At 37.6% G+C, this 139024-nt stretch overlaps 13 protein-coding genes and 1 pseudogene across 20 annotated transcripts; 6 read left to right on the forward strand and 8 right to left on the reverse strand.

The window, feature by feature from the left end:
• Positions 1-12977: 12977 nt before the first annotated feature.
• Positions 12978-16286, forward strand: LOC121744887. The gene is made up of 3 exons (XM_042138568.1): positions 12978-14945; positions 15031-15157; positions 15540-16286. The coding sequence occupies exons 1-3, from the start codon at positions 13590-13592 to the stop codon at positions 16223-16225; spliced, it is 2169 nt and encodes a 722-aa protein (XP_041994502.1). The 5' UTR covers positions 12978-13589; the 3' UTR covers positions 16226-16286.
• A 604-nt stretch (positions 16287-16890) lies between these two features.
• LOC121744908 (receptor-like protein EIX2) lies at positions 16891-22476 on the reverse strand. Of its 4 annotated transcripts, none has more exons than XM_042138613.1 (5): positions 22347-22476; positions 21957-22189; positions 21742-21858; positions 18231-20918; positions 17697-17893 (listed from the first exon to the last, which is right to left on the reverse strand). In XM_042138613.1, the coding sequence occupies exon 4, from the start codon at positions 19669-19671 to the stop codon at positions 18250-18252; it is 1422 nt and encodes a 473-aa protein (XP_041994547.1). In that variant the 5' UTR covers positions 19672-20918; positions 21742-21858; positions 21957-22189; positions 22347-22476; the 3' UTR covers positions 17697-17893; positions 18231-18249. The 4 variants fall into 4 exon arrangements, with proteins under 4 accessions (XP_041994544.1, XP_041994547.1, XP_041994543.1 ...); XM_042138609.1 differs by having other exon boundaries at positions 21723-21858; XM_042138612.1 differs by having other exon boundaries at positions 21394-21858.
• On the reverse strand, positions 19960-22187 carry LOC121746000 (receptor-like protein EIX1). The gene is made up of 2 exons (XM_042139941.1): positions 22070-22187; positions 19960-20918 (listed from the first exon to the last, which is right to left on the reverse strand). The coding sequence occupies exons 1-2, from the start codon at positions 22185-22187 to the stop codon at positions 19960-19962; spliced, it is 1077 nt and encodes a 358-aa protein (XP_041995875.1).
• Positions 22477-23112: 636 nt separating the features above from the next.
• LOC121744905 (probable plastidic glucose transporter 2) lies at positions 23113-29720 on the forward strand. 2 transcript variants are annotated; one of them, XM_042138606.1, is made up of 14 exons: positions 23113-23734; positions 24127-24298; positions 24745-24856; positions 24939-25006; positions 25083-25215; positions 26168-26267; positions 26375-26487; positions 26626-26719; positions 27343-27496; positions 27812-27955; positions 28054-28127; positions 28759-28847; positions 28996-29110; positions 29235-29720. In XM_042138606.1, the coding sequence occupies exons 2-14, from the start codon at positions 24208-24210 to the stop codon at positions 29421-29423; spliced, it is 1476 nt and encodes a 491-aa protein (XP_041994540.1). In that variant the 5' UTR covers positions 23113-23734; positions 24127-24207; the 3' UTR covers positions 29424-29720. The 2 variants fall into 2 exon arrangements, with proteins under 2 accessions (XP_041994540.1, XP_041994541.1); XM_042138607.1 differs by having other exon boundaries at positions 24134-24298.
• Positions 29721-30358: 638 nt separating this feature from the next.
• On the reverse strand, positions 30359-40695 carry LOC121744900 (cyclin-dependent kinase F-1-like). 2 transcript variants are annotated; one of them, XM_042138593.1, is made up of 4 exons: positions 39994-40695; positions 37459-37603; positions 37268-37365; positions 30359-31543 (listed from the first exon to the last, which is right to left on the reverse strand). In XM_042138593.1, exons 1-4 carry the CDS (start codon positions 40480-40482, stop codon positions 30620-30622), a joined length of 1656 nt encoding a protein of 551 aa, XP_041994527.1. In that variant the 5' UTR covers positions 40483-40695; the 3' UTR covers positions 30359-30619. The 2 variants fall into 2 exon arrangements, with proteins under 2 accessions (XP_041994527.1, XP_041994528.1); XM_042138594.1 differs by lacking the exons at positions 37268-37365; positions 37459-37603 and having other exon boundaries at positions 39994-40690.
• Positions 40696-45991: 5296 nt separating this feature from the next.
• Positions 45992-47653, reverse strand: LOC121744934 (rac-like GTP-binding protein ARAC7). The gene is made up of 8 exons (XM_042138648.1): positions 47284-47653; positions 47107-47194; positions 46912-47021; positions 46769-46832; positions 46623-46687; positions 46470-46535; positions 46283-46389; positions 45992-46178 (listed from the first exon to the last, which is right to left on the reverse strand). Exons 1-8 carry the CDS (start codon positions 47380-47382, stop codon positions 46145-46147), a joined length of 633 nt encoding a protein of 210 aa, XP_041994582.1. The 5' UTR covers positions 47383-47653; the 3' UTR covers positions 45992-46144.
• Positions 47654-62679: 15026 nt separating this feature from the next.
• On the forward strand, positions 62680-64817 carry LOC121744933 (transcription factor bHLH68-like). The gene is made up of 7 exons (XM_042138647.1): positions 62680-63086; positions 63276-63363; positions 63470-63547; positions 63833-63898; positions 64105-64170; positions 64284-64334; positions 64415-64817. Exons 1-7 carry the CDS (start codon positions 62905-62907, stop codon positions 64529-64531), a joined length of 648 nt encoding a protein of 215 aa, XP_041994581.1. The 5' UTR covers positions 62680-62904; the 3' UTR covers positions 64532-64817.
• A 1487-nt stretch (positions 64818-66304) lies between these two features.
• Positions 66305-68478, reverse strand: LOC121746001 (annotated as a pseudogene).
• Positions 68479-77639: 9161 nt separating this feature from the next.
• Positions 77640-79227, forward strand: LOC121744939 (protein SPEAR3-like). Its single transcript, XM_042138653.1, has 5 exons — positions 77640-78076; positions 78150-78248; positions 78577-78644; positions 78756-78840; positions 78933-79227. Exons 1-5 carry the CDS (start codon positions 77858-77860, stop codon positions 79023-79025), a joined length of 564 nt encoding a protein of 187 aa, XP_041994587.1. The 5' UTR covers positions 77640-77857; the 3' UTR covers positions 79026-79227.
• Positions 79228-84428: 5201 nt separating this feature from the next.
• Positions 84429-86666, forward strand: LOC121744920 (ubiquinol oxidase 2, mitochondrial-like). Its single transcript, XM_042138629.1, has 4 exons — positions 84429-84923; positions 85009-85137; positions 85913-86401; positions 86483-86666. The coding sequence occupies exons 1-4, from the start codon at positions 84531-84533 to the stop codon at positions 86540-86542; spliced, it is 1071 nt and encodes a 356-aa protein (XP_041994563.1). The 5' UTR covers positions 84429-84530; the 3' UTR covers positions 86543-86666.
• A 5270-nt stretch (positions 86667-91936) lies between these two features.
• LOC121746002 lies at positions 91937-92368 on the reverse strand. Its single transcript, XM_042139943.1, has one exon. The coding sequence runs from the start codon at positions 92366-92368 to the stop codon at positions 91937-91939; it is 432 nt and encodes a 143-aa protein (XP_041995877.1).
• Positions 92369-95479: 3111 nt separating this feature from the next.
• On the forward strand, positions 95480-101015 carry LOC121744911 (casein kinase 1-like protein 3). Of its 2 annotated transcripts, XM_042138616.1 has the most exons (16): positions 95480-95575; positions 95753-95839; positions 95931-95971; positions 96812-96881; positions 97385-97533; positions 97629-97724; positions 97818-97888; positions 98206-98267; positions 98399-98462; positions 98544-98628; positions 98716-98842; positions 99010-99086; positions 99237-99316; positions 99679-99811; positions 100002-100199; positions 100413-101015. In XM_042138616.1, the coding sequence occupies exons 2-15, from the start codon at positions 95764-95766 to the stop codon at positions 100179-100181; spliced, it is 1311 nt and encodes a 436-aa protein (XP_041994550.1). In that variant the 5' UTR covers positions 95480-95575; positions 95753-95763; the 3' UTR covers positions 100182-100199; positions 100413-101015. The 2 variants fall into 2 exon arrangements, with proteins under 2 accessions (XP_041994550.1, XP_041994551.1); XM_042138617.1 differs by having other exon boundaries at positions 95528-95839; positions 99237-99291; positions 99675-99811.
• Positions 101016-106136: 5121 nt separating this feature from the next.
• LOC121744917 (probable lactoylglutathione lyase, chloroplastic) lies at positions 106137-109774 on the reverse strand. 2 transcript variants are annotated; one of them, XM_042138625.1, is made up of 10 exons: positions 109525-109774; positions 109141-109236; positions 108414-108624; positions 108219-108343; positions 108001-108065; positions 107462-107674; positions 107297-107344; positions 106838-106945; positions 106603-106743; positions 106137-106502 (listed from the first exon to the last, which is right to left on the reverse strand). In XM_042138625.1, the coding sequence occupies exons 1-10, from the start codon at positions 109646-109648 to the stop codon at positions 106461-106463; spliced, it is 1173 nt and encodes a 390-aa protein (XP_041994559.1). In that variant the 5' UTR covers positions 109649-109774; the 3' UTR covers positions 106137-106460. The 2 variants fall into 2 exon arrangements, with proteins under 2 accessions (XP_041994559.1, XP_041994560.1); XM_042138626.1 differs by lacking the exon at positions 109141-109236 and having other exon boundaries at positions 109525-109768.
• Positions 109775-119495: 9721 nt separating this feature from the next.
• LOC121744904 (sugar transport protein 14-like) lies at positions 119496-121511 on the reverse strand. Its single transcript, XM_042138605.1, has 5 exons — positions 121347-121511; positions 120958-121280; positions 120615-120887; positions 120177-120533; positions 119496-120078 (listed from the first exon to the last, which is right to left on the reverse strand). The coding sequence occupies exons 1-5, from the start codon at positions 121486-121488 to the stop codon at positions 119671-119673; spliced, it is 1503 nt and encodes a 500-aa protein (XP_041994539.1). The 5' UTR covers positions 121489-121511; the 3' UTR covers positions 119496-119670.
• Between the last annotated feature and the right edge of the window lie 17513 nt (positions 121512-139024).

Raw genomic sequence — 139024 nt, forward strand, 5'->3', positions numbered from 1 at the left:
TTGAGCTAATGGATCTGGTAAAACTACTATTCTTTGATGTGTTCCCTCCATCCCATAGAGATCTCACACTTGGAATATGGCACGAGATTTTAGGAGATCTTATTTTTTGTGTTAAGTGGTGAGACAAAATATAATTTTATAATTGATGTGAGAATGAACTTTTTCTAAAAGAGGAAATGTGACATCTTTTGTGGGACAAACTAAAAAGGAAAGTGTGACACCTACTATGGGACGGAGGGAGTATGATATTGTTCATGTTAGGGTTGGTATACTGAATAACATGTTTCGAGCAGTCGGCATGAATAGAATTTTGCTTGTATACAATAAACTCTATAACTAACTTTTAACCTGATTTGAGAAGAAGTAATACTCCTATTATTTTATTGTGTTTGCTTGTGCATTTATAAGATGCTTTGCACATTTAAATATTAACTCCGTCCCAGCCTATGCGAAACATTTTATTTAGGACATGTTTTGGAAAAAGATATTAATAAATAGTTAAAGCAGAGATAAAATTAAATAAGAAAGATAATAATGTAAAAGAGAAGAGACTGGTTATAATATTCTGTTTGGGCTTGAACTAAATTGAAAGTCAAACAAGTTTGACTCAAGTCCAACAAGTTTGACTCAAGTCCAACTTCCATAGATTCCTGACTGACCTAACACAAACTTTATAAATAGTTGAATATATGAGAGACATAGAATCAATTCTCTACACAATTATTTTCGTCCATTCTCTCTCTTTGAGAGTGTACGGTTTGTTCCTTATAATTTTTAGGAGATACTGGCTATTTACTGTTTCCGACGAGTCGCTATGCCTTGAAATTGTTGAAGAATAGTCTCATTTTCATTTTTTTTAAAATTCCTCTGTCACTTAGTACAATTAAGATATCATTCATCTAATAGTCTCTCATTATATTTCCCAAATATATTTTAATAAGTTTCATTGAAGAGAAAATCTCTTGACAAAAAGCTATCGCAGGGATCAATGTCAACTCAATTAAACAGTACACCAAGAGAAAAAGTTTATCTCTTGTGATAGCAACCAAAATCTTAGCTAAATTTCTCAATTTTCAATATTGGAGAACTCAACCTTATCAATTACTACTATATCACTTAAGTTTTAAGTTGATAGGGAAGAGCCACATTCATTCAACGAGAAGTCATCCAAATAAAGTTTTGCTAGACGAACCAACCTGTCGATATTGAAGCTATAGAATGAGTTTTTTAAACTCTTACCAGTAAGACTAAGTTTATTAGCAACCACCCAACCCAATCCAACCCAACCCAACCCAACCCAATCATCCACTTTTTTAATATTTAATTCATTTCTATCTCCTCCACATCATCTTCCACATCATCAATATTCATCCAACTCAACTACACATATTTTCATGGTTTATCAATGACCAACCAACCATACTATTATATATTTATTTTTATAGTAGTTTTTAATAATATTATTGTTACATGAAATACTTATTATTGTAAATTTATAAAAAACCGTAATAAATGACAAACTAAAAATTATAAAAAAACAAATAAAAAATATAAATTACAATAATTGAAATACGAAATTGAAAATACAGGCTCATACATAAGATGAAAACTAGACATTAAATTGCAATTACCGAATTTTGCCCACATACACTCAATCAAATCACCTAGCAGAGCTTTGTTGTGAGCTTTGTAAACTAAAAAAATATGAAAATTTATCAAACAAAAAGGATTATAGGAGGAGAAAAGATGATATTTTTTGCGTTCAAAACTATAGCAAATGTGGTCTCTATTTATAGAGGAAGAAAAATTATGAATTTTGATATAATTTTTTATAATTTTTAATATAATATATTAAAGATATATTAATCTATATATATATATATATTTATATATATATATATATATAGGGTAGTGATCAATATATAACTAATCTTAAGTGTATAACTAGAGAACAAATCTCAGCCACACATTTTAATACTCCAAATTAATCCTATGGCTTAAACACACTTTCAGATTTTTATGAAAAAAACTTGTTCAGGGGCATTTTGGGAATTCAATACATCAATGTGAATTCATGAATAACATATAATCACCGTGAATCCAATCTTACGAAAGTCATGCGCCGCGCTAGCTATCTCTGTGGCGGAGCTGCCGCAGGCTCCGCCCACTCCGACGCCTTCTCAGACGTCTCCGACGTAGGGCCGGCAATTTTTGACACGACACGATAACACGACACGAACCGGCACGAAAATAATGGGTTTGGGTCAGAGCTTATTGGGTTCGTGTCCTTATCGGGTCGACCCGTTAAGGACACGAAAATTTCGTGTCGTGTTCGTGTCGTGTTCGTGTCGTGTTCGTGTTATCCGTTAACAAATAATATTTTAATATTATTAATTCTTATTATTTTCATTTTTAATAGGTTTAACCGTTATCAGGTTGTGTTGTTATCGAGTCGTTATCGTGTCATCTCGTGTACGTGTTGTTATCGTGTCGTGTTGACCCGAATTGGTTCGTGTCGTTAATGGGTTCGTGTCGTGTTCGTGTCGTGTTCGTGTCTGAGGATTTTGTGTCGTGTTCGTGTTCGTGTTTGAGGTTTTCTTAACGGGTCATGTTCGTGTTTGTTGTTATCGTGTTCGTGTCGTTATCGTGTCGACACGATAACGACCCGACACGCACGATTTGCCACCCTTACTCCGACGGCTGCACCGCCGCCGTCGGTGATCTCGTCGACTTCTTCGGCTCTGGCGCTGTATGCCGGAGCAATTAATTGAGTGTATATGATAACTCCATTGAAGATGCACAGATCCTCATCAAACTCAACTAAGAATTGAAGATTTCGATCTGCTTGGCCACGCCCTCTCGCTCTCTCTCTCTCGGAAGAGCGAGAGAAATGGTGATATATCTAAGAAGAGCCTTTGAGAAGAAGTAAGATTGCAGAAGCCCAGAACTATTCTTTCAGAAAATGGAAAAAGACATATTTGCAATGCTGGCTGGGGCTTTGGTTTGTTTAAAAGCAAAAGAAGTAGCAGTATTTATTATTTAATACTGAAACAGAACTATCCATACGAAATAATTAATCCACAACTTATAATATTTAATGAAATAAAAGTTCATAAGTTTTAGAAAAATAATAAGGATAAATTATTAAAAAATCATAAAATTTGGTCAAAGCCAATTCCGCAACTTAAAAAAATAGTGATGTGTTTTGTAAACAAGAGTGAAGTAAAATCATAATAAGAGTGATGTGTTTTGTAAACAAGAGTGAAGTAAAATCATAATAAGAGTGATGTGTTTTGTAAACAAGAGTGAAGTAAAATCATGCTAAGAGTGATGTGTTTTGTAAACAAGAGTGAAATAAAATCATGCTAACAGTGATTTGTTTTGTAAATAAGAGTGAAGTAAAATCATAATAAGAGTGATGTGTTTTGTAAATAAGAGTGAAGTAAAATCATGTTAAGAGTGACGTGTTTTGTAAACAAGAGTGAAGTAAAATCATGCTAAGAGTGACGTGTTTTGTAAACAAGAGTGAAGTAAAATCATAATAAGAGTGATGTGTTTTGTAAACAAGAGTGAAGTAAAATCATAATAAGAGTGATGTGTTTTGTAAACAAGAGTGAAGTAAAATCATGCTAAGAGTGATGTGTTTTGTAAACAAGAGTGAAGTAAAATCATAATAAGAGTGAGGTGTTTTGTAAACAAGAGTGAAGTAAAATCACTACATAAGTTTAGTCAAAGAACAAAAGTCTAATCATACATGATTGATTGTTGAAAAAGTTCACATATCATCATCGAACTCCCAAAATTTTATTTTGTCATTACTCTTACATATGTCTGTTTCTCTAACTATTCTATTGAATAAAAATTTTCTTGTTTTTGGCATTACCATTCACCATAAAACTAAAATCTCATTTTAGATCTCCAATACAATACGCATTTACCCAACACTGCTTATACAATAGTATTAATAATCGAGAATTTGGAGAGATTTTGTTGGTAATTAATTTCACATAAATAATTTCGAAATCTTACATTCTTCGATGATCAAAGTGTATGATACATACATAGCAAAAATCAAAACATTGTTCTGCAAGTTCCTCTTTCAATCACATAATCAGATCACATGACGATACAATTAGGCTTACGATTAAGCTCCTCTTGAAGCTCCCAGCTCCGATGATCAGCCCGGTTCAAACACTCTCGCATCTCGTGCCCGAATTCAACTACTCCGCCGTGTCGAAGCTGCCGTGCAGAAAGCATCCGAGTTCGTTGTCGGTGGGGATATGCGCTCACTGCCTCAAGGACAGGCTGGTGAAGCTGGTCTGCTCGGAATGCGGCGAGCAGCGTCTCTCTTCCTGCTCCTGCTCCGACGTCTCCTCCTCGCACCGCAACTCCTGCAGCACCATGGAGGTCGGCAGCGTCGGGAGAGTCTCGTTTCTAATCGAGAACGACAAGACCGATCAGCCTCCCAAGCCTGCGCGAGAGGAGAAATTGGAGCAGGTCATATTCCTGCAGCGGAGCGCCAACAGCTGCGTCGAGGTGAAGAAGACCAATGGATTTTGGATTGAAATTTGCAACATAACCTTATTTTGGCCGTCAATGACTATTGTACCCCCGCTTTGTTATTGTAGAGTAAATTTGTGATTGAGGGAACTAATTTCTCCTTAAATTCAAAAATTAATACTAGCCCTTGATTTTTTTGATCTTGTGGCTATTATTTGTTCTCAGTTATATGGTTAAGAGGTGTTTGCCATAGATCATGACCCTATATATATATATATATATATATATATATATATATATATACCCATTATTCACAAATCCACTCTTAAAGACCGAACCACCGAACCATACCAAATTAGGGTTTTTAGATCTAGTTTTTTATGGATGAGAGACACAAATTTATCAATTATTTTCGCCTTCATCACGAGCCTATTTTAATTCATCCGAAGGTAAATAAGTCATACTAACATGTTACGAAGATTTAACTTCATCCCAGTAGGTTTTTACTTCATTCCAGTAGGATTATTACTTCATTCCAGTACGTAAATGCGGTTTCGCCGTCGCGTGCCGTTCTTTCTCTCTACAATATCTATCACCACTGCCACAACGCTGATATGGTGTAATAAACACATGGAATGATGTAATAAATTGTTGGAATGAAGTATGTGTAGAAGCATCTGAAGTCCTACTGGAATGAAGTAAAAACCTTATCCAATGAAGTAATAACGTTTCTGAATGAAGTAATAAACACACTTGAATAAATTGCATTTTTTAATGTAAATAAAGTAAAAACTCAGGTCAATGAATTCAAATGAAACATATGTTGAATCATTTCAAAACATATTAGAAGAAAGTAAAAACATGTTGTAGTTTCAAGGTATTACGTACGGAATGAAGTAATAAACCTATACAATGAAGTAAAATGAGCTTGTAATGAAGACCGAAAAATTTACACAGCAGCACATCTCATCCAAAAAAACTAGATCTAATGGCCCAGATTTGGTTTCTAGTTCGGTCTTTAAAATTGGTTCGACATTTATCACAACTCTATATATATATATATATATATATATATATATATTTATATAGGGGTGCATTATAATGATAACCCCAATTTCCGTAATAACCCTATAACTAAATCTGGACCACACATTTTTAAAATCAAGCGGTCTAGATTCAAACTTAGATTTACTTCATAAAAAAAAACGCGGGGGTAAATATGTCATTTCGCTCATGATAAAATTTACGTATCCAAATTTCGCTCATTTTATCAGTCAGTCAAAAGTATCATTTTATCAACTCAGAGTATCATTCTATCCGGCAAAACTATCATTTTATGCAATAAACCTATCATTTTATCAGTCAGTCAAAAGTATCATTTTATCAACTCAGAGTATCATTCTATCCGGCAAAACTATCATTCTATGCAATAAACCTATCATTTTATCAGTCAGTCAAAAGTATCATTTTATCAACTCAGAGTATCATTCTATCCGGCAAAACTATCATTCTATGCAATAAACTTATCATTTTATCAGTCAGTCAAAAGTATCATTTTATCAACTCAGAGTATCATTCTATCCGGCAAAACTATCATTCTATGCAATAAACATATCATTTTATCATTTTACGTGATATTTGGCGAAATTCAGAAATTAAATGAGGGAAATGACAATTTTACTCCCGCGCTTTTTTTTATGAAGTAAATCTAAGTTTGAATCTCAAAACTATCATTCTATGCAATAAACCTATCATTTTATCATTTTATCATTTTATCATTTTTTTTGGCGAAATTCAGAAATTAAATGAGGGAAATGACAGTTTTACCCCGCGCTTTTTTTTATGAAGTAAATTTAAGTTTGAATCTCAACCGCATGATTAGGAATATGTGTGGTCCAGATTTGGTTATAGAGTTATTACGATATTTAGGGGTTATCATATGATCACGTCTCTCTCTCTCTCTCTCTCTCTATATATATATATCAACCAATTAAATTATGTCATTTGACACAATCTCATTAGATGATGAAATGAAATAGCATGGAGACCGCCTGGTTGATGTTTGCCTTGGAAGAGGCCTCGGTCAAAGTGAGAGAAAGCTCTTGTACCATTATTTTATTTTTTTTAATATAGGGTGAGGTGGCGGTCAACCACACCCGCCGATAAACATAGTCTTAAGCAATTATGTACTACTCCCTCCGTCCCCCAAAATTCGTCACCATTTGACCCGGCACAGTTTTTAAGAAATATAATAGAAAGTGAGATGAAAAAGTTGGTGGTATGTGGGTCCTACTTTTATATATTAGTTTTATAATAAAATGTGAGTGTGAATGAGTTAGTGGAATGTAGGGTCCACTACCAAAAATAGTAAAAGTGAAAGGTGACAAATTTTTAGGGACGAACGAAAAAGGAAATATGTGAAAAATTTTCAGGGACGGAGGGAGTACTATTTTCTTATGGAAGCAATCTCGGAGCATGAGTGGGATACGGGAGATGGGCTGTTACACTAGGGCTACACAAACACAAAAGGTAAGTGGGCCGAGATAGTATATGGGCCATACTCCAATACATCACAATATGAAATTCACAACCTCTCCACAACTCTCTTCTGCCTTACGTGAAAGGTTGTTAGGTTGGTTGGACTTTGGTGTTTTAGAAAAAAGTTACTGATAAAGTAGAACATTTAAAGAAACATTAATTTTAATTACTACCTTTTCAAATACTAGTAAATAGCTAGCTAGATTGTAGCTTATCTCTCTCTATACACAATGATGTGGGCTTGTTGAGAGGCAAAGCCTGTATTTGAATTAAATGTGTGCACCTTTAATTTGAAAATTCGAATATGATGAATCAAATTAGCAAGGTTAAAAAGTACGTAGTTATAATAATAGTATGAAATTATGAATGCACGATGGTGGGCACCGACGTGACAAGACTCATGTGACTGCATTTAAAGCTTGTCCATTTAAATCCAGGTATATACTACCCCTATCTAAGTCATTTAATTTTCTGGAATTTAACTTTAATAGTTGAGGCGGGAATTACTACTTAACATTTATTTTTATTTTTTCTTTAACTTTAAATGGCCAAAACATGTGCCTCTTGGAAAATTGCAATTTGAAAAATAGGCCAATTTAACCTTGAAGAAAATGGAGTTAATGTGGTGTATGGTGGGCGTGTAACGATACATAGCGGCTCAAATTTATTACTACTATACAATTGACAATTCTAATATATTACTACTATTAATTGAATATAAAATTATGAAATCATGTAACCATACTTGGTAGTGCATGCAATATTTACTTTCGGACAACACATAAAAATATTCAAGTGATAATTCTACCACAAATTGAAATGTACGTGGATGGCATTTGGCATTTGCAAAGATAATTGATCTGCAATGTTACTCTTAATTTGCAGTCACAGGGAAAGAAAAATGTTTTAATATGTGGACAGAAATTTAATATTTTTATGTGACCAAGTTCAGTTGTTGTCAATTAAATCTACAAAATATATGAAGAAGCAAAATAATTAATCTGAAAGACAATATTAAATTCTTTGTAGGGTAAAGATAATAGTATTAATTAATTAAATAAAGGAGTTGTTTAGCAAGATATGTGGTCAACCCAAATTCTACTCATTTTATAGCAAAAGAAAAACACAATACGAAAACTCTTTTTTTTCTTAATTAGTTGAGAAGATGCAGATAAGAGTGTCCACAATGGGGGAGCCGTGGCCAGCGGCTCGGTGCGCGGCCCCCCATTGCAGAGAGCCGAGGGGCGGGGCGCAGGGCCGAGAGCCGAGGGCGAGCCGCGGCAGCGGCCTTCACGCGGCTGAGCCGTGTGAGCCGCGGCCCTCCACTGCAACGGGCCGCCATTCGCGGCTGGGCCGCGGAATTTTTTTTTTTTTTTTAAATTTCGAAAATCATTTGTAAAATACTACACTTCTATTCCATTTTTCCAACTCCATTTTCCTCCAATCTTTCCAATATTTCCTTCCAATTTCGATTCAACCTTGCAACTATGGATTCCGACGATGAACAATTCCAATGAACAGACATCATGACTGCATGTATCATATTGCACAATATGATAATAGATGACGAAGGAGTTGCTGCAGAGCGATGGACACCGGAAGATGGTGCTAGTTCGAGCTCGGGTATTGCCATGGAGCCCCTGCATCTGGTGTACCACGTAGTAATGAATACTTGATCCAGCGGTACACCGATATGCGGAGCCAAATATCGCATACATCACTGCAGGCTGATATGGTTGAAGAGGTCTGGAACCGTAGAAGGGGCGACGCAGAGTGATATGGGTTTTCAGGTTGTTGTTTTTAAATTAGAAAACTTTCGTTGTATAATTTTTCTATTTTAATATAATACAACAAAGTTCTTGTTACATTTTGGTTTTAGGTTGTGAATTTTTTTATTTACAATCCAAATTATTTTATTTTAATTAAATTTATAAATATCATAAATTTAAAGTCTAATACAATTTAATATAGTTAAATTAAAAATAACATTAAAAAAAGAAAACAAATTAAATTTTTTTTATAGAGGGCCACATTTGGTGGCCCTTGTTAATTTTGTTAATTTGTTACTTTACCATTGCGGAGGGCCATATGAGAGCCACGAATGGTGGTCGGGTCACATTTGGTGGCCTTCAAGGGCCACCTTGTGGACACTCTAAAAGAGTAGTACTTAAATATTTTATAGCTAAACGACATTTTAGATCTATCCATGTCATATGGTTGAATAAAATAATAGTACTAATTAATTTTTCTTTTATTCAAATGAGATACTACTAGCAATATTAATTTGTCATTAGTATTACTTCTTTGGTAAGTCGTAATAATTCTTTCTTAAACTTTTATTAGTTTAGGCCGTGAAATAAATTGTTACTATAAACTAAAACATTTAGTTAAGGTTTGATAACATTTTCGCTCTTTTTTTTGTCTTTAAATGTTTCGTGAGCTTTTGAAATAAAAACACACTTATTAAAAGGATCAATTGTGTCTTCTCAGTGTAAGAGTGATTCTTCACCCTTCTAGATCCTAATATTAATAGTAGTAGTAGTATTTTAATTTCAATAGTACAACCAAAACAATTTTTTTATTTTATTTTTTATAAAATCAGCAAATTGGAGCATCTCCAATTGCGGACGTCCGGTCGGACATCCGGTCGGACGTCGCGACGGGCGACGGGGACGTCCGCCATTGTGGCGTTTAGGGTCGGATACGGACGTCCCGTGAGGACGTCGGGTGTCCTCTGACGTCCATGAGACGGGCGGGCGGACGTCCGCCACTGTGGCAAGGGTCGGACGTCCCGCTCGGATGTCCGAATTTTTTTTTTAAACTCTATATATACGGCTCGTTGAACTTCATTTCATTTGCACCACTTGTTGTTAACAAGTTTCTCTCTTCTTTTACTACAAATTTCATTTCTACTTTTAATGGAGAACGATAGGAACTCCCCGGCCACGAGCGAGTCGCAGACTCCGGCGTTTCCCATCGACCTGGAGGGAAATGTCAGCGGAAATGCGACAACGGTTCCGGCAATGGGACAGATGGGTGGAATGGGTGGGATGATGTCCCCTTATATGTACAATTGGATGGGACAGATGGGTGGTATGGGTGGTATGATGCCCAGGGCAGCCGGGATGGGGGGCATGACCCCAAATATGATGATGCCGGGGATGGGGATGGGGATGGGGATGGGTGGGATGATGCAGGGGATGATGCCGGGGATGATGGCGGGGATGATGCCGGGGAGACCTTTCTCGTGGTGAAGGATTCCCCAAAGTTTTGTGGGGGAGTCGAATCGGGCTGGGCGAAGCGGACGAAGATCAACGCTTCCGGTGAATACAGCAGCAGTGCTGGTTCGCACGAGCTCCCGGAAGCCGACGAAGTGTCCCCGCTACCGCAATCAGACTCTCGCCGTCGTCGTTGCCCGGTTGGGCAAAAGGCTGCGCAGCGGAGGGCTAGGGGAACCAGCAGCGGTAGCGGGTCGTTCGAGGTCGAATCGGAGGCCCCTGCTCCCCAAGAAGATATCGACCGCCTCGCCCGCGCGCAGTTAACGATAAGCTTGGTCCGGACCATGCATAGGTGGCATAGCACGACCGATCCGCTGTACAAGAGGATGCTGAAGGATGTCATCGATGGATGTCGGCGCGATTTGGGGATGCCCCCCATTGGAGATGATGGCGCCGAGATTAGCGGAGGGGACGACGGGGGCGGCACGGGCGACGGTGACGGCATGGGCGACGGGGGCGGCACGGGCGACGGTGACTGCACGGGCGACGTGGGCGGCACGGGCGACGAGAACAGCGCGGAGTGAGCCGGGGATGTTGGATTATGTATTTTTCTTTTTTTGAATGACTATGTATTTAGCTTTTTTTCTAACTATGTTTTTTTTATGTTTTATGAATATGTATTTTTGCCCGTATTTTGCTTTCCCGTATTCCGTGTCAAAATTATATTTCCGTTTTTACGTAATTAAATTATTGTGATTTTTTTATTGTGAGATGTCCTAGTGGGAAGGGCGGATTGTGCAGGGGATGTCCTAGTGACGTGGCAGTGGGATGGGAAGTCCTAGTGACGTGGCAGAAGGTGTTTTTGGGATGTCCTAGTGGATATCCTAGTGGGATGTCCGCCCACTGGAGATGCTCTTACAACTGATGCTGCAAAAAGAAGATTTGATTTATCTTAATCTTTTGCACATATTCGGTGAAGAGGTGGGAAGGTGTTCACTAAAATAATCAATCCTGCCCCCACCAAACAAGTCTTATTTTTTGGCAATACAAAAACAATGCTTACTTGTACAAATTTATATTTAGAGTAAAGACAAAAATTGGTCCTGAACATATGACTAATTTACGATTTTAGTTCTGAGCATTATGTTTTGAATTTTTGCATCCCAAATATTTCAACTCAGATCACAATTGGTCCAAAACTGACGGTTACATTAAATTGTAACGGTCAACATCTTTAAATGCAATTTTGAACCAATTAAGCATTTTAATTATATTTTTTATTATTCTGAAAATAATGCCCTAAATAATATTTCAATGACGGGCCTCCCGCCGCCTCGCCCCCTCCGACCATCACCTCATGACGGGTTTCTCCGACGGGTACCGTCCGCCTCTTCCACATCCCGAGCCGCCTCCACCTTTCCACCTTCTACCTGCATCACCGTGACCGCCTTGGCCGCTTCTCCAGCACCGTCTCCGGGATCATCCTCTTGCACGCCCGCCTCGTCTTCGCCAGTCGCCACCCTCGACGGCAACATCCACATGGCCGCCTTCAATGGCGTCTCTCCCCTCCGTAGTGCCCATGGTGACCGAAGCCTCCCATTACATCCCTCCAGAGCCGACCATGGCACTGGCTAGGGATGGACCCAAAAATTTTATATACCTTGGACAAAAATATAAATAAAGGCATTTTAAGGATTTGAGAAAGGACATATATAAGGGTATTTTCAAAAAAATATACAAATAATGCTCAAAATAACACAAATCATTTTTTTTAAGAGGGGCATATGCCCCTTGTGGAACTAATGCACATCCGTCCCTGGCGCTGGCCAGAGAAGAAGCGGAGCTCGTCATCTTCTCCGCCATCGATTCACTTCTAACCAAGACAAGCTTAAAACACAAGACATTGACGTTTTGGTGTTGAACTGCTCTCTCTTCTAGCCGGCGCCGTCACTGACGACGTCGATCATCAACAGCTACAAAATCAGGAGAGATATAAAAAGCTTCAATCTCTCCGGGATGGGCTGCAGTGCCTATCACAAGAAGAAGATTTTGAAGGAATCCTCAGTGTTAAATTGGGGATGGAACTGGTTGCCGTCGCCGGAGAGGCTCTGAAATTGAATATGGCTGAAATCGGACCTCCTTTCCTTCCGGCATCGGAGACATTCCGAGGTGGGCCCTACGGAGGGGAGGGACGTCGTTGAAGGCAGCCATATGGATGTCGCCGTCGAGGGTGGCGAAGACGAGGCGGGAGACGGTGCTGGAGAAGCGGCCGCGGTGCTGCGGGTAGAAGGTGGAAAGGTGGAGGCGGCTGGGGATGTGGAAGAGGCAGACGGCACCGTCGGAGAAACCCGCCGCGAGGTGGTGGTCGGAGGGAGCGAGGCGGCGGGAGGCCGTCGTTGAAATATTAGTTAGGGCATTATGTTATTTTGTTTTAATATTTTATTTTTTATTTTCAGAATAATAAAAATATATAACTAAAATACTTAATTGTGTCAAAATTGCATTTAAAACGTTGACCGTTACAATTTAACGGAACCGTCAGTTTTGGACTGATCCGAGTTAATGTTTGGGATGAAAAATACAAAACATAATGTCTATGACCAAAATTGTAAAATTGTCATATATTCAGCCGTTCATGACCAATTTTGACTTTTACTTATGCTGAATCAACATAAAATCCACAAAGCAACAAAAAAATTCCACTGGTGACTAATTGCACAACCATGGTACAGGGCTTGTCCATTAAAATTGTCTGTTGTTACACCTTTTCTCTCCTTCCAAATCCAAAAAGGAAAATATAGCAAAGTGACCCCTACCATTCACCTTAAATTTTGGGTTTTCGGATTCCAAAAATGACAAAACATCATCATCTCTTATTATTGATAACTACTATACTAAATTAATCATCACACTCATTGGTACTACTAAACAATCCAAACGGATCCCCATTCCCATTATTCAAGATTCTCCCCCTACAAACATAAACTGTGTGCTAATCACAATCAAAACATAAAGAAAAGCCACCACCCATGAATTGAATTCAATTGCGTGAATCACAGGTCTCTCATTAACTGAAAATCGCTCATCAGTCTCTCTCACTTTCTCCCTCAGCCCTGTGCCTTTTCACCATTGTTTCTGGGCATCCATTTCTTGCTCCTTTTGTCAAGCCTTAAAATACTATGGTTTATTTTCAGGTATCAACCGCAAAGATTCTATCTTTCTGTCTCTTTCTTCTATGTTTAGACGGCACCTTATTTTATCACTGCAAAAATGGATGTTAAATCTTGAATTCGGCAATAAAGTTTGAATCTGTCAATTGAGGTCAGAGAAAACATGCCTGTTTACCGATCCTTCGTCACTTGTGACGACCCAAAAGGGGTCGCCGACTGCAAGACCGCCATAAAATCCAAGAAAGCCAAACAAAAACAAGCAAACAAAACATCAACATCAACATCAAAGGAGAGAGTGAAGGAGCCCAGCTTGTGTTTTCAAGTGATGGAGGTTTCTAGAGGCGCAGAGAGGCTCAGCAAAGCGGTGGATAAGCCGCACTCCGCCACCGATTTGCTGAAAGGCGCCCTGCATTTGCAGCAGTCCCTTGTTATGTTTGGGAAATTGCACAAGGAGAAGAGGCCTCTTGATCTACTAGATCATGATGGTGGTGGTGATAAGGGGAGAGTTTCTGCATCGAGAGATTGCTATGATGAGCTGAGGGATGTGATAAGGGAGAGCTTCGCCAGGCAGAATTTACTGCCCAAGGAGAAACTAGCTTGTGATGTTGATAGGAAGCATTCTCAGTTGTGTGTGGATTTGCCGTCTTCTAGCTCGAGCCAGACGTCGTCTTCGTTGCTCAACTCGGGCTCCTCGGGGTCTTCCAGCATCCGGCTTGAGAGGAAGTCGAACTTGATTGCGAAGCTCATGGGGTTGGAGGAAGCAATGCCCTTGAAAGCAGGGGATGGTGCGTTTTTGAAGGAGAGGGCTGTGTGTAGGAGAAGCCCTTTCCTTGATATTGATCTGCCGAGGCCTAAACAGCCTCAGTTCAAGGTAGCTAGAAGAGAGACAAGGACGTTGGAAGAGATCATTGAGACAATGCAGTTTAAGGGGAGAGAGTCTTTACATGATTACAAGTTGCATTCTAATGCATTGTTCTTGAGGAATGAATCGGCTGCTGATACCCCGCCTATCGTGATCATGGAGCCTCTTCGTGTCCGTGGTGATCAGTGTATCGATGGAGGGGAGCACATCAAGCCAAGAAAGACGGGGGCAGAGCTTCCACCTAGACCAGATTTGAAGGCAAAGAAGCTCAATGAGAAATCTGCAGTGGATCATTCTTCGAAACAGAAGCTCGATAAGAGAACTCGAGCGAGGCCAGTAAAGAAAGCAGCAGTAGATAGTCTCTCTACGATGAGGATGAGCCAACCGAAGCCTCTTCCTGCACAAATACAGAAGAAAGAAGCTCCCAAAATAAGGAAACCAAAAGATGCTAAGCCTCAAAGGTCTGATAAGACTCAAGATGTAGCCAAACTTGCTGCAGTGAAGACTGTGAGAGGAAACAATGTCTCTAAAAGTCAGGTTGCTAGAGGAAGGGTTGTAGCCGCGGATAAGGCCATGAAACCAACACCTCTTAGTCGAACTGTTCCAAAGAAGAGTCTGCGGAAAGGTGAATCCAACAGCAAGCCCTCACCATATGTAGTAAGTTTCATCTTTCTATGTTAGCATTTAGGCAGTTATATTTATGGAGTCTGCATACTAATACTGATCTAACAAAATGATGCAGGTTGAAAATACACAAAGTGAAAGCAATTTTGCAACCGGTACTGAAACTATTGTTAGCGAGTTCGTGGTGAAGAATACAGAACCAAAACAAGCTACTGAGGAAGTGGCTAAAGCTTATAATGTGTCTGGTAAATCACTAAATCCAATCAATATGATTTTTCTTAATGCTTTTTGTTTCTGCTATAATGGTTAGAACTGTGTTCATTATATTCTAGAGGACTATTGGTTATTTTGAAAATCCATAGTATGCCATCTGCTAATAAGTAACTATATTCTTCAAAACATTGTAAAAATCTGACATTCTATTTATACACAAAACTAGTGGAATTCTAGTGGAACCTTGAATTGTCTGTGTGTGTGAATGTGTGATAGAAAGTGCTACTTTGTATTGTTGATACCCAAAGCATACTCATATTGTTAGAACTGTGGCGGTTGATTTACACGAAGACATTAATCAGATAGATGCAACAATTTTTTGTATCATACATAGTGATTCTCTATTCAATACAGATAGTTCAACGAATGCAGCAAGTTCTCCTAGAGATGCTTCGAACACAGATAGTTCAACGAATGCAGCAAGTTCTCCTAGAGATGCTTCGAACGTAATTACCAAGGATGATGCCCCTCATATTGAAGATGACACTTTGTTTCCAAGTTTTGATTCAGATCAGATCAAAGGCTGCAAAATCCTAATGAAGTCGAGATACTTACTCCTAAGAAGTGCTTCATTTCTCAATCATGTAGAGGAGCTCTTCGACACAGGCACTCATGACTCTACAGTCTTTCGAAGTTCAGTTGATAGTGAAGGGCTTTACGATTCTCTTCTCCTCGACTGTGCAAAAGAAATACTAGAGCGTAAGAGCCTAAGCTGCAGGAGCACGAGAAATCTTTGGTCACAAAACCTCTTAAGAAGGCCGAAATACCATTCATCTATAGAGCAGTTGGTAGAGGAGATAGCTGATATCATTGAAGATTTGCAAAACTACAATGAAGATTGTGGCGATATAGTTGTTGCAGACAGCATATACCCGATGCTGGAGAAAGACCTAAGGCGGAATGAAGAGATAACGGGTGCTTGGGATTCTGGCTGGAGGAAGGGATATGCAATGGAAGCAGTTGATGAAGTGATGCATGAAGTGGAAGAGCAAGTTTTGAGTGAAATAGTAGCTGATTTGATTACAGAAATTATGCAATAAATTATTGAGCTTTTGGTGTAAAAATTTCATTAGATTATAATCAGTACATGTCCTGACAAAACATAGAGATGTAGAGAGTTCTACTTAGGGGTGAGAAAAAAACCAAAAACCGAACCCAACCAAATAGAAAATTTAAAATTCGGTTCGGTTATTTCGATTTTTCGGTTCGGTTTTAAAAATTAAACAAATTCGGTTTTTCGATTCGGTTCAGACTTTTAAAAAAACCGAAAAACCAAATTATATATTAATATAATATTATATATATATGTGCTAGTATTACATTAATATTTAAAACTAAAACCCTAAAAAACATAAGAGCATCTCCAGTGGGCGGATGTCCCACTCGGACATCCACTAGGACATCCCAAAAACACCTCCTGCCACGTCACTAGGACATCCCCTGCACAATCCGCCCTTCCCATCGCCCTTTTTCACTAGGACTTCCCGCAATAAAAAAAATCACAATAATGTAATTACGTAAAAACGGAATTATAATTTTGACACGGAATATGGGAAAGCAAAATACGGGCAAAAATACATAGTCATAAAACATAAAAAAAAAATTAATTACCGGACATCCGACCCACTCCACAATGGCGGACGTCCGCCCGCCCGTCGTCCGCACGTCCGAGGACACCCGACGTCCTCACGGGACGTCCGTATCCGACCTTCGACGCCACAATGACGGACGTCTCGGTCGCCCGTCGCGGACGTCCGACCGGACGTCCGCCATTGGAGATGCTCTAACTATCAGACTTCCGCCTCCCTTCTCTAATCTCCATCTCTATCTCAATCTTCACTCTAACCCTAAATCTCCCCAGCTCCAAGCATCCAAGCTGCCGCCTCCTTCCAACCATCGCCATCACCATTATCCTAAAATGAACTAAATGGTGCATCCTAATTCCTACTCCACGCCTGCCGCCTCCATTTTCTCTTTCTTTATTTCTCTTCTCTCGAACTCATCCACGCCTCCACATTCCTCTCCCCCTTCAAAATTGAGAAGCAGAAGTCGCCCAGATACCATAGTGCCAGATTCCAGAAATCCTACCATAGAAATTTTGCTAATATTTAAATGTGGCAATGATATTTTCTTTGTAACTTTTCCATTCATTAAACGTAAGTCTTCAAGAGTATTTCTCCACTAGAATACAACATATTTTCTAGTTTTTTTTTTTATCTTCAGATTGTTGGTCGATTTGGTTTTATGAATATCTTATATAATTTCTGTTTTTCGGTTTTATTCGGTTTTTCGGGTTCGGTTTCAATTTTAGAAAAAATTCGGTTTTTTGGTTCAGTTCGGTTTGAGGAAAAAACCGAACCGAAACCCGAATGCTCACCTATAGTTCTACTGTATTAACTCCCTAGTTCTACCGTATTAACTGCTTGATTCATTCTATAATTGATAAGACACTTTGGTCTCCAATTTCCTTCATTTGCACTAAACAATAGCACAAATACATAATACATTAAGTTCATCTTCTTACATAATACACACTAGTATCACTAAGGATTTGTTCATACCAAAAGAAACAACACAAATACATAATACAATAAGTTCATCTCCTTACATAAACTCACACTAAACACACAGAATGTACTGCAACATGCTAGCACAACATTGAAACTAGCTTCCAGAAGTTTCGGATATGTTCTTACTTGTTTTGCTAGCTACAAGAGAAAGGAAATACAAATAAGAACTCTCAAGTTCCTTAAAAGAAACTATCATAGATGATTTTATGGGCTGAAAATCAATAAAATAGTGCACAGCTTAACACCTTTCAATTAAAAATGCTAATCCCAGATCCAATTTCCAATCAGTTAGTAATACTACAACAACATAAAATTGATTTCAGAACATATTTGAAGTTGACATCTTAGCTTGAAAATTGAGTGTTTGTATCATCCTAGAAGGGTCTAAAAAAGTTAATGCAATCCCTTCCTAATATACTTTAGACATCAGATTTTAATCAAAACGATACATAAGGTGGTAGAGTGAGATAGTTACCTGTCTTGAGTTATTTTAATCAAAATATCTGCACAAGTAGTAAAAATATGCTTCTCCGGCTCCCCATGATCCCTTCAACAGCAACAACTCCCAAAAATCCAATAATAAAACCCAAGGCCATTGATATGCCAAATTCTTTGCTCACAATGCCACCATCTTTCTTGATGTTTTTTCCTTGATAAGTGATGAGTGGATGATCTCCTGGGCACAATTTGAGAGGGAGTCCACAAAGTCCATCGTTCCCGGCATAAGCAGATGCATTGAAACTCTGTAGTTGAGTACTCAATGGAATTCTGCCCCACAAACTATTATTTTCCAGATCAAGAACAGCTATAAAATGTAGTTGTGCTAGGCTATTGGGAATGTGACCAGAGAGTTGGTTCCTAGATAGATCAAGGACTTCTAGCATCTCCATTTCACCAATATCTGAAATTATGGTCCCTGTCAACATATTTCTTGATAGGTTCAAGGAAACTAATGCCCTCATACTGGAAAATGATCTAGGAATGCTCCCTACTAATCTATTGCTGGACAGATCAATGAGTTTGAGATGTTGAAGAATCTTCCGATATTCAAATTCCCCACCTTTCCACTGAACAAATGCATACTCGAACAAATTCAAAGGCTCGTATAGTGTAGGGAAGAAGGTGATGGAAGCTCCTTGCACAGTTGTATTCTTCTTGCTCAGTGAGGTAAATCTGTTGAAGCAGTGAGGGATTTCTCCTGATATATTGTTTATGGAGAGGTCCAACACTTGGATGTAAGTAAGAATGCAGATTTCTAGCGGGATGCTGCCATAAAATCTATTGCGTCTAAGGATAACATATACCAAGTTCGTAATTGCACCTATCCATGCAGGGATATTTCCTGTCAAATTGTTCCCTCCGACATCAATGAACATCAATTCTCCACACTTGCTTAAAGTAAAAGGCAACTCACCAGACAGATTATTGCCATGCAAGTTCAAAGAGGTTAGCATCGACAAGCTGCCCAAAGTATGTGGAACTTCACCAGAAAAACTGTTTTCACCTAAACTAAGATATCTCAAGCCACTCATTTTCTCCCAGCAATTTGGTATTTCTCCATCCAAGTGGTTGTTGGAGAGGTCAAGTATCATCATTTTCACAAACAAAGATGAGCATATATTTGAAAGTGATCCTGAAAACATGTTTTGACTCAACTGAACAGTGGACATGCTTTGTTGAAGCAATGGTAGAGGCCCAGAAAGGTTGTTAGAGCTGACATCTAAATCTTCGATGGAAGTGGACAGGAGATGAGGAATAGTCCCACTAATATGATTATGGGATATATTTAAACTCAAAAGTGTAGGAGACAAACTCCACAGCCATCTAGGTACTTCATCTGATATATGGGCATAAGAAAGATCAAGGAAACGAACGTTCCTCTGAGTTTGAACCCATTGGGGGAAATAAGGGTTCATGTTGCAGCCTGCTAACCTGATAACATCCAACTGAAAAGGCGGATTCCAGTCCTGGGTGATTTGCAAAGTCAGCGAATTGAAGGACAGGTAGCACCTTTAAGTTGTGAAGTTTCGTGAAGTAGGCCTCGGAGATGATACCTTGCAATGAGTTCAATGATACATCAACTTCTTCAAGAACCGAATGTTGGCTAAGACTTTCAGGCATTGATCCTACAAACTTGTTGCTTCCAACATTGAGTTTTTTCAATGCTGAAAAATGCTTTAGTCTCCAACTTTCCATTGACATGTTTACTTTAGTAGATAGATTCCCAAATAAAAGTCCTCAAGATCTCCACTAAAGTCATTACTGGACAAGTCTAAGGCTTGCAAATGACTCAAATTCCTCAATGATTCAGAGATGCCACCTTCAAGCATGTTGCCAGAAAGATCAAGATCCTCAAGAAGAACCAGTCTCCCAAACACGTGAGGGATTTGGCCATCTAATTTATTCCTTCGCATGTTTAAAATAGAAAGTCTCGTGCTTGTGTTAAATAACCAGTCAAGGTTGGAAGACACTAACGCGTTACATGACAAATCAAGGATGGAAAGAGATACAGACGAAGAATTAGCAGAGGGTACCCCAGCTGGTATAGTAGCTCCAATGTTAGAGTAAGCTAAGCTCAATTCTTGCAAGGAACGAAGCTTTAGTATTTGTTGTAGCCAACTTGTATGACTTAAGTCAATCAAGCTCAGATCGAGTCGATTCAGCAAAGAGAGATGAGAAAGCCAATCAAGATTCTCAGACCTTAAAGGACCCCAGAGATTAAGTGTCCGCAGGTTGGTCAGGTTTCCTAGTTGAGGAGGAAGAGTCCCATGAAGGTAGCAAGCACGAAGATTCAAGTGCTCTAACTGTTTCATGGAACCCATAAATCGTGGGAACTGATAATCAAAATCGTTCATGCTCAAATCCAAATTAGTTAAGTGATGCAATTCCAGCAAGGCATCACTAATATTACCTCCCAAAGGTTTGGTGTAAGGATAATCGTTGTACTCATAACCAAGTAGTAGAGCGATCACATGAGCATAGGTGGTGTTGGTGTTGGTGTAGGTGTTGGTGTTGGTGTTGCCACACACAACACCCTTCCATTTGCAGCAATCCTTCTTGCTGTCTTCACTTACCCACGATGAGAGAATTCCACTCTCATCTATAACACCTTTCTTGAACCTCACCAGAGCTTCTCTTTCCCTCTCCACGCACCTTACTTCTCCTGAAACCAACCGGAAATCACAACATTCCATGCACATTAAAACAACAAGAAGAAATTTTATAGCTGTTTTTTTTAAATTCATTTTTTTCTTGAAATTTTGGGCAAAAATGCTTCATGGAAAATAAGTGGTCTGGTTTACTTGATATTTTCAAGATCATGTGGAAAAAAACTAGATTCCAACTCTTTCCTTTTTGAGTGGGATTATTGGAAGATTTTGACTTTGAGTGAAGGAAAATCTCATTTTGTTGTAATTTCAACTATAAATAAGTTTCTGAATTAAAAAGAAAGACAGAAAGCTTTCCAAGGAAATACTAATATTCACATAAATAACAAGTAAAATACTGTTTATATAAGTAGTATTACTTTTAAGCATAGCATTTAAAAAGATTAGTGGAATATGAGTCCCACTTTTGAATTATTAGTTTTATAATAAAATGTGAGTAGAATGAGTTAGTGGAATGTGGGGCTTACTTACCATTTATGATAAAAGTGAAAGTGGACAATTAATAGGGGACGGAGGGATTATGTTTGTATAATGCTGTTTATCATCACATACGGCCCGCCCGCCAATCCATAGGAACTATACTACGACAATGACTATATTGATGGGAAGTTCAATTCCTTTGAGAAGGTCCATAGTTTAGATTTGATAACATCATTAAGCTCTGTCCTTATTCTTATTCAACTTCCAAGTATTTTCAAGATAAAGGTGCAACTTCCAAGTATTTTCAGGGGGAAACTTACTTCATAGCAATGAAAAACATTACTAAGAACGAAAGCATGGCTAAGAGAGGCAACACTCACAAGTGACTCTAGATCTCACCAAGGGCCTTGCATATGGCGCGGCCATTTCATGATTATGCTCCTTCCCCAAACCGTGAAACCTTCCACTGGCCACTATCATCACGAACGAAAGATATCATTGCCCTGCATCCTGTTCCTGTAACCAATATTGTTATCTTCTTTAACCCCTTCCTTTGAACAAGGGTTAGTTTTTGGTTCCCATGAAATAGTATTGTATTGTATTGTATTGTTTACCCCTATGGACATTGAAATCCATGGCGGTCGCGTAATCACAGTACAACATGTATGCTTCTTCCTCACTGTACACACTTGTTCCAATAATTTCTTTTCCAACTACGAAATAAGACCTTCATCTTGCCCCTCATTCGCATCAATCACTTCTCCAGCACAACGTGGCAGTGCAACTCCTTCTCCACAACCACAAGCAGCTCCGTGGACTTCCAAGTCAAATCCAGAACTTTCCATCTCTGTCAAGTACAACAATCGAAGTGTTAATTAACCAGCCTCTTTCAGCAAGGCGGATTAAACTTTCATTTGAGCTCATAATAAGAGATGGCATAAAACTCAGAATCATGTCAATTAATTCACGTACAAGAACAAAAGTGGAAAAGAGATAGTATTAACCTGCAATTGACGGAGAGGTGTGGTTTACGAAGGCGACGGCGGAGGCGGAATTTGAATGTAATTTTGGGCGCATGATCTACCGCCGATGATTGCCTACACCGGGTCTACCTTATTGGGAATTACCATATAAAATATTTATAACTACTTTATAAAAATTTCAAAATACAAATTTGGTGAAGAATTACTTTACATTGCTTTGTGGTAAAAAAATCGTGACTTTTGATCAACTTGTGATCTAGTAGCTTATAATTTTAAAATATATAAAAAACCATGATGAACAATTTTTTAATATCTTCGTGACGAAATATTATAATTTTCTATTCGTAATATGACGTTGATTTAACGTGCACATGTTTCAGATTAGTAACTTGGTTGAATTATTTTCCTAAGTATGTTGGAAAAAATGATAAACTTTATAAACAGTCTCGTCCTCGTAGAATTTTTCGGATGTCACATTATATACAATTTCATCCAAGACCAATAAGAAGTTGAGAAAAATATTAAAATTCATGATTTTTATGACCGATTAAACTTAAAAGACGAACTAGAATTCAACCAAAAAATTCATTTACTTAAAAGTAATATGTATATAGTATAAATTATTTTTCATCAATTAATGATATACTCCTCTAAATATTAATATAGTAATTAAATATATTTATGTAGTATAGATTAGAGATTTGATAGATTGAAGGAGAAATGAGCGGCTCGATTCTCATGAATTTTGACGGTCGTTGAAAATTTGTTTTTCCTCACCTACTCATCTACCTCTCTTCATCCGTCTCCATTAACCATTTTCTCAATTGATAAACTCAACTTCATATTCTCTCTCATCTCCACGCATTTCCTTATTAATCCCTCTCTCTTCCACCATTAATGGTTTCTCAAATTCAATATCAAGAGATTACAACAACCCCCTCTTACCCAATTCTTAATTTTCTCTAATCACGCTATTCTCAGCCCTCTCTTTTACACCATTTTTTTGGGTTCTCAAATTCAATATGAAGCAGATTCACAACCTCTTGCCCCATTCTTAATTTAAACATTCAACTTCCCGCCATCGACTAAGAGTTATAATTTGATTGTTGGAGCCGCAATTTCTTTAATACGTTGTGCTTCATTAATTGCTGCGTCGTGTTTTCAGTTTTCAGTTTTCAGGAAGAGGCGACAGCTGGCAGGCATCATCATACAGATACCGTCAAAACAAAATTCTCGCACTTTCCAGACAAAATTTGTTGTTTATATTTTGATTTAAATTAATTACTTATGCAAAACCCGTCGCTGTCGTACAAATTGAGCAAACCCACAAGATAAATGTAGAACCCCCTTTTGCTGTTGCACAGCCAAGTTTCATTTATGGAAGATCAGCGCCTAGTTTATCAACTCTGGTGGGTTTTCCACTTTCGCTGCTTTACTGTCGTTTTTATCCTTATTTTTTTGTTTTTTTGTTTATCGCGCTTTCTGTAAATTCATCAGCATTTACTTTTGTGATCTCACTCCAACTAACTTTGAGCTTGTTTCGTCTTGTATCTGTTGAAATTTCACTTTACCAGCTTCTGTTTGATTTTTATAGAAATACTAATTGATTATTTTTAGGCATGAGGGGATGGTGAAAAAATATTGGAGAATGGGAGAAAAACACGATGTTTGTTGCTTTATCAGTATACTTTGTTAGGAAATTGAATCTGTTAATGTGATAGTGTAGACGAAATGAAATAGTTATAGACATTTTCGGCTGTGCTTTGACAATGGTTCGTTATTCAATTATTGTGGTGGGAAGTTTGTAGCAAACCAGCAATTGTCATCTGATAAGAAGGGAAGTTTCTAGCACAATCTGAGAAGAAACAAGTAAAGATATAGGATGTTAGCAGACTTGCAAAGATCATCAACGCATAAACGAGCAATGGACCCTAGGGACTACGATGAATCCACTGATCTTGAAGATGATACTGGTAAACTTAAAATGTTAACATCTTATTTGTTTTTTACCATTAATTTGTATAGTCCATTCATTCTGAGTAATATTGTGCCTAGCTTGGAGCCGACTTCCACAACTTTATCCTCATTCTGGGTTGTCCTTGTTAGTGCTGCACAGCATATATATGTGTTATGTTCCCTGATATAAATTAAACAAAAGAATGCTTGCTGTAAAGTTACACTTGGCTATGCTTTGAATCTGAATTGAAGGAGATCATAAGTATTTGTATTTCTAGTTACTCTACATTGAATAAGTTTTGAATCCGGAAAATTCGCTCTCTCAAAGTGATAAACCATCCAAACAGATTGTATTAATCCTTCAAACCGAATGAGCGTATAGGATGTTGTTGCTAAGAAAAATTTTGATCAATTTTATTGGTTTTGTTCAAGACATACAATGATTCCTTTGTGGTTGTTTCAGAGCTTCTAGAGAGTAGTATGGAGCAAGAAACTGAAAATCCACCTTGGAAGCTTTCCATTCCACATGTGCTGGTGGCTACTATAGTTCCCTTCTTATTTGGCTATCATCTTGGGTTTGTTCTCTTACAGCTTTTTCTTATGCCTTTCTCTGATATCTCTATTTCTTCTGAACCGATATCTACTATTTTTCCTCAGAGTTGTCAATGAGCCTCTTGAAACCATTTCTGTTGATCTTGGTTTCCATGGGCATACCCTGCAAGAAGGTGAGATTGAACTTTACAACTTGTCATTAATATGTGCGCTATAAACTGCACATTGACTTTAATATATATTTTACAGGCTTGGTGGTTAGTACTTGTCTTGCTGGAGCTTTTGTTGGATCACTGATTAGTGGTTGGGTTGCTGATGAAGTTGGACGTCGTAGAGCTTTTCAGTTGTGTGCTTTGCCTATGCTTATTGGTGCTCCAATATGGTACTTAAAAATCTGCTTTCTTTAAGATCCCCTTTTATGACCTCAAGACCTTATGCTGCTGTGCTTTTATGCATTTGTCTTTCTTTGATTTTGGTTTGATTGGTTATATGGGTATTCATTGTGGATTTAATTTGTGTTCTACTAAGAACATCATGGAGTATGAAGAAGTTAACCAATGCTCCCTCCTTGTGGTCCATTTTTGTTAGATTATGCTAGTCATATGACACATATCTTAGGTAAAAAAGTAGTTTACAAGCACTAGCTACAGTATACCCGCCTTTTCTGCAGTAATTTATTGCAAAGTAGCATATAAATAGTAAGCAGATTAAGAACTAGTAACAATTTATTTCTTCTGCAACACCCAATAAACTTTGTGTAACTAGTAACTACTGAGTGGTGCAATTTGGAAGCAACTTCAAAGACAAAACCTAATTCAGCATTAAACCAGTCTACTAATTTGTTGATCTAAAGACTGTGCATTTCTCTTTGCGTGCTGGTATATGCAGAAGTAGGACAGTAAAATTTAGACCAATGTAAAATGACAGAAATCCCCCTTCCCTATAATAAAACATGAAAAAACTCATTAACTAAAAACAAGATGGGAAGCTATCTAAGAATTGGCAAGTCTAAATTGACAATGTTTTCAGTGGAATGTGGAAGAGTGGAAACTAGGACATTCAATGCTGCCCTATCTCAAAGAAAAATAAATATAAAACTATATTATTGAGTATAGAAGTAGAGCCCTCTTCTTTTCATTTTGCCAAAAATATTCTTTCTGGTGGTCTTCTTTATGTCCTGAAGGGCTGCATTATTCTTCTCAAACCATAGTCGTTAAGGTCTTGCAGGTGTTCTGTATGATCATATTTCATAGAATACTTGATATGCTATTCAAATTTTCCATTTTCTTATTTATGTTTGATTTTGAAAGAGGTGCTACACTCTGTATTTCCAGTGCCACATCTAGAAATTTGACAGGAATGCTTGTGGGAAGGATTTTAGTTGGCATTGGCTTGGGTATTGGTCCACCAGTTGCATCTCTTTACGTAACTGAGGTACAAACACCTTCAGTTCATGTGCATTTAGCATTGCTCTGTAAAGCAGATTTGGGCTTATCTTCTGGGATATTTATTTATGCACTTATTTCTTTTCTTTCAAGTAGATATCACCTGCACATGTGAGGGGTACTTATGGCAGCTTTATTCAGATAGCCACTTGTCTTGGGCTGATGGCCGCTCTAGTGGTTGGAATTCCAGTAAGGAGTATTTTTGGATGGTAAATAATTTTAATTAGATTGGTTCTGGAAAAAATGATTAATATATTTTGTTTTTGGTTAAGATTGTTATATTTTATGGGAGAGGAAGGTTATCAAACTAATCTCATCTAAGTGCTCTTGACCATGTATTTGCCTAGGTGGCGCTTTTGCTTTTGGATGTCTATCTTTCCCGCTTCAATGCTAGCTCTTTTAATGGCGTTTTGTGCCGAATCTCCACACTGGCTATACAAGGTTCAATTATTTTAATATTCTTAATTGATTATTGCTTCCATTTTCTCATTGAGGAATTATTTGGAATTTTAGAAATCAATAGTAAACCTATTAATGTATTTAAATGCTATCACGTTCCTTCCCCCTTCACCCAAAGTGCTTTAGTTGAATTTTCTATGGTAATCTGTAGTTTAGTCACTCTGTCAAATCTGCTTCAGGTTTGTCGTTGGTGAAATCTTTTGTGCTTTATTTTAATTTATTACGTCAGCCTGCAGTGTTCCATGTATGTTATCACTTGGAATATTTTTGGTGGTTGCTTGTCTAATATACTTCATGCAAAGCTGTTTTAGTTTATGCTTCTGAACTTTTCGTAAGTTATGTGTGTTTTGTGATTCAAGTCACTCCAAAAGTTACTAAACACTTTGACCTCGGAGACTGGGAAGGGGTCTGATGTTTTCTTTCATGCTCGATCTTCCAGTAGGCTGGAATCAGTCTCCAGATTACCAGTTGCTTTAGAAGTACAACTTCGGTTATTAAATATGTAGAGCAAGCTATAGTGCCCTTCAGATTACGTATTTTATCATTGTGATACCAATAGACGATTTGAAACGCTAATTATCACTTTCGTCATATTTGATGTGCAGCAAGGAAGACATGGTGAAGCTGAGAATGAACTTGAGAAGCTTCTCGGAGCTTCCCATGCAAAAGATGCAATAGTACAGCTATCAAAGACTCAGAGAGGAGATGAAATTGATACCATAAAGCTTGCGGAATTGCTTTGTGGGCGGCACTCAAGAGGTACGTATGATGACCTTCTATTATACTCCCTCTGTCCCATTAGAAATGAAACGTTTTCCTTTTTAGTTTGTCCCATTATAAATGAAACGTTTCTAAAAATTGAAACAATACTCTCTCTGCTTTTTCTTCTCTCTTACTTTACTCTCTCTTCATTAACTCACAAAACAACACTACATAAAATCTCGTGCCGAAAAGCAAATGTTGCATATTTAATGGGACGGATGGAGTATATCTGAAGCTATAGGGGTAATGTCTAAAGCATTATGTTTTAGTTTTACCCAAAAATGCGTTGTTTTTTACTCAATTCTTTTGCAGTTGTTTTTATTGGATCAACCCTATTTGCTTTACAACAGCTTTCTGGAATAAATGCTGTGTTTTATTTCTCTTCAACTGTCTTTAGACGTGCTGGAGTTTCCTCGAACCTAGCAAATGTTTGTGTGGGGATCGCAAATTTAATAGGTAATACGTGTTTTCTTATGCACAACATCATGATTTGCATTTTCAGTTTATTTTTCTCGCTCACATTCTTGTATGTTGAATATATGTATTTTCTGCAGGTTCCTTTATCGCTCTGGCGTTGATGGATAAGCTAGGAAGGAAGGCGCTCCTGCTGTGGAGCTTCTTTGGCATGGTTAGATCATTGACATTTCTGGTTTGAAATCTGGCTTTTTGGGCAATGTGATTCGAGGATGACGTTTGAATCTTCTAGGAACCTATTAATAAAATATCAAATGCTCTGAGCTGTTATGAGTTCCTTGCTTTGCCTGCTTAGATGATGTAAACTTTTTGCTTATTATTTCTAAGAGGGAGTTTCAGCTAGTTGGCATTGAACTTACTGCCTCTCATAATCTCATTTCATCTTAAACATCTCTTACTGATCAGTCCCTGTTTCTTAACTCTCTGATGCAGAGGCGTTACCCTATTTCTGTTGTCTGAAAAACATAGATAAAAATGACAAAGCTAATAAAAGTGAAGCACTAGATATATTATCTCAGTGATTCTATTATGCAAGTTAATTGGAATTACAGTACATCTGGTTTTGAGAGTTAGCAGAGAGCTTAAGTACCGGATACCTGTGCAGTTGTGTAATTAGTTGTTGCTAAATACCTATGCTACCACATATTAATGGATATGATATCTAGCATTTTTCACTTGCGTGATTCATATACCCAGCTGCTAGTAGTCCTAATGCATTTATGACTTTAAAACTATTCACTTTCATGCATAACATGACTATGGATTTCACTGCTTTTTCCTATTAGGCTGCTTCAGCGGGTCTTCAAGTTCTTGCAGCAGCTTCACCTCCTTCAAACACGATTGGGTTTTTACTATCTGTCGGTGGAATGATGCTGTAAGTGCTAGTTTTGGCTTACTTTACCAATAACAAAGAATAGCTGCAAGTAGTGGAAATTTAGTTTCCTTTGATTCCCATTTGGAAGCAGTATCAGTATGTGTATGTGCCCTACACTGCAAATTTAGTAATGAGTTTGGTTATGCAGGTTCGTCTTAATGTTTGCTGTTGGAGCCGGTCCAGTTCCTGGTCTTTTGCTCCCTGAAATATTTGACAACCGAATCAGAGCAAAAGCTATGGCTTTTTGTATGTCCGTGCATTGGGTAATTGACCTTCATCTTTTTATTTGATGCAACAGATGCTTTCCCGAACAGCTGTCATATTATATACACACATGTACATACATGCCTTTTGTCTCAATCTAGACTAATTTCCAGCTACTTTCAGGTGGCAAATTTTCTTGTTGGGTTGTTGTTCCTGCGTTTGCTGGATCGCATGGGGCCTCAGCTGCTCTACTCAATGTTTGGCTCATTCTGCTTGCTCGCAGTTGTCTTTGTGAAGCAAAATGTGCTGGAAACCAAAGGGAAATCACTACAAGAAATCGAGATAGCTCTCCTTGCTCAGGATCAGTCTTAAATATAAGCTCATGTGCTATCCCTCCAGTAAGTTGTCGTCTTCTTCTTCTTCTACCACGAGTAACTTATATAGAAGAGTGTGCACGTTCAGGAGTATCGATGTCCGCGGTAATGTTTAGATGAGGACGATGATGTAGAATAGATAATAGCTAGCATAAGGCGCTGTTGCATCAGTGGTGAAGTGATCTGGGGCCAGTGATTAATGGTGATGTATGTATTCTTTGAGAAATAGTATTACTATGAAAAAAGTTTACGATATGTAACACGGCTTTGGCTTAAAAAAGACCGAGTTTTATAATTTGCGTGTCCACAAGTGAGGCTATTTTTTTTTTACCGAGCGAGTACTTTAGTAACCAAAAGGTGTATACATGTGAGTCTTTGACAAAGGATGTTGATTTCCCTCTTACGAAAGTATTTAAAGGGTGTCCGTAAATCGGGTGAGAGTTTTTCTAATTGGAACTTTTGCAAATATTCTTTAAGTTTTCCCCTCATGCTCCTATTCAAACTTTTATTTTCTCTCATGCTCCAACCAAACATCCGAATGAGATACAAACCTTACCAAGAAATCTAAGAAAAACCGTTTCACTAATTTGTTGGGTTTAGTTAGGTTTGTTGTGTTGTAATCTCCTGCTCAAGAAAAAGAATAATCCATTGTTTGGTTGGATGGCCAACTTAGTAGATAAATAAAAGTTAAATGACGTATTTATCCCTTCATCCCACGATAATTAATACGCTTTTCTATTTAGAACATTCCTACTAGCAGCTGCTCGCTTCTAAAATCTGTAATTTCTATTTGCCAAAAAATAACACATTTTCTCTCACACAACTCAATTGCTATATACACACATTTCGCATGGATCAGGACGATGAAGTTTTCAAAGAGAACTCACTCACTGCTGTTGTCGCCATCAACTGAGAAAACAAGGCCAATTGGTGTTGTACACAAGTTATAAGGTATACTTATCATTGCCTGAAGTCTTTCATACAGACACAGACACAGACACAGTGCTCGCTTTTGGGGTGTTGATGGATAAAAGCATAACCAACTTCTTTCATAATCTGGGTACATAAAAAGTAGCTATAGCCTCTATATCCCTCAACTCACAACAAAGTGATTTATTGGTAGAGTTGCACAGTTTCTCCAGCAATTTCTCTGATCATCCACAAACATAATACTTATTGGCTCATCTTTGCTTATTAACAGAAGCGAATTGAGAAGCCGTTATCCGTGCTAGTGACCAGTGATGGCCCAAAATCTTCAAAATCCGAATCCAGTTCAAGACCTTCATAATTGTTCCAGTTAACAGAGGAATCCTCATCAGGACTCCCATGTTTGGAGGGAACCCTCAACTCAGAGATAGGAACTGGTAAGGGTTCTTCATTCAAATACTTATCATGAAGCAATTCCATCGCGGTAGCTCTGCTAGCTGGGTCATAGCACAATAGTTTTCTCACAAGAAGAATCTCATCAGGAGACCGATTAACAAGGCACGCTTCTATACCACTAGGTTTTTCAACTTTACCGAATGAGATTATATTGTAGTCTGGAAGATGCACACAACCAGGCCAGATCTCCTCGGTCAAGTTACCCAAAACGCTAAAGATTTTACCCAGCTGATCAATATCCGACGCGCCCGGGAATAATGGTTCAAGACTCAGGAGCTCACCGAATATACAACCGAGTGACCACAGATCAATCTCCAGCCCATAATTTGTGGAACCATAAAGTAGCTCAGGGGCTCTAAACCACCGGGTTCCAACACATGAGGTAAGAGCACCATTCCCATCAACCTGACCCTCCTCAGCTTCATAAGAATAAGACTGCTGGAAGGGATCCTCAAGATCACTTGTCGTGCATGTAGCAAGACAAGAAGCAGCTCCATCATGAGTTACACTTTCTTCATCACCATCATTGTGAAACTCACCCATTCTAAGGTCATCTGGCTCTGAAGCCCCCTTTCCACTTATCTTTTCCACATGCTCTTGAGGGAAGTGGCCATCTAGTCTGGGAGGAACAGTTTCGGATGATTGAGGAAATGCTGCTTGATTTAACGAAGGCTGCTCGCTGGACTGATTATAAGTGCCCTCATCAAGAAATCCAGGAGCAAGGAGTATCCTAGCCTGACCAGGGAAACAAATGAAACTTCAATGCCTGTGTAAACATTGATATGCCAGGTAATAAAGATTAACCATGAAAAAAGTAACTGTACTATGACACTTATCTCTTAAACTGATAAAACTATAAATTTCAAGAGGCCAGATGGCGCCTGCAGTTGAGCTAACTTCTTGACAACATATACATCAATATAATTCAGGACATACTACTATTTTGTTTAATGCAGCACATATCGTAGCTACTTGAAAAATCAACAACATTGATAAAGAACCAAATGGCAGTTCTCATCTATCTAACTTTTAATTAGCAAATACTCCTTAATTAGTCAAGTTGCAATAGTTTTAATACCTTACAAATTTATAATGTAGATAAGGACACATCTCTAAAAAGTCCCCATACCGTCAGTAGAATCAAGGGGTAGCAAGGCAATGGTCAAGAACGATAATTAATACTCCATTAAAGAACTATACGCAGAATAATGACTATGAGTACTCAGGCTTCACAAAACATTGCTGATCCTACCTCAGAAGGTTGCAAATTGCCCTTCTGATGCTAAAACCCTACAATAAAAAAAATTAGAAAACCTGAGGCTTCTTCTACGTAGCTCAGCCCCATCAACTTGTTTTGAAATTAAAAAAGTAACTTGTACTCTTGTAGAAACAAAAATCAGATCAAAATGCCAAAAGAATTTAAAGATAGGACGATTCCAACAATTCGGGTGAAGTGTTGTCATAGATCAGGTTACGATGTCTGCATCACTGTCTGTGTAATCTAATTTCTTCCCCATGATTCTTATAGTTTACTCACATGATAGATTTCTTTTTGTGTATCTACTATATAGTTAAAGTAACATTAAAGTTCCCAGAAATTTTTATTAATGCTTGAGATATTAAGTGCATCATTGATTTACTAAAATACAAAACATGGAAGAACAATTAAAGACTAATAGCTGCATGTTCAGTGGGTCCAAATAGGTTTAAGGGAATATTCAGATGCATATGACAAAATATAAGGTACTCCATCCGTCTCACCATAAGCGACTCATATTCTTTTTTGGGACATCCCACCTAAAGTGAGTCATTTCCTTTTTGGCAAAATATAACACAATTAACTCTCACTTCCTTTATTCTGTCCTCTACTTCATTCCATCTTCACTCCTCGACTTTATTCTCTTCCTACTTTATTATCTCCCCACTTAACTCTCTAAACATTATTTTTTTCCTAAATCCCGTGCCCAAAAGAAATACTTCATCTCCTTATAGCAGGACAGAGGGAGTACTTTTATAATATCCAACTCATAGTAATGAGGGGCTAATGAAGAGCACGATAATCACAGGCACTAAATAGAGGTCCAAAGGGATTACAATAAAGATAACCAAATTAATTGTTCGATATCATGTGGGGAGGGGGAGATCAAGGAAATGAGGATTAGTAGAGACCCACAGGATAGCTGTAGAACAGTAAAATATAGAGACATAGTGGAGAAAGTAGTTGTATATTTCATTAGTAAACATATGCCACATATATATAGTACAAGAGACTAAACTAGGCTATGTTACCTCTCCGATGTGGGACAGAATACATATAATATATTAACACTCCCCCTCGAGTTGGATCATACATATTGATCATGTCCAGCTTGGTACAAAGTTCTGAGAAACGCTTCACAGGCAATGTATATCAGCAATCTGGTTATACGATGAAGTGAAAGGAGTAGTAATTTCTGATTCAAAACACACTCTCGAATGAAATGACAATCAACTTCAATATGTTTAGTCCTCTCATGAAAAACCGGATTGTTCGCAATATAGATTGCAACTTGGTTATCACAATGCATCGGTAAAGGTTCATTGAAAGTGAACCCCAATTCTCCAAGTAGATTCTTGACTCCAATCATCTCAGTATTAGCAGTATGAGCCATAGCTCTATACTCGGCCTCGGCAGACGATCTCGCAACAGTATGTTGTTTCTTACTTCGCCAAGTTACCAGGTTTCCACCCAAGTAGGTGCAATATCCAGAAGTAGATTTTCTATCAGACTTAAAACCAGCATAATCAGCATTAGAATATCCTTCAATTTTTAGATGACCATTCTTTTTAAATAACAATCCGTTGCCATGAGATTTCTTGATATATTGAAGAATTCGAATAGCAGCATCCCAGTGAACTTGCTTAGGCTTATGTTAAGAGCTAAGACTGCCGATCAGATGCGAGCACAAGTTATGCTCGACGAAATGACTCACCGCACACTCACACACTAGTTTGATAAATTGCCACAATGAAATCACAAAAGATCACAATAATCTTTGGGGAGGAAAACTCTCGGCTTTATTTATAACTGGAATGGGGAGAACATAGATAAAACAAATCCTCACGAAGGAGGCCTACGATATGAAATCGTCCTAAACCTGATCTCTCCAAGATGATTCTATATCTCTACGAGAGCTCCTATTTATAGACTATGTGTAAATTGAAATAAACAATGAAACGAATCTTCATAACAAAAGCTGCCGAGATATTTGGGCCTAGCCCTACTTCCAAATCTTTCTCGCTATTCATCCGGATTTGATGGCCAAACGACCTCCCGATCTCCTCTCCTGTAGACCTGCCATTTCGTATCAACTGCCCCGCCCGCCAAAACAGCCTTGTCCTTAAGGCGGAAGTAAGGAAATTGGCCACGTACATATGATACGTCCATCCATGTTGCCTCGTCCACTGCTTGTCCCTCCCATTTGAGCAAAACCTGGTCGACTAGCCCCCCGTCGCGGGTAATCTGCCGGCGTTCCAGAACGCTCTCTGGCAAGAACGGAGGGTCCGCATCAAACAAAACCTCCGGCAATTCTTGCTCCGGTACTACCTCGCCAATCGCCTTCTTTAGTAAAGATACATGAAACACTGGGTGGATACGGGAACCGCTGGGTAATTGCAAACGGTAGGCCGTCTTGCCAATTCGCGCTTCCACCCGAAAGGGGCCGAAATATCTTGGCGCGAGCTTCCTGTTCGCCGATGTAAACAGTGTTGACTGACGGTAGGGCCTGAACTTCAAATACACCAGCTCGCCGACCTCGAACTCCACATCCCTGCGGTGTTTGTTTGTCGAAGCCGCCATCCTCTGCTGCGCGCGAAGCAATTGGTGGCGCAAATGGAGCAATGCCTCGTCCCTCGATCTCAGCGAATCCACCACAGCTTGCGCGCGAATTTCCCCGGGTAAATAATTATGTATGGTAGGAGGCGGGCGATCATACACAACCTCGAAGGGAGTGGTGCCGGACGCTGAGTGGGCACTAGTGTTGTAACAATATTCAGCCCATGCCAACCACTTATTCCAATGTTTGGGTCGGTCGGAAGAGAAGCAACGTAAGTATGTTTGTAAGCAGCGATTCAAAACCTCTGTCTGGCCGTCTGTCTCGGGTGGTACGCCGAACTCATCCTTAATTTCGTCCCCATCGCCCGGAATAGCTCATGCCAGAACGAAGTTAGGAAAACCGGATCACGATCTGACACAATTGATCGCGGAATCCCATGAAGTCTCACCACTTCCTTGGTAAACAATTCGGCCAAGCACAACAATTCAGCCACTTGCTTGGCCGAAAACGGGTGGCGAAGGGCCAAGAAATGGGCATACTTTGATAAGCGGTCAACCACCACGAAAATGCAGTCCATGCCACCTGATTTAGGTAACCCTGACAAGAAATCCATGCTGATATCTTCCCAAACGCGCTCCGGAATGGGTAACGGCACTAGCAACCCGGCCGGCGCTTGGGTATCCACCTTATGCTTCTGGCAGGTTGCGCACGCGGCGACGAAATTCGTGACATGCTTCATCATTCCGGGCCAATACACATTCGTCGCGAGTCGCCGGTATGTTCGATATGCCCCGGCGTGGCCGCCCGTTGGGGTGTTGTGGCATTCGGCCAAGAGCCTTTGAACCCAAGGCGAGTGAGGGTATCACGATACGCCCTTTATAAAAAAGCATGCCGTGGATCAGCTCGTAGTGCAGCAGGGCCGGTTTATCCAACTCCAAATCCGATTTTATTTTTGCGAGTGTTGCGTCAGCTCCGATGGAGGCCTGAATCTCGGTCCAATCAGGCCAAGTTGGGCGGGATATTGTGGCGAGTTCGACGGAGTCCTCATCCCATTGTGATAATGCGTCGGCTGCGCGATTGAGCTTCCCGTCCTAGTATACTATCGAGAATTCATAGCCAAGCAACTTGGCCGCCCAATTCTGTTGTGCCGGCGTGGAGAGAGGTTGAGCGAGCAGCTGTTTTAAACTCCGCTGGTCACGAATCGACGCCCCAGGAGGTACGGGCGCCAGTGCTGAATGGCCAAGACCAAGGCCATCAGTTCCTTCTCATAGGCTGATTTTGCTAGCCATCGTGTGGCCAAGCTTTTGCTAAAGTACGCCACCGGCTGTCGGTTCTGCATCAGGACCGCCCCCAGCCACGCCCGGATAGGAAGCCCTAACTTAACCCAAAACCATGGTCAAAGGTAAAGGGTTGACTCCCTATTATATGCTATTCCACACTTTCGTGTGAAACCGATGTGGGATCGTATCAATCCATCCCTCTTTTAAACCGGACGTCCACGGACGGCACACGCCGGGTGGCAAACCCAAAGCCACGGGCACACCATCCCCTCTGCCCTTTTCCTTCGGGCCCACATTTTTCGGTAGCACCCCTTTGGTCACACCTAAGGTAGCCCCTTTTCCGTATTACATCCGGATCCACGTTCACCGCACCAAATTGATAAGTATATAAGATTGGAAGCCCTAACTTAACCCAAAACCATGGTCAAAGGTAAAGGGTTGACTCCCTATTATATGCTATTCCACACTTTTGTGTGAAACCGATGTGGGATCGTATCATCTTATCAAAAAAACGACCGACTAAACCAACAGCAAAGGAAATATCATGCCTTTGTTACTGTCAAGTAGATAAGTTTTCCAACTAGACGTCTATACTTAGTTTTATCCTCCAAGAATTCTCCACTATCATCCCAAACACTTGGATCAACCTCCATAGGAGTATCAACAGGCTTTGTTCCAAGTAGTCTAGTTTCTTTCAGTAAATCTGTAGCATATTTTTGGTGAGATAGAGACATTCCAGAATTTTTGTGTGCAATTTCAATTCCCAAGAAATACTTAGGACGCCCCGGATCCTTGATAACAAAATGTTGATGCAAATATTTCTTAGTTATCTCAATTCCACGAACATCACTTCCAGATATGAGTATATCATCAACATACACAATGAGAATGACAATACCCGATGCTTGATGTCGCACAAAGACTGAATGATCAGACTTGCATTGCTTAAAACCAATAGTTCCAAGAACACTACTGAACTTATCAAACCACGCCTTGGGACTTGGTTTAAGGCCATAAATTACCTTTTTGAGACAACAAACCTTAGTAGCATCCTCCCCCTGAGCAACATATCCCGGAGGTTGCTCCATAAAGACCGTCGGAGTCAAATTACAATACAAAAAAATATTCTTCACATCAAGCTGGTACATTGGTCACGAAAGATTAACAGCCAAAGAGAACAGAATTCGGATTGAGTTCATACGAGCAGTGGGCGAGAACGTCTCAAAGTAGTCAATACCATAAGTTTGTGTGTATCCTTTCGCCACAAGCCGAGCTTTGTATCGATCAATACTAACATCAGCAAGAAATTTTATGGTAAACACCAAACGACAAGATACAATATCTACCGAATTAGGGGCATGTACCAATATCCAAGTACCATGACTCAAGAGAGCTCGCATCTCCTCATCCATAGCGGCTCGCCATTGAGGGTGTTTAAGTGCCTCTTGGTAAGTTGGAATAACTGTACATAAAAGACAAAGAGCAAAGGCACGAAAGTAAAGGAAACATGATTAGACACAAGGTGTTTGGTGTTTGATGGTACAAGTACGTTTACCTTTGCGAATGACTATGGGTAACTCATCAAGAGGAACTGCATCTTCAGAAGCTAGAGGATGATTGTAGCAGTGGACATGAGCCTGTATTTGGTTCTGTTTTAGGGGCTTCAAAGGTTGTTGTAGGTCGATGACTCGTGTATAGACCTGTAAAGGAGAAGCAGAAGGCATAGGAGATACAAAAGTTTGGGTAGGCAAAGAAGTAGGATCTAACTGGCTGGTTGGTTTAGTTTGAGAATGAGTAAAATAAGGCTGAAACTCAAAGAAGGTGACGTCTGCAGAGATATAAAGACGTTTGGTAAGAGGGTCAAAACATCAGTATCCCTTTTTGGTTCTAGAATAACCAAGAAAAATACACTTAATGGAGTGAGGGGACAACTTATCCAACCCAGGAGTAAGATCATGAACAAAACAAGTACACCAAAAAATGCGAGGAGGAATATGATAGACGTTTATCAGGATGAAGACACGAAAAAGGAATATTCCCATGCAACACACTAGACGACATCCTATTAATAAGAAAGCATGCAATAGGAACATCAGACCATAGATACGTAGGCACATTCATGTGAGACATAAGAGTACGCGCAACATCTAAAATATGACAATGCTAGCGCTCAACTACCCCATTTTGTTGAGAAGTGTGAGAGCAAGAGGTTTGATGAATTATACCATAAGATTCACAAAAGGATGAGATAGAATGTTGTGTGAACTCAAGAGCATTATCAGTACGGATGATACGCAAATCAACAGAGTATTGGGTTTTTATTTCATGGTAAAAGGATTTGAGAACAGTAGGGACTTCACTTCTTTGTTTATGCAAATATAACCATGTCATACGAGAATAATCAACAACAAGAATTAGAAAATACTTGAAACCCCCTCTGAACTCAATCCTACTAGGACCCCAAACATCACAATGAACTAGATCAAAAGCAGAAGAGCTACGAGTCTCGACTCGAGAAGGAAAGGAAGTGCGATGGTGCTTGCCCAACTCACATGACTCACAATTAAAATCAGCAGACGGAACTGGAACTAGACTACGAAGGCTGGAAGAAGACGGATGGCCAAGACGACAATGCCACTAATATGGAGACACAACAGCAGAGAGAGAGCACTAGGAGAGACATGTGAAATAGGGATCCAAGTAGTACAGACCGTCACGCTCATGTCCTCTACCAATCGTCCTATTCGTCTCTCCTGAAAGATACAATATGAAGGATAAAAAGTGACAGAACAATTTTGAACAATTTTGAGTTTTTGTTAGCTGGCCAATAGATATTAAGCTGACTGGAAAATTTGAGGCAAATAAAACATTATCAAGAGTGATATGAGTACTGGGTTTGACAACACCAGTGCCAGTTACTGGAGAATAGTTGCCATCAGCAAGACGAACAGATGGAAGAGAGGATGGAGAAAAAGATGAGAAAAGGGATTTTGTAGCAGTAATATGGGTAGAGGCACCTGAATCCAACATCCAAGACTTACCAGGAGACATAGCAAACGCAGCTACAGAGGTAGCATCAGTAGTAGATGAAGAACTTGGCGCCTTAATGGTGGTTTCGATAGGCGGTATAAAATCAGACATGATAAAAAGAGACTGTAGCAGAAGGACAGCAGGCAGATAACAATTGCTGTCAGATAACAGCTGCAGACAGTAGAGCCGGAGCAGAATTGAGCAGTAGTAGCAAATAACACAGAATGACAGAATTGAGCAGCAGCAGTAGCAGATAACAGTTGCAGGCAGTAGAGCAGAGTAGCGGAGCAGGGGCAGAACAGAGCAGCAGTGGCAACGGAGGCGGGAAAAAACCTAAATTTCGAAACCCCAATTTTCATTTTTTTAAACCTAGTGACGGATTCGAATCTGCTCTGATACCATTTAGAACAGTAAAATATAGATACATAGTGGAGAAAGTAGTTGTATATTTCATTAGTAAACATAGGTCACATATATATAGTACAAGAGACTAAGCTAGGCTATGTTACATCTCCAACGTGGGACAGAATACATATAATATATTAACAATAGTTAATTTCGTAAAGGCTTTACAGGTTAGAGATGTAAAAATTCTTAATTCGGATGATGCTAATGAGAATGGCATGTTTAAAGAGAAAAATTCCAATGTTATTGGCATGTTCAAATTTTAAATGACAATGGAGTGTTTCCCTTTCATAGAATACAAAAAAAAATGTACTAAGCCAGAACCTTTTCTCTAAAATAACCCAAAATTAGAATTTTGTTCTACTGTGAAGTAACATAACCAGGAAGTTATAAATATCCCATTCCTCACACAAATATCATGATTGACATCATTACAGAATGCTACATTTTCTTTGATTCAATGCAGTCGCGAATACAATATGTGAACATAAGCATGGAAAAACTAGCCTAGCCAAGCCAAGAAAGGGGAAATACTATGTTCGAGAAAACGCAACTCTCCAAATTTCACAAGCAAAAGATTACCAGCTATAATGTAACATCAACAAACACTCACCCAGAGGAAAAGCCCTAATATATGCAATCAACTTATCCATACCTGACCAAAATCGGCGATTTTGAGAGTTCCGTCAGCGGAAATGAGCAGATTCGACGGCTTTAAATCCCTGTGAGCAATCGAATTGCGGTGGCAGGCGTCGACCCCGCGCAAAATCTGCACCATCCAGCGTTTGAGCTCGCCGGAAGTGATCCCGCCATTCCATTCTTTCTTGGCGACCTTGACGACGGCGGAGAGGTCGGTGGGAAGGTACTCGAGCACGAGAACGGCATCTTCGTCGTCGCTCCAGAAGTACTCGTGGAGGAGGACGACATTAGGGCAGTTCTGGAGCGTCTGGAGAGCCTCGATCTCGCGGAAGGCGGACTGGTAGTCGTGGACCTCCTTGAGGGCGACGGTAGCCGAGTCGGATCGGCGCCGGGCCTTGTAGACGTCGGAGTAGGCGCCGGAGCCCACGCGCTCCAGGATCTCGTAGTTGGCGGTGATCTCGCGGCGCGTGTGGATGCTCCAGCTCTTCGACGGCGGCTGCTCCATAGTTGAAGATCACTGCATCACTCCTTCCGACTTCTTTCCTATTTCGATTTTTTGGGGATCTGGATTTTTTTCCCTTTCCTTTTGTAGGATCCAATTTGTGGGTAAATCGATCAACACATACACCGGTTCGATGCGATTTCAGTACCGTTATATCCCATTTATTCTATCGAAAAACATTTTTTTATGTATATCTTTTGATGTGATAATGGTGTCAATTTTTTTATGCGATAGTGTGATATTTTCTTATACTGATAATTTCGATGGTTCGACACTTTTGGTACGCTATAACGTACATTCCCACCCATTGTTTTGATTATTTCATGGATTATTGTTGATTTAGATAAAACGATCATTTTTTTTCTGATGGTTTGGGCATTTATTAAATATGTGTCATTGTATATTTAAGACTAAAGTCCAAAATTGATCATTCTATTGGTACGCTATAACGTACCTTCCCACCCATTGTTTTGATTATTTCATGGATTATTGTTGATTTGGATAAAACTGATCATTTTTTCTGATGGTTTGGGCATTTATTAAATATGTGTCATTGTATATTTAAGACTAAAGTCCAAAATTGATCATTCTATGGTTTTAGTGCATAATATTATGTTTGCTACCTTTAAAATAGTACTAACTTATTGTTGAAAAGTAAAATGCGGAAAATAAAAAACACTAAGAGCTTTATAGATTATATTGTATTAGACTTGAATTTTAATTTTTTTCTCAATGGTTACGCTACCTTTTATAGGCTCTAATTCTAGCTATACATAAAAAATATATTCTAATTCCATAAATATCTTCTTTACTTGATTTTCCATAATCTTTAATTGATTTCCTTTATTATTCTTGTCATAACTTCATCTATTGCCTTCTTGTTCTCCAATTAATTGATTTCCTTATTCCAACACTCCCCCTCAAGTTGAGTATCGAGTTTTTCGATACTTAACTTGTATGAGCTTTAATTTGATAAATAGTTTATACTCGTATTTAAGAGTTCTTCAATTTCCATTGACGGTTTATGCTCGTATCATAGAGTTATTGAAAGTTTAGATTCGTTTCAACGAGCTCTTCATTCATCATTGAAAGTTTAAACACGTTTCAATGAGTTCTTCAATTTTTTTCATTGAAGGTTTAGGCTCTTATCAAGGAGCTCTTCATTCATCATTGAAAGTTTATACTCATTTCATGGAGTTCTTCAATTTTTTGTTGACGGTTTTAACTCGTGTCAAGGAGCTCTTCAATTTTTTGTTGGCAGTTTTAACTCGTGTCAAGGAGCCAGTCTAGACAGTTTTAACTCGTGTCCGGGAGCTTGTCTAAATAGTTTTTACTCATATTTAGGAGCTATCTTAGATAGTTTTTACATATCTAGGAGCCATCTTAGATAGTTTTAGCTCGTATCCAGAAGCCACCTTAGACAGTGTTTGCTCGTATCCAGGAGCCATCTTAGACAGTTTTTACTCTTGTCGATGAGCTAATTCAGACAGTTTTGAATCTTATCGAGGAGCTAATCTAGACAATTTTTGCTCATATCTAGAAGCATACACAAGCTTTTCCAAACAGTGAGAATTCTCCTGATAAGGCCTATTTCATGCATCGGTTTAAAGGGTAAAAAGTATGCTACTTGATCAGTTTCACGCGGAAAGCGAGTGTTAATTGTGCAGGAATGCCGCTTGACCAAGAGCAGCATGGCCAAACTGATCAAGCTGGCGCAGAAGGCAGAAAAGGCCAAAAAGAGTATGGGTTAATCAAGTTGATGGTCAAGCAGTTAGCCGGGGGACCACTGCGAAACAGAAAGAGGGCACGTATATCCGATGCGTTGTAAAACGATCCTCAATCTGTTATCAAGGACCACTACATTCTAGAAGGAGGACACGTATCGACGGATGAGACGCGCAATCCCAGCAAGGACGAATATTCACTGCCAAAGTTGTTATCACAGCTGGAGGTTGTTGTGGAGAGCCTATAAATAAAGGGCGCATCGCCATAGTGAGGAGTTTTTTTTTGGCTCGTTGAAGTTTTTATTTTTCTCCGCATGTTCCTAGTTAGAAGTCTTTCTCCAGTTCCAAAATAGCTTAGATTAGAGAGTAGTAATGGTTAGCTAGAAGGAGAGCGACTGAAAGGAGCATGACAAAGAAACCCAGATCTGTTCGGCGCCGTCTCAAGTTTCCGATCGAGGATCTCTTTCGCTTTCTTATACTCTAGATCTAGTTGCCTAGTTTAATTTCGTGTTTGTTGCGTAGTTAAAGAATCGTCCTTGTTTTGTATTCCACATCTTCACAGTTCAGTTTTGAGTTCTAAGTTAAAAATCAAAGTTGTTTTGTTTCGGAATTTTCGTCTACTGTTCTAGTCTCATCTTTATCTTTAAAAATCCCAGATCCAGTGTTGAACTTTCATTATGTTGAATGGCAAAGTGTTTCGTAGATTCGTAGCATGTTTAGGTAGTTAAATCTTTTGTTCCAGTTTGCCATTTACTTGATCGATTCGCTAATTTCCAGCATGATGAGTCACTTGATCCAGTAGTTAGTTTACATTCCGCCTAGTTTAATCCAGTAGTTTAAAACTCCCAACTTAAAGCGTGGTCGCAGCCAAACCCTGTTCACTAAACACGCACTCAACGCACCAATTTCTTTGTGGGATCGACCTCGTACTTGCTGCTTTACCGTTAAAAGTAGGTTGCATGTTAGGGAATTATAAATATTTTTGTGAGAGAGAGAAGCTCCCTGATCAAGTCGCAACGACATTTGCAAACTGGTCCACCCGGTCGGTTATTTTTCCATATAACTTGATCCGCGCAATTCTTCTCCCAATCACCATCTCCCGCCAGTCCTTCAATCCGGTTTCTGATTCTTCAACAGTCGACGCTTCGCGTCCATTGTGCGTTCCCCATCTCTGGATCTTCTCCCATTTAGTTTAAGAAGGTCTCATCTTCTCTTATTGGCTTTGGCCTTTTCCGGGTTGTTCCTTTAACATCATCTTTTGGCAACAGGTTCTCAACGTCCCATCGATGACATCCCATTCCCACCAAATCTTCACAACGGCTGTGTGGCGACACTCTCTCTCTCCCACTCGCCGCGTAGACGTTTGCTGCTCCGCCTTCGTCCTCGGCAATTCTCTCATTGATTTGGAGATTGATTCGTTTGGCAGTGGTTGATATCTCCCCTCAGCCAAATGTTTCATCCATTATAACGAGAGTTCACATCCTCTCACGGCTGCCACCTCTTCAGTAGTAAATTCTCCTTTCTCGGTTGCTTCTTCTTCTTCGGACCATTTCTGCCTGGAGCTATCTTCTCTGGCATAGGCGCTGCTCCAATCATCTTGAATAATTATCCGGCTGGGGCTAACCTCTCCCCTTCGACGGGATAATTCTTCGACTGCTTTGTCTCCCTACCCGAATGCCCTGCTGTTGGTCATGGCAAGCTTCTCACATGCCATTCCAGCGGTATCAAATCGGTCTTCTTTGGACTTCACGACCACCATAGATTTGGAGAGGAGTTGTTCGGTCGCATTCTTCCTCACCCCCTCGGCCGGACAAACCGTGAACTTCTTATCTTGATTGCTGCTGTTTTTCTTTTCGGCTACAGTCAACCTTCTTCAGAAGTAACCAGTAGTATCCATCCAATTTGCAATCTTTAATTGCTCTTTCCCCTTCAACTGGTCACCAGGAAGCAGGCAGCAACCTCTCCAGTCCACCGTCCGACCACCGTGAGCTCTTCTCGATGGGATACTTCATTCTCTGTGGCCATCTTCTCGGCATCCTTCAAGGCGCCCATCTTTGGGATCTCGATCTCTACGGCGGGTAATCGATTCGCCGCTTCTGCCAGCGCCCGCCAGCCTTACTTCTCGCCGCTGCCATCTCCACTACGGTCGGTTATCCGTAGAGCAGCAGCCTCATCGTCGCCGACGTCTACTCATCGCTGTTCGGGTTCCGCCTCCGTTGTCATCGCCATGGTGGGGCTTCGCCGTTGATGCCCATTCGAAATTCAACCGCCGAGAACTCACTGTAGTCGTCTCGGTCCAGCCAAGCACCATCGTCGTTTACAACGCCCCACCGCCAACCTCGGATGCGGTCACCGCCGTTGCCGCCGTTTCCGACGGATCTTGTTATGCAATCACTTTGTCGGTGAAGAACTTCATGTTGGGTAGAGTTTCAGCCTCTTGCTAATCGCAGAGCCTCCTCTTAAAATTGATGTTTTTCCGATAAGGTTTTTGGGTGTTTTTTTTGTTGAATCCTAGTTTATCTTCTCCATGAGCGCGAGATAGGAGGACAAAGTTCATAAAACAAAAGAAGTCATCCCCATTCAAAAATGGAGAAGGTTAGCTGGACTTGATTTTCATTTTCTTTTATGTCGTGGAAAGAATTTGTGTTCCTATTTTGGAGTCATCCCTCAATTTTCAAGAGTGAGTGTGGTCCCTTTTTTGGAATACATTTTGTCCTATATTATAATTGTGTGTTATAATATTTTCCGTATAACAGTGATATCAATTTTATGGTTATTAAGATTTGTATGGTAAGTTGATTTGTTGATCTTGCAGGTCAGGCAACATTTGCATGTGGGTGTCTTCGAAAGGATTGACTATAACTAGAGCTGGAGCTGATGATGGGAGATATTGCAGCCGAATATTAACTGAGGAATCAAGTTGAGGACTAAGAGCATTTATTAGGGGAAAGTTAAATGGAGAGGTAAACTAATATAACTACTATATTTACTTTTTTTCATGAAAATTTATTCTCTAATGGGAGATGTGTTTAAGAAGGTATTATACATTTTTCCTTTTTATTTTAAAGATGTATTTTTACCTTCCCATCAATGGAGAGGTAAAATCTTATAATTACCATATTTACCTTGTTTTCATGGAAAAATCATTCTCCAATGGGAAAGTTATTTGAGAAGGTACTACACTTTATGTTTTTAATGCATTTTGTACTATTATTTTATTTTTAAAAAATAATTTACCTTTCTATATACATTTTCCCTTTGTAATGTGTTACTTTTTAAAATGATATATTTCACTTTTTAAGAAGTTAAATACATAATATATCTTTCTATATACACTTTCCCCTTGGAGATGCTCTAAGAGCATCCACAATAGTGTGGACATCCTAACGGACTAGTACTAGGACATCCCAAAAACACCTCCTGCCACGTCACTAGGACATCTCACTGCACTGCCACATCACTAGAACATCCCACTGCACAATAGTGAACAAGCACTAGGACTAGCCGAGCCACTAGTGGATTATATGGGTTGATTGGTGCCTTTCTATGGTTGGCATTAATCGCAAAAGTAAATATGTATGTGTATCAAGTTGAAATGGATTCAAAATAACATTGCATAACATGGAATGTTGAACACATTAGGATTACTTCAAAAAAGTTGGCTATATAATTCTTGAAGCCTCCAGTTCAAAAAATAATGTTATGAAATAAATAATCTTCATTACTGGATGAAATGGAAATTTACATGATATGAGGAATTAAAACTGCAGAAAGTAAAACCAGAGAGCTAAAATCAAAACAAAATACGTATTAAATTGAATCACACAACACAACATAAGTAACATAAATCATAGAATACTACAATACCCTGAGAGAATGAACAGTCCCCCCATGAGTTAAACTACCAAACTTTGTTACATTTTGCACCACAGCTGCCTGCTTCAGGCGGCGCAACCACCACAAACAATAACTCTCCTGCACAAACAAAACATGTGAACAAACTCATCACTTATTTTGCTCATAGACCATAGTGATGGTTTTGGTTTGATGAAGTAATTGATGATCATCTATAAACTTACACAATCGAGCAGCCACTACTGTGTCGCTTCTTGCGCGAGGCCACTTCCTTTCTGCGTGGAGGTTGAAGCACAACTTTGATTGCAGTATCAAACACACCCTTCACATTCTGCCACCAAACAAAGTAATGAACAAATTCAGAATCCAAACTTGACCAAACATGAATTAGAAATATACAAGTATCCTTACCTGTTGAGTCTTGGAGCTGCATTCTATATAAGCTGCTGCACCAATCTGTTTCCTCAGCTCCTCTCCCTACACATTTTTGTCAGTACAATCAAATAAAAACTATACAACAAAAATAGGAGCAAGAGCAACGAATCGATAAATGCTAGTACGCACTTGGGCTGTGGTGATGATGTTGGATCCCATATGATCACCAAGATAACCCCTGTCATCCCTCAGATCTACACAAGGAAAGCGAAAATGTGAGCCACAACTCAAATACACACACATCCATTGATATGAAACCAACTCAAAATTCTAACCTAACTTTGTTCCAACAAGCACAATTGGAACATTGGGAGCGAATCGACGAAGTTCGGGCATCCACTGTAGAAACAAAACAAGAATTAATCACGATTAAATGAAACACGGAGAGAGTGAGAAAAGGGGAAAAGAAATTGCATACCTTCTTGAGGACATTTTCATAGCTAGCCCTGCTGATTAAAGAGAAGGCCAAAACAAATATGTCTGCACCTCTGTAACTCAGGGGCCTCAGCCTGCTGTAATCTTCTTGCCCTTTCCAATTCAACAAAACAAAAATCAGTACTACCAAAAAACAGTTATACACAAAGGGAAAGGGGGAAATCATATACATACATACCTGCAGTATCCCAGAGTCCTAAGTTGACAATGCTGCCATCAACAGCCACATTAGCACTAAAATTGTCAAACACTGTTGGAATATAATCCTGACATTTTCACAAACACCTTCAATTCACAAACTAATTCCAACAAATTTACTACTTTTCAACAGAGAGAGAGAGAGAGAGAGACTAACGGTAGGGAATTTGTTGCTGGTGTAGCAAATGAGCATGCAGGTTTTGCCAACAGCTCCATCTCCCACAGTCACACATTTGATGAATTTTGAAGCACTCATTTTTTAGAGTTAAAGGAAGAGAGAGAGAGAGAGAGCCCCAAATGCAAATGCAGAAGGAAGGAAGAGAAAAGGGGGAAATGGTTGGATATAGAAAGAGAGGCCCTAAAATCTCTAATATAGCAAACTTGGAGTTTCAAGAATGGCATAAAAAAACAAAGCTACGGACAAATTAAACTCATGTTTTTGTGGTTATGTGTGCACATTGAGTGTGTGTAATGTGTGTATCTATTTCAATTGCGGAGAGAGAGAGAAGAAAAATGGGTGAAATGGTTTGACTGTCGCTTTTCGCCCCTCTCAATAAATTTGAAATATCCAACAGAAACATTTTTTGAAAAATATGCTTTGGTGGGACCCGCTTTCCCAAACGGCTAGCACCAACCCAACTACTACTATACCTGTTTCCTTTCAATATTTATTACGGCTAAATATTTTCAAATTAATACTAACATCTTTTCTCGCATTTATGACCCCATACTACTAGTAAATGTGCTATTGGTATGTTTGGAATAATGAACCAATCAAATTTTAAGTCTAATAATATCTACCAACTTCATCCACAGATATAGTACTCCCAATTTAATTAACGTCTATTGTTTTATAATCTGCGATGCTAAATTAGAATAACCTAATCTAACTTAAAATGATGATTTATTTAGTCTATAATAGGGATGTATTCAGTTTAATGTGTAAAAAGCTGGTAAAAAGGAAAATTAATTTCATCCATTCAATGTGATCTGATGGTTGATATGGAAGCCACTTAGAATTTAAAAATTAATAAAATAATCGAAAATGGTAAAAATAGTAAAGCACAATTGTACATGACTTCGCTACATGATATAGTTATATTTGTATATCATGTTCTATTAGTACATGATGTTAATGTATGAAAATGGTATTTTAATGTAGAGTCCCACACATTAATGTACGTATGTGACTAAATAATGTACACATATCATGAATATATCGTACATTATTATCCGACTCATGCTTTTGTGAATTTGCAGATGCTATATAGTATAGCTTCCGTTCACAAAAGCATGAGTCGTTCAATAATGTACGATATACTCATGATAATGTACATTACCGTACATTATCATGGGTATATCGTACATTATTGAACGACTCATGCTTTTGTGAATTTTTGGATGCTATATAGTATAGCTTCCATCCACAAAAGCATGAGTTGGATAATAATGTACGATATATCCATGATCATGGGTATATCGTACATCACTTATCCAGTAATGTAGCATCGTATTAATTCCCTTTGGGCCGAAAGTTAACTTCATTCACCAAGGGTTTAGTAGTCCATGGGGCTAGGGTGTAGTACCGTCATATTAACATAACGTTCACTAACCGGGGGAAGTTAGATCCAGTCCCCTAGGGTTAACTTATCCATAGGGCTAGGGTATAGTATCCACAAGATTACCCTAGTGAACGTTGTGTTACTGAGTCGGTACTACACTCTAGCCTCATGGATTGTTAAACCCTTGGGGAATGGATATAACTTTCGCCACTCATTCAATAAATCATAATCTACATTACGTAGAAGGGACATATACATTAAAACACATTAATAACACATTAATGTATAAATTAAGTTAATGTACTAATCCATATAAATGATGTAACAGTAATATACCCAAATTGCCCTTTAATGTACGAAAATGGTATAATAATGTATGGCAATGCTTTTAATCATAGCCATTAGATTAATAGATCCAATGGATTATATTAGTCCTATGTTTTATACTAGGGGGTGATAAGGAGGGTAATGCACCCCGTCTATAATATATAGGATAGTGATACCGGCATATCTCTATGAATATTTCTCATATATTGATTTTGCATATCTTTCTCATATATTTGTTTCTTGATCACTAAGTTAGATTATTAGTAGTATGAATAGGAGTCTTTGTTATCTTTTGAATTATTCATGAAGAAATATAATTATTTTTTATGTCTTTTACTTTTTGCAATTTTCTTTTTCATTTTTGTTCATCGGTTGCTCGACGAAATTCCTTCCGCGAACGGACCTCCTTTATCCGGTGAATTCTTGCTAATATCTTCAGATACAAGTTTACTCATATCAGATTGTGATAAAAAAAAATTAATTAAATTTTAATGTATAATTAAAGACCAAATTTTGACCATCTAAAAATAATCTCCATATTTGGTTATGCATTAGAATTTGTTTTTGTTTTTTTTAACTTACTCATCCAATTCCATTATGATCATCAAGTAATATAGTAAATTCTACTACTAGTATTTTGATCAAAATTTCGTAACAAAAATATTAGTCGAATAAAAATTAAATAAAATCAAAATTATATGTCACTTCGATTAGAATTCAGATCTTTGCCAGCTTTATAACATTGCCTTCTACATGAAAGTGCCGACGACTTTCTAAAATTTGGACAAGTCAAAAGGATACTTTGGCCATTCGAATTGAAATGGATATTAATTGATTTTTTTTTTTTGCAACAAAAGCCAACATAATGGTCACATTTCACTATTGTTCATGCGTCTACCACTTTTGTCGGGGTTCATGGGCTTCTATACTATTTTCATAGAAATGTGAGTTTTTCAGTCTTATTAGAAAAAGTTTATGTTTTTTATATAAAGATTTAAGTTATAAAGTGATCAGGAAAATGACTTAGTGATGAATCCGCGAATTTCTGATGTTAGTAAATGCTGGTAGAGAATAAAGACTACGACACAATGAATTTACGTGGTTCGATTTACTGAAGTAAATCTACGTCCACGGGAAGAAGGGAGGGCAAGATTGTATTGCTTGATCTGGGATTACAGCTTACAACACAGACTTGCTATATGATATTTTATCTCTAGAGAGCTTAACCCCTGTCTATCAGATCTAAGTTCTATTTATATATTGAACTAAGATCGTGGCTTGCATCACCACCCTAAGTCGTGGATGTCGTGTAGGTCATGGCCTAAGATCGTGGATGTAGCGTAGGTCATGGCCTACGATCGTGGCCTGAGTTGACACCACGTGGTAGTGGGTGTGTTGGAAGTTGTGGAAATCCTGTATGGGTCCACTAACTCCTTGTTCGGTCGAATACTGAGACCGAACTGCTTTGGTTGCCGATCTGAGAGTAGAGCTTGATGCCGACCTGAGAGCAGAGCTTGATTGGTTGGCTTTTACCGAGCTGTAGGCTGAGGCCGAACTATTTGGTAATGCCGAACTCATACTCTTCCTTGGGCTTTGGGCTGATGGGCCGTCATTGCTGTTGGGCTTGTTTAGTACGCACCCCATCACTACCCCCCCCGAAAAACGAAGTGAATCACTTCGGCGAAGCGAGTCACTTCGGCATTCTGGATAAAGGTACGGGGTAAGTTGATGTTTGTCCTCGGTCTTATGAAGTAAACTCTTCTTTGACCGGACTTGGTTTGTGTCCTAATTTGGCGAGTTTTATCGCTCGGATCGGACTTTCCGTTGTCCTAATTTGGGGATCGGACTTTCCCTTGTCCTAATTCGGCGAGTTTTATCGCGTGGATCGGACTTTCCCTTGTCCTAATTCAGGCAAGTTTTATCGCGTGAATCGGACTTTTGTTGCAGTTCGTTTCAGACGAAGTGCTTGATTCTTAAGCTGAATTGTGGTCTTGTATCCTCTTTAGAAGCTTGGACTTCACAATCGTTGGCTTATTGCAGTTCGTTTCAGACGAACTGCTTTGTTTAAGCTGAATTGTGGTCTTGTATCCTCTTTAGAAGCTTTGACTTCACAATCGTTGGCTTATTGCAGTTCGTTTCAGACGAACTGCTTGTTTAAGCTGAATTGTGGTCTTGTATCCTCTTTAGAAGCTTTGACTTCACAATCGTTGGCTTATTGCAGTTCGTTTCAGACGAACTGCTTGTTTAAGCTGAATTGTGGTCTTGTATCCTCTTTAGAAGCTTTGACTCACAATCGTTGGCTTGTATATGTTCTAAGAAGGGGATCAGCCTTCGAAGAACAAGATACCTCAGTAACATTTGTAAGAGACGACACGCACAGAGACAGACAAAACACACAGACAAAACGCACAGAGACAAACAAAGACCAAGCAAACCAAAGAAAGCACATTGACCGAACAGGACTCAAGACTGACTGACCGGACTGTCTCTTACAAATGGAACTTCTTGAGGTTGGAAATGTGCCATGTTCGGGGTACCTGTTCTCCTGACATGTGAGCCAATTTGTAAGACCCTTTGCCGAGGACTTCTGACACCCGATACGGACCTTCCCATGTGGGTTCGAGCTTGCCCAGCTTTTCTGCTCGGCTTACTTCGTTGTTTCTCAAGACGAGATCTCCCACTTGAAATTGCAGCTTCTTCACCCTTTGGTTGTAATACCGGGCTACTTGCTCCTCGTACTTGGCTGCTTTTATGCATGCCAATTCTCTTCTTTCTTCGGCAAGATCTAGCTCGGTTCTCAGTCCGTCGTCATTCATTTCTGCTGAGAAATTTAGAGTTCGGGGACTGGGTATGCCGATCTCCACCGGAATCACGGCTTCAGTGCCGTACACAAGACTGTACGGAGTTTCACCGTTGGAGGTTGTGGGTGTAGTTCGGTAGGACCATAGGACTTGAGGGAGATTTTCTACCCATTGTCCTTTGGCTTGTTCTAACCGAGCTTTTAACCCTTTCACCAGGATACGATTTGTTACCTCCGTTTGTCCGTTTGCTTGTGGATGAGAGACCGAAGTGAACCGCTGTTGAATATTCAGCTCTTGGCACCAATTCTTGAACGTCTTGTCGGTGAACTGAGTCCCGTTATCCGAGATGAGGATGTGGGGTATGCCAAATCGGCACACTATGTTCTTCCAGACGAAATCCAATGCCTTCGAGCTCGTTATCGTAGCTAATGGTTCAGCTTCCACCCACTTCGTAAAGTAGTCCACGGCAACGATTAGGAATTTTATTTGCCGAGGAGCTTGTGGTAGTGGTCCTACTATGTCTATACCCCATTGCATAAAAGGCCAAGGGCTTTGCATAGTGGATAGATCGGTCTGCGGCATCCTTGGGATATTTGCATGGATTTGGCACTTCGGGCATGTCTTGACGAGCTGCACTGCTTCTTGTACCAAGGTTGGCCAATAATATCCCCATCTTAGAACTTTTTTAGCTAAAGCTCTAGCTCCGATGTGGCTGCCGCACGATCCTTCATGAACTTCTCTGAGGATGTAGTCCGTCTCTTCTGGCCCTATACATCGTAATAACGGCTGAAGGTAGGACTTTCTGTATAAGACTCCTCCATGAAGTTCGTACCGAAGTGCTCGGCATGTGATTTTCCGAGCTTCTCTCTTATCCTCGGGCAGTTGTCCTTGATCTAGATACTGTAAGATCGGCGTCATCCAGTTCGGCGAGCTGGTTACTGAATGTACCTCAGCTTCATCAATGCTTCGATGCATCAATTCCTCCACCTTTGAGCTTGGACATGCGGCTAACTTACTCAAAGTATCTGCTCGGCTGTTTTCTGCTCTGGGAATGCGGATTATCCGAAAATAAGAGAAACTTCGGCTAATGCTTTGCGCTTTGTCTAAATATTTCCTCATCCTCTCATCACGGGCTTCACTTGTACCCAACATGTGATTCACTATGACTTGTGAATCACAATGGATTTTGAGAGACTTGATACATAGACTTTGCGCTAGCTGGAGTCCGGCAAGGAGGGCTTCGTATTCGGCTTCGTTATTAGTGGTTGGGAATGAGAACCGAAGTGAATAGGTTACCTCGTGTCCATCGGGAGCGATAAGCAGAATACCAGCTCCACTTCCCGTTTTATTCGAAGCTCCATCTACGAATCCGCTCCAGCAGTCCGGCGGCTCTTCTTCGGATTCCAAGGGCTGTGCTAGTTCGGCATTGGCAGAATTTTTCTGTTCGGCAATGACAGGGATTGCTTGATCGAACTTGGCCTCTGCAAGAAAATCTGCCAAGGCTTGTCCCTTGATGGCTTTTCGAGGTAGGTACTCGATTGAGTGTTCTCCCAGCTCTATGGCCCATTTGGCGATTCTGCCTGATGCTTCTGGCTTGGTCAAAACTTGCCGAAGAGGCAGATCGGTTAAGACGCATACCTTGTGAGCATAGAAGTATGGCCGCAGTCTCCTTGCTGCATTTACTAACGCCAGAGCAATTTTTTCCAGAGGTTGATACCTTGTTTCAGGACCTCTTAATGCTCGGCTTGTAAAGTAGATGGGAAACTGCTTTAGGCCTTCTTCTCGTACAAGCACCGCGCTAATGGTTTGATCGGATGCCGCTAAGTATAAGAAAATCACTTCGGCATCTGTTGGAGCAGAGAGAATTGGAAGCTCGGCTAAATAACTTTTGAGCTCGTCAAAAGAATTTTTCTGCTCGGCTCCCCCCTCAAACTTTGGTGCCTTTTTTAACACTTTGAAGAACGGCAGTTGCTTTTCGGCTGCTTGGGAAAGGAATCTATTCAATGCGGCTAGACATCCAGTTAGTCTTTGCACATCGTGTATGGACTTCGGCATCGCCATGTTCTGAATAACTTGAACTTTTGAGGGATTTGCCTTGAGTCCGTCCTTTGAAACCCAACAACCCAGAAATTTTCCCGAATCTACCAAAAAGGTACATTTTTGGGGGTTGAGTTTGAGGTTGGCTTTTCGGAGCACGTCGAGAGTGGATTTGAGGTTGTTTTCGTACTCCGAAGTGCTTTTGCTTTTGACAACTATGTCGTCGACATATACTTCAACCTGTTTTCCGATTAGGTGCCGAAAAAGCTTGTCTACCATCCTTTGATAAGTGGCTCCGGCATTCTTTAAACCGAATGGCATCTTTTTATAAGCGAAAATGCCGAAATCGGTAATGAAAGCTGTTTTCGGAGCGTCACTCTCATCCATCAACACTTGGTGATATCCTTTGTATAAATCAAGAAAACAGAAAATTTCGAAGCCGATCAAAGCTTCTACTTTTTTATCTATATTCGGAAGGGGATAGCAATCTTTAGGACAGTGCTTGTTTAGATCGGTAAAATCTATGCACATCCGCCATCCTCCTTTTTTCTTGATCATCACAGGATTGGCCACCCAAGAAGGATATTTCACCTCGAATAGTACATCCGCTTTTAGTAATTGGCGGACTTCGTCATGGATGACTTGGCTTCTTTCTGCCGCAAAGAGTCTTTGCTTCTGTTTTACTGGCCGGATTGAAGGATCAATATTTAATCGATGAGTGATTACCTCGGGGGGCACTCCGGTCATGTCCAACGGAGACCATGCAAAGACATCTTTGTACTCCTTGAGGAGCTGAATGGTCTTTTCCCGGAGTAGAGGCGTTCCTGCGAAGCCGATCTTGACCGTTCTGGATGGATCATCTTCGTATAACTGAACGGTCATTGAGTTCGGCTCTGAAGTGACTTCGGTCATCTCGCTTGCCTCTGACTCCGGTTGCTGTGATTGCTATGCTTGATGGTGCCGAACTGATTGCTCGGCACTTTTAAGCGCAATCTGCAGACATTCTTTTGCTCTCTTTTGATCACCTCGGATGACCGCTATCCCACCTTTAGTGGGGATCTTGAGGGTGAGGTGATAAGTAGAGCAAACGGCCCGAACTGTGTTGAGCCAGTCTCTCCCCAGGATGATGTTGTACGGGGACCGAGCTTTCACCACAAAGAACTCGATCATCGTATTGGAGCTTGTAGGCGCTTTTCCCACCGTGATCGGAAGGCTGATAATACCTTCAGGGCGGGTGTCCTCCTGGGCGAAACTTTTCAGAGGAAGTGGAGCCGGACTGAGCCGAGCTGGATCCACTTCCATTTTATCGAAACATTCTTTAAAAAGAATGCTGACTGACGCTCCTGTATCCACAAATACTCTGTGGATCAGTTTGTTTGCCACTCCGGCTTGAATGACAATAGCGTCTTGGTGAGGAGAGATGGCTGGGACGGGATCGGCATCTGAAAATGTAATCACTTCGTCTTTCTTCAGCCTTTTATGTGTTGGCTCCTCTTGATTGGAACCTCTGCGTTCTGCTTTTAGGGACGACTTAGTCTTCCCGGCAGGGAGAGCATCAATAGTCTGGATTACTCCATCATATTGCGGCTCGTCGTCGTCTTCGGGATCCTCATGCCTTTTCGGATCCTGAGGATTGCAGTTCGCACCTCTCTGCCTTTTGTTCTTTTTCGGCTGCTTGCTTTGGTATTTTTTTAACGTTCCTGTTTTCACAAGAACATCAATACCTGCAGCCGAATTTCGGCACTCCTCGGTATCGTGACCGTGGGCTTGATGGAAGGAGCAATATTGATCCTGAGGTCGCCGCGCGGCTGATTTCGTCATCCGCTTTGGTTTTTCGAACATATCGGAATGTAGTTCGAAAATTTCCGCTCTTGACTTGTTTAATGGTACGAACTGAGCGGGCGGCTTCTCAGGATTGAGACGTGGCCCCAAACGGTCTTGCATCGGAGTCCTTTGAATCCTTTCAAAAGGAGTTCGGCGAGGATGTCCCTGATCGCCAAAAGGAGTTCGGCGAGTTTGTCCCTGATCGCTGTGATCGGGCTTCCTCCTGTCTCCTCGGGATGAGCTGTCTAAAGACCGTTTGCGACGGTCTGCCTCATCGGCACGGGAGAACTGGTCCGCAATGTCCCACATCTGTTGAGCTGTTTGCGGACTGCATTCCACGAGCTTTCTGTAGAGAGCTCCGGGCAGGATTCCATTTTGGAATGCCGAAATGACAAGTAGATCATTGAGATCATCTACTTGTAGGCATTCCTTGTGGAATCTCGTCATAAAGTCGCTGATCTTTTCGTCGCGACCTTGACGTATAGAAAGCAGCTGAGCCGAAGTAATTCGGGCTTCCGCTTTCTGAAAGAACCTCCTGTGGAAAGCATCCATTAGATCTCGGTAGGATCTAATGCTGCCTTGAGGAAGGCTGTCGAACCACCTTCTGGCGTTCCCGATGAGCAGCTCGGGGAACAGCTTGCACATATGGACCTCATTGAGACCCTGGTTCGCCATATTATATTGATAGCATCCCAAGAAGTCATGAGGATCCACTAGCCCGTCATAAGTCATCGACGGAGTTCGGTAGTTCTGTGGCAAGGGAGTTCGGGTGATATCGTCTGAGAACGGAGTCTTCAATGCTCCGTACATGGCGAACCCGACATCTCTTCGGTATGGAGGAGATGGAGATCTCCTGTGATTCCGGTACCGAGGAGGAACAGGAACATGTCGGGGTTGAGGATTCTTCTTCCTGGAAGACACGGCACTACTGCGGTAGTGACTTTTATGTCTGGAGGAGGAGGGAGAATCCACCGTTTTCGTCTTCGGCTGTTGGCTCTTTTGCAGGAAGGCTAAGAACTCATCCTGCTTCTCAGCCAAGAACAGCTTGACAGCCTCATTCAAATCAGGCTGCTGGGAAGACTCGGTGTGTGGACCTTTTGAGCGGCTTGTTCCTTCATCGTGAAAACTGGAAGTAGCTGTCTCCCGAGGCTGTTTTCCGGACCTGCGGGCTGGACTAGCTTCCACATGGTTTTCACGAACGGTATTACGGGTAGTGTGTGATCTGGTATGCATTTTTTTGGGGTGGAAAAAGGGTCAAAAATTCGCTTTATCACAAATTTGGTTCTCTGGTTCCCACAGACGGCGCCAGTGATGAATCCGCGAATTTCTGATGTTAGTAAATGCTGGTAGAGAATAAAGACTACGACACAATGAATTTACGTGGTTCGATTTACTGAAGTAAATCTACGTCCACGGGAAGAAGGGAGGGCAAGATTGTATTGCTTGATCTGGGATTACAGCTTACAACACAGACTTGCTATATGATATTTTATCTCTAGAGAGCTTAACCCCTGTCTATCAGATCTAAGTTCTATTTATATATTGAACTAAGATCGTGGCTTGCATCACCACCCTAAGTCGTGGATGTCGTGTAGGTCATGGCCTAAGATCGTGGATGTAGCGTAGGTCATGGCCTACGATCGTGGCCTGAGTTGACACCACGTGGTAGTGGGTGTGTTGGAAGTTGTGGAAATCCTGTATGGGTCCACTAACTCCTTGTTCGGTCGAATACTGAGACCGAACTGCTTTGGTTGCCGATCTGAGAGTAGAGCTTGATGCCGACCTGAGAGCAGAGCTTGATTGGTTGGCTTTTACCGAGCTGTAGGCTGAGGCCGAACTCTTTGGTAATGCCGAACTCATACTCTTCCTTGGGCTTTGGGCTGATGGGCCGTCATTGCTGTTGGGCTTGTTTAGTACGCACCCCATCAGACTTACTTTTTGGTTTTTTTAGAGAAAAATATTTTTGGTCTTCTTCTTCACAATATTACCGAAAACGATTTGAAGTAAAAGAAAAATTGTCCAACAAAAGCAAAGATTGTTAATATTCTTTGCTACCAAACACTAAGTTTAGCCCATTATTTATCTTATTACAGGCTAAATGAAATCACTTTTTTTTTTGTTAAGACTGAACTACAAAAATGTCCCTGGATTATGAGTTTATCTCGCCCATAGTCTGTGAATTTTAAAAATATCGTCACACATCCCTGGACTAAGGGTTTATCTCAAATTTGATCATTTTGCCATTTTTTAATACGAAAATACCTTTTTGAGCATTTAGGCAATTTGGTCTTTTTACAATTTTAACATTTTAAATCTTAATACTCCCTCTGTCGACGATTTAAAGAGCCCTTTTGACTCAGCACGGGTTTTAAGAAATTATTTGACTTTGTGAAGAAAAGTAAAATGAGAAAGTGGGTAGAATATGAGACCCATTTAAAGTATTAGTTTTATATTAGATTGTGAGTGTAAAAAGTTGGTAGAATGTAGAGTTTGCATACTAAAAGTGGAATAAAGTAAATGGTTCTATAAATCGTGGATAAATCAAAGTGGCAAAAGGGCTATTTAAATGGTGGATGGAGGGAGTATTATTTCAATGATGTACTAAACCTGATATTATTTCAAAATTAACATTCTTCCTCCCTTTTTTCATCCTTTACTTTGTTTCTTTATTTCAATATTAGATGTAATTTTATAAAATTAAATTTTAAATTTAGATTTTTAAATATCAATAAATTTATTTAATTAAAACTATTAATTCATGGACACTTTAAATATTGATTAAAACTATTAATTTTTGTTATTTAATATAATATTAAGCTGAATTGAAGAAGTAAAAAAAATAATACTCCCTCCGTTTCTTCATAGTTGAGGCAAAACTTTTCAGCACGGAGTTTAAGAAAGGGATGTTAGATGTGTTAAATAAATAGATAAAAAGTAAGAGAAGGAAAAAAGTAGAGAGAATAAAGTAGAAAGTGAATAAAGTAGAGAGAATAAAGTAGAAAGTGAATAAAGTAGAGAGAATAAAGTAAGAGAGAGTAAAGTAAGAAAGAGAAAAAAGTTACTATATAGGAAAATGACTCAACTATGAGCAAACTTCGCAAAATGAAAAAATGACTCAACTATGAAGAAACGGAGGGAGTATTAATTATGATAGAAAAATTAGAACTATTCTATTTAGCCTCCGTTCGGCTGTTATAATTGCTTGTGATTAAATATTATGAAGTTGACTAAAAATTTGATACTCCCTTCGTCCTAAAGAGTATGCACTATTTCCTTTTTCGTCCGTCCCCAAAGAGTATGAACTTTCAATTTTGGAAACTCTCTTCTCTCTAATGAGGTGTGACCCATTCTCCACTAACAATACTTAAAAAACATTCTCTATCTATCTTTCTCTTACTTTATCAATAATGCATTAAAACCCGTGCCGAACCCAAAATTCATACTCTTTGGGGACGGAGGGAGTACTACTTAAAATTTTATATAGGAGTATTTTTGTTGAAATTTTCTAGTAATTTTGATTGTTTTCTATAAATAAACAAAAATTATATTAGTCTTACATTAGATGCATATTTATTTATGAATAAATCGTGTTATATGATCTATTTATGTTTAAAACTAAGTTGGCGTCGGCATACTTTATTGATTAAATATTAGACACTATCAAATATTGACAAAACCTATTAATTTTTTTGTTATTTAATAATTTTAATAATTAATAAAATTTATTGATATTTAAAAATCGAAATTTAAAATTTATTTTTATAAAATTAAATCTAATATTGAAATAAAGAAACAAAGTGGTGGATGACAAAAGGAGGATGACAAAAGGGAAGAAGAATGATAATTTTGAAATAAAATCAGATTTAGTACATCACTGAAATAATATCAGATTTAAAATGTTAAAAGTGTAAAAAGACCAAATTGCCCAAATGCTCAAAAGGGTATTTTCGTATCAAAAAATGGCAAAAGGACCAAAATTGAGATAAACCCTTAGTCTAGGGATGTATGACGATATTTTTAAAGTTCAGGGACTGTGGGCGAGATATACCCATAGTACAAGGACCATTTAGTCCACTCATTTTTTTCATTTTTTTAATGTAAATTAACCGTAAAATGTTATCATATTTATTAGATCGTTCTCGTATTCATGTCATGTCCATGTGTTTGTTGTATAAGTTGTGTGGTGTTCGTATTCATGCTAAGCATATTCTTATGGTATCGTAAGTGGATTTGGCCTTCTTGTATCGTGTTGTTTCGTTATCGTGTTCACATAATTGACTTAAATATCCAATAGACTTTACTCAAGCATAAAACCGAATTGAATGTAATTTTTTTTTAATTCCAACTAAATTTATAATTCCTTTATTTTCTACAAATTGTTTTAAGTATTAGAGTTATAGAGGAAAAGATTTGCGTGAATTATATATCAGTAGTATATGATTGGGATGTGATCAATTTGCTAACTAATTACTAATCTAAAATTAAGATCAATTTTTAATCATTAGATTAGGAGATCTAGTGGTTGATATAATGCCAAGTGGATTATATCTTAAATTTAAATAATTATTAAATAAAATTAAAAGGTATTAATGTCAATTCTCTCTTAATAAAATTATCCTAAAACTTTAAATTTACGTAACTCTATCGATTTAAATTAATTTTTCTCAAAAAATATATCAAATTAAAGTTAGTTTTATAAGGATTCTAACGAGATCTCAATTGCAGATGTTCCGACAACGTTCGGATGATGAAATTTGATGATTTTTATTTCTATTTTCGTATATGTTGATAAGCAGATTTTTTTATCAACAAATACATCAAAAAATCTCAATATAATGCTTGTAAAATCTCAATATAATGCATGTGAAATCTCAATAAAACTTTGTTGATATTTTCATGTATTTGTGTTGAAATACTCATGTTATTGTGTTGATATTTGCAATACTTATATTGATATAAAAAAATACGAAATTTATGATATGATAACAGAATGACGATCTGACCCTTTTGTTAATATTTTATCTACTATTTATTAAAATTCCTAAGATTTAATCTTATCCACTCATTTTAAAATCTAAAAATAAAGATTTGATATTGATTTTGGATTATGATGCTATAAACAATAAAAAAAGGACATGCATATGATTTATTCAAATACTGCAACTACTTTAGTAGAAATACCTCCTATTTTACTTTGCACTTTTGCGGTACAAATAGCTAGATGGGCTTGAGTTGTAAAGTCTTTTGGGCCGCACAATTTCCGGGAGTGTGTTCATAACGATGTAATATGAATATGATATAGTAGTAATTTATTTGTAATCGTATTCTATTATTCTATATGAATAAATTTCAAGTTATAATAGTAATATATTTTCAATTCTTTTCTAATATAATTAAAAATTGATATAAAATTACTATCGTAAATTTTAAAAATGAAAGTAAATCAATCAAACAATAATTTAAAGAGAGTGAAAAATTACACAAACTTAAATTTAAATATACTATAAGAAAAACGAAAATAAAGCTAAAAGAAAAAGAAACGAGAAAAGGAGAACGGCTAAAATATAAATTTGGGAGAGAGAGCCGAAAGGGATGTGCATTTCCTGTGAATGCATTATGCATTTCATGTGTGAAGTAAGTGTCGTGTATAATATGTGGAAGTTGAAAGAAAGATGCCTACAAAATATTTAGATTTTCAATTCCAATTTCAAATGTTTTTCTAATATCAAGCGTTGGATTTAGAATTGGAAGTTCCATTTGCAATTCCAAAGCACCAATGGTGCCAAACACACCCTCATTATAATTTAAGTTGAATATATATACAATAAATTTTTGTTTTAAACACGTTTAATGGAGTATAATAAAACAAAAGTATATTTATCCCTTCTAAAATTAGTTTTCGCAACCACAAAAATTCCCCTTTTTCAAGTTCTATAATGCATAAGATTTTGAAATGACTAAACTAATAGATTATGCTGCCAAATTATAAATTAACGGTAGGTAGTTGTGTTTTAAAAAACTAGAGGTACATGGACGAAAAGAATATTTTCAATCTGATGAATTGCTTAAACTAATAACAAACTAAACATGCAATTTTGTCCTTATATACTCTAGACAAAATAGTAGTTATGTGATTCGTTTAAACTCTTATTTAATCCCAAAGCAAACAACAAATATTCCTTTCGGCAACATCAACAACATTTTGTCACTTATTATATATGTACTCCATATATGTATACTTAATTTTGGGCTTGGCTATTCTGAAAATCATATCTTATTGTTCCAACTGATAGCAATGTACTACTAAATTAAGGCATCATTGCTTTCACAATGAAATTAACTATACTCGAAAAAGGTAAAAATTAATTAAATTTTTTGCCTCTCATGGACTTCGAAGATTAATACTACTGTTTAAGTTATCCAATAAAAAGATACTCCATTCATCATAGATTTCCATGATCGAAGGCCGGGAAATGGTTCCTGTTCGCACGATAAAAATAAAATTTTATTTGGATCTCTTTTAAATTTATTTAGTCTTTACTTTTCTTACATTTTTAGGGGATTTCAAGTTTCTTAACGAAGTTCCGACTCACTTATTTTTTTTCTACATATGTGATTGAAAGTAATCGTTTCAAAATTCAAAATGAAAACACTAGAACATAAATGAGCATACAAATCAATATTCCCCAAGTGACTGCATAATTGTGACCCTTGATCAGATACATGCAATACAATAAAGTCATTTTTGTACAGTGTATATTAAAGAATCTTTTACCAAAATAGGCCTCCCATTTCCCAACTTTAAATAGGTGTTGAAATGCTAAAGTAAGGAGAAAAGGACATAAAAGGAAGAAAGAATACCTAAAAGTATACCAATAGTAAAGAGGGGCCAAAAAGCCAGGTTAGAAAGATAAAGCTTCTCAAACCATTTTACATCTTACAATATGTTATTATTTTATACTATTCCATCTTATATTCTCATTCTATATATTTTACATTTTACAATTAATAGAACTAGTTGTAACAACTTTTGCATTAGGAGATCAAGAGAGTAGAAGTTTGTACAAGGCCATCCTCAAGTGCATCAAAGAAGAAAAAAAAGGGGGCTTAAAGTGAAAGTGAAAAGACAAAATAAAAGGTCTCTCTCTAGTGAGTAAAATAGAGAGTAGAAAGCAAAGTCATTTGAATTTTTTGGTTTTTAATTTTTCCTTAGTGAGTGAAAGAGAGATGAATGAAGGGATTCTTCCGGTGCAGCAAATGGTGGCCGCCGGCGCCAACAACTGGTTTACCACTAACAGCCACCCTTTGCTGCAAAATCATACCCCTCAGCCTCACCAATCACCCGCGCCACCGCCTCTCTCGTGCCCTGCCTCTCAGGAGTTTCCACACTCATGGAGCCAACTAGTCTTGTAACTCTCTCTCTCTCTCACACACTTCTTGATGCATGGAATTAGGGGGTTTCATGCAAATTAATATTCCAAAATGTTGATTAATTATATGAAAAAAATTGCTACTATTATTTATTTTCAAAACCCTTGCAAAAATTAGGTTATATTCACATGCTGAATTTCTTTGCTTTGATTAAATTAAATGTGCAGAGGGTTTGCTGGAGAAGATGATGAGCCTATGGAGCAACCGACGACCTACGTCGGAAATCTTGAATTCAGGCCTCCCAAATCATCCGAGGTAAGATAAATCATCAATGTGAAATTATTTAAATTATCAAGCTGGATTATACTTTTGTGATGGAATTTTGTTAAAATATCAAATTAATCATAACTTGGATTTTTAGATTTTGATGAAGTGCGAGAGTGGAGCTGCCAAGAAATCGAAGATGAATCCAACAACTTCAGCTCAATCTGGCATCAAGGTAACTCAAAATCAAGTCAATTTTAGAGTCACCCACACTTTATTTTTTTAGTTGGCAGCTTTTGTTAAATTAATTTATGATCAATTTTTTCATTTGATGTCATAATAAAGTTGTCCTTTCTTGTTTGTCGTTTCTCAATATATGCATATTCCCCTTGCTGGTATTAAGCATATAGTCCCACATAGAAATAGAAATGTTTTTGGATGTGATGTTGAATTAATAATTCCGTTACTTAATTTTGCTGATTTCTCTAAATTGCGACCTTGATTCGATTTTCAAAAATAGGTGAGAAAGGAAAAATTGGGGGACAGGATTACAGCCCTTCACCAGCTCGTCACCCCTTTCGGCAAGGTAAATAAATTCAACATACTAAATATTTATTGGCCCCACAATTAGGGTTAATTTTCTTTTATTTTATCATAATTATGTTAAAGAGTCCTCGAAAATTAGGGTTAAAGTGAACACATCACTTTCATGAATAGTACTACTATATGATGTCAAGCTTCGTATATTTTGTTTGTAAATAAAAGGAATTCATTGTATAAATCTTATTGCAGACTGACACAGCTTCCGTGTTGTTGGAAGCAATTGGATACATTAGATTCCTTCAACGTCAAATTGAGGTGACCTTTTGTTGCACTTAATTTCATGAAAAATGAGTACTAATTTTTAGTGTTATTTCCAAGAAGAAAATTCCTTTTTGTATGTCGATGAAATCCCCCCTTGAAATATGCAGGCCCTTAGCCTACCGTACTTGGCCACTGGATCAGGAAACATCACCCAAGAGGTATATATATATATATATACCAACAAAATATTATTTTACATACTAATGAAATTAATTTTATATTTGATGGTGTTAATTAGAAATGTGAAGAAGAGGCAAAGAAGGATTTAAAGAGTAGGGGGCTGTGCTTGGTTCCATTATCATGCACACTAGATTTTGGGAGTGAGAATGGGGCTGATTATTGGGCTCCATCTTAATTTTCATGATATTGATTGCTCATGATGAATTGATGATGATATGCATTTTTTTTAGTTTAGATTAGGTGGGAAATGTAATGTTGCACGTGCTTGCAACCTTCAATTAATTAGTATCCTAAACCACAATTTAGCATGTCTTTATGTATAATTGTGTTTTCTGTGAACACATGGTCCAACAAACTATAAATAAGGAAACGCTCTAGGAACAATATTTGTAATAAAGTTTTAGGGGATTGCTCTCTAATTTGGATATGGATATCAATTAAACTGTAATTTTTGTCGTTTATTACAATGTTGTTAAGTATCAAGAGTGGTCACAGAAATAATGAACGAACTTCTAAAGCAATAACGATAATCCTGCTATCATGGATATACGAACCTTTCTTACGGAGGTACCCGTAAGCTTTTTCAATGTCTCCCTCATAGCATCCACAATGAGACGGATGTCCCGGCGGACACTTCCCAAAAACACATTCTGCCATGTCATAAGGACATCTCACTGCACTGCCACGTCATAAGGACATCCTACTACACAATGACGGACATCCCCAAGGACATCCCGACGGACATCCACAAAATACAAAAAAAAATCAGGACGTCCGTCGTGTCAACGCAATGGCGGACGCCCCGGAAAGCCGCGGAACTCCGGTGTCCGCAGTGGACGTCCGTATCCGTATGCATGCTGCCTAATGGCGGATGTCCAGCGCGGACGTCCGGCACGCCGATCCGACGTCCGCCGGGACATCCGCTATTGTGGATGCTCTAAGGGCTCTTTTACAGCCCATCATTCCTCAATATGAATCTTGTTGATTCATGACACATGTTTTTCCTAGACTTGCTCTTGTAAAATGAAGGTGTTAGAGCATTCGTAGCGGTGCTCGTCGTAACGAGCACCCGCCGTGCTCTGCTCGCCTCTGTGCTCTTGCAGACGTAACGGCGGTGCTCAATCGCAAGAGCACTGTCGTGCCGAAGAGCACGTCTACGTGGTGCCTCCTAATTGGGCACGTTTTATTTCCGTTAAATTTATTTATTTTTTAAAAAATTCATAAAAAATAAAAAATAATCCGAAAAAAAGAAAGAAAATTATTTTCGAATTCCAAAAAATATAGCTGTTTTTTGACCCCCTTTTTTCAATTTTTTTGATTTTTTTTAAAAAAATTGAATGGATTTTTAATATTGTGGAAATGTTTTTAATAATTGAAGTATTTAAATTGAATAATGCTCCCTCCGTCCCATAAAAATATGTATACTTTTCATTTTCGTCCGTCCCACTAAAACATGTGTACTCCATATTTGAAAAGTTATATCAATTTAATAATGTAGGTCTCTTTTCCCCTCTCTTACTTTACCGTATCATTCTCATCCGCTCTCTTACTTTATCAAATTTGTCTTAATTCTCGTGTCATACGCAATGCTCATATTTTTATGGGATGGAGGGAGTAGAATTGTGGGACCCTTGAGCATGCTCTTGCGAAAGAGCATGGATGTGGGTGTTGTGTTCTTGCGGAAGAACATGGAATTAAAAAAGAATAAAGGTGGGTCCGAGGTCCACATCCGTGCTCTTGGCAAGAGCATGGATGTGGATGCTCTTATGATTTAGATAGATGTTTGGAACCTATGTACCTTCTACAAAACAATTAAGACAACCAAGACAACTTTCACCAAAGCAAAAATCTAATGGCTCCACAAAACTACAAACACAAGAACTAGAATTGCGCATACCTTAACATTTAATATAAACCAGACAATAGATTGAAATGCAACCACAAGAGATTATAGATAAACCTTCAAAGATGAAGGGAGTTCTCGAATTTGATACTTTGTTCTACAATATCATTCAAAAGCTGCTCAAGAACAAACTTAGTGTAGTATTTATACTAGGAGTGACAAAGTATGGTAATAAAGTCACATCTCGGACAACTCACAAAACGCTCGACCGGGTGTTCCCACGGCTCATTTCTCTCGCCCACGCAAAGTTTCCGGACAAAACCTGATCTCTCGACAAAAACGTCCGACGGGGTGTTTTCTAGTTGGAAAAACGCCCGCCCACGCGTCCCTCATCATGGCTCCGATTGAGGCGTGTAAGGTACTTAAGGGAAGCTCTTTCGACGATGAAGACAATGATGGTCTTAGAAGAGCATTTAGACACCATTTTAATAGGCATATTGATGTTTGAAACAGACCATAGCTCCTGTTTGGTTAATTGGATGCCTCCACTCCTATTAGTTTGGTGCTTCCCTGATTCACATCATTCCTGCTTCTGTTTCCTCCCCCGCAACTGCTTCACAAGAGCTGGTGAATACAGCAGCAGCATTCCAGCATAACAAGATAAAGACCACAATGATATAAATTCGACGTTCACCTTCAAAAGTAGTACAGAAAAGGAAGGTTATGAAGTTTAAGGTGGTTTGGTCATCATTCAACAAATTTTTACTGTATCCATATAATTAAATTTAAATGTTCACATAGCTTAGTTATAAGCACGATGGATACCAATACCACTTATTTAATCTGACCAGAAAGACCCTGAGATCCAAATTAGTTCTGCTTTCTCACCTCAGAGAGTTACGAAAAGCTAACGAGGCTGTTGTTTAGTGCGATGTCTTACCACTAGTATAAATGTACATATACAGGATAATTTAGAAAAGGAAAAAACACCAACCTTTTACAACTGTTTCTTTGTTAGATTGAATTTGAGGAATCTCCATTTGGCTGAGGATCAGCAGAATTCACAGCTATATCGACTCCAGCAGAAATAACAGTATAAACTTACTGTTGAGATGGAAAAGGTTTCCAGTCCTATTTAAGGCTTTGACTACAAACCTGCAGGTTTGGATTCAATATCCTGTGAGTCAGTTTCAGAGTCCTCAGATTTTTTTTCTATGGCTCAAGTGTCCTCTGCTATGCTGGCTACCATGTCATCTGCATCGTTTGAGATTTCCTCCGCTTCCTTAGCTTGTTGCCTCTCACTTTCTCTATCATCTAAAAAGGTAGCAATAGCTTCATTGCTACGGAAAGCTAGAACAAAATGGTTAGTTGCTGTATGTACCGTGCCTTGGGTTAGCTTTTAATCCGACTGTTTAACATCTTCATCCTTTTTCATGGTTAACGTTACCTGTCCTCTAGAAAGACTCAAAACTCGGACACTGACTTCTTGCCCTACTTCCAGTGTGACACCCATAATTCTCCCAAACCCCCCATCGTTTTCCTCAGATTGAGCCAGAAATCCTTCCTCAGCCTCAGGCAGAGAAATAAAAGCACCGGCTCTAGTTAGATTTTTGACAGTTCCCTCCATATCTTGGCCTTTGACGAACTTTGAGAATTTCTTTGGCTCGTCTCTTCTCTGGTTGGAATTTTGACTCATCCTTCTAGGAGGTCTGGATTTATCATTTTCATCTGGAGATTCTCTATGTTGTTGAACCCTGCTAGAGTTGTCAGAATGCATGCTCAAGGATATTCGGCCCGTTTCCAAACTTGCTTCAACTAATCTTACCATCAGTAAAAGCACCAAATGGCTGGATTGGTCGAACTTTTCCAGTAAAAGTTGCTCCTGCAATAAGTTCCCCATTCTTCACAGGCGGCATGTCACTCTTTCTAGAAGGCCTTGAACATTGAGACTTAATAGGACTGGTTTCAGGTACAACAGATGACTCTCCACCGGTGTCTGCAGCATTTGGGGCACTCACGTAGGCTTCGCTATCTGCTGAAGATAAATCTGCCTCCTCTACAACAACATCTGTACCAGAAGCATATACAGCAAGAGTCCTAAGCTTAGGCTTCAGAACACATCCAATATGAAATTGGGGCAACAACCTGATCTACGTATGTCGCTGCGCTGTCAATTTATGTTTGTTAACATTGCGCAGGATGCTAACACCGGAAGTAGAGTTAAAAAAGTCCAATGCAGAATCTCTGCTCTTGATTAAAATCCAGCAAAACAACCGCATTTACATTACAGATATGGAGCCCAATGCAATGGTATATAAACAAATATCAGGAGTAACTAACATTCATAAAGCAAGCAAGAGTCTGAGAAGAACAATGCCTCTTTTTCCATGCATACAAACTTTGAGAAGCTAATATTTAGTAAAAAAATTTTGCTACTGGCCTACTATCTATATTCAACATTGAAACACATCCTACACTCATTTCCCCTCTTATCCTGTCAAAATAAACCTTAAACAGCAGTAATTCTTCCATCAAATTAAAAGTATTCAAACTAGAACACAAAATCAGGGTGCTTAAAAGTACCAAAACTCACAATAACCAAGACAATCAAAGTTCAAGTTGATGAAAAGAGAAATGAATACAAGTCTCCAAAATCTGGAACTCATATCCAGAAGGAAGAGCTGAAAATCGAGCATGAACAAAGGCAAATACAGAATGATTTAATAAATGAAATTGAGGAATTACACGAATTAAACCCCTGAAACTGAAGGCAATATCAGTGGCTTCACTTCACATTATGCTGTGAAAATGGACGGTGAGCTAAACTCGCTAACAACTGCATCATCATACTTAATCCAATTTTTTCTCTCTCTTTCTCTTATTTACCTTCAATTTTATTTCCCTCTCTTACTTTATTTATTTTATGGAGTAATATTATAATTTATTATGATTTGTTTAATTACTTTTATTTCATATGACAATTAGAATACCGTCTATTTTATTCTATTTTATTCTACCACAAAGGTTAAAGTTGAAATAAGATAGTAATTTAGTTGGACAGGAGAAACTATTGTAATAACGTTAACTATATTGTGCTGCATTGTGCATATATATTAAATTGAAAACTAACTAATAACTAAAATACTTTTTGGTCCATCATAATGCTGTCAACTGGGCCAGATAAGTCATAACTTTCTTACTGAAATTGTGATAACAATAATTAAATGTCTAAGCAAAAATCTCAATAAATGAATTTTGTAACAACCTATATAACCACGTTATGCATCGGGCGTGCTCCGCCACTGTAGCTCCGCGGACGACGGACGATGCGTCGTCCGCGCCCGACGCTTAGTCCGCGGACGAAGCGCGGACAATAGGGCATCGTCCGCGCCATCGTCCGTCCACTGTGGGTGACGCGGACGACGGCGCGGACGATGCAACGCGTTTTAATTTTTTTTTTAATTCAAAATTTTTGTTTTTTATATACCCCAGCTTCACTTTTCATTTGTAACTTTTCGATTAACTTTTAAACTCTCAAATTACGTTATAAAATGGATTTCAGTGGATACTCAAGTCCTAGTAGCCCGATGTTTGGAGATGGCGCACGGTGGCCGGGTACACAACCTAGCAAATATCGGTCGTTCGACGCCAACACGCAGTACGATCCGGACTTCAGTACGGATTCGTACGATCACTCCGACATGGAGCCGTCTCCAACTCGCCCTGCCGCCGCTTCCCGTCGCGCCGCCGCCGCCACCCCCGCTCCCGCCAAAAAGAAGCGGACCAAGCACCGGGTGCACAAGTTGCCACCTCCGACAACTTGTGAAGAGTACGCCCCCGACCGTACGAACTACCAGCCGGATGAAACCCTCGTCTTGGCGAGGTGTTGGGTGGATATTTTGGAGGACCCGATATTCGCGAACAACCAAAAGCAGCTCGCGTAGTGGAAGCGCATCGCCGAGCGCTACAATGAGGCGAAGCCGCCGGCGCGTACAAGCGCCAACGGGAGCAGCTCCGCAAGCACTGGGATCAGGTGAAGAAGCAAGTCAACCTGTTCGCGGCGGAGTACGAGAAGTGCTCGAGGGATCACGAAAGCGGCGAGAGCTTGAGCGACGTGCGCGATAGAGCGCTGTTGTCGTACCAGTCCATGTACGGCGACTTCAAGCATTTCAACATCTGGGCGCTCTTGAGGGACAAGCAGAAGTTTCAAGGTGGGATTCTGCACACCGGTGCGGCGAAGATGACAAAGGCCACCGACACTGGTGGTTACACAACCAGCGAAAGTGGAACTCGTCCGGTGGACCTCAACCAGACGTGCACGGAGGAAGAGACTTCCAGCACACTGATGTCCTCCCGGCGGCGTCTCATAGGCGTCAAGGCTGCGAAGAACTAGGGGAAGGCGAAGGCGACATCTTCCTCGGTCGCCCCCCCCCAATCGCCGATCCCGACCCCAGTGACACTTGCCTACGCAGATTTGGCAACGGCCTCGATGGCACAGACGTTGTTGGATACGCACAACGCCCTTATGAAGTGTACGGATCCGGCCAGGGCCGAATTCCTCCAGAGGTTGATCGATGAGTTGAGCCGGAAGTTGGGGCTTTAGGATAGTCAAATTTTTTTTAACCCGTGTAACTTTTTTTTTATAATCAATGAATTTTTTGCCGTTCTTAGTTAATCGTTGTGTTTTTCTAAGTTTGCATTTATATATTTGAAAACATTTAAATTAATTAACAAAACAATAGTAAAATGCTTAGGGCGCCCCTTAGGGCGCGACTTAGGGCGCCCCACTGCAGGTGGAAGGGGAGAAGGATAAAATGTTGACGTGGTGGTGCATAGGGCGGGCTTTAGGGCACCCCACTGTAGTTGCTCTTAAGAGTATATTGTTATTCTGCGAAATGAAATCATAATGAATAAAATGCTTGTATATGATTCCGAGTCAGAAGATTCACCAAAGAGCAAATCGATACCACTGTATTTTCTTCCAAGCCCGATAAAAACTCCAAGGCCCAAAAAACTGTAGGTCTCCCAAATTTGGTACATCATTATGAAATTTGGGTTATTTTCATTCTAAAAAAAGTCTGAAAAGAACCTTAATTATATAATACCATAAGTTCAAGTATTAATAGTTATATTTTTTAGCTTAGGGACCGCGTGCGTGTAAATGACATAGTTCAGGAAATGAAGTTCACTGTTTGTTTTATGAAAAATGATAAACTGAAGATGTAATTATGAGAAACTTTTCAGCAAATCTTCTCACAGATTGAGATCATATAACATATGAAGTATTTGGAGTTATTATACTTTTGGCCTAATCTTAATTAGCCTGAATTGGAAATTGATGATATTAGAAAAATGTTAAAAAGAATTTCAATCTCTGTATCTACATGTCAAACAAATTCAAAACTCATGGCCATAGTTAAACTATAACAAACCTAATAATCTAATACAACATAAACTAGTATTAAAATAAGAGTAAGTATGTACTTTAATATCTTCCAAAATCACAAAAAAGAATTAAGTAATGAAGTAAACAACCACAATCATGCTGCTAATTATAATAGGAGTGATCAATCTTTTAGAAGAATCTTGGATGTATGATAGTTTAATAAAAAGTTGGGAAACAATAATGTGATCCTAGGCCACAGAGCTCGGCCAATCTTTTATAGACTTGTTGTGCGACCAATGTACTAACCAACACAAGAATCTCGTATTATGCAATAAATTATGAGATTAAGGTTGATTTGGTGTCACACACCCATGTGGGTGCGTACACATACATTTTAATTAAATAGTTTAATAAATAAATAGTTAGGCGCCAGCATCCTTTGAAAGATTGGTTTGCTTACATTTTGGGGGTAGCACTGTAGCATGTGCCCACAATCTACAGTAGATATTCTTCACACATCATATGTATACAAATGCATATGTGCGAATCTTTTATCTTAAACAGATTTTCATCCAACATAATCCCTTGTTTCCTTCTCTGCCTTTGCTAATGCTATTATATAAGTACCTAAAAAGGCTTGCCTTTGGCTTTTCTATTTTATTCACTTTAATTCGACTTTCACAGTCATTTTCAAGTCTTCATTTATGTTGCTAAATTAGTACACTGATTAATTGTTAGTACTATATATAATTGTGAGGGACGTCAAATTTGAACTTGACTAACTGGGTTTTCAGATTAGTTGATTTGGGCTCACTCTAAAACAGCTAAATGTATTTTTTTCCGAAGTATTTTAATATTGTGTGTGTGTGAAAATTAGTTTGGTAAGAAACTTTACCTGAACATCAATTTATAGGCTTACTTACACACGTTCACTCTTCGTATTTATGATTCAAACTGCAAGATTTGGTTCCAAATTTTATAATACTATTATTTAAGTAAATTGACACGTTATTGTACTAAAACATGTGAATGCTTATGTAATGTGTGCAACAATAATTAAACTAAAAATGTAAATTTACCTAGAAAGGTTCTTGCAAAATTAATTAGTTGTGTATCGAATAAAAAGACTATCTATCATTAGATGTATATGCGAATAAAAAGGATTAAATGGAGTATAATTTATAATATTGCGATTTAGACGGGGTCGTGGATCAATTTCGTGGTTTTAATGATAATTAATTTTGTATTTAATTTAAATATAGTTCATGTGATATACGTTTCGGTTAAATAATAAAGGTAGGAATACGGAGGCAGCCGAACTAAAAATTTTATATTTAGGGGCATGGAAACTGTAGGAGATGTCAATATCACAATTTTGTTGCTTAGATGTTACAAATGTCGCTTTTGCATCATTGTACACGTCAACATTTCAACGATAATAAGAATTAAAAATTGTGAGATTCATCGAACCTTCTCTGGTATTAGAGTCTCATTTTGAGACACTACTCCATTAATTTAGTAATCAACTCATTTTCGCAATAGTTAGCGGACCAATTAATAGAGCTATTCAATAATTAGACTTGTTTAACGAAAAGTAAATACTTTCGCTTTCTATCCTCATTGTTTGTTTCCAGCATTCAGATGATTATATCCGCATGTACAAACTATTAGTGGTGATTGAGATTCAGCATGGTGTTTGTTCATATATACACCATCACTTAGAATATTTTTTAGCATGATATTTAAAAAATTAAAAATTAAGTCGTAAAAGAATATAAAGTAAAAAAGAAAAAAGAAGTGTGAGAGACAAATTTATTTTTTTTATCAATAAAATGACTCAAATAACTTAGAATAGCCTTATAATGAAATACGATTTAAATAACTTGGGACTCAGATAATATCATACAAGTGTTCGAATATATGAGAATATACATATGATTGATTACGAATCAAAATTCTGATGCAGAATTGAACCCCTTCGTCCACCATAAGCAGACGTATTTTTTTGGGCACGAGATTTTAAAAAATGATGTTTTTGGAGTTAAGTGGATAGCAAGTAGAATAGGATAGAGCATAAAATAGAAGAGTGAAGAGAAAGTAAAATAGGAGATAGAATAAAGTGAGAGAATGTAATTATAGTATTATATTTTGCTAAAAAGAAAATGACTCATTTTAGCTGAGACGACACAAAAATGAATACCAAGTTGTTTACGGTGGGATGGATGGAGGACATTATAATTTGTTTCTCGTGTACTTCTTCTTACTCACATGAGACTTGCAGTGCATCATTGTGCCTTGCTTGACATAGGTTTTATTCACGTCTCAAGCCCCGTGGAATTGGGCGCCCGGAGGTTCGTGTCAGTGTTGAAAGGAGCGTGATGGTGGCTGGCGATCACCCTTCGCGATTGAGAGACAGTTGTTCTAAGGCTTCTTCGAGAAACCCTACGTACCTTCTTTCATTTGACCCACAGTCTGAGGACATTTACAGGTAAACATACTAAAATTGCATTTCTCTAACACTATGTATGTCTTTTTTTTTCCTCAAACACCATCATGGTGGGGGGTTAAGGCAGACCCCCAACCTGTCTATATCAAAAAATACGAAAGGAACATACATCAACCAAGCCCAAAAGTGACTCGATCTCTAACACTATGTATGTCATCACTTCTCTTTTTCTCCGAAATCACTTTACTTAACGCTATTCGTGTGTCAAATCTCATATTTATTTAATTCTTTCTTATAGCATATATTTTGCAATTGTATATATTTATATATTCTCATACTCCCTCTGTTATAAAAATATATGCGTTTTTTATTTTCATCCGTCCCATAAACATATGCATGGGCATTTCAATTTATGTAAAGTTCATAACAAGAGCGTCTCTCAATACTCAAAGTTTTATATCTGAAGCAAGTTTTCAAGAAACTGCTCGAGTTTTAGCAAAAGCAGCTCTCCGGGGTCGAATCGATTGGTTGAAAGGCCTGAAAGAGAACGTTGTTTTGGGGGGTATGATGTTGGTACAGGGTTGAAAGGATTGGTGCCCTCTTCAAAACAACACAACAGGAGCCCTTTGGAAATGGAAACAAAAAAAAACAATCTATTCGAGGGGGAAATGAGAGATATTTTGTTTCACCACAGAAAATTATTTGATTCTTTGTTTTCAAAGAATTTTCATGATAGACCAGAACAATCATTTATAGGATTTAATGATTCCTAAAAGTCGATTCATCTTTTTGACTATCTGTATATGTATTTGGTACAGTCATTTGAATAGTAAGGCAATAGAAAAGACTAATGGCTTATTCGTCTATCTACGGCCAATCGTATACATTAATTTATTTACAACTTATACCATTATGGTCCGCCATTACAACTCATTAAACACTACTAATAATGTGGGTTCCATTATCCAATAATACTACTTTAACTATCATTTCTTTCTCTTACTTTACTAATTGTGCGTTAATTCTCGTGTCATTTTAAATGCACATATTTTTATGGGATAGATGAAGTATATGATAATTTAAAAAATATGAATTTCATTAAAATATAAAAATAATATAATTGAAAAAATAGTTACATAATTAAAAATATACAAATTCATTAGGATAGTCCTAATTTATCATGTTCGATCATTTAAAAACAAGAGATGCTTTTGTAAATATTTCTCGTTCATTTGAGACCTGTCTCTGTTCTAGGTTTTGTAATACTCCTACCGTCCATGAAAAATAGTCTCAATTATGGACTTTCTCTCAAGTTTTCACGTATTTCAAATGCATATGCTTCTCACGAACAAAAGTTTTACTACATATTCTATCTATCTATCATTTATATGATTTTTTTAATTATAATAATTAGAAATAAGATAAGTATAAATATATATTATTAATCTTGTTTTTATCATCTCAAACTAATTAATTTATTATATTTAATCAATTAAATGTATTTAAGAGAAATGCTACACTGCATATCTTATGTGAGCATGCATCATCTATGACTGTGAGCACAACTCTTAATTAGTTCTTGTTACCGTTCTTTGTTAGTTTTACAGTATATTTTTTTATACCTAAAAACTATTATTGATGTCATTAATTCTATAAATTAAATAAAATTAAATCTCAATGTGTTCGTTTTTTCTATAACTTTAATAAACTAAACTAATAAAATAACACATTGGATTTGATTTTTAAGTAATTGACAAAATAAAAAATGATGATTTCAATTTTTAATGTGTTAAATTAAACTAAATGAATAAAATAAAAATAATATTAAATGTACCTTAAACGATAGTAGTATCACAGATGTATGCAGCATAAAAAAAAGAACAAATGTATGTAGCATAATATTAAGTTGTGAGATTATTTTAATTAGAATGGAGTGATTATGACTAATTATCACATGTTTATCTATCTGTTAAGTTGTGAGATTATTTTAATTAGAATGGAGTGAGTATGACTAATTATCACATGTTTATCTATCTGTTAAGTTGTGAGATTCAATCTCATGAACTAAATATAATACGAATTTAATCATGAGATATAATCTTGGAGACTGAACAATCCACTATAATTTAAGTTAATCTCTATATATTATTCATTTAACTATATATTATCAGTATCATGCATAGACAATCTAACTAGTTATTATAAAAATAAGTTAACATTCACATACAATTACAAATTCACTTTTAAATATAATACTCCCTCCATCCCATAGTAGATGTCACACTTTCTTTTTTTAGTTTGTCCCATAAAAGATGTCACATTTCCTCTTTTGGAAAAAAATTCCTTCTCACATCAATTATAAAATTATATTTTCTCTCACCACTTAACACACAAAATAACATCTCCTAAAATCTCGTGCCATTTCCCAAATATGACATCTTCTGATGGACGGAGGGAGTAGTAGAATATTAAAGTTAAATGATAAATCATACTAAATCCGATAAGAGTCAAAGTCAAATCTCTAAACTTAAAAACAAAATTACCGGGATGCTTCATATTGAGAAAGTGTTAGAATTCTTTTGGCCGTAACATATATGAAATGATGGATCTTTTAATACAATGTGTCTGTGCAAATATAGCAAATCTTAAAATTAAAATAACAAAATAAATAAAACATAGCTGCCAAGTAATAATAAAACAATTGACACGACAGCGTTATGGATTGTATTTGATGGATTATTATAGCTTTTGTAATTGCGTGGGAGTTCACATGTTTTAACAAAATAATAAGGGATGATTCTCTCTCGCACTTTCCACCACACAACACAACTCATATAATATGTCCCACAAATCATGCGTGGAACAGCTCGATTAGATTTGGTGCATGGCAACTATATATTTTTTTATTTTTAATTTTTTTTATTATATTATCATCGATCTATTATTTTTTTTATGACGTAAACTCTAAGGCCCATAAGTTAATTCTTGAAGCTTACAAAGATACCATACAGATTTTATTTTTTGCAGATATGTGGCATTAATATGTAAATGATTCGGCTAATCATACACATGTAATAAAATCTTTCTTTCTCCAATTGATATCTATGGTTATGAAGACGATGAAATCTTTTCCCTTTAGTGACAATCCCCAAACATTTAATTTCCTGCAGGATTTTCTGCAATCTAAATGTCATAATAATGTTGGATCTACTAATATATTGTAACATTAATTTTCCCTAAAAAAAGAATGGGAAAAATGGAAAAGAAAGTATACTACATGTTATTACTTCCTTCTCTTTAACCTATAAATATTACATTAATTTCATGATCATATAACATGTAAATGATTCGGGATTTAGCCATGAAACTGCCCAAAAATATATTTAAAAAATAAACATAGTGTCCAATTAAATAGTAAAATCACTCTGAAGAACGTGGTGCAGAAGCGCGTGGGTTAGGTTAGAAATCTTGGGAAAATATTGTGTGCATAAAATACACGAGTTGCAATAAGAAGACAATCCCTTTCAAACACCATACCTTTTCTTTCTAAGCAAAATATAATAATTATGGAAGTTGTCAAAACGAGCTCACACTATTTTAAAAAAGAAAAAAGAAAAAAAGAAAATTAAATAAAAATCGAAGCATAGTATATAAACAGAATGAATCACACACAATCAGATCCAGCGATGCAATTATTACTGACCGCAAAGTGTTAACAGCTTAAAAGGCTAATTCAGAAGATCTCATCTCACTGCAAACAACAAATCAAATCCCTAATTTTTCCGATCAAAAAAAAACGCACTACACACAGTAAAAGGATCGGAAAATGGGTAGCAACTACTTCGGCGGCAGCGATAGGGGGATGTCGTCGTCTTCGTCGTCGTCGTCGTCGAGGAAAGGGAAGAAGAGCGGCTCGGATAAGCCGAAGCAGCCGCAGAGGGGGCTTGGGGTTGCGCAGCTTGAGAAGATTAGGTTACACAGTCAACTCGGATGCACATATTTGCCTTCTCTTCAACACACCCCTTATGCTTCTAATTTCACTCAGGTTTGTTTATTTCTTCTGATTTTTTTTTGATCTATGTGTATATTTGTATAATTTCTTGGCTGGAACTGTGCAGGAGGATGTGAGGCTGCAAACAGCTCATTCTTCGTCGTCGTTCTCGTATTCGTCGTCGTCGTCGCCTCCTTATGGCTTCCAGGGCCACCATGGGGTCATGGTAAGACTAGTTTGATTAGTGCAAAATTAATTGAGAAATTAGTAGATCGGTGTAGTTTTTTGGATGATGAAGATCTTAGATTTTTTAATTTTTTTTTCCTATTATGGTAAATTTGTAAATGTTAATTAGCCACTATTTTCTTTGAGTTTGTAAACCCTAGAATATTGTAGATGACTTCATATTCAACAATTTAATTTCTGTTATCAGTGAAGATTGTAGATGCTTTGGTAATATCTTGGGTGTTGAATCACAATAATTTGATTTTTTTTTTGTTTTAATCATATTCAAAACTGTTCAAAGATGCTAATTACTTGACCACTATTTTCAGATGGGATTGCCAGATTTAGATAGGGCAAATCTTGCATATGGAGATTCTCAACCCACCAATGTTGCAAGGTAATTTGCATAAAGATTCTTGATTTCTTTTCATAATCCAAACATGGGATAGTCTAATCACTAATGAAATATTTGTTCTCATTAGTTTCTTTTTTCTTGGATAAAAATCAGATGGCACCAGGGCAATGCAGGCTATGGAAGTCAAAATTTTGTTGAGCCCAGCATGACTAGATCCTTCTTCGAACCGCCTGCTCAGGTAACAATCAATATCGAACGAGTTTTTAAACATGATTTGTGGGACCAAGGTGAAAATTCTGATCATATTTCACTATGTCTTGATTGATGTAGAGCTCCCACAATATGAGAGATGGTTCGAGTAGTCAGAAGTCAGACTCGAGTAGCTCACAAGAGATAGATTTGGAGCTCAAACTCTCGTTGTGAACTTAATTCGTCTAATGCAACTTATAGCGTATGTGGATTTTCGCCTGTAAGTTGGAGGATGCACCCATCCTTATAAATCCAAATAGCAACTATATGCACAAGTTTAAGAGAAACATTGTGTATTTGATTACAGTTTGATAGATTGCTATGTGATTGGAATTGATAACCTCTTATAATGAAATGAAGTTTGTCAATTTTCTTCTCTAGCTTTGCACAAATTTTTTTTTAGCTATGTGTCACCAAAGTATAGCCTTAATTAGAAATACTGATTTTTTGTACTTGCATGAATTCATATAGACTTTTGTGCATGTCTATTTTATGCCTGGATATATTCTCAGAAAAATAAATGCAATCATGTGTGATCTGGGAAGCTTTTCTTGTATTATTGGATCACAAAATATTCTCAAATCCTTACATCTATGAAAATGTATTCTCTTTTGCTTGTTGGAGGACAAAGGGAAAAACAAAGATTATATACCTTTTTCACATTCCTCTTGTCTGAGGAAAACACACAGAAACTAGGATAAAACCACATATAATATAATTTCTGCTTATTTAAATATATGATATTCTACAGCAGTACTATTGATTTTCCTTGTCACTTCTCAGAAATTGGTATTATTAAATATATTTCAGGCTAGTAGTGATCAACAAGATATCAAATAATTCAAGTTTAATCTATAATTAAGCCCTATAGCATATGCTTAACTACGCAAAATTATTATTATAAAGATAAAAACTCACTCCCGTGACAAATTAAAGGCAATGATAATATTTAAATATTGATTTCGATGAGCAGAGATTAAAGAAATATATTGACTTGCATTAATTTGTAAAATATACTCTCTCAGCTTATGTTTGCCATTTTTGGCCATCCCTTAAAATTAGTCAATTCATTTTAAGAAACTTTTTTTTCTCTAATAAGATAGTTATATTCTCCTCTAGCGAACAATATTTAGTTATTTTTTCTTTCTATCTCTCAATTACTTTATTAATTGTGATTAGCACCTATATCATTCCAAAATGCTTATTCTTTTGGGATGGGGGAAGTATAATTTTATTTAAACTATGCCACTGTTTTACAAAATTACAACCAAGAAAAGGAGAAAATCACACTCTAGAGGAAGTCACCCGGCCAGGGTGAGATTGGCGTCAAGCGCCACCCGATCGGGTGAAGCATAACGTGTCCAAACTCCAAAGTATAGGTATCGACCGAGTGAGAGTGGCTCATAAAGCCACCCGGTCAGGTAAAGGTGATAGGCTCAGAGAGATGGACTTAGGCGAGTATGATTGGTCCTAAATCCACCCGTTTAGGTGAAATTAAGCAAGCATTCTAGAGAGTTGTACCTGGTCGGGTATAATAGACATCAAGTCCACTTCAACCGTCCACATTACACGGTAGGGTGAAAGTGGCTCTTAGCGCCACACGGTCGGGTGAAATCGCGCAACACTCAGTTTTAGAGCTTGTAAGATTCACCGCCCATGCATCGCCATTCCAAGTATAAATAAGACCTAAACCTGAATTAAAGGACTTTTGAATTCCACCATGGTATTTACAGTTATTGATTTCATCTTTCTAACAATCATGAGTGGTTAGATCTTCGAGTTACACATAATCTATAGTATGCTTTGCTTAAACGTGTTTTCCAATAATTAAATGATTGGGTTTTCTTGTATTATTGAATTCATGTCTATTGTGCGGATCTTAATATGTTTTTGTCGATGTACACCACTTATTACAGTAATTGCCTAATATTTGATGTCTCTTTTACTCGGATTTGTGAGCATATATAGCGTAGATTCGTAACCTTAAAGGCTAGAAGCATGTGAGATTATAGTTTAAAAATAAATCCATAGCCTACTGTACCTATCAAGCAGAGGTGAAATGTTAGTGAGTAAAATGTTAAAGACGTGATCAACATATTATAGGTGTACAATTTTTCCAATAAGTGATTAAATATAGGAGGGAGTACTATACTAATACTAGTATAAATTTATTTTCCGTTTAGCTTCATCCCTCTTGAATTTTTTTCTTCTCACATGTTGTATTTTTATATAATATGTTTAATACACCTAAAAGTTAGATATAGTACTCTCGGTGGAGAACGCCATATACATGTGGATTGTGGTGTGAAGTAGATATAATTTGGAGGAAAAATGGGAGATGTCTCCAAACAATGAATGTAATGGTGCCTAATTCTTCCTCCGACATCACCTTTTTGTCTCCCAAAACTTCATGTCGGCAACAACATTACATGTTATACACTCACATATTATATATTCATATGTGCGTGTCCTAAATTCATATATTCATGTCTAAAGCTACTAAAGTTGCCATGCATGGGCAACGCATTTTCCCTTTCCAAGTTCCAAGCTTCCTATTTATTGGGAAACATATATTGTTAAAGTAGTTGGATAGTTGGAATTATAATTTAGGAAGAGAATTGTAAACTCCAATGTATAAGCTCGCTAATAATTAACCTGTTGTGCCAAATTAAAAAGAAGATGAATTTGACCTTTTCAAAATTAATCGTAAATGAATTCCTTTTTGGGTCCGGTTAAGCCCCAAAAATATGAACTAGGCTTGTATTGATCAGTGCGGCTAACGCTATTTCGATCGGTTATTCTCTCATTTTGGTGGCGATGGAGTCCGATTCTTGTCATTGCTCCATATTTTGGGTTTTGTAATTTTATTCGCTTGCAATGTCACGCTGATTCAGAATCTCGACAAAATCATAAATACTCCCATTCTGTGGATTGTTTGTTGACCCGGTTTAGAAATAAATATATAGCCTACTGTGCTACTAAGCAGAGGTGAAAGATTAGTGAGTAGAATCTAAAAACTTGATAAAACATGAACATATTGTTAAAAGAATTAAATGATTAAACACTCCAAATTAAATCTTTCTATAAAACATGAACATATTGTTAAAAGAATTAAATGATTAAACACTCCAAATTAATCTATCTATCTAAGTAAAAAGAGTAGATTAGCATATAATATTGTTTAATCATATATAGGCACTTAGAATAAACTCTTCTTAAGTTCCTAAGTCCTAACAATCCAATTTATCAGTATTCGACTAGAATGTTTATCAAGTTCCATTAATTAAAATGTTTATTTGAATGCATAATTTCCCAAATAAATTTTGATCTATGCGAGAACAAAAATGATGATTGGTGAATAGTGGACAGTGGACAGGGACATCATTTCTTGCCAATGTCTTCTGTCTACCGGTCAATAAATATTCTATATTTTTTTAGTCCATCGTTAAATATCTCATTTGTATTATTTTCATAAACTATTCCACTTCGTTTCAAGGAAGATAACTTATTCCTTATGCAGCACGAGATTTTATGCAGTTTTATTTTATGTATTAGGTAGAGAAAATAAACTAAGAGACAGAAAATAAAATAGAGATAAAGGGATTTCCATTTTAAGTAATTGGTCATCTTGGATGGGATAAACTAAAAAGGAAAGTATGTCATATTCAATAATGGGACAGGGGGAGTACTAGTTTATCTTATTCACATTTTATTAGTAAAATAATACTCCATTCGTCCCAAAGAAATATATGTACTTTCCATTTTCATCCGTTTTCCATAAAAATTAGAAAAACTTTCCAACCCCTATACATCAAATTATTTACAACTTATACCACTATTAAAACACTAATAATAATGTGGATCTCATTATCCACTAAAACTACTTTAACTACACTTCTTCTTCTCTCTCTTACTTTACTAATTTTATTTTAATTTTCGTTTCATATCACATGCTCATATTTTTATGGGACATAAAAAATTTATAAAAATAATACAGTAAATTTTACATCCCACTAGTAGTACTTATTTTTCCAAAAAAAGTAAACAATTTTTTAAAACATTATCAAATATGACACCGAGGGAATACTATTCAATATTGGTTAAATTACTTCTAAGTACATAATAACTAAATTTAATTCATATTACGATTTGATGAATTAACGGTTAATATCCATTGTATTTTATCATGCCAAGCCACTTTATTTTTCTCCGTGCTTGGCGTACTCCATCCGTCCACGATTTAAAGAACCCTTTTGACTTTGCACGAGTTTTAAGAAATTGTTTGACTTTGTGAAGAAAAGTAAAAGAAGAAAGTGAGTGGAATGTGAGACCCGTTTAAAGTATTAGTTTTATATTGGATTGTGAGTGTAAAAGGTTGGTGGAATGTGGGATTTGCATACTAAAAGTGGAATAAAGTAAATTGTTCTATAAATCGTGGTCAAACAAAATGGCAAAAGGGCTCTTCAAATGGTGGACGGAAGGAGTATATTTTTTGGCAACATTGATATAAACGTGATCGACTTGCTTACCATCCACTTTTGTTTTCTGATATTTGAAGCAATTATTCAAATTGCATTTGAATTCTGTAACGGGTACTGATAAATGTACAAAATTGTACGTACATAATCGAACTCTTTCTAATATTTTACATAGAAAATCGATTTATAAACATTAATTGATTTAAAATAAATTTATACTAATCATTTTGCAACACTTCAAAAAAAATTGAAATTTTAACTTAAAAATTTGTATATTTAAGAAAATAAATATTATTTTACTAAATATTGTATAATTAATTCGAATTATGCTCGAAATCATGTTATAATTTGACATAAAATTTCTATGTTACTTATTTCTTATTGCTGAATAATAATATAATGAATAACAAAATTATTTTTTAATTAAATTCTATTAAATTTAAAGATATTATTATGTACATTTATCTTTTCTATTATGTAACTAAAAAGGAACATTAATTATGAGGCGGTTAAATGAATTGATTGTGGATGCACCTATCCAAATTGCGTGGTCCCTACGGAAATTTCTCATCGACTTGTTCTCCAAGAAATGTACATTTCGAATGTGATTTGCTTCGCTGACTGTCTACAATGATATCCGAATTCCCATATTGCCCCCCACCGGCTTACTTCCAATCATGGAAATCATATTTCTTCCCCGAATTGCCCTCCCCAGCTTGGGTCTTCCTATTTTTTAATGAGAGTCGAGCCAGTTATTCAGATGCGCAAGGTTCATCTATTTTATTTTAAACTCAATTATGATAGATAAATTTATATCATAGACTTAATAATGTTATTTACAATTAAAAATTTAATTGATAAGTACAACTTTATTTTAAATGGATATTTCTCTAGTACAAAGAAGTCAAGCCCTTTTTCGTCTTTTAGTTACTTCTCTCCGGAATGCTCCATATATTAATTAATTACTCGTACAATTAATGTTCATGAAAAGGTCAAAAATGGAAATTGACCACCGACTCCGAACAAGTTGGACAACCTCATTACGTGACATTACCACTGTACCCCTCCAATATATACATGCCAATGCCACCTTCTCGAGCCACAAAATCACACAAGAAAAATCACAGAAAACTTGATCAATAAGCTTTCCTCCAAAACCCCAAATTTCGATACTTAAACATAAACCTAAACCTAAAACAAAATGATGATGAGCCGTAGCGCAACGAAGGCGGCGCGATCGGCGCTGCCGCGATACTTCTCGACTGCAATCGCGCGCGGCAGCGCTGCGGGCTGTGCTTCATCGGTTAGGACCTCCGTTCGTGGAGGCGCCGTCACTTTCTTCCCTAGTATTGCTGAGAACGTGGTCGAGAAGTGGATGAGGTTCACCATTAATACAGGATCGCGCAACGCCAGTACGGTGGCGCTGGGTGAGAATCAGCAGCAGGAGGAGAAGGTGAACGGCGGATCTGCTGGAAGCTCTGCCCCTGCCGGCGGCGGTGGGAATGAAAACAAGGGTATTATCAGCTATTGGGGTGTTGAGCGCCCGAAGATTACCAAAGACGATGGATCGGAGTGGAGATGGAGCTGCTTTATGGTTAGTTTATCTCTACGCGCGGATACTAATAGTGTTGTTTTCTGATTCGATCGTTTAATTGATGACGTAAAATGCTTTGATTCAGCCATGGGAGACGTATAATGCTGATTTGAAAATAGATCTGGAGAAGCATCACGCGCCGGTCACGTTTCTCGACAAGGTGGCCTATTGGACTGTCAAGGCACTCAGATTTCCTACTGATATATTATTTCAGGTATTTTTTATAATTTTAGCTCTATATTGTGTATGATTTTGTTTTTACTTCTTGAGATTAAAATAGTGAGCATATGGTTTTTATTGGAATAGAAATTTTACTTTGATCTAGCTTTTAGCAATATTAATTAGAGCATGGAGACGCGAGGTTGTGGGCAGGGAATTTTATTTTAGAATTTTTAATTATAAATTATGCATTCAAACTCTATAATTCAAACACATTTCATTTTACAATTTTACAATTTTTAATTTAGTGATTTTGTTATTTATAGTGGTATTTAATTTTATAAACTGATTGATATTAAAATATTGTTGGAGTAGATGTATGAGAAGAGAAATGGGGTTGTAGGCGTGTTGTGAGAGGTATGGTTAGTTGGAGTATGGGTTACCATTGCTCTTAATTTAGTACGCAATGTATTGAAATACTTAGATGTTTAGATTTGTTTAATTTCTGTTGCTTGCAGCAGTTACTTTCAAGTTTCAATCATATAATCAATTTTTTTATTAGTGTACTTGGATCTTTGAAACGAACGTATATTTCGTCATAATATAGTTTTTGGCAGTATTGAAAATCAATATACGAAATCCAATTGTTTAAGTTCAAAGAAAATTTTCTGTTGAAATAAACAGTTTAGCTTTTTCATATTGCTGATTAAATCTCTTACGAATGACCAAACATAAAATATTTCACCATAGCCATCAACAGTCCAACTTTTATAGATTGGTTACATTAACATTTTCTTCTCTTTTTTTTTTCTTTCTGAAATTCATAACAGAGGAGGTATGGATGTCGTGCTATGATGCTTGAGACAGTAGCAGCCGTTCCCGGCATGGTGGGAGGGATGCTGTTGCACTGCAAGTCCCTGCGGCGGTTTGAGCACAGTGGTGGATGGATCAAGGCCCTTCTCGAGGAAGCCGAGAATGAGCGGATGCATCTGATGACCTTCATGGAGGTGGCTAAGCCCTGTTGGTACGAGCGGGCCTTGGTGTTTGCCGTCCAGGGCGTCTTCTTCAACGCCTATTTCGTCTCTTATCTCGTCTCCCCAAAGCTTAGTCACCGCATCGTTGGGTACTTGGAGGAAGAAGCGATCCACTCCTACACTGAGTTCTTGAAAGAGCTCGACAAGGGAAACATTGAGAATGTTCCTGCCCCTGCTATTGCCATTGACTATTGGCGCCTCAACCCGGATGCTACTCTTCGTGATGTTGTGGTTGTTGTTAGGGCCGATGAGGCTCACCACCGCGATGTCAATCACTATGCATCTGTACGTGGCTGTAAAATTTTACGATAACATGTTTTTGGTGTCTCATTTGTTAGCTAACAAGTTATGGTGTGCATTTTGCAGGATATTCACTATCAAGGAAAGGAGTTGAATGGATTGCCAGCGCCGGTTGGATATCACTGAATGGGATAGTTGGGTTTGATCCAAACATACAACTGAGTCTGTTTTGATGTAATCTTGTCTACTGTTTCAACATAGAATATGGATTCATATGATCCGAATGAAAACAATCTGAACCTTTATTGAATGATCAAAAGTTACAAATGAGGAATAGAGCATAGCTATTTATACAAAGTGTAGAGCTAAGAAAGAAAGCAAGTAAAATATCTTCCAACTAACTTTGTAACAAACTAACTACCCAACTAACTTCTTAACTATCTCATCAAAATATCCAATGATGACATGGCAATGACTCGGCATGTATGATTGATGAGAGCACGCGAGCTTCACTTTGATGGTAGAGACATTGCATGTATGGAAGGAAGTTGACGTTGGCTTCATTATTTTTCACATGCCTCTTCAAGATGGATTATATAAACTTTCAAAATTCATCTTGCTTAGTATGGAATGGAAAGCCAATGTCCCTAAAGGCTTAGTGAAGATGTCAACCAATTGAAGATTGTTTCTAATGTGCAACGGTTTTATCACATTCTCTAAAAATTTCTCTCTTACTGTATGACAATCAATCTCAATGTGCTTCGTTCTCTCATGGAAAACCGGGTTTGAACAAATGTGGATGGCTGATTGGTTGTCACAGTATAATGGAACAACCTTCTCAACCTTCATTCCAAAATCTTTGAGCAATGCAACTGCCCACACAACTTCACATGTGGCTTGAGCCATAGCCATGCATTCAGCCTCAGCATCATTGAAGAGCCAAGAAATAAACAATATCCGATCATAGACTTCCTTGTATCTGGACATGCCGCCCAATCCGCATCAGAAAATATACTTAGGTTTACTTTATTGCTGCTTGCATAGAATAGGCCATGTCCAGGTGAGCTTTTCAAATATCTGAGGACCCTTTCAGCTGCTTCCCAATGTTCATCGCATGGATTTGAAACATATTGACTTAGCTTATGCACAACATAAGTAACATCTGGTCTGGTGATGCAGAGGTAGAGTAATCTTCCATTGAGTCTCCTATATTTTGATGCATCTTTCAAAGGAGTGCCTGAGTCCAGCTTCAACTTCTTTAGAGGGTCCATAGGCACAGTAGAGGGCTTACATCCTAGCATCCCTGCATCTCTTAATAAGTCCATTGTATACTTCCTTTGAGATATCAATATGCCTTTCTTGTTTCTTGCAATTTCTAGTCCAAGGAAATATTTGGGAGCTCCAAGATCTTTGAACTTGAAATGATGTGATAGAAAGATCTTGAAGTCTTCAGTCATCTCTGGATGTGTAGTGGCAACTAGAATATCATCCACGTACACTACAATGCCAAAGAAGCTGTTGTTGTCATTCTTGAAGAAGAAAGATTGGTCAGAGGCAGACTGTTGCAAACCAAATCCTTTGAGCACCTTTGATAATTTTAAGTACCATTGTCTTGATGCTTGTTTTAAGCCATAGAGAGATTTCTTTAGTTTTCACACAAGTGTTGAGTCTGAATTTGCCCCATCAACAGACTGCCAATCAACATCATAGCCATGAGGCAATGTCATATAGATATCCTCTTCAAGATCTCCATAAAGAAAAACATTGTTGATGTCAAGATGAGATAGAGACCATCCATTGATTGCAGCCAAAGCAAGGAGCATTTTCACAGTGGAGAGTTTAGCCACTAGAGAAAAAGTATCCAGAAAGTCAATTCCTTCAAGTTGAGTAAAGCCTTTTGCAACAAGACTTACTTTATATCTCTCAACTGTAGCATCTGGATTGAACTTCGCCTTATAAACCCATTTGCAACCAATGGGAATTTTTCCTTGTGGAAGAACAGTGACAAACTTATAGTTTAGGATGGTTTTATGGGTAATTAAATGGTGATTTTGATGATTACGGTGTTTAATATAGGTTTTTCACCACACATACACTAATTAATGAGTTAATGAGTTTTGTCGTAGTTTTGTGATGAAAACAGGTTGAAACGGACTGAAAAACAGATTGAACGAGTCGAGACAGATTTTGAGAAGTCCAGTAGGTTCACCCGGTCGGGTGTTTTTCATCGGCCAGAACACCCGGTCGGGTGTTTCGAAGAAGCAGTCGAGGTCCAGAGAGAAAACCCAACCGGGTGTTTTCCAATTTCCAAATCACCCGGTCGGGTGTTTTGTACGACTTGCGGGATCCAGAGAGAACACCCGGTCGGGTGTTTTCCACTTGCAAATCACCCGGCCGGGCGATGCGTGCGGCGATGTTTTAATTGCTTCTATTTCCGCCCCGGGTATAAAAGGGACCGAGGGTTTTCGACTCCTACACATCTTACACGCCTAGAAGCAGCTTTTGAAGTTGGGAGAGCGGATTTGAGAGACAAGGAGCCCCAATCCTCAACCAGGTTGAAGACGAAGACGAATTGCCATTCAATCCATCCCTTGGGAGTATTTTCATCAGTTTTCCTGTTCAACTCAATGTCTATAGATTATTCTTGTGTTTTTTAGTTGAATATGAGTAGCGAAATCCTTTGTAGAGTTTTGGTGATGACTACAATGAACGCTTTTGATTAATTCAAGGACTTTTGATTACCTATGCTCTTGTGATTTCTTTGTTTCATTCTTGAGCTTTTTCAATTCAATTGCTTAGCTACCAATTGGGTTTGTTGACCTAATTTTGAGTAATCGAGAGATACCTAATTAGGATTGATAAAGATGAACAACACCTAGATAATTTACATTCGAGAGAAGGAATTCTAGAGTGAGGGCTTGAGCCTTTTGTTTTAAGGAGTTAATTGTGAAGTATTGGAAGGAGACTTCAATATTAATAGTTAATCAACGGGTTGAGTGCACTCGAGAGAGGGCTTAGCCTAGACTAGCGGCTTTCCTAGTAATCCTAGAGACTTCAATTGGGTAATCAAAGTTGTTGAATTGTTCGTATTGTATTCGTTGTAGTTGGATCCAAAGCTCTACCTCGTTCTCTTATTGAAAACTTGCTTTTTTGTCTCTTGTTTTACTTTGTTTATGTTTAATAGTTACATACCAAAACAAACCTTGGATTTGTCTAGATAGTAGTTAACATCGGTCTGTGGTACTTGTGTTTATACAATTTGTCTCTGTGGGATACGATACTCTTGCTTGCTTTGTGCTACAATAGCCCCGTACACTTGCGGGCATTTCTTGTGTTAAAATAAGTTGAGTCAAACAGTAACAGCCTATGTATCTGTTCTGGAAAAAGCTGCTAGTTCTTCTTGCATTGCTTGCTGCCACTCTTCATGTTGTGAGGCTTGAGTGTATGTGGCAGACTCAAAAACAACAGACATGAGTATGATTTCGAGGGGGTGAGATGGGATCAGTATTCGAGGCAGAAGGAAGAGGTAGAGATTGAAAAGAAGGAGGAAAAATAGAAGGAGACAGATGGGAGAATGGAAAAACATCTTCATGAAATGTGACATTTCTTGTGATGATTTCTTGCATAGAGTCCAAATCCAGGAGTTTATATCCCTTATAGTCAGGAGGATATCCTAGTAAAACACATTTGATAGCTCTAGGTGAAAATTTATCCCTGCCCCGGTCTAGAGTAGAAGCATAGCAGAGGCATCCAATCACTTTTAAGTGAGAATAGAGAGGTGATTTTTGGAAGAGAACATGAAATGGAGTCATATTGTCTTGTAGGACAGAGGATGGGACTCTATTTATCAAGTAAGATACTGTGAGAATGCAATCTCCCCATAAATGGATTGGAAGGAAAGACTGAAACAACAAGCTTCTAGCAACAATCAAAAGATGTTGATGCTTTCTTTCAACCCGGGCATTTTGTTGAGGGGTTTCAACACATGAGTGCTGAACAACAGTTTCAAAAGAAGAGACTAAAGAGGGTATGTGTAGTTCTGGAGCATTATCACAACGGATAGCTTTAATCTTTTTGGAAAACTGAGTAAGAATTTTGTTGAAGAACTGAGGCAGAATAGCTCCAACATCAGATTTAGTGTTCATAAGAAAAGTCCAGACAAATCGGAACAATCATCCACTATAGTGAGGAAATATTTATATCCTTGAGTGGTGGAGGGATTGAAGGGTCCCCAAATATCATAATGAATGAGATCAAAACAGTTGGACGCAACAGAATCAGATTTTGAGAAAGGCAGATGTTTTTGCTTAGCAAGAGGGCAGATATCACATAATGTGCGGCTTTTATTAGGAAAGTTGAGAATATCAGACATTGATTTCAGTTTCCCATAGGATACATGTCCTAGCCTCTTATGCCAAACATCTATGCTAACAACAGAATTTGTAAAAGGAGTATCAGAAGTAAGAGATGATGAAGAAAGGGCAGAACCTTCCATAGGTTTGGAGTATGAATGGACATCAAGTTTGTATAGGTTTCCCAATCTGCTACCCCTCCCAATCACAGTTCCATGAGAAGCTGTCTGAATTTCACAGTGCACGGCAGAGAAGAAGTTAAGGAGCTTATAGAAATGAGATTGAATGAGAATGTAGGTACATATAAAACAGAATGGAGAGTGATTGAAGAGGTTAGATGCACATTTCCAGTGTGTGTTACAGAAGCTGTAGCACCATTAGGTAAATTCACAGAGGCATTATGTATGGGAGATGAAGGATGAAACAAAGATAAGTCACAACAAACATGATGTGTGGCTCTAGTGTCTAATAACCAGACTGAAGGAGATTTGGAGAAAGAGTTGATGAAAGGATTTGTGAATAGAGTAGTACCTGAGAAATGAACATTTTGAGTCATATTTGGTGCGGCAGAAATGGAGTGAGTTGGAGAGGATTGATTGAAGGTGGCAGCAGCAAGTTGAGACTGAAGCAGGCTTATAGGCTGCTGGCATTACTCTTGAGAAGAGAGATTCATTGATGGAGAGAAAGCAGGTTTATCACATGAATCTTCAATGCAATCCTCCACCAAATTCACAGATTTAATCTCCTTTCCTCCTACACCAAACTTGCTCTTTCCTTTGATGAAACCAGGTGGAAAACCATGGAGAACAAAACACTTGTCCACTGTGTGATTGGTTTTTCCACAATGTGAACAAACTCTCCCTTTGCTATATGAGTGAGATGTTGCAGCATTTTCCAGATAAGGTTGTTCACTCATAGGGGAAGACATGGCTGAAGAATAGCCATCAATCGTACGTTATCTTTCCTCCTGCAAAACAAGAGAGAACACTTTTGATAGAGGAGGAATTGGAACCATAGAGAGTATGCTAGAACGAATATGAGAAAAGATAGGATTTAATCCTATCAGAAACTGCATAGTGCACTCTTGCTCTTGATACTCATGCCATTTCAAGGCGCTATTGCATCTGCAATTAGCACAAACACACCAATCAACCGGTTGAGAATATTTATATTTATCCCAAACAATGCGGAGGTTAGTGAAATGTGCATTAACATCATCTTTTCCTTGCTACAGAGACATGATCCGTTGCTTCAATTGATATGCTCGAGCAGAGTCAAGCTGGGAGAATCGAAGCCTCAGATCTGACCAGATTTCATGAGCATCATCCAGATACATGATGCTGGAGCAGATTTGAGGAGAAATTGAGTTTCTGAGCCAAGACACAACCATGCTATTGCATCGCAGCCAAGCATGGGAGAGCAGATCATCATCATGCGGCCGACGAAGAGTTCCATTGATGAAGGAGATTTTGTTCTTCGCTACAAGTGCGGTGTTAATCGATCGACTCCAATGAATGTAGTTAGATCCAGTGAGAACATGAGGAACTAGCTGCAAACTTAGATTATCATTAGGATGAAGGTAGTATGGACTAGAAGAATCCTCTATAGGAGAGGATTGAAACACATTGGCGTTGGAGTTTGAATTACTACCACACGCCATGAAGATATGAAGATAAAACGAAGATCAAGAGGAAGAGAAAGTGATTGAATCAGCGAAAGAAATTCAAATCACATCTGATACCATGTTGAAAATATAGAATATGGATTCATATGATCCGAATGAAAACAATCTGAACTTTATTGAATGATCAAAAGTTACAAATGAGGAATAGAGCATAGCTATTTATACAAAGTATAGAGCTAAGAAAGCAAGTAAAATATCTTCCAACTAATTTTGTAACAAACTAACTACCCAACTAACTTCTTAACTATCTCATCAAAATATCCAATGATGACATGGCAATGACTCGGCATGTATGATTGATGAGAGCACGCGAGCTTCACTTTGATGGTAGAGACATTGCATGTATGGAAGGAAGTTGACGTTGGCTTCATTATTTTTCACATCTACTTTCATGGTTATTTCAGTGATGCTCAGAAATGAGATGCAAACTAAACTCTCATTACACATTCATGCAACTAGGATGCCATCGCACATTTAGCTGATGAGTATTTGAATTCTTGGTCATTTCTTGTACGACATAGTATTATTGATTGTGGCGAAAGAAGGTCCCCTCTTTTTTTGTCATTTCTAAATGTAAAGATAGTTGTATATTGGTGGGATTCTAATTGATGTTCCAAACATTATTCAAATTGCATGATTATGTATCCTGCAATTATGTTGGAACAGGAAACAGTGTAAAACGGAAAGATGCTATTCAAGTACTACTAGGAGTACTTAATAGTGCTACAATGGTCGGCCTCGTGCAGCAAGATACGGTATGGATTTTATAAATGTTGAAACAGAAAATTTTAAATAATAGTAGCAGCATTCATAATAGCGAGAGTCCTCCCAAAAATTCCTTCCGCCACATTTTCATCCTATCATAGCCTCTAACATTCCTCCTGCCACATCATCATTCTATCTCATAGTCCTCCAGCCTTCCATCATCATTCTATCTCATAGTCCTCTAGCCTTCCCAAGAGCCCTCCAATTTAATTCAACTTAATCGTTAGTGTTTATCAAATATTAAAACAACAAAAACAAAACAATTCGAGTAAAAAAACATATAAAACAGTCAAACATACGTTATTAAAAAAATAAGAGGGGTGAACAATGAAGTGCAATTAATGGTGAAATAAAATAAATAAACAAAATATCGCACTCGGTGCCTCCTTGGCGGTCAGTTGGCGCTCGATAGGCGTCGTTCGACCGCCGAGTGCGCTTCAAGCTGAGTCTGGCCGGGCCCTGCCCTTCCATGCAGCGATTGCCAAGCGTTGTCCGAAGATGCTCCTCCTCCAATAGGTGTCGTCCGCATGGCGGCGAAACGGTGCCCCTATTGTGAATGTTGTAATACAAAATGTAATCACTTATTATAAAATTTAGCAGCCAATATTATACTCCACAAGTATAAACGTTGGATAACCTCTTAGAAAATTAATATCCCCCATTAATTTTGGGGAATGGGAAATGACTTTGGTTGCTTTATGGCAATCATTCAGCGTTGCACAAGAGGGGAGGAAGAAGCGTTACCAGTATTATGTTATCTATAATAAGTATTTACTTTAAAATACGGAGTATTTGACTAAATATTTATTGTTCTGGATAAATAATTATGATTGAATGATTACATATGTAATATGCCCAAATGAAAATCTTGTATTGTATTACTATATAGTGGCACTGGCGGACTTAACATTTTAATATTAGGGGTCCAAACACCATTAATTATTTTAGTGTTAACAAAACTATAAATAGTCGCTATATGAATATAGATTTTAGAAATAAATTATTTGAGAATAAAAAATAGTATTATAAATTAAAGATAACAATATTAGCGTCGAAATAATTGAAGAAAAGATTTTTTTTAAATTAAAAGTCTATTTTTTCACACGAATTTTAAACTTGACATACAATATCACGAACTTATATAGTTGTTGCATTTTTATCAGGTGACAAAATCCGACTATATTTAACTTACCATCACAACACATTGAATATGGTTATCACTTAAAAATGATACTTATGTGATTACAAAATCCCTAGAATGCACATACGATCATCTACCTCATTTTAATGTAGTCGGATTTTGTCGTTGGTGGTAAAAATACAACAACTATATAAGTTTATAATATTATATGTCAAGTTTAAAGTTCGTGTGAAAAAATAAACTTTTGAAAAATTTCGTGATATTAGGCGTCAATACCCAAATAAAAGGCATAAGAACACAATCATTTTATAGAAATGCGTTTCTTGGTTTTTCATTTCTATTTGTGGTGTTTGAATTGATGGTATGTTAACTATAGTCCTTAATATCACATGTTTGGTTTGTTATTTAAAGTCACACTATAGTAGGAAATTCCAAAACTATCCTGACTTTTTCTATATTTCTAATACCGAGGGCTATATTAGTAAATCTCACGTAATTTAAGATTGATATAGTGTTGCACATATTATTATTACTCATTTTTTCATGATAATAAAACACCATTTTCACCTTTAATTCAACAGGCTCTTATCCATTGAGCGGACCACACAAAAAAATTAACCAACATATTAAATACTAGATTAGACCATCAAATGCACTTTAAATATATCTATCTACCAATTCAAACACACCTTAAAATTAAATTTACTAATACTAATATATTATAAAGTACTACTATATGCATAGATACGCCTGTTTTTTTTCAATTCAGTCGACCCATGCTACTTGACCCACTTCTTTCCTTCTTTAGCAAAAATATGCTCTTAGAGCATCCGTAATGGTGCGGATGTCCCGGCGGACGTCCCGGGACATCCGTCGTGGCACCACAATGGCGGACGTCCCGACAGACGTCCCGGAAAGCCGCGGATGTGTGATGTCCGCAGCCGACGTCCACGTCCACCCCTCCCTCGCCTAATGGCGGACATCCCAAGCGGATGTCCGTCACGCCGGTCCGACGTCCGGCGGGACATCCTCCATTGTAGATGCTATATGGTGCGAACTATTTGGTGACATCACCAAGTAAAAAACACCTAGTTTGAATATTAAAAATTACGTGGATAAAAAGGATTGCGTGGATAATCCTGTCGGCATTGTTGTACTCCAATGTACAACTCTTCACTGCACAGAAGCCACCTAATCACGAAATGAAAACCCCCATTCTCTCTCTCCTCATCTCTTTCCAAAGCAATTTTTCCAGCAGCCAGCCCTCGTGAGCTAAGGTACAACTCGTCAAAGCCCTCTCTCTCTCTCATCATCTTTCGCCTATATACCCAACAAACCCTCTACTCCCGTGTTTGTGCTTTCGTTTTTCTTCACCGGAAATTCAATTGCCCGTTCCTAAACCCCGAATCCGAATAATTTCGAATCAATTTATGATAATTGAGATTGGATTTCAGCCATTGATCTGATGGAGCGGATAGTTGGAGGTAAATTCAAGCTCGGCCGCAAGATCGGTAGTGGATCATTTGGTGATATTTTTCTGGGTGGGGTTTTCATGTTGATATTGTTCCAAGGTTTTTGATGTTTTCGTTTTTCACTGTGCTGATTTGTTTTTGCTACTCTGGTGTTATGCAGCTACGCATGTAGACACGTTTGAGATTGTCGCAGTGAAGATCGTAAGTCTATGCAACTGTTTGTTCCTTTTCCCTTTCCCCATAAAAATGGTATATTTGTTGAATGTTTAGATTCCTGTTTCTTATTGTGGAATGGACTGGAAGCCTGCATGCTGCTATATGTGGTTCATTTTTTTTCTTTTTTGGGTTGTTTGTTTATTAATGCTAGTTTTTTTATTTAAATTGCTTCTTAGGTGCTTCTGAGCTCATTTTCTTATTTGTTGTGAATGTTTGAAGTTTGCCATACACACACAATGTCCTAGATATGATAGAATGACTGATTGAAAGGTTTATAATGTTGGAAATGTTTCCCCCCTTTTCTGGTACTCCCTCATTCCCATTCAAGATGTCCACCTTTCATTTTTAGTTTGTCCCACTCAAGATGTCTATTTTATATATTTGGAAATAAATCTCTCTCTCCTCTCACCTCGTTAAAATATTCAACTACTCTCTCCGTCTCATAAAAGATGTCTCACTTTACTTTTTAGTTTGTCCTACTAAAGATGTCACATTTCCATTTCTGGTAAAAGTTCTCTCTCACATTAATATAAATATTATATTTTCTCTCTCCACTTAACACACAAAACAAAATCTCCTAAAATCTCGTGCCGTCTCACAAGTGTGAGATCTTTTGTGGGATGGAGGGAGTACCTTTTTTCTCTTTACTTATTCCGCCTAAAATCCCGTGCCACTCAAGAATGTGGACATCTTGAGTGGAACGGAGGGAGTAATAAGTGTCCTTTTTCTTCACATTGCTTGAAATGGCTGGCATTGCAATAACTATGGCTTACAAAGTCGATTACTACTGCTCACTCATTTCCTTGTTTTTGTGCATCTTGGCAGGAAAACAATAAGACCAAACACCCCCAGCTTCTTTATGAGGCCAAGTTATACAGCATACTTCAAGGGGGAAGTACGTCAGCCTGCTCATAGCGTTTTATGTATACACATGTTTTGTGAATGATGCATCGGATTTGAGGATCAATTTACTTATGTTTTACTTTGACGCCGTATCTCTTAATCGGGAAATTAAAGTCCCCAGTATTTGTTTATTACTTAGAAGAAATATAACAGACTGTTTCTCATATATGTCAGTTGCTGACACTGTTACTCACGCTTAATTTTGCTTTTTTATGTTAAAACCAAATGTGTGCCACGGCTTGACATGAGATACTCTTGATTGCCACTTGTAAATCATCTTAATTAATTTGAACCAGGAAAAAAATTAGGTCAAATTTGCTGCATCCTAATAGGGAACATGTTCAATCTGAGTGTGTCCATTTTAGAAATATGAATTCATTGAAAACTCAGGTAGCTATTTAGTGTTCTGGAGCTTTGTCTGCTGTTCATACTTCTTGGGTTTCAGGACCTAACAAAGCAATAAAGAATAAATAAGACTCCCTTATCTCACTGCAGGTGGCATACCTGGCATAAAGTGGTCAGGTGTCAATGGGGATGATAATGTTCTTGTCCTCGATTTACTGGGACCAAGCCTTGAGGACCTCTTTGTGTATTGTGGTAGGAAGTTCTCATTGAAGACTGTGTTAATGTTGGCTGATCAAATGGTAACTTCATGCTGGGAAAATGAAGTTCTCTCTTTCTTATTGTTTCAAACATTTAAGTTGTTTTGCTTGGAATGCTTATTGTTTGTTCCATGTAGATAACCAGAATAGAATTTGTACATTCTAAAGGCCTCCTGCATCGGGATATCAAACCTGATAACTTTCTCATGGGTCTTGGTCGGAAAGCAAATCAGGTAAAAACATTTGTTGGTCTTTGTGCATGTGATATCTGTACTACACAATTCCTCTTCTATCCATAATGTTAATTCACTTGTTGCGCCTCCTAGGTTTATATTATTGATTTTGGTTTGGCTAAAAGGTACCGTGATTCGACAACAAACCGGCATATTCCCTACAGGTACTTTTCTTCTCAAGTTTGCTACTGCAAGGTTATTCCAATTTGAAGACAACCCCTTGACGTTATCTTAAATGATATTGTCTCCTCACTCATATAATAATTCAATACATGTTTCCAAAAGTACGATGGAGAGCTTGAAATATCACTTTGTAAGAGTGAAAAAGCATACAAACTCAATTTGAACTCACAGGTGTTTATCATATTCGAATTTGCTTTAATAAAACATGTTTTTCCATTTATAGTGGCAACAATTTGCTGCAGGCCTTATGATGAGTGATGACCCATGAGTATCATGCTTGTCTTTCGTATTTGTACAGGGAGAATAAAAATTTGACAGGAACAGCACGATATGCAAGTTGTAACACCCATCTTGGAATTGGTAAGCATGGACTTTTCCCTTTGTGTTGGGCCATTCCAGGATAAAGAACGACAAGTATTGAATTCTGATATCTATGATAGGTATTATGTAATTCCTGTCTTTTCTCCTCTTATCCTATCCCCCTTTTGCAGAGCAAAGCCGAAGGGATGATCTCGAGTCCCTTGGATATGTGCTTCTATATTTTTTGAGAGGAAGGTAAGTAAATGTCTGTTCCATTCTCCTTTATTTATTTCTGGCGTACCATTCTTTTCATTTTTAACCAACTACTGTGTACAGCCTTCCCTGGCAGGGGTTAAAAGCTGCCACCAAGAAGCAGAAGTATGACAAGATTTGTGAGAAAAAATTATCAACTCCCATTGAGGTGGTTACCTGAATCGTTAACTCTCTGTTCTTTTCCTATTCTCTGTAATCTTGTGGAGTTTTATGCAATGTTAAATCTTTTCTGAAGGTGCTGTGCAAGTCCCATCCCGTGGAATTCGCCTCCTATTTCCACTATTGCCATTCTTTGACATTTGACCAGCGACCTGATTATGGATTTTTGAAACGTTTATTCCGTGAGCTGTTTACGCGTGAAGGTGAGGGACTCGTCTGATATTCCTGGACATCACACAAAAACTACTTTATACAGGTTTATTTTGGTAAAGCTGATGGCTAGGATATTATTGAAGAAACTGAAGTTGGGCCCAAATGCCAGACTGCTCTTCAGTTGATTTTCAAACTTTTTATGTGCTGCCTTGTGCAGGTTGTGAGTTTGATTATGTATTCGACTGGACTATCTTGAAGTATCAGCAGGCACAAACAAGTAAAACACAAAAACGGGTATCAGTTGTTCCTTTATCTTGTTTGTAGCTTCCTTGTAGTTTTTTCCAAGTTATACGTAAGCTGATATGCATTGTGCACTGCTATCCTCTTCTGCTTTATGTGGAACTGACGAACCGATCTCATATTACCATTTGTTACTTTTCACAGCCTATTGCTGGAGAAAGCAGTGAAGTTGCTCCAGTAGAAGCAGAAAAGCATCAAGGTTATCAACTTTTGTGCTTTTTCATGTTAGTAGAAAAGTCTTGCCAACCAAAAAATGTATTCTTTACTTCCAAGGAGACTTGAAATTTGATTTTTATTTTATGGTCAATCATGAAACTAATTGAACTACCTTCCTATTTACTGGCCCAAGTAAAAGTGTTTGGTTTTTTCCTTTCTTTTGTACAAGCTCTGTACAAGAAATGAATTCATCTTTTGGTCTTTTGAAGATGTTGTTCCTTTCAATGGCATGCTCAAATGTGGGGTGTAGTTTAAGATGGTTAAAGACAAGATTATAATATAAATATGAACTTGCGTTATCTGTACTAGTGAAAGATATTGAGAAGAAAAGCTAATTCTGCATATTTTATTTGTTGGTGCTCATAGGCAGTAATGCTCCTCTTCCATCTGATTTGGGGGAACGTATGAGGTTGAATAAAGCTGATGCTAGTCCTAGTGTACGCTTGCAATTCAAATCACCAACAAGTCGAAATGTTACTCATGGCAATCTTGTTGACAAAAATGTAAGTAATTATCATCTTGATTGCAAGGGAAAAATGTTTTACCTTTTGGATTTCTTTTTTATTTGTTGCTTAGAAACACCAATTGTTATGTAAAGAAATCAGACATTAAAGGATATCACCTGTCTGTTTATCTGTTGATTGGTGCAAGTATCTCTGTTTTTTGATCCGTGTGATTTACCTAATTGCATAGGTGTTCAGTAACACAAATGTGCCATCCACTTCATTCTCTCCTGGTGTTGTCGGAAAAGGAAATAACTCAAAACCTATATCATCCATGGAGGCAAATGCTGGTCGTAGTCATGGAAATGAAAATCCTGCTCCTTCAAGTAGTTGGATTTCTTCCTTACGCCGCATCTCTTCGTCCAAGTGAATGTGTGGACAACATCAGGTATGCTCCTGTTCCATTTCCTGATCTTTCTCCATCAACCCACCCATCCCTCACGTAGAGTGCAGAATTCTTTATTGCTAGATGTTTTTGTTAAATATGCTACTAATTGGTATCAGTACTAACCTCTGTGGACCTTTGCTATCTTCTTCTGTCAATAGTTGAAACTAATTTCTATTTTCTATTTCTCAAATAAGCAAATTCTACAACTTTCAGGATTTGATCTTTTGAGCTCCATCTGTGCTGCCATGGTGGACGAAAAATGCTGTTAAAGATGATACAGGCAATGGCCAGTGCAAATTGACTATTTTCTCATTGATGACAACTGATGGAGTTACCAATCCCAGATGCTCATAATTGGATGATTCAGTGATTGGTGTGTATAGTATACAAATGACAAGTTAGTTAATATTTCATATTTCCTGATTCCTCGTGATTTGTTAGCCAAGGGTTATGTTTGTGTGCTGCTGGCATGTATATCTTCTTTTCTCTAACTGTTCCACAGCCAAAGCAAAGGGCTGCTGGAGTCTACTAGCTACATACTGGATTCTGCAATCTAATGCAGAAAATGCATTCATCTAAATTGTACGGTGGTTCTTGGGAAACCAACATTGACGAAGGAACCCTTGATCAATGGGGCTTTGTGGAGTACAAAGGTCACACAGGGCTGCATGAAGTCAAGGTCAACCAGGTGCTGGAGTTCATTTCGTGGAATGCAAAGGTCGAAGGGGCGCTTGATGCACATTGTACGTATAAAAACTTATTTTCTCAGCCTTATCATGAAACATTCTACTTTAGTGCATCTTACATTGCTAGTTACTTGAAGCCTTACAAGTAGTACAAGTTAATCAAGCAAATACCACAAAGCGAACCGAAACTCATTTCTTTTCGGCCGTTGTTTTGCGAAGATGATAATAAATAGTTATTGGAGAGAAAGTAAAGTAAGATAGAATAATATAGAAGAAAGTCGTATATACATTATTTTCTTACTTACTTTTACTTTCTCTCCATTCTAATTATTTATTATCATTTTTGCAAAACGTCTGAATAGAAACACATCACTTGTGGTGTGGTGGGACGTATGGAGTATAAGTGTATAACCCGTATCTATCAGCTTCCCAAACCTCGGTCACATTTGTACGCAACCACAGCCTGATATCACAAAACGTTCCATTAATTAACTTTACTCCCAAAATTTTCTTACGGGAAGGCATGTCAGTACTTTCCAAAATGCCAGGATAGGCCTTTCAAATCCATATTTATTACTATTTGATAAGCTTGAAGTTATGTTCTCTACCTTAGAGCATCCACAATGGATGCCCGATCTCACACCCGAGATTGGGCTCGGGCGTCGTCGAGCATCCATTGCAGACATCGGGCATCTTCGGGCGTGAGATCGGACATCCATTGCAGAGCGAGAGATCGGGCATCCATTGCAGCCCAGAGCCCGATCCCGATCGGGTGATTTTCATTTTTTTCATTTTATTTTTTTTAATTCTTTAAACCCTAATTAAACCACTAGAAAAATACTCAACTTTCTCTTCACTTCACACACTAATACTCTCTACTCCTCTCACTTTCTCTTCTCTTTTCTCATTTTCACACTTTAAAGAATGGATCCGAGTCAATTCTCAAACCCCCATGGTGTCGACGACGATATGCCGATGTTTTGCTAAATATGATGTAGTTTTTTTTTAATTAAGTAATGTAGGTGTTTTTTCAAATTTGTAATGTTTAATATAATATATTTTGATATTTTATTAATTAAAAATAAAAATAATAATAATAATAATAATATTAAAAATTAAAAGCAAATTGAGTTTAATGGATAGGGAACCATTGCAAAAAGAAGAGACATGTTGATGTGGCAACCACTAGGGCTTCCACTAGGACATTCATTGTGGATGCTGGTATGAAACCCAATCTGCCATCACAAAGATTCATTCAGAACTTAAAAAATTATTTGGATGCAAGTCTAAAACTTCAAAAGCTTAAAAATATTACTCATTGTTTGTCAATATGTCCTGAAAATTTTCTGGAGGAGGATTCTTAAAGTTTTGATAATTGGCTGGCAAAATACAATAGCTCTTTAAGATGTCATTTCCTACTCCATATCCTACTACGTATACACAAATATGAGCGATGGACCCACTATTACTTATCATGTTTGTGTGTATATAATAGGAGATGGAGTAGGAAATGATAGAGGTGATCTCAAGTGTTTGAGATGATTTTGCTACTATAAAAAATTAGTACTCCTTTTTAGATTGTCCCAACCAAATATTTCTAAAAATAGAACTACATTTATCTCTCTACTTTATTCCTTCCCTTTTACTTTATTCTCTACACTCAAAGCGTGATCTCTTGCCGCCTAAAGAAATGATCATCTTCCTTGGGACAGAGGGAGTACTAGTTTTTATTCAAAAAAGTTGCTACCAACATCAATAGTCCTTATACTAGTCATCGTGATATCAGCCACTCCAAACCTTATCACAGCAAAGAGACAGGTATCTAAAAATAACCTTATCATAGCAAATAGACGAGTACTATATAAAATGCACATACCTCAGAGACCAGACGACTTTTATAATACATGGTCCAAGGTTGAAGTTCCACAATGAAAACTCCGCAATGAGTAGTTAACTGCCTATAAAATGCACTTTGTCACTTCTAAAATTAACAAACAGAAATCAGCTTGAAAGAAGTATCCACACAACTGAAAATAGTTTAATTAAACCGTTATCACCCCAGTTCAAATGTATCCATTTTGTCACATTTAAACTGCAAAGAGCAAATCAATTTTGATCAAGCACAAAATAAGAGGTCATTGAACTTTAATTACGTTTTTCGCCTGTAAAAGCAATGAATCACAAGATGTAATCAATTTTGAAATAAAAAATGCAGTTTTATCATATAAATGCTGATCAAAATAAATATAAGAAGAATTATGCAAACAAAGCCAACTGTTATATTTGCTTATATGATCTGGAAGTTATTGTGAAGGTGAGCTGGTTCTCTCACTTCCATCTTCATACATGGCTTATCTCATTTTACAACTGAATTCATGGAGCTCTAGTCAATAGCAACGACCAGAATTAGTATAAGCTCAAAAGAATTGAGGACTTCCCTAACAAATACAAACTTACAAAAACCGGAACGCTAAATAGTTAGGCGCGGGATAAGCAAAGCAGTACGTGCTATTACCAAAGGATTGTATGGCAAGACCCATTTATTGGTGCATGCCAGTTCGGAACGAAATTCCCTTTTTCTTAAAAGAGACTATTTGCCCTTATGATTTTCCTTAGAGTCCAGTTTGTGTCCTCGATTGGGGCTGAATGTGATAAGCAACTATTGTTAAAAAAGACTTCATTTATTTTCCAGGGAGTCTTCACATATTACTGTGATGTCAAAAGTAGCTGTAGGTATAAACAATAAACAATAAGTATTCTGTAAAGACACAGAAGATCTATCTAAAAGATAGTAGGATACTAATATTCAGAGCATGAGCCCAATTTGAAAGGTCCAAGATTCTTATATTTCAGCCTTTGGCTGTATATGAAAATTTGCTTCTCATCAGAAGACTGAAATCGTGCCGATCTATATCAGAAATCATAATCTTAAACTCTCTTCTCTATGCAGCGACTAGAACTGATATGCCGTAATGAAAAAAATTGAACAGCAGCATAAAGCATGACATACATTTAAGCTCGATAATAAAGCATTCAGCCTTTGCACTTATTAGATTATACGAATCAGATGGACAATAGACAACTAAAAGAAGACTGGAACTTTGGTTTTCATGATGCCCTTCAAACTTAAACATGTATCATAAGCTACACAGAAAACTCCAAGCATTATTAATCGAAATCAATAAAGAATCTGCATGGATAAAATAAACAAGGATGTGACGAGTAAAAAATTTAAATCAACAAATACACAGTGGTTATGTTATGCAAACAACTTGAGAATTCACTTCAAGACAGTAAAGTAGGAATAGTTACCTCCATCAATATCAACACCAACAATGCTCTGCCAACCAAACTTTTTAGCTGTACAAGAAAGATTAATTACAGAGCTTGTAAAATTGAGAACACCACATCACAGTAAAATTAACTGAAATCAGCATATAAAATTAAAATGTTTCAAACTCAGTTATTAGTTACTATCGCATCCAATGTGAAGGCTCAAACCATTCTCTTTTTTTCATCACACTTGTTCTAGGATCTTCATCTAAATAAACATTTAGCTGGAACACATTGGCACTTCAATTCACTCATTTGATATGGTGATTGTGATCCTTCTACAACAATTATTTGGACATCCAGTTATGCAATACATTAATATTCAAATGCGGAAATTCAACAGAAATTAACAACGATTGCAAGGAACTGGAGAGGAAAAAATTATGCGTATGCAATTATACAAAAAAATACAAATATTCACCATAAACCCTTGAATTTCGTATGCAAAGAGGGCAATCAATAAGCATATGGCCTCGCAATTATGTTACGTTGATATAAACATGAAATTAAAGGCAAAGACGGGAGGATTACTGTATAGCCATAATTATGTCTGTAATTTCCAAATAATTGTAACTTCTTTAAGATTTCGGTCCGTTTCATTTACACCATGCCCTTTTTGCTCTTATCCATTTTAAGAGGGAGATTTGCAAAAATCGGAATAACAAAACAAAAATACTCAAATTTAGGGATGAGAGGCGCCAAGGTTACTGGAGGAATTGCCAAGCCACCTGCTTACTCGATGACTGTCAATTGAAACTTAAAAGTACTCCACAAAATTAGCATTTTTTTTATTTTTAGTAATTGTCCCGATCAAAATAATAAAATAATACTATCTCCGTCCATAAAATATCTAAATAAAATTCTAGATATGCAATTAATAAAGTACGAATGAGAGGGAGGGAAAAGATGATAGAAGTAGCAGTATTAGTGGATCGTGGGTTTCACATTATTATCATTATGGTATTAATAGTGTTTAAAACTTTTCATTTTCAAAATAAGTGTAAGTTTGGTGAACGACTCAAAATAGTAAAATTAGTCTATATTTTATGGACGAAGATAAATTAATCAAACAATATTATTTTGAACAAATTGATGTTATGGAATAAAAACGATTGACATTCTATTTTAAGTATAATTAAAATCACATTGATTTATCCAAAACGATATGATTTTATGCCACATCAGTTTCAATTTTAATAATCATAAAACAATTCAAAATACATAATTTTATTTAGTTTTAAAAATTATGGAATTGTTCAGAATGAAAATCTGTGATTAAAATATAATCATATGTACCTTTTAAAAAATAGTAAAAATGTTGATAATTTGTACATAAAATTTTGTTGGATCTTTTGTACAGTATTACCATTATCCCTTTATTACTCAATAATATATACTCCTTTCATTGGACATGAGTGAAGTAAATATAAGATTAAATAGACTAAAAAATTATGAACAATCTTTGAATATTTCAAAATTCATATTCTTTTATTAAACAATGGAATATTTCCACATTCCACTAATATTGATTATCAAAGGGGCTCTTTTGTTTGACATAATAGAATCGAGAACAATATATTCTCTTGGAATGTCATATAAATGTCTTACTAATATCTTGTTTGTTTCAAAAATTCCATGATATAATAAGACTATGCAATATATATGTGATTAGGTCATGATCTCCTAAGATCATTTCTTAATCTAAAAATTAAAAACCAATCTAGAAAATTGATTAGAAAATAGGTGATCAAAAACTTAAAAATCAATCTAGATAATTGAATCAGAAAATAGAACATCAATTTCACACATGCTTCACAATTGATCATCAACACTTCCAACTCTTTCCAGGTGAATCAACTACGCCACTATCTGTTTAATATTACTGGAAAGAACAAGAAAATTGGAAGAGGATGATTGATTCACCTAAAAATATATGGCCAATTATTCAGTAATTAGCTAGAAATCTTTTCATGTGATGGACAGAGAAATGAACTACTATAATGGACAATATATTACTGTCTGAGTTTTGCAGAATGCATCGATATGAGATATTATTTACTTTGTGATTCTGGTGGCCTTCTTCAGCTCCTAATCCTATGACTCGAGAAGCCACATAACTTATTCTACGAAACCGAACCCAATAGATGTTTTACCGCCACATCATCTTGAGTCGATGAACTTGGAAATATTGGTCCGATACTTTTCTCCGGTTGGCTGGAATCGTACATTGTGTGCAAATAGCTCACTCCAGCTCCTTGAGAAAATCAATGTTATCAACAAAAACCTGCAAAGATTCACAAGATGATTATAAATAGTTAAGCCAGACAAAAATTGCACGCACTTCGTCTAAAACATAGATAAAACTCCATGTGCAAGGACAATACCGTCTTCCAACCATCAGGATCCAGACATGCAGTAATCTTGGTATTGATGCCAGGTAAAGGCCCAGGTTCTCTGGTAACTTTTCCACCGGATAGCTTAACCGCTTCAGCAGTTTTGTAAACATCATCTGTCCCTATTGCTATCTGCAAGATATAGTCACTCAGATGTTAAAACGTTGTCCTTTTAGTTATAACAAAGCAACAGTTGCATAAGATCAAGAATCAGAGGAGAGATAACCTGAGCATAAGCGTTGCCTTTGTCATATTCAGTAACACCATAATTGTATGTCAACTCCATCACAGCATTTTTATCTTCAGGACCATACCCCAGCATCGCAATTGTATACTGCAAGGAAAGTAAGCTCTACTGAGCACACATCGTTGTTGACTACGGGCGATTTAAAGATGAGACTGGCGTGACATGATTCAAGCATTGAATCAGATCAAAGAGTTGGTACAGTGGCTATATTTTAATTTAATGGCCCTCAACAATTTTTTATTGACTGAAAATTGCCTTACATGTGGTTATTTTCAAGTCTTTTTTAGTTCCCTGCATCAGCACACTGGCCCTTGGAACTTAGAGAGAATGAAAATAACAACCATGAAGTATACATACAAAGAAAGCAGTAATCCAATAAGCATTAATCAATAAATTGCATGTACTACCAGCTAGATCTAACGAGAAACTCAATTTTACCTTGTATTCAGGATTGTCTCTCTTGCGAAGAAGCTCCATGCCATAAGCCTATTAAATTGTGGCTCGAATTATATTTTGCAGAGGTGTCAGGAAAGATGAAACACTATGATATATCACCTAAGAATTCATGAACTTGTACTGCACGAGAAGACATAAAATGAATACCTTCTCATAGAATTCAATAGCACGATCAAGATCTCCTACTCTAAGCATAACTTGACATAATGGCTCGGGTGTGGGACCCCTCTCCAAAAGCTCAAACTTGTAACCATCAGGATCTTCTATAAATGCTATCACTGTATTTCCACCTTTGACGGGCCCTGGTTCTCTTGTTACTTTACCACCTTTGGCTTTTATCAAGTCTACAGTTTTTGCTACCTGCATATCCAATGCTATTATGAAGGAATCTTGTAATTTCTTGAAATAACCATACAAACTTGTATGCATGTAAGCGACAGCGAAATTTAGAATATCTAAGAGAATTCTTAAGAGTAACTAAAACCTTCATTAAAATTCAAGTTGCTTTGGAACAAAAAAGAGTTGACCTTATGTGACAGATTTTATAGTTTTGAAGATAAAATAAATGGTAGTAACAGATACTATTTGGTAGCCTTTCTACTTTTACTCAAGAATGAGGTGCAACAATTATTGTTAATTTCCAAAATAATATGCAACATGGTAACATAAATTGTGTGAGAACTCACATCCTCCACTGCAATCCCAAAATGGCCAAAACCACTGCCGATATCATATTTGTCAACCCCATAGTCTGAAATATCAACAGATAAAATATTAGTCAGCACTGTGAACAATATATAACAGTGTGCTGTGTGCCTAGAGCCAAAGTTCAAAGCTTATGTATCCAGGCAAGAAATTCTGATGTCAGTCGAAGACTAATTCAGAAATACTGGAAATTTCTTACTGTAAGTGAGTTCAATCACGAAGTGAGAATCTTCAGGCCCATATCCAAGAAATGCATTGGTATATCTTTCTTCTGGTATATCTCGCTTCCGCATCAGTTTCATCCCAAGACACTCTGTGTAGAATCTGTGGCCAACATGTAATTATACTAAGGCATGATGAATAGCCTATCAAATGCTATATAAAAGAAAAATACTTTATTGTCCTGTCCATGTCCCCCACGCGGTAAACAACATGAAGCATTCTTCTCTTGTCCTGTTTAACCCACTCTAAAACATTTTCCTGTGTAGTAGCAGTGCTTGCTTGGGTCGTATTTGTATTTCCTGCAACGATTACTGCTCTGCTAGATACATCCTCTTTGAACAGCTTAGATGTTCTAAGCCCAAAAGGTTGCAGCTGTGGAATTACTGGACAAGCATAGAAATCAACACGTAAGACATCCGTTTTTCCAGTCACCAACATCACAGAGTTAAATCAGGATTGAATGATTAATGATGTTGTGATATTGATGGCCAGTGCTAAGAGTTAAGAAAAGCAATCAGTACAGTTCCAGGCATTGATATTATGTTTGGAATTTTCTCTATCAAATAATATTATTCGACCCAGTTTGTATAACCTCTCCTTCGCATTTACTACAGACAACTGAAAATTTACAGAGTCTATTTTGCTAGCATACTGATAATACTAAAAATAACTCAATTCTAATAAAACTTGACGAAGTAAACCATAAAGAACTCAAGGCATGGATGAGGTATATTGAATGTAAATTGTAATTAAACAATGCCATTAAAAGCTAAAGTTCTGATAGGGTCAGGAGGCAAAAATCTTGGTATTGACATAATGACATGTTTCATCTCTTAAAGGGATAGGACACTAGAAACCAAAAAAAAAACATGAGTTAGAAGAAACTAAAATATGCCTACCAGAAAGCCAGTTAAGTAGCAAAAGATGTAGAGTATTCCTCCGGTCAATAAATACCCCAATTGTTCCCTCACTAGCTGCCTCTGATATTTTAGCAACTGATATTACAAACAAATTTATAAAGTTAGCCCATATTTTTCTCCTAAACACGACAAGAAATGTTATCCGCCCCAGATTGTTGGCTTATCAACAGCAACCACTTCCCTATCCAAAACTGCTCCTTCAAATCCATTAATCAGTGAGACGCACAAAAACTCGATTAACCAAATACACTATCGATTATGATTACTATCGATCCAAATAAGCAGGTATTCGCATAAAATCGGAGCATGAAAACGAGTAATAAAAACTGCATAAATTAGGGGTGGAGAATCAACGAAACGTACCACTGGATAAGTGCAACGAAGCGACCTGACGGCATAGAGTAGGGGAGGAGCGAGGAGTGGGGGAGAATTTGAGAGAGGTGAGCGAGGGTTTAATTGATGATGCCATGGGAACAATCCTGGCCATATCTAGGTCGAAATGAGTAGGGGAGAGAGTGAGGGAAGGAAGGAAGAGGAAGAAAACAAATTTATCGAAGTGAAAGAAGCTCCACTCTGTTAGGAAATGATGGAATATCAAATAAAATTACATCCTTTTCTCTGTTTTCCAACTAACTAATTTTTAATAGAGCGGATAAAAAAAAATTTCTCTTTTAATTCTAGACTAGATGCTTTGATTTTGGCTATGTTAATGTTTTCAATTTTCATATTTCTTTCTTGTATTTTATACCTACTGCCTACTTGTTACTAGTATCTCAATATCCTATTTGTGCAATGCATGGTTCATTATATTTCCTTCAAAAATATAATATCAAATTGATATTTATAAAATACTTATTAAAATTAACTCATTAATATTGGTTAAAATTCTTTAAATATATAAAAATATGATTCTTAATCAAGAGTATTTTAGAGTTGTTCTTGACCATCTAAAAGTTCTCGTTCACAAGAAAAAAGTAATTTCGTGTTACGAATGATGATATGCTAAAATCTCTTATTCACAATAAAAATAATTTAAGTTATGAATGATTTTGCTTGATTTTTTTTTATGATTAATACCTTTTAGATTTACTGTTTTGTTAAGATAATAAGATTATATAATCAATCTAATTGAAAATGAGCTCACAAATCAAATAACCATTATATTTAGGAATGTCAATCGGATCAGTCTAGCATACTTCAGGTCAATCCAACTCGAATTGAACTATTCTAAGTTATAAATTTACCTAACCCTCTAAACATTGGAATTTTGGGCTAGCTAATAAGCTAATCAAATTAAAAAGTATTCTTTATATCTCATAACAGATGACTTGGATAATGACAGAAAAAAGAAAATAGTAGTATTATATTTTTTTAATTGAAAGAGAATTTTTTTTCTAAAAAAGAAACATAAAAAAGACAAATGACGTACTTGATGAGATTTTAAGAAATTAAGAATTGAGCAAGCAAACGTCTATGCAAATGCAAATGCAAATGCTACAAGTAAAAGGTCAAAAGGTTGGGCCATAACTGGCGGACTCCTTTAGGCCATCTGCAACGCTGTCCCTTATTTGTCCCTTAATCGTCTCTTAAATTACTATTCTTGGATCTCACTATACTTTTTACTCCATCTCTTAACTAAGGGACAAAACCTGCAACCCTCTATCTCTTATCCGTCTCTTAATCATCTCTTAAATTACTATTCATTCATTTTCATTTTTTATTTTTATTTCCAACAAATTCAATTAATAAAAAACACACTTCATTAAATAAAATAAAATTACAACATAAAATAAAAATATAACTTAAAATTCAAAAAATAAAAAAAACACATAATTAAAATCCTAAAAAATAAAAATTACATAATTTAAAATACAATTTTATAGAAAATAAAAAAAAAACTACACCGCTGGTGAATCATCCCCCGAAGGCGGTGGAGGTGCACTGAAGCCACCTGGAGGCGGAATATCAAGTTGTCTTGCCATAAACTCAATTCCGGCAAGATAGGCTTGGTATTGGGGAGGCGTCATGCGGGAAGTGTCCGTCATTGTGGCGGTCATGTACATGGACATTAGGGAGTTCGAGGGTGCCCTCGAGCCCGAGCCAGCCTGGCTTGATTCGGCTCGGCCGCTCCTCCCTCTAGCCGCATTCGCCGCATTTCTCTCTTGCGGCCGACGACGCCCACGGGAGGACCCCCAGGCATCGTCTGTCGTGCCCTCAACCTCCTGCGAGACAAACTCTTGTGCGGCGCTGCCCGAACAGCCCTCACTAGACGAGTATTGGCCACCCGCCGTGTGTTTCGTGCGCTTCGAGGTCGAGCCTGAGCTGGACCGGACACCGCCGGCCCACCTTTCCTCGTCTTTGACGACCTCTCAAACATCGACATGTTTGAATTGTTTGGCGGTGTCGTCGAAGTAGACTCGCAAAGCCGACCTCAGAATGTCGGCTCCCGTGGCTCCGCTTTGGTAATGAGCCGCTTCACTCTTGTAGATGGCGCAGAATTTTTTGACTTCTCTGTCGACTCGGTCAAAGTGAGTGCGGAGCATCTTAAATGTGCGGCGGCGGGACCCCTTTGGCTTAATCTAGTGGTAGGTCTCGGTGACCATTTCCCAGAAGCACTTCTGGGATTGTTGATTCCCGCCGATGGGATCGTATGAGACGTTGATCCAGGCATTGTACACAGCCATCGTTTCCTTGGGGTTGTACGGATGCTGGCCTAGATCCTACTCCTCCTCGTCCGCCTCCGCCCTGGAGCTTCCACCGCCTCGGCCTCCTTCCGGAGTGGGTTCAACCGAATAATCCTCCTGAATTTGGGATAATCCCTGCGAATACCTCGGGGTGGAGGGACGGGCGTATGCATCCACATCAAAATGGGGTGGTTGGTACCCCCCGGCGTCGACGAACCCTGGCTGCCCGGCGTCGACGAACCGGAACCACCACCCAGGACATTGTACATGCCTCCAGTCGCCGAACGCGTTGATGTCAAACCCGCCGGAGCCGCCACCGCCAGAGTTTCCGTCGCCGGACATTTTGTCATGAGAGGTTAGATGAAAATTGGAGAGGAAATGGAGATGATTTGGGAAGAATAGATGTGTATTTGTGGGCTGTCTAGTGGGCGTCACGCATGGCGCCGGAGCAAGCCACGTCGTGCGGGCGCGTGGCGAGACGGTTCACCATCCGTCTCGGCGGGACGGGACGCTCAGCGCGCTGGGGACGAGACGGGACGCTGCAACGCGTCTCGCCGCCGTCTCGTCCTGGCGTGATGGGTTACGAGCCACCCACGTGACGCGTTGCGGGTGGCCTTATTATCTCACGTTAACGTTACTAATAAAATCATAAAATAGCCCATTATCCCCACTAGTTGGCCGTCATCCCGTGAGCCTAGAAAATATACACAAGATTATGGAGTAGTATAATACAGAGTATTATAGTCTCACATTTTAATTTTTGATATAATATTTGGGAATCAATGTATTTAAGGAAAAATCAGGCCTAACATCACCAATGCAAATTGTTGTATATATATACCATATTCACACGTATAGTTGCATAGGGGTACCTGAAATTAGCATTTAATGATGTAGGATAATATGTGAGTTATTAATCAAAGTTTATACTACTCCATTACACTAATTACCCAGACAAAATGTTTTACAGTAAATAAGTATAACGAAATTCATACATAATGAATAGAGTCAAGTTAATTTCCTCATTTGTGGACGATCTTAGCCTCTTAGAAAACGGATTCTTATTAACCTTTATGCATGTTTTGTTTTTAGAGGAAACAATTATGTGATCTTTAACAGTGCATGATACTGATACTAATAAATAATTAAAAACAATAATAATATATACTACTGGTGTTATCGATAAAACAATAACGTAACAATTTATGACAATGGTAAACCATGCGAAAATTAAATTATATTTAAGAAATTATTTTATCATATACTTTCGATAAGCATAATTCATATTGAAACGCGCATGATGATGAAAGTCATGTGTGTACTACCATCACCCTAATTGGTTAATTGATGAGTTTTGGAATATTGGAAATACAATTGCTTAATTGCATGTGCTTGTTGAGGGAAGCATGGTTTGAATGTCTAACAAATTCCTCCCAAAATAGACATCATGCGTAGGCTTTCTATTTCAGTATTTTGTCACAAACTGCATAATTCATTAAGTAATCCAATCCTACTTGCAAAATTCAACACCGCCAATTTTGTTATTCAGGGTAGGCTGCTACTCATGCTCACGTCTCCTATTTTATGTTTCATAATGTTAAATATTTATATATTCCAATGCCAAAACTCTGAAACTTTAGACTCTTGGTTTATACAAATAGTTGTTTCTTTTTCTTGGATTATGGACTCCAGCATGCATGAATTCACACCAATGACCCATTTTAATTAATTAAATAGTAGTACTAATAACCTTTGAATTTTGATGGAGTATATACAATGGACCTAGTGCGCTAAGAGCATCCGCAACGCGTCTCGCGGGCGTCTCGGAGAGACGAGACGGCCGCGAGACAGCGTTGCAGCCTTCCGTCCCGGTCCCGTCTCGTCCCGGAGGGACGGTTCGCGCGACAGCTTGCCACGCGCCAGCGCCACGTGGCGCGCGCTGGCGCTAGGCGTGACGCCCACTCGCCGGCCCGCGAGTGGGCGTCGTCATGCTGACGCAATAAATCATTTTTTAAAAAAAAATTAATTTTAATAAAAAAAATTTATCAAATCACACATCTTTTATTCTCAAATCATCTCCACTTTCTCTCCAATTTTCATCTCACCTCTCCAATTTTCATCACAAAATGTCCGGCGACGGAAACTCTGGCGGCTCCAGCGGCTTTGACATAAACGCGTTTGGCGACTGGGGGGCATCTACAATGTCTTGGGTGGTTCCGGTTCGTCGACGCCGGCGGCGTACCAACCACCCCATTTTGATGTGGATGCATACGCTCGTCCCTCCGCCCCGAGATATTCGCAGGGATTATCCCAAATTAGGGAGGATTATCCGGATGAACCCAATCCGGAAGGAGGACGAGGCGGTGGAAGCTCCAGGGGTCGCGCATTCGACGCCGTGGAGGAAGATGAGGAGGCGTCCGAGGAGGAGGAGGAGGATATAGCCCGTCATCCATACAGCCGGGCGGACGCGATGACTCTGTTCAACGCTTAGGTCAGCGTCTCGTACGATCCCATCGTCGGGAACCAACAAACCCGCAAGTGTTTTGAGAACAAGCCGGCTCGGTCCCGCCGCCGCACCCTGAAGATGCTCCGCAGTCATTTTGACCGCGTCGACGGAGATGTCAAAAAATTTTGCGGCATCTACAAGAATGAAGCAGCTCAATACCAAAGCGGAGCCAGTGGATCCGACATTATGAGAGCGGCTTTGCGAGTCTTCTTTGACGACAACGGCAAAGAATTCAAACATGTCGATGTTTGGGAGGCCGTCAAAGCCGTTGAAAGGTGAGCCGACAGTGTCCAGTCTAGCCAGGGCTCGAGATCAAAGCACACGAAGCACACGGCGGGTGGCCAATACTCGTCTAGTGAGGGCGGGTCAGGCAGGGCCTCACAAGAGGTTGAGGGCACGACCACCGATGCAGGGGGCTCCTCCCGTGGGCGCCGTCGGCCCCAAGGGACCAAGGTTGCGAAGGCAGCTAGAGGGAGGAGGGGCCGAGGCGAATCAAGCCAGTCGGGCTCGGGTCGAACACCCTATTGTCCATGTGCTTGTCCGCCACGATGGCGGACACTTCTCGCATGACGCCTCCACAATATCAAGCCCATCTTGCCGGAATTGAGTATATGGCAAGACAAATTGGTATTCCGCCTCCAGGTAGCTTGAGTGCACCACCACCGCCTTCGGGGGATGATTCGCCGGCGGAGTAGTTTTTATAATTTTCTATAAAATTGTATTTTAAATTATGTCTTTTTTATTTATTTTGCCACGAATTTAATTATGTTTTTTTTCGGATTTTAAGTTGTAATTTTATTTTATTTCATGAAGTGTGTTTTTATTAATTGAATTTGTTGGAAATAAAAATAAAAAATGAAATTGAATGAATAGTTAAGGGATGAGATGGTTAAGAGATGGATAGTTGCAGGTGTTGTCTCTTAGTTAAGAGATGGAGTGAAAAGTACAGTGGGACCCATGAATAGTTAAGAGATGAGACAGTTAAGAGACGCATAAGAGACAGCGTTGCGGATGGCCTAATGATCTTATTTAGGGTCGAGTAAAATATTCTAATCTAACTCATCATTTATTCAGGTTTAATATTTAATAACTATTTAATAATTCTATGTAATTTTTATAATTTAAATGGAAAAAGTTTATTGAACCGAGTAAGCCAACTAGTGATTTCAGCAACCATTGTTTATTGTGAAGCCCAAAATCACTCTCACGACTGCATGACACACCATACTATTGTATTATAGTCCATATTTCAATTTTGTTGAGTCGCAACAAATTTGTTATGGAGTATTTGAAAATTGTCATAAAATATACAAATACGAACGAATTCTAAATTTGAATGAAATAAAATGCATCATATGCATCAGTTCTTTTCATTTATTTAAATTTATCCTAACATAGAACTAATGTGGCGGCCGGAATTTGATCTACTCTGTAATTTGCAAGGAAACATGTTGTTTTAGATTGAGCAATATAATTTTGTACAATCTTAGACCTTAAAGTATATTGTTCAACTTATTTTCATCAACAAATTGAATAAAATTATACGTAAAGATATTTATCAAAGATCCCACAATACAAGTTTTAAATACCCAAACAAAGGAAGATTGTTCATTAAGTTAATTTGATGAATATATCCCCAAACAAAGGGAAGATGTTCATTAAGTTAATTATATGAATAATAGTTATTATAGTCGTACACATTAGTTAAGAAACATAGATAGGATGCACTGCAACTAACCTGAGTTATGCAGGAATTAAATAATCGCAGTAAAGAAGATAAACATCAATTTAAATCCTACTTACGACTATTAATATTAGGCAGGTTAGGGATAATCGTATGATGACTGACTGCTTTCATGCAAGTCAACTTGATTGATTACATGCAATCACCAAAAAAGTTAAACTAAAATACCATAAAATATGACGCAATTATTGAGGTATTCTTAATCAAACAATGGCGTAGATTTTCAGTCGGTCGTGCTTCGATATTACAACGAGGCAAACATTTTAAAATAGCCGTGATGCGTGCTCATGTTACGTGTTGGACAAATGCACTGTGCACATAATAAGGACTCTTCGTTCTAACTTTTTTCATTTTTATTAATGAATTATTTGCTTTAGACATTTTAATACTAATTAATTTTATAAGTATATATTTTACATTTTTGAATAGATAAATAAAAATTTAATTTATATTTTTTTTCTTGTAGATGTTCTAACATAATCTATTTAAAAGCTTGAAACACTACATTTGACTTTTGCACTCAAATTTCTAAACATCAATATAGTGTGGAGTTTGAAAGATGACATTTGACTTTTGAGCATTTCGAAGTTGAAAGAGCATAACAAACTTTTGAGCATTATCTTATTTGGTGCTTATAAGAATAAAAGTTATTTGGGTTAATCATCTCACTGGAGCTTATAAGATCATTACCGAATATCATATTAAATGAGTTTGAATGACCACAATTAATTTGTGGGCATCATCTTGTTGGGACTGATAAATACGAAATTCTAATCTTCTTGTTTGGACTGATAAATACGAAATTCGAATGACTATATATAATAACTCTTTTATCGATTTTTATTATTTTATGAGAAGTAATATTTTTGTTATAATTTATTTTGTTTTTGCATTTATAAGATATTTTAATTTACATTTAAATACATAAAAAGCAAAAAAGTCTAACTCATCTGCATAGTAGACTAATTATGAACGACATTCATAGTAGGTAATTAAGTCGGTTCTTGCAGAAGAGAGAATTTTCACGACTTAGATATGCTTTAACTATCTATATGAAAGGTTTTGACGTCAGTCCGAAAGTTTATCTACCTAAGAAAATGAACGACGTCGGTGTTGTATAGCACCGCGAAAGGCTCAAACAGTGAGATAAGTCTTTCTTGGTTATTTACTGAAAGACGGGATCTCGGTGATTGTCATTTGTTAATTATTTTTAACAGATTATTGAACATACGATATTAGTTGATACTTTGACCTATCATATGGTAAGGAGATTTCATTTCCCAAGAATCTTGATAGATTTTATGGTGATCATTAATGTATTAATGTGAATGCTCTAACACTTTTAAGTTTGTTGTTTGTTGATTGGATTTTCTCTCATATCCATAAAGACTTTGAATATTGGCGTAGTTTCCTGACTTCCTCTGCGGTGTATTGTGATCATACTTCGCACACATGGGAGGAAATCTCCTAATGCGAACACTGATGTTCGACATCCAGTGCTATTTGAGGATCGATTGCGGGCTGAAGGCCGAAGCAAAAGGGCGAAACAAGGGTCAAGAAGGCGCATCGATCGCGTGGACAGAGATGGGCACCTAACCAGGTGCCTAGAGGGACACCAGGTTACCCAATCGGGTGACTTACACGGGCAGGGCTGAAGACAGGTGTTTTGCACATGTGTCGTGTGCACGTGTCCCTCCTTCAACAAGATTTATAGTTCCCCACTTTTGCAACTAATATTACAACGTATAAGCGGCAAGAGGGGGGTCGAACCACCGAGACTAGGGACCTACTCGAGATCGTTTCTACGACACGGGGTTGGTGTTAGCCACCACGCATTAAGCACTTGAACATGGACCTAAATACTACAGTGGGAAACTTGAACTCTAAACATGAGCTTAAACTTAACCTAAACTACCTCCTGCCGATAGGTGCTTGAGAACATTTTGTAAACATGAGTTTGCTAACATTGCAGAGAAGTTTTTGGTTTAAACTGGAAAGAGAATCTGATTTTTGCAGCTACAAAATAGACTAGATTTGGAACTATTTGACTACTAAATTCGGAAAATTAAAGTTCTACCTATAATTAACCATCTGCCAAGAACTGTCATGAGAACTATAGCTTCAAGCTCCAACAACAATTGAGAAAACAAGGCCAACAACAAAACTTGACTTTCACTTGAATGACGTGAATTTAAAGTAAAATTCAAAACTGCATTTTGTGCTCTAAATTAAAACATGAAAGCTAACTCTTACTTTTGAAACATGAGCAGTAGACATTTTTAACTAAAAGCCAATTAGTTTGAGGGCTTGGAAGCAAATTAACACCTACGTGGACCTAACAAACAGAACACGAAATACTACATAAAACTTATCTACTTTTCCAAAGATGGCCACTAAAATATTAAGGTCAAACTACTGATTAAAAGAAAGCATTGCATATGAGAATGTAAATCAAGAACAATTCAGCACAATTTTTGGACTCCAAAGGCTATTAAGCTGACTAGAGAAATGCTACAACTAAATCCCAGCATATCAACTACACGATTGAATATATGTAGTGTATCAGAACATTCAACAATCATCCAAAATACTAGAGCATTAAGACTACGGAAACTAAATTAAAGTGTAGAATTTGGGAAAATAATCCCAATGCAGCAGTAGAAACAAAATAAAGCAATAAAATAGTGTAGCGGCTAAATCTTTCTCAAACAGCAGCCGTGCTCCTCCAGCTTTAAAGAGAGAGCTCGAGAGAGTAGTGAATTTGGTGATCTTCAACCATTATCCCTAAATTCCCTCTCCATTGTCGTAGAAAATTGAGCAGCCTCGTGAATGTGTAGGGTGAATCCCCCCCTCTCTCTTTTTATATGTGGCGGCTGATTCCTTAGCTAGGTCAAATTATTTTTCTCCAATATACTCTTCTCACCCTCCATCTTTTAGTAATTGCACTTTGGCCTCTAGATTTGTCCTTTTCATGCTTTTTTGCTCCACATTTAGCTATCATTGCTCTCCCATGCCTCCACTTCTATTTCTCTCATTTTCTACACAAAAACATACAAAAAAATGTATATTAAATCCAATTTAAGCTCAAAATGATCCAAAATAAAGTACAGCAAATACGAGTGATCAGGGGCAAAGAGGGCCACCATTGTTTTGGCGGAGGTTTTTTTGGTCTTCAAAAGATCATTTATATACTAACACTTTTCTTCTATTTCTGTGGCATGATTATTTTTTATTTTTGTTCCTTCTTTACATGGATTGGAACACCTATGCTTTGATGGAGGAAGATATGTTCTTACCCTTCTATACAAAGAACGCATTTGTTTTCCATTTATTTTCTTGTGAAAAAATAGCACTGCAATGTGCAGAGGTTAAAAGAGATCAATGATTGGAAACTGTATTGTATAGTTGATTAATATAGGCAACGTCACCAATTCATCATACAAAATTAAGTGTAGAAACAAGTTGAAGAGAATGACAAAAAAAATTACTACTAATACTTGTGAGGCAAGCTTACAATTCCTGAGACAAACAAACAGTAAATACACATACATTTTCAATGGTTTTCCATATTGTTTTCAGGTTGTGAATCTCTTCCAGAAGCGGTGGTTCTGCCACAGCAAATGTATCTCTTCAATGGGGACTTGCTTGGTCTCTGGCAACAAGAAGAAGATGAAGCACGTCATGATGAAGATCAATCCCGCGAATAGCAAGAAGATGCCGTATTTTAGATGGCAGAGCGCCACCAGGAAGCACTGAGCAATGAGCGCCGTGAAGAGCATATTCACACACACCACAATGCTCTGCCCCGCTGATCTCGTCTCCAACGGGAACAGCTCGCTAGGGACCAACCACCCCAACGGCCCCCACGATCGCCCATAGGCCAGCACGAATATGCATATCACCACCACCAGGAAGATCCCAATGCCTTTGGGCAGCATTTTGCCCTCCCCGAATTTTAATGCTAGAGTAATGGCTATTGCAACCTACAAAACCAATCATATTTTGCACTTGTAAGGCTCAGTTGTAAGAGTAGAAACGTTTAAAGAATGACTGAACTGGTGACGTTAGAAGAAAAGAATACCGAGCAGAGGATGAGCTCACACCCAGCTTCCAAGAAGAAAGCTCGGCGACCAAACTTGTCAACTAAGGCCATGGATATGAGGGTGGCCACGACCAGCGTGGCACTGGTGATTGCAGAAGAGTAGAGAGCCGCGCCCGAGCCAAAACCCAAGCTCTGGAAGATCACCGGGGCGTAGAAAAGTATCGAGTTCATCCCGGTCAGCTGCTGAAACGCCGGTATACCAATGGCTCCGAGGACCAACTGGGGCCTATTCTTCCTCTTCAACAGGTTCCGGAAAGGATGCTTTATAGCCTTGGCCGCATTGCTCGCGTCAATCAGGTCTTGGAACTCCGCGTCAACCTTTGGAGTGCCTCTCACCTGTTGGCAATTGAAACGTCAGTGAAAAGAGAACTAAAATCACTTTGATGAGCCACTTTTCCTGTGGATTTATATCATTACCTTCTCCAAAACATTCCTCGCCTCCTCGTACCTCCCTTGTTCGACGAGGCTGTTGGGAGTCTCGGGGAGGATGATCCCGCCCACGAACATGAACAAGGCAGGCACTGCTGCCAGCCCGAGAGACAGCCTCCACCCCCACGGATGGATCCTTTCGACTCCGTAGTTCACAAAGTTGGCCACTAGGATCCCGAGGCACGTGGTGAGCTGGAAGAGTTGGTTGATGGCGCCGCGTATCTTCGCAGGCGCCATCTCCGAAAGGTACAACGGCACTGCCTGCACATCATAAATTGCTCATATAACACAAGACATGAAAAGAAATAAAAATAAACTAGTGTTTGCTGACTTGATTGCCGAAGCCAATGCCGAAGCCGAGGAGGATGCGGCCGATGATGAGCATTGCGATGTTCTGAGCGGCGGCGTTCATGATAGCGCCGGAGAAGAAGCTGATGGAGCCGCAGATGATGCTGGCCCTCCGGCCTCTGTTTCGGGTGACGTGGGAGGCTCCGAAGGTGGAGACCAAGGCGGCTAAGTAGAGTGAGGATGTAAACAGAGTCAGAATCTGGTTGTCGTATTTGCAGTAATCTGTTTCTTGGAGATGCAATTGCTTCCTTTTGTATACTTTGGGGAAGAATTCTTCCAAGAAGTCATCCATGGAAGTCACCCCACCTGCAATTTTTTTAGGATTTAGGAATGGTTGGAACAATAAGAATTGAAGGGGAAAAGAATAGGTACCAGAAACGCCGAGATCGTAGCCGAACAAGGAGCCGCCCATGGAGCCAACAATGCAAGCGAAGATGAAATAAGGAGTGATTGTGTACTCATAGAGATGAGCTCTGGCTCCGCCCTTTGAATCCACTATTCCCCCACCCGCCATGATCTCTCCCTCTCTACTCTCTATTTTGTGGATGATAAAGATCAAGTTTTAAAATCTGATTTTTCAAACCTAATATAGTGGACTCGAAACAAATCACCCTGTTTTGTCAAATGGGGCTGTTAAATAGCGATTACACATTTATTTCCATTATTTTATTATCATATTCCGATAACGGTTGACTGTATTATGCATATTTTTTGTAGTGTAATACTCCTCCCATCCCTTCCGTTATTAAATATTCTATATTTGAATGGATTTTAAAAAAATATTTGACTTTATTACATAAAAGCAGGTAAAAAAGTTGATAAAATGTGGGGTTAGTGGAATGTAGGATCCACCTACTAAATATAGTAAAAATGAAATAAGACATTTATTAATAGACAGATGAAAAAGGTAAAAAAAGACATTCGGCATGCCGACCGCCCCCTTCCCGCCGCAGCCGCGCCTTGCTATAGTGTGGAGGACGTCCGCCCCGAGGCGGACAAAATTTCCGGGGCGGAAGGTCCTCAGGCGTTTTTTGTGCGAGGAGGCGTCGGTGTCCTTTCGCCGCGCCTATAGGCGCGCCGGCCTATAGTGTACAGGCGATTGGCGCGCCGGCCGCCCCCTTCCAAATTAAATTTTTTTTTATACCTATAAATACCACACCTCCACCCTCATTTTACACCATTTTCACACACTCTCCATTCATTCACTATTTACACTTTCACCGTTACAAAACATTAAAGAGAAAGGCGTTTGGCGTGGGCCACCATTGTCCCCACACACTCACACGCACACTTGTCTTGTAGCCATTGTTACTAGGTGTGCACAAACCGAACCGGACCGGCGGTTAACCGCCGGTTGGGGCCCACCGGTTCATGAACCGGAACCGGCGGTTTGAACCGGTCGGCGGTTTCACGGTTCATAAGGGCCGGTTCAGGTTCGGTAATATATTGAACCGTGAACCGGCGGTTCAAAATCGACGGTTCGGCGGTTCGAACCGCCGATTAGGGGCTCGTAGGGTTCAAGGAGGGGTTTAGGATAGCCGGCGGTTTACAGTTGGAACCGGCGGTTTTCGGGTTGAACCGCCGGTTTGGGAGCCGGTTTCCGCCGGTTCCGGCAACTTTTCAGAGGCTAGGTCGTAGATTCAGTGTTTAGGCCTGCAAAAACCGGTCAGAAACCGCCGGTTTTCTGACGCAAACCGTGGACGAACCGCCGGTTTCGGGTTGAACTGCCGGTTTCCGCGGTAAACCGGCGGTTTTCGGCAGAATTCAAATTTTCAAAAAAAAATTATTTTTTTTTATTTCATCCAATTTTACTCCTACAAATACCCCACTTCTCCTTCATTATTCCTTGCCCCATTCTTGAGTTTTCAGAATTTCATTCTCAATCTCCATTTCTCTATTCTCTCCTCATTCTCTCTAATTGCGCAAGTTTAATTCTACACTTTCTACTCACTACTATATTTGTTGTGCTCATAATTTACCACTTCTTTTATACTTCATACATATTTCATTCCAAGTCCATATTACTTTCATTTATCAATATATTCAATATGTCTTCTTCTCGTGGTGGATCGGGACGTGGTGATCGGGGCAAGGGAATAGCCCAAGATCAAAGTACTACGCGTCCCTCAAAATCTCGACGACCTAGTCGTCGAGATGTTATGGAAGAGGTTTCCCGAGTGGCAGCCGAACGCATGCAAGTAAGTAATGAAAAATTTGTTTTCCAATTCATATTTCAAAATTTCATTAATTTTTTTTTGCGTTCATACTTTTAACTTCTACGTACATAATATTTGTAGATGGAAGAAGATCATAGGACCGACATGCTACTTGCTGAAATGCAACAAGGTGGGGGTAGGGGAGGTCATTCCCAACAAGATGAGGAGTTCGACGTTACTATATCGTCGGACTCGGACAACAATGAGGATAGATCGCATTCTCGTATTCCTTCTAGCACCGGCGGAAATGAGGAGATGTCTCCCCCTCCACCCGCTAACCCGGCAAAAGCTTTGAAATCGGACATTTTTGTCAAACACTACAAGAAGGTCCCGGTGGTGATTCCAAGTCCTCACGATCCGAACTCTCAAGAAGAGACTTCGGAGTTTCATGTTTACTGCAACTATTGCGATAAAGTGTACAAATGGTCCGCCGGTGGTGGATATGGCACCCTCCGTCGCCATTTGGTGACAAAGCATCCAGTAGAATGCGGCACTACCTCTACCCAAAGCCAACTAAACTTCCAACCCGCCGGCTCGGGTTCGTCAGGTACGCCTCTATTTAAATATGAGAAAAAGAATTTTGATGATACAATGACTAGATGGGCGGCTATGAAGCATTTGCCCTTTAATGTTTTTTATGACAAAAGTTTTGAGGTTACTATGCAAAGTGGTTTGAATGTAGCAATCAAAAGAATAGGTAGAATGACCGTGCAACGATCTACCGTTCGGCAATGCTTGGAGAAAAAGGTAGAATTATCACGTTATTTAGTTAACTTGGGCCACAGGGTGAACATTTGCTCAGATGTTTGGACGGATTGTTTTAACCGTCATTCATACATGGGTATTACGGTTCACTTTGTGGACAATAGTTAGACTTTGAACAAGCGTTTAATTGGTTTTAGAGAATTTGAAACTCCATACACTGCACCCGAAATTGCTTCTTTGATTATACAAGTGTTGAATGAGTTTCAGTTATGCAATAAGATATTTTCTATTGGTTTTGATAATGCAACTGCCAACACCGCAAGTATCGCCGATTTGATTGCGGCTTGTACACCGGTAATTGGAGGTAAGTATTTTCATCAAAGATGCATTTGCCATATTTTAAATTTATGTGTATAGGATGCGCTTGAATTATGGCAAAAGCATGTTTCTCCTATTAGAAATGCAGTTAGATTCATCCATCAAAAGCCACCTATTGGCAAAGCATGGAACAAATATTGCCATCAAAAGAATGTCAGGTACACGAATTTTACTATGGATGTGTCTCATAGATGGAATTCGACATATGATTGTCTGAATTCTACTTTGACACATAAAGATGCTTTATGTGATTTTTATAGAACTAATCCCTACCGTGATTTATATCTTTCGCATAGTTGTTGGGATAACAGTTTGACTTTATTTAAATTGTTCAAATATTTTAAAAATGCTACTGTTGAATTGTCGGGTGTTTATTATTGCACTGATGTTCGTGTTTTGGAGCATTACATGTACATATCCCTTGGTTTAAAAACTGCAATGAAAAATGCTTCCTCTTCTCCCGAGTTAATGTGCGTTTTGTATTATATGATTGAAAAATGGCTCAAGTATTTCAGTGAGATTCCTAACGTGTTTTTGATTGCAAAGGTATTGGATCCAAAATGGAAATTAGCAGTTACCTCTAGAATTTTAGATTTTTATTATAACAATTTGAGTTCAATTGATCTTGGTCCCATTCAAGCAATCCAATCCGATACCAGTGACGAATTTGGAGTCGACCTCTCAGAAACCTTTCAAATAAACCTCCCGGACCGGTCAGTTGTGCAACAAAACCTCGAGTTTAACTTGCGCTCTCTCTACACCGAATATGAAACCAAGTATAACACCACTCACCAAGTCAGAAGACCCCCTCCTCCACAACATAACTATGGGTTTGCATTTCAAGCCGATTATGATGACCCCAACGCGTAATCCCAACTAGCCGACCTATACAACTACATCACCGGCGGAAGGTCCTCAGGTATGGTCAGTGAATTAGATTTATATTTTGATTCACTCTTTTCCTTTGGTGATGAAGGTCCTACTCCTCCCGCCCAAATCGACGTCCTCGATTGGTGGGGAACCCACGAGAAAGATTTTCCCATCCTTGCTTCAATGGCCAAGGAGATTTTTTCTGTTCCGGCTTCCACCGTAGCCGTCGAGTCCGCTTTTAGTGTTGGCTCGCGCGTGTTGGATGAATCAAGAAGTAAGCTCTCGACGAAAAATATGGAAGCCGTGAAGTTACTTGATGATTGGGCCAAAGCTGACGTCCGAGAACAAGAAAATGATTGGGATGATCGTCAAGAGGGATCACAAGATGAATTCACCGGGGATGAAGCTTAGGCCAACCGTCAACCGCCGCCGGCCAAGCCAAATAGGTAAGTAAGGTAAGAGAACTACGTGGACTTTGATTCCCTAATCCAAATGAGCAATTGTGATACGTAGGCACCTCAACTTAAATTTTAAATTTAAGTTGAGCTCAAGTCCTTTTTCTTTTATTTCTTTTTTTTTCATTAATTCCTACTTTAAAAATATGCAAATACAATTACATAATTGTATTTGTATATACTCTAGTCGATGAAGTATATTTCTCTATACGGCTAAATGAGGGAAACTTTTGACAATTCTACTATAATTGTTAATTGTTAGACGAAACTCAACATTTAAAGTTGAATTGCAAAGGTGTCCTTAATTCAGTTATGTAGAAAGATCTTCTTCGCCTGTTAAGAGTATATATATAATACACTTATACGTTTAAGAACTTCAACGTCGTTCTTGTCATTTGTAATTAGTAGTTGACTAGTAGTCTCATTTGTATTTAAATTTTATTTAAGACTTCAAGACCGGCATATGTTTTCGATTTGTAATTGTTGTAACTTGTAAACATACAATTTCAATAAAATTGCAACTTTAGTCGTATTTTTTTTAATTTTATTTACTCACATTTCATACATAAACAACTTTGAAAGTGTAATGTAATTTGATTAAAAATTGAATAGTTGAAAAATGCAAAAAAAAAAAAAGTCGACGAACCGTCGAACCGGCCCGGAACCGGCGGTTCAAGACGAAAACCGGCAGTTCAAAACCGTCGGTTTTTTCAACCTGAACCGGAACCGCCGGGAGCTAGGCGGGCCGGTTCAGGTTCAAGCATTTCCTGAACCTTGAACCGGCGGTTCGTGACCCTTGTGCATGCCTAATTGTTACTATACTTAATTGACATCAACTTTTACTACACAATTCAAACTTTTTAGTTTTTCTATGTCTGTTAGTTAGTAAAAAATGATAAATTCGTGTCGGAATTTATAACACGATAATCCTCTAATTTTACTATACAAGTCTCAATTTGTTTCTTTTAGTACTTTGCAGCAGTTTTTTTTTTTATCAATTTACATATACCGACACAACTCTTTTGTAGTTATATAAATTTAAACGTGTGAAATTCTTAAAATAATTGATATTACTCCTACTAAGCAACCATGAAGCCCGGTCGAATTTTTTTAATAACTCGTTGGTTTATACTATATTATAATGTGGCATTTATAATTTGTCTACACAATACTAATTTCCTTAAAAAATTTTAGCATAATATAATGTCATATCTATGTTCTTCGTGTATTTTAAGGGATCATCTCTCATAGGTGGCGTCGTTTTTTTTTATTTTGTTTTAAATCTTCGTCGTATAATTTTACCATTTCCAATACAACGAATATTCGGTCTTAATTGCCTCGTTTTCTAATTATTTAAATTCCGATGATTTTAACTATAATTGATTGAAACTAAAGGAAAAAATTAAAATGAAAATTGGTTATAAAATTTCGGGGCTATTGGAAGTGGGGCTGTAGATAAAAAAAGGGAGCGGGGCTATTAGGGACGTCTGCCTCATGGTGGACACTCTTAATGGTGGACGAAAGAAGGAGCGAGTAAGAGTGTCCACAATGGTGGCCCTTGAAGGCCATCAAATGTGGCCCGGCCACCATTCGTGGCTCTCATGTGGCCCTCCGCAATGGTAAAGTGACAAAATTAACAAAATTAACAAGGGCCACCAAATGTGGCCCTCTATAAAAAAATTAATTTATTTTCTTTTTTTAATGTTATTTTTAATTTAACTATATTAAGTTGTATTAGACTTTAAATTTATGATATTTATAAATTTAATTAAAATAAAATAATTTGGATTGTAAATAAAAAAATTCACAACCTAAAACCAAAATGTAACAAGAACTTCGTTGTATTATATTAAAATAAGAAAATTATAGAACGAAAGTTTTCTAATTTAAAAACAACAACCCGAAAACCCATATCACTCTGCGGCGCCCCTTCTACGGTTCCAGACCTCTTCAACCATATCAGCATGCAGTGATGTATGCGATATTTGGCTCCGCATATCGGTGTATCGCTGGATCAAGTATTCATTACTACGTGGTACACCCATCTGCAGGGGCTCCATGGCAATACCCGAGCTCGAACTAGCACCAAATTCCGCGGCCCGCTGCAGTGGAGGGCCGCGGCTCACACGGCTCAGCCGCGTGAAGGCCGCGGCTCGCCCTTGGCTCTCGGCCCTGCGCCCCGCCCCTCGGCTCTCTGCAATGGGGGGCCACGGACCGATCCGCGGGCCGCAGCTCCCCCATTGTGGACACTCTAATAAATTTCCGATAATGATGCCAAACTAATTTAATGTGGGCCCATGTCCTTGTCGGAGTAGCGTCGTTTATTGGCTTAAGGATGATGTTAACAGTTTGACTTCGAGTGTTTTGGCCTAAGAGTGTCCAATATAGAGAATAAAAAGACTATACTCCTGAGAATGGAGGGATTACTAGTCTACTACTATTAAACTTTTCGAAAATTAAGGGATGTATCCATTTTAATTGAATTTCCATTATAGCTGATAACGAGTAATCTTTCCTTAATACTCCACAACAACCACTAATTTCCATAAATGAAAATATTAATTAAGAAAGAGATAATAATTAATCTTTCCTGAAAAGCAGATTTTCTCTATGCAGTTGAGTTCTACAGTTTTCGTATTTCCTGTTGGCATAATTAATTAATAATCTACAGTAACGATTTGTTTCCTAAAATAGTCGTGTGAAAATAATATCCAAAACTATGCATTGAAGATAAATTAATTAGAAATTACGTCTCTAAAAATAACACCAGTTAAAGAAAATCAATTTGGTCTGATCAAAATCAAGGAGCCTTATTTGTGGAGTATAAATATATCTTTTCTCGAATAGAAAAAAACTAAAACGATTAATACTTAACAAAAACTTACATTTATTTTAATAAAGTATAGTTGATAGACAGAATAACCATTCCTGCCAAGTGATATATACATACGAAATCCTATTAATTTCTCCGTAAAAAACATGCTACACATATTGCAAATTTAGTTATTACTAGTATAATACTGATTCATAAAATTATTTTCTGTCTAGCATAAAAAAGAAAGATTGATATTATTATGTATATGTATCCACCCATGAACCTGACCCATCAATCTCAAGGTATTTATTTTAAGTAAACGTAGCTAGTAAACTGCTAATTTTATAGTATTTGAAACCAGCTCTGTGAACAAGGATATAAAATACTTTGTTCAAGTGGGTATATTGTATAACAAATTAACACACATATCCTAGTAATGATGTTAAACTAATTAATTATTGTATACTTTCATGCCTTTGTCATTTCAAGGTTTAAGTCTAAGTGACTACTTAGTATTTTTATCAATCGATTTGACCAATGTTAAGTAAAGGTGGCTGGAAAACATGCTGCAAATTTATGTTCTCGAAACCAGTTCATATGATCATGATCATGCGGCTACATTATATTTTATAATTATATTATATAATTATTAATTACTCTATACAAAAGACAATTGATTGTCAAAAAAATTATGAAAGAGAAAAATGAAATTCTTAATCTGTTCATAAAATTCATGCCTAAACCATAAATATATTTAGTATTGTTATCGAAGATCACCATAATATAAAAAGCTATAAATCATTCATAGTTACTACTCCTATATAAGTATTTTAAAGTTTATTTTATTTATTCTTCACATGCATTTTCCGATACTAAAGTCAAATTTATTGTAGACCATATCATGTCTTTGTGAATTTAATGATCCATCGCTGTTTGTTATTGGCGTGAAGCAAATGAGTTTAATATAACCTATAGATATCTTCTACTTTTTCATTTGTGAATGAGAGTAGTGAAGAATTGTAAATGGGAGTAGTGAAGAATCATATCTAGACCTATAAATAGGGTTTGACCCGAGCTACTTCAGTCCAGACTCATGGATCAGCCTAAAATCGATCCACCAGATAAAGAAAATGGATTCAAGCTAGACTCATTGGTTATGATGTGCTTCAACCTAACTGAATTCTTTCCAAACTCAACCAAGCTTATTAGAAGCCCGAGTTAAGCATTGGTTGTAGTAGCCTCCGGTAGAGATGCCCAAGGTTTTCGGTTCCGGCGGTTAACCGCGGAACCGTAACTGCCGGTTCCAGTTCCGAACAGGAACCGTGACTTTTTTCTTGAACCGGAATCGCCATATTTTGAACCGCGGGCCGGTTCCGGTTCCAAATTTTACGAACCGAAACCGTACCGGAACCGCCGATTCTGGACGGTTCCAAACCGGAACCATGAAAAACCGTCGAAAAACCGTGAAATTTAGCCGGAACCGTGAAAAACCGTAAAAAAACCACCGAAAAACCGGCGGTTCGAAACCGGAACCGCCAATTTCGAACCGAAACCGGAACCGTGAAATAGCCTCACGGTTCGATTCCGGTTCCACATTTCTCTAAACCGGAACCGCTGGTTTACGAACCATGGGCATGTCTAGCCTCCGACTTTTATCTAAATCCAAGACCACCCCAAATATATGATTTAAATGATACTAATTCCTATATTTTTTTAATTTGTTTATTTTATTTATTTATTTTTGGTATAAAAAAACGAGCATAGTTCGAGAAAAGAACTAACAAGTATAAGAAACATCTAAGTTATCATATGTACAAGCCAAATACTATGCTCCATGGGTGTATTCTTTGGCACACGAACACCTTATGGACCATTATGCATAATGTCATCAATAACAAAGTTCTCTTCCTTGTGCACATACCACAACATGACCGAATTAAAATCTTAAAGCATTTTACGGATTCTCAGCACTGTGGCTTGACAGTTAGTAGAGATCTCAAAGTGTTCCAAAATCATAGCAATAGCCACGTAACTATCACTCTCTACTTCTAAAACTCGCACACCCAATATTCTATCCATCTCTAATCCATAAAAAATACACCAAAATTCAACAAGCAAAATAGAACATACCTTAGTATTAGTCACAAATTCATGTCTCCAGTTACTCGCGTCATCTTTAATCTATCCCCCACCATTGGCACGACTAGATATCCGCTCCAATGAAGTATGCATGTCTAACTATAGAACTTCTAGTGAAAGTGGCCTCTAACCGACTAAAATTACCCTTTGTGTCGCCCCCTCACCAACAGAAGCAATATTCCTTGCAATAATAATAGTTTGTGATATAACAATGTGGACTAATCTATATCTCTGATGCTCTGTATAACAAAGCAACACTATTTTTTTTTTCAAATGAGGCAACATTTAACTTCAAAAATTGTGGACCATATTAATAGTATAAATTCTATAGGTGGTTATAGTTGGGCCCAAATTTGAACCCAACTAGCAGCTACAAAAAGAAGAAAGGCCCAAAACAGCCTTCAATCTCGTATTCTCTTCTTAACTAGACAAACAAGTGTATAGTTTGGGTCCAAAGGATAATCTTTTAATATCAAATTGATCTCGCAATTACAAATACTCGTTTTCAAAATAAAACAGAGTAAAAATTTGTTAATTGAGAAAAGTTGGCAGAGAGCAGAGCAGCAAGAGTTTTGGGCGGAAAATTGTAGAAGAGGTTAATATAATTTTATCTAACCCTTCTGTAATAGATCTGCTTTATCTGTTTAATTAATTGATAGCAATTAATAGCTCACTCTCAGTAATTTTTTTTATTTAATTGATCTCATTAATATAAAACATAAGGTATCATATTAATTAGGTCACTTAAATAGAATTTGGAGCGACAATAACATATACACATTCACATAAGAAATATACTCCTATAGAGTAATCAATTTAAGGATTAAGCTATAAAATTATAAATAAATGATGGTCAGCGAGTAAATGTTACTATTACTAGTATTTAAATTCTTCCATCATAATGAAGGTCACTGTAACATGCTATGAGCCCTACTTTTAATGCTTATGCTTTAATTTAAGATTCTTTGACATTTTATTTTAGAGTAATGATGAATTAACAAAAATTGTACAATGTTGGGGTATATTTGTCATTTTCTGTCATTTGCAATGAATAAGGAACTTACCAATTTCAATTGTACTTTAATTTTACATTGTAATCCCTCATGTTAATTAAGGGATGAATTATAATACTTCAATTTTCAACTAAATATAAACAAAATTATTTTACTTAAAAAAATTCTAATAAAAATATTTTATTTTCAGAAATTTAAACAAATATTTACACAGGCTTCTATAGTTTTAACAAAAAAATATGAAAAATAAGTTAAAAGAAAAGTAACAAATAAAAAATAGTAAAAATGGATATAATATAATTATATGAAGATTAGTTTTGCTAGTATATTATATTTTTCGACACTACCCTTCATAAACTTATTTGTGCATAAATTCATTTTAATTAACATTTTATTCGAAAAACTAATTTTTATATTCTTTAAATTTGGATCTCGTGTGTACATAGTATTTTATTTCGTTTTATTCAACTATTTTAATATTTGTGATTTGGTATAATTTGAAGCTTATGATTTGAAATAATTTATATAAAAGACAAACAAAATATTATCATAAAGAAATAAATTAAAGAAATAATTTTTTTTTTGCAAACGATTTTTTTTCTCTTTTGAAATATCTACCAAAATTTATATAATACTTGTGAAATTAAAAGTAAGAAACTAAAAATAAAAAAGCAATAGTTTTAAATATATATATATATATATATATATATATATATATAGGGGAGCGTTATTCTCCTATGCATCCCTTAGATCCTTTATTCTTCTTAATATGAGCTGTTAGATCTCATTCATCAACGGTCCACATGATCTGCATCATTACACTATAATGGGTGTAATGATGCAGATCATCTGGACCGTTGATGAATGAGATCTAACAGCTCATATTAAGAAGAATTCTATGCATCCCTTAGATCCTTTATTCTTCTTAATATGAGCTGTTAGATCTCATTCATCAACGGTCCAGATGATCTGCATCATTACACTATAATGGTGCATTATTAGTCGGTATGCATTATTTAACGGAAAATCTGCATTATTACACTATAATTGTGCATTATTAGTCGGTGTGCATTATTCAACGGAAAATCTGCATTATTAAATGACACGTGGCACTAATCTAACCGTCAGATGACAAAATCGTGGGGCTGAGATCAAGAAGGAAAAAGGAGAAAATATGCAAAAAGGAAATGAATACATCGCTATATATATATATATATATATGAATTTGGTCTGGATTTTGTATTAAGATCAAGTTTTGTATTGATCATTTTCCTATATATATATATATATATATATATATATATATATATATATATATGGCATAATATGAGAAAATTTTCACATAAAAGAGTATTTGCCCAATTTTTACTTTGTAGAAAAAGGAACAATTTATTTATCTTCATATCATTGTGATAGTTTACATAAAATGAATAAAAAAAATTTCCGTTAATATACCATAAATAATTGTTATATCTAAAATTTTATTTGTGAATCTTTTTTTAAAAAACTGTGAATATTCATGTAGAAAATCAATTGCACATTTTAAACAATATAAATAAATAAGAAAAATTGTAATTGTATAATTTTCCACCTATAATTGTTAATAGGGTTAAATTAGTCACAAAGTTATGTAATTAATGATGCTATCAATTAAAACTAATTTTATCGTATCCTATTTAAATTTGAAGGGCATTTTGTATATACAATTTTTGTTAATTTATCTTTATTCTTTATTTTATGAGAAAATATAAATTAACAAAAATTGTATATACAAATCACCCTTTAATTTAGTTCTATTTTTTAGGATATAATTTTATGACTAATTTATCCTTATTTAATGTTGGATATTTTTAACTCTATTAGTTTAGTAAAGTATCATTGATATAGAGTATGAATTATTTGTGGTAATACTAATTAACACATTACATAATTAAAGTACTATATTTAATTGTAGAATAATTACTAGTACTATATAATTTAATAAAGTACAATATAATTTTTTTAAAAAATTTATATTTGATCATTTTATACTTTAGTATATAGCTTTTTTGTCATTTCTATTATTTTTTCATAACTTGTTTGATTATTTCTTGTTAATTTTTATTTCAAATTATCATAGAATATAAATCATCAATGTTGTGACAGTAAAAGAACCTAATATATGAAAAAAATAAATTTAAATAATAAAGCATTTCTATAATTATGTGACGTTTTTCTAATGACTACTAACATTTTATATGCCAATTTATTCATTAGATTTTATTGAGTGTTGAGAAAATAGAAGAAATTTAATATTCTTCAAATACTTACCCAATATTTATAAAAATGCATGGTGAAGAAAGTGGTAAAGTTATCTTTTTAATTTTGATTTAGCTATAATTATGTGGCTTTATAATAGAATGAATTATCTTTCCTAAATGTGCAGTTATTAAACTTAGAAACTGAACCTTCCCTATATAGCTATAAAAGGGTAAATATGTAATGTATTAACTATTGTGAAGGTAAAATACCCAAAATGTCCAATTTTGTATATACGTTTTTTGTTAATTTATCACTACCCTTATTTTATCATGTTTTATGATATTAATAAATACTGTAATTTACTCAATTTAATTATTTATTTATTTGAGGATTACTTGCCACTGGTCGTAATTGATGTAAGTATGTTACTATTCTGGCTGAACTGAAAATCATGCATGTCATTGAATTCTTATTATATGTCCTTAGTATTTAAATTCTTATTTATGCAGTAGTAATTTTCAAACCACACTAGTTGTGGGTTAATCAAAATGAATTACACTCGTTTAATATATGAATGGACAAAAAATATGCTCGTGCATTTATGTATAGTAAAATTTTGATCAGCACACAGATTAAATTTATTAATACAGTAATGTATGGTATATTTTTGGTGGATCCAAGCACTCAGATTCCGCTCATGGCGAAATGAGGAATGCTAGTTTTTATAAAAGGCAGTGTGTACCTTCACTAATAATTTGTGAATAAAAGGAAACAAAATTCTTATAGGAAAAGTTTAAAGAAAATCACGCGATACTTGACCAATTTATGAGTTATAATAAATTAAGTGCGAAATTAATAGTACCTAATTTTGCACAAAACATGTACTTACATATTGCAATTCAATTAATTAAACTCATTCTCCATGTCGATACAGCGATGCTACTTAAATTCCTAGGAATCTCTCATGAATTTGATTTGCTTTGGGAAAATTAAATCTACTTGGGCATTTAATTTACTGATTTCCACGTGTCGACAAAAGAGTTAGGTGTAACAAAAAAAAAGAGAGATACGTCTACATATATGAATCGTATTTCTTATCTTTAATTAATTAATGACGGTAAATCGAAAATTGTTAATCTCTAGTTGCGCATGTGTTGTAATATGATGCAATTCAAGCTCCATATATAATTCAATTGAATTTAATTCGATTAGGTGAGGTACATAGTAGTCTTCCATAGCAATTTATATCAAGCTAGAGATTAATTTTCAGCATATGTCCTATTACATCTAAATACTTGTAGTGTAATAATTATACTACTAGGGGAATAAGAAACAAAGAATAGTACAGTACTCTCCTTCTTTTCTAGGGAAAGAATCACATTTTTATCATATTATTACTTCTTATAACACTATTCTTTTTTTTTTCTGACATTATTCTACTATATCAATTAAGTCACAGTGTACTATGTTTTGGTTGATTGAACACAAATTAGCATGTAATTCCACTTTATTGTTATCGATTCATTGTCATGTGGTAGTATTGAATTTATGATAAAAATATGTATCTTGTATAATTAATTGTGTGTAAGAGCATCTCCAATGGCGGACGTCCGGTCGGACATCCGGTCGGACGTCGCGACGGGCGACCGGGACGTCCGCCATTGTGGCGTTTAGGGTCGGATACGGACGTCCCGTGAGGACGTCGGGTGTCCTCGGACGTCCCGTTTTTAATTTTTTTTTTTTTAAAACTCTATATATACGGCTCGTTGAATTTTATTTCATTCGCACCACTTGTGTTAACAAGTTTCTCTCTCTACATCTCTAATTTCAAGTATATCTAGAATGTCTAGTGAAAGTGATAGCGAGAATGAGTTGGAGGTCGCTGTTGAAGGTGCGATAGAGAGGCTGCTACAACAGAGGTTGCAGCGGCGGCAGCAGGCGGCGGTACCTCGGCCGATCCATCGTCGAACTCAAGTACCCCGTGACCACATTGCTGCACATATTCGGTTGTATGCGGACTACTTCGCTCCGCAACCGCGTTTTGGGGAAGCCTTATTCCGGCGACGCTTTAGGATGCATCGTCCGCTGTTTCTGCACATCGTGGGTGCTTTAGAGAGAAGATACCTGTATTTTAGGATCAGAGAGGATGCAGCTGGCAAACCCGGACTCACGCCCTTGCAGAAGTGCACTGTCGCAATCAGACAACTAGCGTATGGAGGCGCGGCCGACATGTTCGACGAGTACCTCCACATTGGCGAGACGACAGCCGTCGAGTGTCTGCAGAATTTTTGCGCGGGCGTGAGAGCGATATTCGGGGAGCGGTATCTTCGGAGTCCGAGCCCCGAAGACTGCCAGATGCTGATAGATATGCATGGGTCGGTGCACGGGTTCCCTGGGATGTTGGGCAGCATAGATTGTATGCATTGGGAGTGGAAGAACTGCCCCGCCGCCTGGAAGGGGATGTACACTACCGGCTTCAAAGCCAAGCATCCCACGATGATCCTTGAAGTTGTAGCTGACTACCGGCTGTGGATATGGCATGCTTATTTTGGAGTCGCCGGGTCCAACAACGACATCAACGTTCTCCAGTCGTCGCCCCTGTTCAACGCTCAGTGCAATGGCGTTGGACAAAAGAAGACATACTTTGCGAGCCGTCAGGAAGCAGCGCGCAAGGATGTGGAGCGGGCATTTGGTGTGCTCCAGAGTCGGTGGGCGGTTGTGAAGGGTCCTGCACGGCAGTGGTATATTCCCAACATCGGCGATATCATGTACGCATGTATCATAATGCACAACATGATTGTCGAAAATGAAGCTGCGGAACTGACTCAGTGGACCAATGAAGATGATACGGGTGCAGGTCCAAGTCACGGCGTGGCCACCGCGAATGTGAATATGGGGGTACCTCATGGAGAGGTCGCGCGGCTGCGTGCATTTGCCGACATGCGGCAAACAGATGCCCATGTTCGACTTCAGCAGGATATCATCGAAGAGGTTTGGACTCGGAGGGGTTGACGTGATAATGTATGAAGTTTTTTTTATTAGTATGTAATTTTTTTTTTCGAATCATGTATGTTTTTTCCGATGAAGTTGTTAATTTTTCCCGTTCGTATTCTCGGTCAAATTTTATTTCCGTAAATGTAAATTGTTTTATTTGTGAATATATGATTTTTTTTTATTGCGGGATGTCCTAGTGGGAAGGGCGGACATAGGAGGGGATGTCCTAGTGACGTGGCAGTGGGATGGGAAGTCCTAGTGACGTGGCAGGAGGTGTTTTTGGGATGTCCTGGTGGATGTCCTAGTGGGATGTCCGCCCACTGGAGATGCTCTAATAAATCAAATCGATAAGAAATGATCATAACATGAGTTAGTCAATCAAAGTTTAAAATACTAGTACTAGTATTTTTGTCCCTTTTTCGTAAAGTGAAATTGGATTTTTCTTCAATATATTTCAACGTTATATACAAAGGTGTATACGCATATATGAATGGCCCACAAAGTTTGAGCAACGGAGATTCCACTTTATGTATACGAAGAAACAAATACATATATACCTTTCCCGAACCTACTAATTCCAAAAAAAAATAATTGAGATATAATGCAAAATTCGTACCTGTACATAAACCGGTTGCATTTGGCTGTGGCTATAGGCCGAAATATAGTTCAATTAATTAAATGAATAATACTATATTAATTAAATGAATAATTCAATAGTCTAGTTGCTGGCAATGACGGATCTAGAAACTAAAGCTCGTGGGGTCGGACAAAATATTTAATATTATATAATATTTAAATAATTACTCCCTCCGTTTCACTATAGTTGAGGCGAAACTTTTGGGCACCGAGTCTAAGAAAGGGATATTGTGTGTGTTAAATAAATAGTTAAAAAGTAAGAGATAGGAAAATGTAGAGAGAATAAAGTATAAAGTGAATAAAGTAGAGAGAATAAAGTAAGAAAGAGTAAAGTAAGAAAAAGAAAAAAAAGTTACCATATACGGAAATTACTCAACTATGAAGAAACTTCCCGAAATGGAAAAATGACTCAACTATAGTGAAACGGAGGGAGTATTATTTAATTTATATATATAATTTTTAAATAGTTTTTTTTTTATCATTTTGACAGTCTCTTTTGTTAATTTCTTTTGTATAGGAGTATTATTTAACATTACTCCTATTTGTTATTACAAATTTTATTGATAATTTTAACAACAATTGAAAATAAAACTAAAAATTAAATTAAATCAAATCAATTAACCTAAATCAATTGCACTAAATAAACAGCCGCATATTAAATAGTACTACTCCTACTATATTAGTACTGTATAAAATACATATCTAAGCATGTGCTAATTAATTACTATTTGAACTGGAATTGATAATAAAAATGGTACTATGCCTATGAAAAATAGAGCACATTTGTCATTTTTAGTTGTCTATGAAAAATGGAGCATATTTAAAAAATGAATGTTTTCAACAACACTCTTACTAATAATATGGACCTCACATTCCACTAACACTACTCCTCTATTACTTTTTTTTCTTCTCTCTTACTAATAATATGGACTCCGCATTCCCCTAAGACTACTTTTCTCTTACTTTTTTCCCTTGTCTCTTTGTTTATCAATTCTACTTTAAAACTCGTGTCATTCACAATGTGTTCTTTTTTCGTGGACGGAGAGAGTATAACCCATGTGATCGAGCATTAGACTCATCTAGTCTTAATGAAGATCGATTTCGATCTTTAGATATGAAGCAACCTTAAATCCTTAGAGCATCCACAACGGTGGCGTCCGACGCCACGGCGGTCCGCGCCGCTGGCACGGACGCCACCCGCCGCCGCTGCGCTCGCGCCGTGCCAGCGAGTAGCTGACGTGGCGCGCCCTCATTCGTCAACGGCATAGCCGTTGTGTTTAAATTTTTTTTTAAAAAACGGTTTTTAATTAAAAAAACCGATAAAAAAAATCACTTCCCAAAAAAATTATGTAATTTTTAATTTTTAGTATTTTAATTATGTAATTTTTAATTTTTAGGATTTTAATTATGTAATTTTTAATTTTTAGGATTTTAATTATGTCTTTTTTATTTTATTTGTAATATTTATTGTGGTTTTTTAATGACTTTTAGTATTATGGAAATGTTTTTGTGTAATTGAATTTTAAATTAATTGTGCTCGTCCTTACGGAAGAGCACAACTATGGGTGTTGTGCTCTTGCCAGAGAGT

The sequence above is a fragment of the Salvia splendens genome, chromosome 8 (genome assembly GCF_004379255.2).
Source record: "Salvia splendens isolate huo1 chromosome 8, SspV2, whole genome shotgun sequence".
In the NCBI taxonomy this organism is placed as follows: Eukaryota; Viridiplantae; Streptophyta; class Magnoliopsida; order Lamiales; family Lamiaceae; genus Salvia; species Salvia splendens.

Coding starts and splice junctions, on each gene's coding strand:
- LOC121744887 (XM_042138568.1), top strand. CDS start 13,590: ATGCCTGTTTACCGATCCTTCGTCACTTGTGACGACCCAAAAGGGGTC. Junction 14,946..15,030: donor GCAAGCCCTCACCATATGTA/GTAAGTTTCATC, acceptor AAAATGATGCAG/GTTGAAAATACACAAAGTGA. Junction 15,158..15,539: donor TAAAGCTTATAATGTGTCTG/GTAAATCACTAA, acceptor TATTCAATACAG/ATAGTTCAACGAATGCAGCA.
- LOC121744908 (XM_042138610.1), bottom strand. CDS start 19,671: ATGAACCCTTATTTCCCCCAATGGGTTCAAACTCAGAGGAACGTTCGT.
- LOC121746000 (XM_042139941.1), bottom strand. CDS start 22,187: ATGGAAAGTTCTGGATTTGACTTGGAAGTCCACGGAGCTGCTTGTGGT. Junction 20,919..22,069: donor GAATGAGGGGCAAGATGAAG/GTCTTATTTCGT, acceptor GGTTGGTTTCAG/GAGAAGTAAGGTGCGTGGAG.
- LOC121744905 (XM_042138606.1), top strand. CDS start 24,208: ATGTTAGCAGACTTGCAAAGATCATCAACGCATAAACGAGCAATGGAC. Junction 25,007..25,082: donor TGGGCATACCCTGCAAGAAG/GTGAGATTGAAC, acceptor TATATTTTACAG/GCTTGGTGGTTAGTACTTGT. Junction 26,720..27,342: donor CTCCACACTGGCTATACAAG/GTTCAATTATTT, acceptor TTTGATGTGCAG/CAAGGAAGACATGGTGAAGC.
- LOC121744900 (XM_042138593.1), bottom strand. CDS start 40,482: ATGGAGCAGCCGCCGTCGAAGAGCTGGAGCATCCACACGCGCCGCGAG. Junction 37,366..37,458: donor ACCCATAGTCATTCGCAAAG/GTAAACGTACTT, acceptor TTTTATGTACAG/TTATTCCAACTTACCAAGAG. Junction 31,544..37,267: donor GTCATGGTACTTGGATATTG/GTACATGCCCCT, acceptor TTCCCTGGTCAG/GCTAGGATACTCCTTGCTCC.
- LOC121744934 (XM_042138648.1), bottom strand. CDS start 47,382: ATGAGTGCTTCAAAATTCATCAAATGTGTGACTGTGGGAGATGGAGCT. Junction 47,195..47,283: donor CCAGCAACAAATTCCCTACC/GTTAGTCTCTCT, acceptor TGAAAATGTCAG/GATTATATTCCAACAGTGTT. Junction 46,688..46,768: donor GCTTGTTGGAACAAAGTTAG/GTTAGAATTTTG, acceptor TTCCTTGTGTAG/ATCTGAGGGATGACAGGGGT.
- LOC121744933 (XM_042138647.1), top strand. CDS start 62,905: ATGAATGAAGGGATTCTTCCGGTGCAGCAAATGGTGGCCGCCGGCGCC. Junction 63,087..63,275: donor TCATGGAGCCAACTAGTCTT/GTAACTCTCTCT, acceptor TTAAATGTGCAG/AGGGTTTGCTGGAGAAGATG. Junction 64,335..64,414: donor CAGGAAACATCACCCAAGAG/GTATATATATAT, acceptor GGTGTTAATTAG/AAATGTGAAGAAGAGGCAAA.
- LOC121744939 (XM_042138653.1), top strand. CDS start 77,858: ATGGGTAGCAACTACTTCGGCGGCAGCGATAGGGGGATGTCGTCGTCT. Junction 78,249..78,576: donor AGGGCCACCATGGGGTCATG/GTAAGACTAGTT, acceptor CACTATTTTCAG/ATGGGATTGCCAGATTTAGA. Junction 78,645..78,755: donor CAACCCACCAATGTTGCAAG/GTAATTTGCATA, acceptor GATAAAAATCAG/ATGGCACCAGGGCAATGCAG.
- LOC121744920 (XM_042138629.1), top strand. CDS start 84,531: ATGATGATGAGCCGTAGCGCAACGAAGGCGGCGCGATCGGCGCTGCCG. Junction 84,924..85,008: donor GGAGATGGAGCTGCTTTATG/GTTAGTTTATCT, acceptor GCTTTGATTCAG/CCATGGGAGACGTATAATGC. Junction 86,402..86,482: donor ATGTCAATCACTATGCATCT/GTACGTGGCTGT, acceptor TGCATTTTGCAG/GATATTCACTATCAAGGAAA.
- LOC121746002 (XM_042139943.1), bottom strand. CDS start 92,368: ATGGCGTGTGGTAGTAATTCAAACTCCAACGCCAATGTGTTTCAATCC.
- LOC121744911 (XM_042138616.1), top strand. CDS start 95,764: ATGGAGCGGATAGTTGGAGGTAAATTCAAGCTCGGCCGCAAGATCGGT. Junction 95,840..95,930: donor ATTTGGTGATATTTTTCTGG/GTGGGGTTTTCA, acceptor GGTGTTATGCAG/CTACGCATGTAGACACGTTT. Junction 98,629..98,715: donor AATTATCAACTCCCATTGAG/GTGGTTACCTGA, acceptor TCTTTTCTGAAG/GTGCTGTGCAAGTCCCATCC.
- LOC121744917 (XM_042138625.1), bottom strand. CDS start 109,648: ATGGCCAGGATTGTTCCCATGGCATCATCAATTAAACCCTCGCTCACC. Junction 109,237..109,524: donor TTCGTTGCACTTATCCAGTG/GTACGTTTCGTT, acceptor TTGTAATATCAG/TTGCTAAAATATCAGAGGCA. Junction 107,675..108,000: donor TTGGGATTGCAGTGGAGGAT/GTGAGTTCTCAC, acceptor TTGGATATGCAG/GTAGCAAAAACTGTAGACTT.
- LOC121744904 (XM_042138605.1), bottom strand. CDS start 121,488: ATGGCGGGTGGGGGAATAGTGGATTCAAAGGGCGGAGCCAGAGCTCAT. Junction 120,888..120,957: donor GCATTGGCTTCGGCAATCAA/GTCAGCAAACAC, acceptor TATGATGTGCAG/GCAGTGCCGTTGTACCTTTC. Junction 120,079..120,176: donor GTGAGCTCATCCTCTGCTCG/GTATTCTTTTCT, acceptor TTGGTTTTGTAG/GTTGCAATAGCCATTACTCT.